The 144,179-nt window shown below is 42.0% G+C and overlaps 1 protein-coding gene across 6 annotated transcripts; it reads right to left on the reverse strand.

Moving 5' to 3' along the window:
* Positions 1-29,946: 29,946 nt before the first annotated feature.
* Positions 29,947-86,081, reverse strand: LOC147460352 (lipase-like). 6 transcript variants are annotated; one of them, XM_086511432.1, is made up of 11 exons: positions 85,948-86,081; positions 85,771-85,855; positions 85,623-85,705; positions 32,088-32,153; positions 31,956-32,003; positions 31,759-31,826; positions 31,596-31,668; positions 31,357-31,518; positions 31,076-31,270; positions 30,905-30,993; positions 29,947-30,429 (listed from the first exon to the last, which is right to left on the reverse strand). In XM_086511432.1, the coding sequence occupies exons 2-11, from the start codon at positions 85,847-85,849 to the stop codon at positions 30,234-30,236; spliced, it is 1,059 nt and encodes a 352-aa protein (XP_086367558.1). In that variant the 5' UTR covers positions 85,850-85,855; positions 85,948-86,081; the 3' UTR covers positions 29,947-30,233. The 6 variants fall into 6 exon arrangements, with proteins under 6 accessions (XP_086367558.1, XP_086367557.1, XP_086367559.1 ...); XM_086511431.1 differs by having other exon boundaries at positions 85,951-86,077; XM_086511433.1 differs by having other exon boundaries at positions 85,942-86,055.
* Between the last annotated feature and the right edge of the window lie 58,098 nt (positions 86,082-144,179).

Raw genomic sequence — 144,179 nt, forward strand, 5'->3', positions numbered from 1 at the left:
GCACTAGCTAGTATTGAAGGAACACAAAGAATTGTATTGTAAAATGTCTCTCTTGATGGGAGAAACCATAATACAAAGCCTTTTGGAGGGGGGACCGGCTCCATGCAAATCCGGTCCTCAACTGTTGTCAATTGCTTAATTTCTCTCTCTTTTGAAGTATTGTTCATGATATCTAACTAGGTGTAATGCTTTTTGTTGCTCTCTCCACCCAAGCACGCTTGTTATTCTCATTAGGAAGCTATTCTAATGAAACGATCACTATGTTCATGCTATTTTCCGCTACACACAAGTTACTAGACCATTTTGTTACATAACATTCATAGACGATGCGACTAGGAAAACATGGGTTTATGTCATGAAGAATAAATCCGATGTGTTTTCCATATTTCAAAGGTGGAAAGCCTTTGTGGAGAACGAAGTAGGTACCAAGGTTAAATGCCTCAGATTCGACAATGGAGGTGAATATTGCAACCAAGATTTTGAAAGCTTTGTGCTAGCAATGGCATTCGGAAGCAAAAGACAACCCCAAGGACACCTCAACAAAATGGGATTTCAGAAAGGATGAATAGGACAATCATGGAGCAAGCACAAAGCATGCCGCTACATGCAGGCCTACCGCTTGAGCTTTGGGCAAAATCTGTAAGTATGTCTATGTACTTAATCAATCGATCACCCTCAATGGCATTGGATGGGGGAGTTCCAAAAGAGGCATGGACAGGTAAACCGTTGAATTATGCATTTCTTAAAGTGTTTGGGTGTGAGGCTTTCATGCACATACATAGAAGCCTAAGATCAAAGCTAGATGCAAAGTCCAAAAAGTTTTTTTTCATTGTCTATGGAGAAGGTGACTTTGGGTATCGCCTATGGAATCCTGAAGATGGTAAAATATTTCGGAGTAGGGATGTAATTTTTAACGAACAAAATATGTATAAAGATTACTTGTAAAGAAAACAAACAAAAGAAACAGGTGATGAGTACATGGAGCTTGAGGACGGTGAAGACTCAAGTACTGCAAACGGTGACAATGTGAAACAACGTCAACCAAATGAGGAGCCTCAACTTATTCCCCAAAGATCTACAAGAGCAACTAGACCTCCAGAAAGGTTTGTTCCTTCCTCCAACCATTTCTTGATCTTAGATTCTAGACAGCCAGAATCATACGAAGAAGCTATGCAGCACGAATCCAAAGAAGAATGGATGAAGAGCATGCAAGTGGATATGGACTCATTACATCGCAACCAAACATGGGAGTTAGTTGAGTTGCCTAAAGGTAAGCGGGCACTTCAGAACAAATGGGTGTATAAGCTGAAGGAAGAAGAAGGTGGGAAGAAAAGGTACAAGTGTTGGCTTGTGGTAAAAGGGTTTCCTCAAAAGAAAGGTATTGACTTCAATGAAATATTTTCTCATGTTGTAAAAATAAACTCAATAGGCTTTTCTTAAGCCTTGTGGCTGCTCATGATCTTAATCTTGAGCAAATGGATGTAAATACGGCATTCCCTCACGGTGACTTAGAGGAGGAAATTTACATACTTCAACCAAAGGGGTATGAAGTAAAAGGTAAGGAGAAAATGGTTTGTAGATTAAAGAAGAGCTTGTATGGATTAAAGCAAGCATCAAGAAAATGGTACTTGAAGTTTGATTGATGGATGTTGGATCATGGATTCACAAGATGCAACTTGTATCACTGTGTCTACACGAAGAATTTGGGAGATGGGAAGTTCATCATCCTAATGTTGTATGTTGATGACATGTTGATTGCAAGTGCTAACATGCAGGACATCAAAGACCTAAATGAGGAGCTATCTAAATCTTTTTCAATGAAAGATTTAGGTGCTGCAAAGAGGATACTTGGTATGAAGATATCAAGGGACAGGACGAAGAAGACAATAAAACTATCTCAAGAGGATTACATCAAGAAGGTACTAGAAAGGTTTGCAATGCAAAATGCAAAAACGGTTTCTACACCTTTGGCTGGTCACTTTAAACTAACCAAGGATATGTGTCTAAAGACACAAGAGGAGATAGTCTATATGTCTAAAGTTCCATATATTGCAACAGTAGGTTCTCTTATGTATGCTATGGTCTGGACAAGGCCAAACATTGCACATGCACTGGGAGTTGTAAGTAGGTTCATGGACAACCCAGGTAAAGAGCGCTGGCAAGCTATAAAGTGGATACTTAGGTATCTAAAAGGGACAACAACAAATGCTTTGTATTTTGGAGGAACTGATATTTTTCTAGAAGGGTGTGCTGATGCAGATATGGTAGGTGACAAAGATACTCGAAGGAGCACTACTGGCTATTTCTTCACGGTTGGAGGCACAATAGTAAGTTGGGCTTTAAAGCTTCAGAAAGTGGTCTCACTTTCTACCACGGAAGGAGAGTATGTAGCAATGACAAAGGCAAGCAAAGAAATTATGTGTCTTCACATATTCTTAGAAGAGATTGGATTCAAACAAGACAATTGTGTCTTGTACAGTGATAGCCATAGTGCTATCCATCTTGTGAAGAACTCAGCCTTTCATTCAAGGATAAAGCACATTGAGGTGAAATATCACTTCATACGCACTCTTTTGGAAGAGGGACAACTAAATCTAGGAAAGGTGCATATAAGTGAAAATCTTGCAGGCATGTTTACAAAGGTGGTCAATAAGGAAAAGTTGAGCTTTTTCTCATCTTCAATTGGCATTCAAGGATAAGAAGCCAGGATGGCAAGCAGTCACACGTTAGGTTTGGAGATCAGTCTCCAAGTGGGAGATTGTTAAGTATGGAGACCGATTTACCCCTTGTAATTTTTTGTATCAAAAACGCACATTTGTAAGGCCCCCATTATGAGGAGAAACCATCGTGTGTGAAGAAAAACCATTCGCAAGAATATTCTTTTCTGCCGGAATATTATGGTCAGACGGTGGTCGGAAAGTGGTCGAAGAACGGCCGGTCGTTTGGCCGGTTGCCGGTAGTCAATGGCAGGTGGCCGGTGGTCAAAAGTCAATGACCGGTGGCCGGTGGCCGATTTCAAATGAGGACTTGTCTTCTCAAGGGCGGACACACATGGGCGGATTGGAGGGTCCGATTTGGACTTATCTACACAAGGGCAGTTACACATGACTGCCCCTCATGAGAGGGCAGCTCTTTTGGCCTATAAAAGGAGGCCATTTCTACACACATTTCACAGTGCGAAGTTGATGCAACAAGGTGGGTGTGAGGTGGTGAGAGTGAAGCAAGGTGGTAACTCTATTAAGGGTATAATCCCTTTGAAACCTACATCTTGTTTGAAGTACTAAAGCCATTAAGTGGCTGCTTTCCCGTGGATGTAGCCCACATTGGGTGAACCGCGTATATCATGTGTACTCTCTCTCTCTCTCTCTCTCTCTCTCTCTCTCTCTCTCTCTCTCTCTCTCTCTCTCTCTAATCTCTTGTGTGTTAAGATTATCTCTCTCCATTAAGTAATCTACTCAATTATCTACTTAGCTACGTCATATTTCCTAACACTAGGATCATATGCACGGTGGTACCCATAGCTTTCCTTCTCATAAAACGATTGTATTGACATTGGGGCATTCTCTTTTGGTTATAGGTCTGGATACATAAATCTCATAGCTGCCTAGTCTTCACTTGGCAGTGGTGGTTGGTGTTCCTAACACTAGTCTTAGCCTTTCAACTCTTGGCTATCGATTTTCTAGTCTTGATATATATATTGGAAGTGGTGGTGCTAGCCTATTCTCTTGATACTAAGGATTCACTGGTGCATTAGTTTGCTATTGAAGGTTGGGCTAATAGGGACACTTTCTGACTTGACCTTTGTTGTAGTAACATTCCTCAGTGACATGCTTTATCCACTTATTCTCAATGGCACACCATTTTTTGTCAAGGATATGATTGTGGCAACAAGGAGCACTGTTGTGTCGGATGATCCCCTCCACATGCCAAGAAACATCTCAAGGGTGGTACTCTTTAATTTTGGATTTGCAACATCTAATTCATACTCCTCATAATCTTATCTGCAAGCTGCTGATTATTCATTGGTTGTTGTTGCAATGATGTTGTCCTTACTGTATTTGCACCCCACTAGTAGTCAAACGTGAATCATTTGAGGTAGTATCAACATCATGTGAAACTTGTTTATAGATCTTGCAATTGTCTACTAAATAGAAAGATTCTCTTGTGACCTCATATGAAGTCACATACTTCTTCAAGTGAAGGTTCTTCTTGAGGTGTTTGTTCTTAATCCCGTCAATGAACAACAAGACTTGGCGGTCCTCTTGAGGTTTCTCTCGTGGTGTACATCTCTCAATATATTGCTTAAATTGCAAGGTGGCCTCTTGTACTCTCTTGTTGTCTTTCTCCTTGAAAGAATGGATTTATGACATTGTATTGTGCTTAATTTCTTGGTTTGTAATAGTGCTTCTATGTTTCCATAGTCTTCCTTTCTCAAAGGCTGGAACCATGTAAGGGAACTACCTTCCAAAGTTAATCTGAAACCTTCAACCCAAATGTAGAAATTCGTGATGTGTTTGGCTCTCAACACCTATTTAAATGGTGCCAAATGTGCATGGGGATCCCCTAATCTATTATACTTAGATGCCATGCATTTTGTGACTTGAGATGGATGCATGGGCCTTGGCTCAATGAAATATCTCATCACTCCCAACGCTCCTAGGAAAATTTCCACATACACTATAGGTGTTGGTGTTCTAGGTATAACTCTCAGTACTTATTTGGTAGTCACACCCATCGCTTGGTAGGGTGTGGCATGGATGACCCATAGTGGACATATAGCCATCTCTCATAGGTTCTGGTTCTAATAAGTAACTCCCTCTCATTCAAGATCTAGAAATCTTGGTGCTCCTGACCCTATCATGTGTGTGTTTTCTATATGTGGTGGAATATTTGTGACAATCCATAAATCTTACCTCTCTATACACCGGCTTTCTACTAGCCACTTGATTTAAGTTAATAATAGAAAATGGTCATCCCCAACACAAAAGCTTTTCAATGTGTACCACATACATGTATCTGTACTCATGCCCATTGTTATCTATCAAAATAGGTCATTTTTTTGTTTCAAACTTTGATAGATGTACAAGTACATCCTCTTAATGTTTGTAAGCTCCACTGGGTTTATGTCCTCCTTGATGTAATAGTTTTCTTCTTCTTTGGTCATCATCTTATATAATCCCGCACTAGGATTATCAATAAGCACTCTCTCAAGCTTTTTCATGGCTATGAATTTGTCTCTTGGGTCATTTTCCAAAGGTGGTCTCTCTATTTCTTTGCCAACTTTATCCTTAGTTTCATTCATATCCAATGCATCTACAAGATCAAGATTATCCTTCTAAAGATAGGAAGCCCCTCTTTCATTGATGTAACAGTCTCCACTATCAATAGCTTCTACTATTTCCCAAAACTCAGGGTTTTCTAAGTCCTCACAAACATAGCATCTGTTATGGATATCCACATAAAGTTTGGCTCCCCTACCATTACTGTAATGGTAGTGCAAAAGCATGGTCGGCTTGACTTTTGGTTTCCTAGAGGTACCACCCACATCTCCTTCACTATGATAACTCATACCTGATTCTCTCTCAATCACAAGGATAGGAAATGCTTGTTCAAATGAAGTATCTGAGACTACCTCTTCTTGAATGGTCAATAAATGCTCTAATTCAATCTGATTGACAATTTCTTTAGTAGACACACAACTCACTTGATATGTTCGTAGTCTCTCATCTGACCTATACATAGTTCCTGACCTCATGAACATGAAAAATATATGAAAGTGAAACCTGACCTGTTACCTGGAACTCTTTAGATTCTTTGGTAATCTCTACCTTGCTTCAACTTCCCTCATGCACTAGACTCCTTATTTTTGCACAAGACTCAACAACACTAAAGTGTTAGTTGAGGTAAGATTGCCTAGCAGTTGAGTTGTACACACTTTTTGCATTTAATAACATCTTATGCACAACTGTTTCTTGATCCAAAGGGCTAGTTATGCTATACAAACCTTGAATCATTGTTTGCAATCAAAATTTGTCAGAAATGTGTACTTCTTACTCTCTAGAGGAAGGAAATGTGTTTTTTTTTTCTATCAATTTCTAACATGATTTTCACTCCAGTTTTTTCACACGCATGAAACACACTTTTATGACTCAATCGTGCACCCACCTCAATTTTTTTGCTTTTTGATGGTCTATGGTAGTCACTCAACCTACTTTTTGTCAACCTTTTTACTAGGATTTGGTCTAGCCTAATGTGCAAATTTCTAAATTCATTTGACTCCTCCACAATGCTCACAAGGGGCTCCTTGCTAGCCGTTTCCTTTGATTTTACCTTCTCCATGCCCTCGAGCACAAGTAAAACCAAAACCATGTCCCAAGAAATGAATTGGGTGCCTATGCACCCCATGCCCAAGTCTATGAGGTCATCCTTATCCTCTCTAGTGTAGTCTCACTCAGTGAGCTCTTTGACAAACCTCAAAAAGTGAAAGCAAAAGTTTTTGTCGGCCGCGTAGAGGTGTTTGAGGAAATCCACTGGCAACCACACCATGCCGGATCTCTCGAACACTATGGCATATTTTTCCATGTGGTGTGCCATGTAATCAAGAAATATTTGAAACACCTCTGTATGTAGGTTGGCAGTGGACTACCCCCATGTCAATAGTCCCTTCGAACACACTGACTAGTTCATGTGCTCAATCTGCAAGAATGACCTTTTCTAGTTGTGCAAGAAATGTGTCACAAGACGTTGCCATGGGCTCGTTCGCAAAGAAGATGAAAAGGGAGCTTAGAGATAGAGTTTTATGAATGTGAGAAATGAAGTTTAAAAACCTAGAAAGTGACTAATATGCCCAAGGTCACTTTTTAAAAAATGCTTAAAATTAATATCAAATCAACTTAAAATTATAGTTTTTAACAAAACCATGTGACAAAGCATCAAAAGACACCAAGGTTGAAGTCACTCACGTTCCAAATCAATGACATTGAATATTTCAATCAAAATCTTGAACAGCTTGAAAATGAACAAATATGCTCAGAGATGAGATTCAAAACACCATATTTATTAAAAGGGAGCAAAATCTGCATCAGCTACAAGCTTTTACATAAATACATCGCAAAAATGCAATGTCCTCACAAAGAAAGCTCCTCTCTTTTCTGGACCGAACAACGTCATTGATTATAAAGAGATATTGCTTGGGTGATGTATATCTGAGATTAAGATACTCGCAAAGATTACTGAGGTGCCAATCGTTATTCACAGAGATGTCATGCACTGCATCATCATGGAGGCATATTTGCAGGTCCACAATTTCTCTAGCAACACCATCAGAATCTAGTGCCTCCCATTCTCACATTGTTAGCTTCCATCTTCTGTAGGGAAAGACCATTGATAGGATTTGATTTGCAATATGGTATCTGAACACCAATTTCTCACCAACTATATAGCACTTAAGTTTATCTCCGTGGTGGTTGACCACCTTGGTCTCCCATCCAACTGCAAGGAAGTCGTTCATTGTACTTTTCCCTTTGCAAATCCACATTGTTGGTGTCTTGTGAACACTCTACAATCAAAAGATATACACAAACACATGAAGAGACATAAACCATGTTATTGTTGTTTTATGGGAACCATAGGTGAACTTCAATGTTGCATGCACGTTCGCCACGATTCTCCTTTTGGTTGTTGCTATCAAGGCACTACCTGGCTTATGCCATTCCAGACTCTACAATGTTGGTGAGTGAATCGGAGAAAGATTACCTACCAAACCCATTTATCCTAGGCGTGACATAAGTATGGTTATTATAAAAAAATCCCATGAGGCAATCTCAAAGGATGGTCAACCAGCAAAGAGTAATTTTCCAAGTTTATTGTGGATGACCTCAAAGGTCCCTGTGAAGGAATTTATTGGCTTTCACTCTACGAGCAATTGGATGGAAACACATCTGCAAGCATGAAGAAGCAATGGAAATCTTACCAAAATATACAAAATATACAATCTAGAAACTTGATAGAAGAATGAAATTATAGTGGGTTTGCTTGAACTCCGTGATTCTTCCCTTCTAGTCGTGTGCATGAGAAGATATGTGTCTCCTTGAGACCTTGTGTGCACCTCTTAAGTTGGGATGCATTGTCACCCACATCAATTGTTTGTAGTCGATCATCACCCAACATCCATTGTTGTCTTGTAAGTTGCTGCAACAAATTGAGTCAACAACACTTCTAGGTCATTGAGTACCTCATGATACCATGGGGAATAGTAGCACAACTTGCACACAGACACTTATGATTAATCTATGTACATCCATGTTCTCAGCTGCATAAAGAGCAAGATTAGAAGGTACACAAAGATGGGCAATGGCACTTACTGCTATGCTCTTCCATGTTCTCATCTGCATAAAGAGAAAGATTAGAATGTACACAAAGACGGGCAATGGCACTTACTACTATGATCTTCCACCTGCAAGTTGACAAAATGGGGAAGTGATGTAAAGAAGCTATAGAGGGAAGTAGATCCACTGTAGAGAGCTTAATGGAGAAGGAGCAAGAAACCTGTTGAGGAAAGAAAAAGGGAAGATCTAGCAGCAGGATATATTGTAGATCTTCAGCTTTAGGTAGAGGTGTGTAGTGAGGTTCATAGAGCAATGGAGAGCTTCAGAAGGAGGTAAGCTTGAGGAGAATGCAGCAAGCTTGAGGAGAGAAAGGAGATTCAAACTTTTGCTACTGCAAATATTTTTGGGAGGGAAAAGTGACATTGAAAAAATAGATGTTAAGTATGGAACCTAATTTATACCTTGTAATTTTTTGTACTAAAACCGCACATTTTTAAGGCCCCCTTTATGAGGAGAAGCCATCATGCGTGAAGAAAAATCACTTGTCGGAAACCAAAATTTTCACGTCCAGTCTTGAGAAAAGCTCGAGACTAGCTTCCTTGGAATATTATCGCCGAACGGCAGCCAAAAAGTAGTCAAAGACTGGCTTCATCAGAATATTATGACCGAACAGCAGCCGAAAAATAGTCGGAAAATGATTGGTCATTTGGCCGGGTGGCCGGTGACCGATAGTCAATGGCCGGTGGGGCCGATGGCCGAATTCAATAGTCAGTGGCCGATTTCAAAGGCGGACTTGTCTTCTCAAGGGTGTCCACACATGGGCGGATTGGAGGGTCCATTTGGATTTGTCTACACAAGGGCGGCTACACACGGCTACCTCTCATGAGAGAGGGTAGCCCTTTTGGCCTATAAAAGCAGGCCTCTTCTACCCACAAAAACAGATTGTGAAGCATTGTGGTGCATTGTGAACTTGATGTGAGGTCGTGAGAGTGAAGCAAGGCGGGAGCTCCAAAAGGGTATAATCCCTTTGTAACTTACTTTTTATTTGAAGTACTAAAGCCATTGAGTGGATGCTTTCCCGTGGACGTAGCCCACATTGGGTGAACCACGTATATCGTGTGATCTCTCTCTCTCTCTCTCTCTCTCTCTCTCTCTCTCTCTCTCTCTCTCTCTCTCTCTCTCTCTCTCTCTCTCTCTCTCCCCCATATAATCTCTCGTGTGTGAAAATTATATCTCTCCATTAAGTAATTTGCTCAATTATCTACTTAGCTACATCATATTTCCTAACAACTGGTATCAGAGCAAGGCTTGCTCGTAGCTAAAGTATCTCAAAGAAATGATTCCTTGAATTGAGTGGGAGTAATGGCGGAGGAAGGGAAGCTCAAGATTGAGAAGTTCAACGGCAAAAACTACCAACATTGAAAGATGCAGATTGAAGACTATCTCTACCAGAAGGACCTCTATTTGCCACTAGGAAGTCTTGCAAAGAAGCCCACAACGATGGCAATGAAGCATGCATTTTCCTTGACCGAAAAGCACTAGGAACAATCCGGTTAAGCTTGACATCAATGGTGGCTTTCAATGTATCGAAGATGGAAACCACGGAGGACTTGATGAAGTCACTTGACGGCCTCTACGAGAAACCATCGGCATCCAATAAGGTATTTCTCATGAAGCGCTTGTTCAATCTAAAGATGGCAGAGAATGGTTTAGTTGCAGAACATCTAAATGACTTTAACACCAACATAAGTCAACTTCGATCGGTGAAAATAAATTTGGATGACAAAGTACGAGCTCTCCTTATACTATCGTCTCTACCGGATAGTTGGGACAGCCTTGTGATGGCTATAAGTAATTCTATCTCTGGTACAAATACTCTTAAGTTTGATGATGTTGTGGGTGTTCTCCTAAGCAAGGAAATGCAAAGGAGAAGCACAGGAGAATGATCAAGTGCTGCACTGTCAATGGAAACAAGAGGAAAACCTAAGGAGAGGTTCAAAAACCAAAAGGGTCGTGATCTCTCAAGGTGGAGCAAGTCACGCACAAATTCAATTCTTGAATGTTGGAACTATGGCAAGAAGGGCCATGTCAAGAAGGATTGCTAGTCCAAGAAGAAGGAGTCAGAGTTTCAAAACAACAAGCCAACATCGGAGGCCAATGTGGCAGGTAAAGTAGAGCAAGATGTTCTAATTCTCTTATTAGACAATGTGTCTAATTCTTGGATAGTAGATTCTGGGGCTTCATTCCATGCGGCACCACACAAACAACATTTCCAAGATTATGTTGGAATTAGGGTTGCAGAGAAATGCACACAACTTGGAGAAGACAAAGGAAGCTCAAGGCACACAACTGAGAGTGTGTTACCCCGGGGCAGTCACTTTTTAGAATGTGTATGATATCACGTGAGTTAACCGGAGAGGATTATTAAAAGACCAAAATGTATAAAAATGTATACATATAGAGGGGGGTGAGGGTTTTTTAAATAGGCTCACAGTGTAAGTACAGTATGTATATTGGGGTATTATTAATTACCTTTTGAACGCATGTGATATAGGGGTCTTTTGATAAGTGACTGCCTCGGGTGTGTTACTTAGTGTGCAATGGAAAGATAGATAGCCCTAGAGTGATGGGCGTATATACAATGCACAGGGGGAAAAAAACTCCTAAAGAGGGAAAAAATGCCCTTGCAGTCCTAGTGTGTTCACACACGTCACTACCACATGTATATGGTAACAAATCCCCCCTAGAGTGATGCGGTGAATGAGAGCTGGCACATGAGTAAAGGGAAGTGCCATGCCCTGAGGACATGATTAGTCCACAAAGGGGAGTAAGCCCAAAGCTTTGCAGAAAGCTTCGAGCTTCTCATGAAACAATGCCTTTGTGAAAAGATCTACAAGGTTGTCATGTGTTGGCACATAAGCCAAGCTGATCTCTCTTGCTGAGAGCCTCTCCCTGACATAGTGGTAATGCACCTCAATGTGCTTTGTGCGAGCATGAAAAACCGGGTTCCTTGCAACTGCCAATGCACTCTAACTGTCAGTGTAGATAGTGTTGGAAGTGTCCTGTCCAACACCCAAATCAACCATAAGTGTCTGAGCAATACACACTCAACCGTAGTTGTGAAGACTGCACTGTACTCAGCCTCACAACTAGAAGTGGCCACAGTAGGTTGCTTCTTGCTCAACCATGATATACATGAATTGCCAAGTATGAAACAAAAACCACTTGTGGACACTCGTGTGTCAAAACAACCAGCCCAACTTGAGTCTGAAAAAGCATGTAGGTCTGGCGGCAATGATCCCCCCTTGGGATAACACAAGCCAAGATGTAAAGTGCCACTAAGGTAGCAAAAAATAATCTTGATAGCCTGCCAATGCTTATACCATGGGCTATGCATAAATCTGTTGACCTGTGAGACTGCAAACTGAATATCCGGCCTCGTGCTGCATACATAAATGAGGCATCCAATAGCAGTTTGGTAAAGAGTGACATCAACAGGATCACCAACGTCATGAAGAGTCAATTTCAAACCTGTTTCCATGGGAGAGGCAATAGGTTTGCAATCCTCAAGTCCAAACTTACATAGCAATGTCTCTATGTAACTTTTCTGACACAAAGAAATACCACCATCACATTGCTTAAACTGTGTACCCAAGTAATTATGCAACAGCCCCAAATATTTCATCTTGAAAGTAGCATTCAAATAAGCCTTAAATTCAGTAATGTGTCTCTCATTTGGTCCATTCATCAGCAAATCATCTACATAAAGAACCACAATGAGAAGTATATCACCGTCACGCTTTACATACAATGTGCTTTTTGTTGGGTTGTTACGAAAGCCTCGTTTGACCAAATGATTGTCATCTTTCTCATACCAAGGACAAGGAGATTTCTTCAACCCATACAAAGCCTTCTTACATTCACACACTTTGTCCTCTTGTCCTTTCTTGACAAAGCCGCGAGGCTGTGTTATATAAACTTTCTCAAATATGTCACCATTCAAGAAAGTAGTAACAATGTCTAATTGATGTACATCTCAACCAAAATGAGCTACCAATGGACATAGAAAATGCACAGTAGTCATATGACAAGTGGGAGCAAAAGTTTCTTCATAATCTATGTCTTTTTGTTGTGCATAGCCTTTTGCAACAAGTCGAGCCTTATGGCGATCAACCTCACTATCCAGCTTGCATTTCAACTTGTAACCCCACTTTGTACCAATGGCCTTTTTGCCAGGAGGCAAATCACATAAATTCCATGTGTCATTTTCTATAAGTGCATCATATTCAGATTGCATGGCATCCATCCATTTTTTAAAATTTTGTGCTTCATCAAAAGAGAGAGGTTCCTCAACATCATGTAAGCTAGACACAGCCAAAGCATAACAATCTGATGCATAAGATGCATGGCAAGAGCCTAAATGAGTACGACTAGACAAAGGTGCATCCAATTTACTCTCACGCAATGTATACACCAGCCATTGGTATACCTCTAGCCTTCTCATTTTCAGTGCTTTCCTGATCAAGTACATCATGTACATTTGCATCAGTAATAGGCTGATCTGTAACATTTTCAAAACCCCCATAGGCTGAACATTTGCCTCATTGGAATTTACATTCGAACTTCCACCATTCAAAAGAGGCAACAAAGTGTTATAAATGTCTTGTGAGCTTACATTACTGTCTCTAGTACATGACAGCAAGGGCTGAACTGAATCTTCCACAAGCACTACATCTTGTGAAACCATAATACACTTTGTTTGCAGATGATGCAACTCGTAACCTTTGCTTTCAGCACGATAACCAACAAAATACATTTGACAGCCTTATTATCATCCAATTTTTTGTGTTGTGTTTGTGGCAGCAAAGCATATGCCAAACAGTCAAAAACACGCATGTGCTCAATAGAAGGCTTTCTATCATGCCATGCTTCATATGGAGTAATAGATTGCAAAGCTTTCGTAGGACACCCGTTAAGTCCATAAGTGGCACACATGATGGCCTCAAGCCAAAAATAATGGGGCAAAGCTTGACTTTTCACCATACATCGTGCCATTTCCGTAAGTGACCTGTTTTTCCTCTCACCTACACCATTTTGTTGAGGCATATAAGGCATTGTACATTGGTATTTTATCCCACGACTAGCCAAAAATGCATTAAATTCATGAGACATATACTCCCCTCCTTGATTGGAACGGAGGGTACCCATAGTACATTTCGATACATTTTCAGCATAGACAAAAATTGTTTGAAGCACATAAAAACTTCAGACTTCTCTTTAAGCGGAAATACCCATGCATGCCTGGAGTAATCATCAATGAAAGTCACGAAGTGAAGGTTATTGCCCAAGGACAAAGTTTGCATGGGCCCACAAACATCACTATGCACAAGCTACAATCTGCATGTGGCCCTAACTAAACCATCCTTTGGAAACTTTGAACGCTGCATCTTACCCAAAATACAGCCTTCACAAACATGTTTGACAGGTGCTTCAAGAGGTGGCAAAGAAGCAACCATATCAGATTTCTGCAAACGCAACAAACTGGCAAAATTCAGATGCCTAAAACATGTATGCCATAGTTTTGCATCTGGTCTAAAAGAGCCCTTGAATCTGCAACTGCATTTGCAAAATTTTTTCCACACTTGTCATACAAAGTGAGCTTATACAGCCCACGGCACAAAAGGCCAGATGCAACAATTTCATCACCAAAACCAAGATCATGAGTTGTACACCTGTCATCCACAAATTTGACTACAAATCCAAGTCTAACAAGTGCGGATACAGACAAAAGATTCTTCTTGATCCCAGGTACATAAAGTGCATCAACAAGTGTGAAGGAACTGCCATTTGCAGCAATAAGCACAATCTTTCAAAGTCCCTGAACAGGATAAGAGGCATTGTTGGCACAAGTGACTGAATTCCCATGAGGGACAGACTCGAGAGAGGTGAACAATTCACCATGTGAGGTAATGTGCTTTGTAGCACCACTATCAAAATACAACACACGTGAATCTACAGCAACTGATATGCATGCATTATGGACAACAGAATTGTAAGTGCACTCTTTACTAAAAGCTCATTCTACATCAACATCAGCATCACAGTCTCCTTTCACAGAAGACTCAACAATGGTTGCATATGTAGTGGAACCAACATTTGCAGTGGAACCACCCTCTTTCTTCTTAGTCTCTTTGGCCTTCAACTTAGGACACTGCTTGATCAAGTGGTCATTAGCTTTATAATAATGGTAACGTATCTTCTTTTTGCCCTTATCACCAGAATTTCTAGACGAATGGCTGCCAGCAAAAGCATTAGGAACAAAAGTTTTGCCACTCGCAGTAGAACCATAAGAAGTGGTTGCATTGTTGTTACCACCCTTTCTTTGAGAATCAATAAAAGCCTGTTCAACTACACGCTGCCTAGTCCTTTTTTTTTTTTGGAAAGTGACTCTCGAAACAGCATAATGCATCAAATTTGACAAATTCAGGATTTTGTTGGTCATAAGTCTCCAAGTACTAGCAAAAGTCTGGTAACAATCTGGTAAGGCATCAAGAGTCTGCACAAGGGAACTGTTTGAAATGACTTCACCTACAAAAATAACTTGCTCATCGATATCCTTGACACCAGCAAGGAAAGTGTCCATATCATCTTCCTCATGAATTATCTTCGATTCGAGCTTTTTACACAACAAAGCAATTTTTGCCTCATTGCGGCTTGCACAAAAACCAGCCAAAACATCCCAAGCCTGTTTTGCAGATTTCGTTGAACGAATGTGAGGAGTAATGGTTCGCTTCACAGACAACACAATCAATACATGAGCATGTGCATCCTTTATATCCCAACTAGCTTGTTCTGTCGTAGGCAAAACAACTCTAATAGCAGCAATCCTTGCAGTAAGACTGCAACATCCTCAACATCGCCTACATCCTCAGAACTAGGACGTACATCAATGCCCTGCACAATATACCAGACTCCCTTTGACACAAGAACATGTTGCATCATGTAAGCCCACATAGGGTAATTGTCCCCATGCAATCTATCCTCAGCAGCAAACATCTTGAACACATCTATGTTGTTGTTACCCATGGAAAATTCATGCACCTGATGTGAAAACTACTCAAAATGAGGAGAAACTGAGTGAGACCACTACATGCTATATAGCACAACCCGCAATAAGTCGACTGTATAGGATCTATTATGCAAAAAACAACACTAATAGAAATTTTGCTCTAAATGATGAAATTGCCTGTGCAGATCTGGCTGTAGTGGAAATGGAGGTCAAAATGAGCCTAAATCAAAAAATTTAGCAGAGTGCGCTCTAAGGTCTCTCAAAATTTTTGTCGACCTATGAACGCTCGCCAAAGCTCACAAAATCGTAGAAAGTGAGCAGGCGTGTGCTGGAGCTACTGGTGACTAAGCCCTGGAGGATGCAACCTGCTCTGATACCACTTGTTGGAATTAGGGTTGCAGAGAAACGCACACAGCTTGGAGAAAACAAAGGAAGATCAAGGCACACAACTGAGAGTGTGTTACTTAGTGTGCAATGAAAAGATAGATAGCCTAGAGTGATGGGCGTATATACAATGCACAGGGGAAAAAACCTCCTAAAGAGGGGAAAAAATGTCCCGACGGTCCTAGTGTTCACACACATCACTACCACATGTATATGGTAACAGATTTCACCAAAGGTTATTTTGGGTATGTATACTTGGGAGATGATGAAGCTTGTGAAATTGTCGGTAAAGGTACAGGTTGTGTCAAACCTGCTAACGAAAATGAATGGAAGCTTAAAGATGTTAGACATGTCCCTTCTCTTCGCAAGAATTTAATCTCTACAGGACAGTTAGACGATGAAGGTCACAACATTGCATTCGGAAACAAATGGTGGAAGATCTCAAAGGGATCTTTGGTGGTTTCCAAAGGAGAAAAGGTTGGTACACTTTACTTGTGTATTGTTAGCTCGCAATCTTCAGCTTGTGCAACAACTACAGAAGTTGACAATGCAGTGTGGTACTACCGGCTCGGACATATGAGTGCCAAAGGAATGCAAATCCTTCAATCAAAGAAGCTTCTACTAGGTTTGAAAGAAGTGGACTTAGAGTTCTCTGAAGATTGTGTTTATGGTAAACAAAAGAGGGTAAAATTTCAAAAATCAAGAAATGAAAGAAAAAATAAAAAACTTGAGTTGGTTCATTCTGATGTTTCGGGTCCTACAAGTACACCATCACTTGGTGGCTCATTGTACTATGTAACATTCATGGACGATGCGACTAGGAAAACATGGGTTTATGTAATGAAGAATAAATCCGATGTGTTTTTCATATTTCAAAGGTGGAAAGTCTTTTGTGGAGAATGAAACAGGTACGAAGGTTAAATGCCTCAGATCCGACAATGGAGGCGAATATTACAGCCAAGCTTTTGAAAGCTTTTGTGCTAGTAATGGCATTCAGAGGCAAAAGACAACCCCAAGGACACCTCAACAAAATGGGATTTCAAAAAGGATGAACAAGACAATCATGGAGCGAGCACGAAGCATGCAGCTACATGTAGGCCTACCGCTTGAGCTTTGGGCGAAAGCAGTAAGTACATCTGTGTACTTAATCAACCGGTCATCCTCAGCAGAACTGGATGGAGGAGTTCCAGGAGGCATGGACAAGTAAACCGGTGAGCTATTCATTTCTCAAAGTGTTTGGGTGTGAGGCTTTCATGCACATAGATAGAAGCCTAAGGTCAAAGCTAGATGCAAAGTTCAAAAAGTGTTTCTTCATTGGTTATGGAGAAGGTGACTTTGGGTATCGCCTATGGAATCCTGAAGATGGTAAAATCTTTAGAAGTAGGGATGTAATTTTCAATGAACAAAATATGTACAAAGATTACTTGCAAAGAAAAAAAACAAAAGAAACAGGTGATGAGTACATGGAGCTTGAGGACGCTGAAGACTCAAGGACTGCAAACGGTGACAATGTACAACAACGTCAACCAAATGAGGAGCCTCAACCTATTCCCCAAAGATCTACAAGAGCAAGTAAACCTCTAGAAAGGTCCGTTCCTTCCTTCAACAATCTCTTGATCTCAGATGCTGGAGAGTCGGAATCATACAAAGAAGCTATCCGTCACAAATCCAAAGAACAATGGATGAAGAGCATGAAAGTGGAGATGGACTCATTACATTGCAACCAAACATTGGATCTGGTTGAGTTGCCTAAAGGTAAGCGGGCAGTATAGAACAAATGGGTGTATAAGCTGAAGGAAGAAGAAGGTGGGAAGAAAAGGTACAAGTCTAGGCTTGTGGTAAAACAATTTTCTCAAAAGAAAGGTATTGACTTCAATGAAATATTTTCTCCTGTTGTAAAAATGAACTCAATTAGGTTTGTCTTAATCCTTGTGGCTTCTCATGATTTAAATCTTGAGCAAATGGATGTTAATACGGCAATCCCTCACAATGACTTAGAGGAGGAAATTTACATGCTTCAACCAAAGGGGTATGAAGTAAAAGGTAAGGAGAAAATGGTTTGTTGATTAAAGAAAAGCTTGTATGGTTTAAAGCAAGCATCAAGATAGTGGTACTTGAAGTTTGATCGATGAATGTTGGATCATGGATTCACAAGATGCAACTCAGATCACTGCGTCTACACAAAAAATTTGGGAGATGGTAAGTTCATCATCCTAATGTTGTATGTTGATGACATGGTGATTGCAAGTGCTAACATGCAGGACATCAAATACCTAAAAGAGGAGTTGTCTAAATATTTTTCAATAAAATATTTAGGTGTTGCAAAGAGGATACTTGGTAGGAAGATATCAAGGGACAGAACGAAGAAGACAATAAAGCTATCTCAAGAGGATTACATCAAGAAAGTACTAGAAACGTTTGCAATGAAAAATGCAAAAACTGTTTCTACACCTTTGGCTAGTCACTTTAAACTAACCAAGGATATGTATCCAAAGACCCAAGAGGAGATAGCCTATATGTCTAAAGTTCCATATGTTACAGCGGTAGGTTCTCTTATATATGTTGTGGTCTGGACAAGGCCAGACATTGCACATGCAGTGGGAGTTGTAAGTAGGTTCATGGACAACCCAGGTATAGAGGAGTGGCAAGCTGTGAAGTGGATACTTAGGTATCTGAAAGCGACAACAACAAATGCTTTGTATTTTGGAGGAGCTGATATTTTTCTTCAAGGGTATGTTAATGCATATATGGCAGGTGACAAAGATACTCAAAGGAGCACTATTGACTATGTCTTCACGGTTGGAGGCACAGCAGTAAGTTGGGATTCAAAGCTGCAGAAAGTGGTCTCACTTTCTACCACAGAAGCAGAGTATGTAGCAATGACAGAGGCAAGCAAAGAAATTATGTGGCTTCACAGATTCTTAGAAGAGCTTGGATTAGAACAAGACAATTGTGCGATAGTCAAAGCGCTATTCATCTTGCAAAGAACTCAGTCTTTCATTCAAGGATAAAGCATGTTGAGGTGAGATATCACTTCATACGCACTCTTTTGGAAGAGGGACAACTAAAGCTAGGAAAGGTGAAAATCTTGTAGACATGTTTACAAAGGTGGCCAACAAGGAAAAGTTGAGCTCTTGCTCATCTTCAGTTGGCATTCAAGGATAAGAAGCCAGGATGGAAAGCAGTCACACGTTAGGTTTAGAGATCAGTTTCCAAGTGGGAGATTGTTAAGTATGGAGCCTGATTTACCCCTTGTAATTTTTTGTATTAAAAACGCACATTTGTAAGGTCCACATTATAATGAGAAGCCATTGTGCGTGAAGAAAAATCACTCATCGAAAACCAAAATTTTCACGGCCAGTCTCAAGCAAAGCTCAAGACTGTCTTTGCCGGAATATAATGGCCCGACGATCGAAAAGTAGTCGGAAAACGGGCCGGTCATTTGGCAGGTTGACTGGTGACCGGTAGTCAATGGCCGGTGGTCGGAAGTCAATGGCCGATGGCCGATGGCCGATTTCAAAGGTGGACTTGTCTTCTCAAGGGCGGCCACACATGGACAGACTAGAGGGTCCATTTGGGCTTGTCTACACAAGGGCGACTACACACAGCTGCCTCTCATGAGAGAGGGCAACCCTTTTGGCCTATAAAAGGAGGCCTCTTCTATACACAAAAACGGATTGTGAAGCAATGTGGTGCATTTTGAAGTTGATGTGAGGTGGTGAGAGTGAAGCAAGGTGGGAGCTCCAAAAGGGTATAATCGTTTTGTAACTTACTTCTTGTTTGAAGTACTAAAGCCATTGAGTGGCTGCTTTCCCGTGGACGTAGCCCACATTGGGTGAACCATGTATACCGTGTGATCTCCCTCTCTCCCTCTCTCTCTCTCTCTCTCTCTCTTTCTCTCTTTCTTCTCTACTCTATAATCTCTCGTGTGTGAAAATTATCTCTCTCCATTAATTAATCTTCTCAATTATCATATTTCCTAACAATAGATGCAATTTGCAACATGGAGTGAAGAGAAGTGAGAGATGATACAGTAGAGAGATAGGAAGAGAATGCTCAACACGTTTTTGGAGCGTCCACCTTTTATGAGAGAGAGGGGGAGAAACTAACAGCCACTAGAGAGAAAGGATTGGTTTTAACCCCAACTTTTTAGACAAAAGTTCAATTTTTTGAATTTACAAGAGATTTTTGTTTTATATTTTAAAAAACAGTACAAGTTAGATCACTCACTTTTAGGCCCTTCCATACCCACCATTTCAATCCACATGGCATCCACCCATTTCTCCATTCCATAATCTCATTTTTTATCCCATAGCAAATAAAGAGGTCCCCTTAGACTCCATTCCCTTCCTAATGACAAGTTTAAAATGCTTCATTAGTGAGATTTATTTAAAGGAGTATATATGTACTAAGAGATAAGAGGACACTCAATGAATGAGCTTATTAAGAGAGTGCTAAATGCAAAATGCAAAATTAAATGCTAACTAGATAGGATTGATTACACTCAAATGCATCATAACATACGCTCTGATACCAATTGTTAGGATCAATCGTGGGTGTAAGAGCTCAAGGGGGCTTGAAGGATAAGGCAACCATGGCTCTACACACACATACACACGCACACACAAGTACACACTTGCAATAAAGTAGTTGGCTCAATATATAAAAGGCACAATAATGCATTAGCATAAGGGTATGTACAACATAGGCTTTATTTAAAAGGCTGCAAAGATATCCAACTGTGATCTTTGACTTACACATAGCCATATAAAGATATAAGCTAATATCTAGGTACTATGCACTTATCTTCCACATAGGCTTTTACGACCAAAAGATGTTGCACACACAACCCAAGGTTACTTATCCTAGGCAAAAAGCTATACATGCTATCACATGAATCTAGACATGGGTTCTGCCACACAAGCACTGGTTGGTCTAGAGGTAGTGCACACCTTACGTTGGTGCATAGGCAAAATGTCATATGCCCAAAAATCCTCCCCTTGGGATTTGGATTACCGGCCAACTCATAAAGATCCACTGCCACACAAGCTAATGAAATTCACACAGACTATTGCCACACAAGGTACATTAAGGGGTCTCATGATATGGTGTCACATAGACTAAAGTGTCCTCCCCTCAAGCAAAAGACCATCCATATCCTTTGTAGATGCCAATGTCTACTGTGGTTACATCTCCCCTGATTCTAGTCTTTTTCTTCATCTACTACGATTTGTTGATGTCCCTGCTGCAGCTTGTCCATGCTTTGTTGATGATAGCTCCACCTTTAAATTTCTTCTTGAAGAAGAAATTTGGCATTCATAAAGACATGTGAGTGATGTTAGAACAAATTTTGCTCGTGATGAAGGTCTTACCGTGAGATATAATTGAGGCAGTGTCTAATCCTCCCACATAGAGCATGCACGAAGTATCAAATCAATATATGATGGATAACACATATATTCATTTTGATTCCCTGCAAGATTATCACCTCTATACAACATTGAGGGCAAATATATGTGTGTGTGTGGAATCCCTAAGGCATATATGACATATATTGCTTTGTGAGGTTCTTTGGACACAAGATCTCAGTCTTAAATTACAATAAAAGAGAGAAATTGTTTGAAGCTTTGCTTATTTTTAAAAAATTCTTCTAGAATTTTCAAGGTTTCCTTTTTAATGCTTTGCTTTTGTGTTGTTGAAGGGGCACAATTAAAGAGAGAGAGATGGTTTTTATTTTTGGAAGGCGATTGGGGGAGGGGGGGCGGCCGGGGGGGGGCTCGACAGAAGCCTTTGAAAAACAAGCCACGAGACTGCTTCCCTACACGTTGTGTCAAACAAAGAGAGGAGGTGAGCATGTGAACTGTTGCACAAGTGTAGAGGCTCTTAATGGGAAAGATTTTAAATTAATATTGAAATGGTGTTACAATTAGTTATTACAAGAGGAAGCAGCTACTGTTGATTATATGCAGATGTTGATTCTCACCTGCTTCGTGAGTTCAGAGTGTGTGTTGGGGTGCCCTCATGCCAATTTAGCAAAGACACATTCCGATCGAGACAACTCAAAGAAGGTTGAAAAGGATGACTAGCGGATTACTCTCCTTTTAATTTACCTTCGGGAAACATGGGAGAATAGCCGCAAATTAGCGTGTTATTTGCAGCGGGTGATTGGGCACGTCAGAGTGTTGGAGCACGCAAAAGCCTGAAGCAAGTCCCTAGACTTGACCACAAGCTGGGTGCTACGAGAGTTTGTGGAGAAGGCTTCATTGAACTGCCCAATGTTGCTAATTTCACTAGAATTAAGTCAATTCTTGGATGACTGTTGCAGCATTTGAATTGAGGCCAAATTTTCTTGCTACTAAATGATGCACAATTAATTCACTCTCTATGAGGGGTGCCAACTATAGGTAGCTTAAAGCTCAATGCCAAAAGCAGTTACATGCTCTTTGGAAAATTGTTGTTGAATGGGTTAATGGCTTTGAAATTACACCATTGGTAATTATATAACCCAAGTTGATGTTGTGGACTTCGTAGATCTTGTAGCGGTAAGCAAATGTTGGTTGAACAGAACAGATTGAGGATGCACTGAGGGCCGGTGCGTTGCCATCAACTAAGTTACTCGAGATTATCCACACCTTTCACAAATAAAGATTTCAAAAAGCACATGCCCTCAAGATTGTTGCAACCTCCATAGAAAGCCAATTTGAAGAACTGATAATTCAAGTAGTGAGGACTCAATGGAGATCTTCACACACAAAATTGATTAGACTTGAGATGCGTGCATGCTCTCTCTCTCTCTCTCTCTCTCTCTCTCTCTCTCTCTCTCTCTCTCTCTCTCTCTCTCTCTCTCTCTCATATGACAAGTTTTAAAAGCCTTATTTGTGAGCTTTATTAAAAGGAGTATATATACACTAAGTAGAGATAAGAGGACGCTCAATGAATGAGCATATTAAGAGAGTACTAAATGCAAAATGCAACTCTAAACTAGAGAGGATTTATTAGATTCAAATGCACTATAAGCTACACTCTGATACAATTTCTAGGACCAATGGTGGGTGCAAGAGCTCAAGGGGGCTTGAAGGAGAAGGCATTCATAGCTACACAGTTAGAGAGAGAGAGAGAGAGAGAGAGAGAGAGAAGTACACACTTGTAATAAAGTAGCTGGCTCAATATATAAAATGCACAATAAACATCCGCATAAGGGTATGTACATCATGGGCCTTATATATAAGGCTGCAAAGATATTCGAGTGTGATCTTTGAATTATTACACATAGCCATATAAAGATATAAGATAATATCTAGGATAGTATGCACTTACCTTCCACATATGTTTTTACGACTAAGAGAAGTTGCACGAACGTTACTTATGCTAGGCAAAATGCTATGCATGCTATCACATGGATCTACACATGGGTTCTGTCACACAAGCATTGACTGGTCTAGGGGTAGTGCACACCTACGTTGGTGCATAGGCAAAATACCATCGGCCCAACACAGACTCCGGAAGGAAAATCCAAATTTTAAATGTTAGTTCCACGTGTCTTTTCTTAATAAAGGACATCCCGTAACAAAGAAATAAGAGGTAAATGAAAAGGTTTTTTTTCTTTTAAAGCAAAGGTCAAAAGGATAGATTCTTGTAAAAATAGCACTTCCATCAGTGGAAAGTGACACTTTTTCGACGATTTTTTCTAGTTTCTAAATCTAAGACTATTTTTTAGATGTAATGATTCCAAGGATTCCTTAACGGAAGCTTTTCTCCCATTCTTGGAGAGCATTATCTCTCTCTAAATGCTAAAAGGCAAAAAACTAACCTCAAACTTCTCCTAATGGATGTCCTTAGGTTTATCCAAGTACTTATAGTACTTTAGAGCATCATCCAAAATGGTGAGTCTTCGTGAACGGAGTGACTTTCGATGTGCAATTGCAACACACATATAATCTACATGGAGCAGTTAGGGCTAGGAGAGCTATGGAATGCCACTACAAGACAATCAATGCGGAAATCCCTTTCCCTCTTTCCAAGAGCCCCTTGTTATCATGCCACCTCCAAGTTTCTCATGCTTGAGAGATCGATATTTATACTAATGGAGTCCATTATACTTCTCTCTACCCTTGGAAGTCCTTAATGCATGCTTGACATCGAGGAAAGTGCCTACAGACTAGGTGTAATGCCAAGGGAAAACCCAGGGGTTCACGGACCTAGGCCAAGGGTCGGCTGTTAAGTGTGGATAGGGGATTCTAAATTTGGATGGCCAAGGGCCTATATAAAGGGTGGTAGCACGAAGAATCCTCAAGGCATCTCCCTGGGTTCTTAGATTGGTATTAGAGCTCAGGGGGAGGGGAGATCCATGGAGGAGGGAAGAGAAGGGTCGTAGTGCTTTTCATGGCTTTGCATGCTCTCTCTCTCTCTCTCTCTCTCTCTCTCTCTCTCTCTCTCTCTCTCTCTCTCTCTCTCTCTCTCTCTCTCCCCGATCACATGTGGCATGAATGTACTATGCGTCGTTTGGAAGCGGGAAAGAGCATCTTATGCATTTGAGAACATGTGTAATGCGGGAAACATCAAGTGTTGGGTTCTCAAGAAGTACCTTTTTGATGCATTGGTGACACCAGTTCTTCTTTATGGAGTTCAAGTGTGGGGTGGGAGCATCTCAAAGTCTACTTGGAAAGAGTTTGAGAATGTCCAAAATCGTATTCTTACAAACTTTCTCACAAACACCATATATGCTCCTACTTCTTGAGTCGGATCTCTTCCAATTGAGGTTATGGGCATGGAAAGAGTTGTGGAGTACTCTCTCTCTCTCTCTCTCTCTCTCTCTCTCTCTATCAATAGCAAGCATGGTGAAGCATGGTGTCTTCTCTCTCTTGATCTCTCTCTCGGGATCTGCAGCTATGGCGCATTTCAACCAATGGGAATCGACCCCATGTTGACCAAGCACTCGAACGTGGGTAAGAGCCCTTGGGGCGAGGGAAGGATGAAGCTCGAGCATAGCAAAACCATGCAAAATTAGGCTCGCAGGGGTCGCACGGACCTGCTGAGCAATTTTCTTCACAGCACCGAAGTTGTATAAGCCACACATCTCTCTCTCTCTCTCTCTCTCTCTCTCTCTCTCTCTCTCTCTCTCTCTCTCTCTCTCTCTCTCTCTCTCTCTCTCTCTCTCTCTCTCTCTCGTTTTGGCATCATGTAGGCAACCATAGCTGCGACAGAGAAAAAATTTGAAGTGTCTTTTTTCTTTAAGGGTTGGTCTTCACATTTGGCCAACCCCTTTGGCCATTACAAGGAGGGGTACAGCCCAATCTATTCGTAGCGAGTTAATGAGGTTGGTTTCGCCGTGGACGTCGGCAATCTCTTCAAACTCATCACCTATGGTGAATTGCAAATTGCAAGTTACGCATCACACAGCATATATCTTAGCTTTCCTTGTTGATCGGTTTGCATGGGAGCTTTCGAATGAAGATTTCGAGTGCAACCAGCTACCAAGATCAACTTGGATGGTCCTTTGAGCAATGCAAGGCTATGAAAAGCTAGCTATGCATGGTCATGCAACATGCAAGAGATCGACAACACGGCAAGTCGAGTTGCACAATTAATGAGGTATGCATAGATTTTCAGTTTGTTTGACAAATTTTTCAAAATATACTGCATAGCTTTATCATGGGTGAGTGCACTTTAAGCACTCCAAGCACAAAGCACGGCTTGTGACAATTATCATAAGCATTACAAATTTGTTGCATACATTGTTGGAAAATAACCAATGATTAGTTTGCAAACTCAAATCAAGCATGGCTTGAGTACAAACCGCCTCGACCCAAAGCATGGCCGACTACTTGTCACCGCTTTTAGAAGCCGACAGAGGATACTTAGCACATGGTACTAGTAGCCAATTTCAACTAAAATTGTTCGACAAGGTCGATTCTCTTTTGCCATGATATATGTATGTCGGCAGCAGCATCCGCTGGCTATAAGCACAAACGTACTTATGTGAAGCAAGGCTTCAATTTAGCCATCTTGAATTGAGATTTCCCATATTTGGAATATGCTATGAGCATACAAACTTGGGGGGACTTGGCAATGTGCCTATAGGTTATTTCATCACGTGCTAAGAGGGCATCTATGGTACATGGAACATATGATAGTTTTTATTCTAGCAGAGGATGTGGCTATGAGCCAAATTCAAGGGAGCCTTTCTTTTTTATTTTCCAGACAACTCCTACAACAGGGCGACCATGTTAGACAATTTCAAGTTTTCTTCTTTTTCTAGGTTTTGACCTTTAAGTTGGCAAGGATTGCGTGTTGTTTAAAGCAAGGTGATTTGAAAGAATTCACGAGAAACCCTAACCCGAGCTAAGGTACTGCCCATTGATTTAGGTGCAAGGGATACAAGCTCATAGTTTACGTATGTCAACAGCGAATTATGATGTATCCATGCCAATGCAGATTGTGTAAGGCACTTCTGGTATCGGCTCAAACTCTTGAGGCCTCCATTGTAGCTAAGGGTTGCTACTTCCTTTCTCTGTGTAGCATGCATGACAAACCAGTCAGGTGGAATTCATTTCCCTCAATCGTTGTTTATGCTTCCGCTACAACACCGGCCCCACGGACAAGGTAAGATTTGATGTCTTGAAATATTTTTTCTTTATGTTTCTCATGTTGATGTCAGCACACAACAACACTAAAAGAAACCTAAATCTAGGACTTAATTCACAAGCAAAGTGCTATAGTTAAGTCACCCTGGTATAATCACGATCACATACAAGGTAGATGGGTCAAGATGTGACTTATGTTTTTGCTACTTCTCTATGAGAGAGCGGCATACAAGTAGAATGTTTCTTGCTTATAGGATAAGCTACACACCAGGCATAAGATGCACAACAACATATGCAAAGGGTACACACTACCATAGCTTAAGTAAATTGCCTCATCCCGGCATGCTCTCTCTCTCTCTCTCTCTCTCTCTCTCTCTCTATATATATATATATATATATATATATATATATATGTATATATATATATATATATATATATATATATATATATATATATATATATATATATTCTCTTTCTTTAAAGGAATAATACAAACCTTCTTAGTAGACATTTGATACAGGTTTTGGTTGTACATAGTCATGAGCCAAGATGCTCTGACTCTTAGCAAGAAATTGGTGGTCACACCACAAAATTTCTTATTCATGGGTCAGTAGACTAAATACTTATTTAAAATTGGAACACATGCTAAGAGCCACACACATCTATTTCAGAATGGCTAAGAGCCAATTGTTTTAAGCCACGGATGATTTTTCTCAAGATCGCACATATCTACTCAGTGGAGTACGCATTGACTTTCATGGTCAAGCAAGAGTACTCAGTGGAGTACACATTGACTTTCATGGTCAAGCAAGAGTCTTCATGGAGTACTCAGTGGAGTACGCATTGACTTTCATGGTCAAGCAAGAGTCTTGCCCTTAATGTTTTTCTGGGTATTACTTTAGCACTACATGTTTCTAGTGTGTCCATCCATTTGAGTTTTTGATGATCCTAAACTTGTCTAGACTTATCTATACCACGATCTATAGATACAGTAAAGCATTTCAGACAGCGTTGTTGACCAGAAGAACTGGAAGTCCCACTTCAACATATCTTTTATTTTCTCTATAGCACTAGGAGTGTCTATAGAAGCACTGTTTTTAGAATAGAACCCAACTTCTGATTACTAAATCACTCAATAAGTGTAGCAAGTAGACATGGCCTCGCTATGTAAATAATTCATTTATTGAATGCACGCACACTAGATGTTATGGGCCCTACTGTTCGACAAATCCTGATTTGGAACGGCATGCACATTCATGACATTTAGAGCTTCTAAAGCATTTTGCACTCTATGTTCACAATCTCCATGAGATTAGTTGAAGATCTATCAATCACAAATAGAGGTCATGGCTCAGTTTGTGTGCTTCTAGGTCAACTCGCTAAAGTTCACTAAGATGGTTCTTCCTAACATTGTTCATTCATTGACATTGTCCATAAACGGTCGGGAAACACACCTCAGTACTGTCAATTATTTAAAGAAGATAAGTGTTAATCTTGTGCTAAAGGATATGCTAAGCGCGTACATTAGCACCCAGCAATCCAATTGGAATGGCTATCTCTCTAGTTGGAGTTTTCTTACCATGAAGCAAAACATGTTGCAAAACTAAGTTTAGTCTCTTCATGTAACCTTAAACACCAGTTATGGTGGGACTGTTTACTGATGAAAATTGATATTAAGTCAAGGACTTATCCTTTGCTGATGAGTTACGACAATCGTTTACTTTCATGGAAAGTGAAAGAAGTACTATATGGGTACATCTTTGTTGTGATAACTTGTTTAGCATGGTCAAGTGAGTTCTAAATGGAATCTACACACTATGTTGGTTATGAGCTGGTTATACAAGACAATGAAAAATGGATAACAATGTGGACAATCACGATGCTCTTCTTGATTTCATTGAACCTCCTACTTAACCGTCCTCCAGTCAAAAGGACAGCTAGATCCTTCAAGGATGCCACAAACGAAAACAGTAGTGTTCTTTATGACGATATCACCACTTTGGTTTTCGAGGACGAAAATGCTTCTCCAAAGGAGGAGTAATGTAATGCCAAGGACAAACGAGGGGGGTCACGGACCCAAACCAAGGGCCGCCTGCTAAGGGTGTGGACAGGGGATTCTAAATCTGGATGACCAAGGATCTATATAAAGAGTGGTAGCACAAAGAATCCTCAAGGCAATTCCTTGGGTTCTTAGACTAGGAGACCAGAGTTAATTGCTACTCACAATGCCTCTTATTTGTAAATAATAATATTATCTTAATCTATGCTTGGTTAATTAGCTTTGAATATGCTAGGAGTCCCCCCCCCCCCCCCCCCCCCACCACCACACACTTTTTTTTTGTAAATCCCACACACGCACAAGCGCACGCACCATGGTAGAAGCACAATCAATGAACCCAAGAGGCCCATGCATTTGCCATTCAAGACAACCATGACAACAAGATCCATAGCTCCCTCTAAAGCGTCAACAAATTCTAGTCATGTGAGCATGACTCCCAATTGAAAGCGATAGCCCATTTTATTAAAAGGTAGTGTACCCCCTTCCCGAAGAGATGTATGTGCAACTGCTTATCTATCATACCATCTACGAAGCACATGATAATGCGCTCCTTTGAGGACATCATCCACGGGGCAGCTACTACTGTACATTCTCATTCAACCTATACACTTCTTCACCATTTCTTTCTCCATTTGCCTAAGCATTAGGATCTTAGCGAGGGTGTTTTGCTTGATACTAGTTTGGGAATGAGCTTCTATAAAAGCTCAAACTAAGATTTCCGATCAAGCAGGATATTTGGCTACAAGGCTTGGAACCATGATAGTGCTATACATTCTAAATTGGGTCCAAGTCCTTGAATGATTATGTGTGGATTTCTTACCCCCTTTACAAATATGCCTTTTCTATATTGGTGGTCATAGGGGTCTTGAATACCATTAAATGGTCTACACAATTTTTGCAAATGGTACAATCATATCTCCCTTTCCTCAGTATGGCTGAATGACATTCTACATACAAGTTAAACGCATCAACACTTCCATGTCTACCTAAAATTTTTGCAAAAGTTTTCTCATGATCTGTTTTAGGTACTACCATTCCCAGCACTGTAGGTACAATAACTTCTAGATCCTCCCGAGGCAAGTCGGGATTCGCCTTCGGACATAGCTAAGATATCCTCTCCTATCCCCAAGATTCATTTGTGCAAGGGGGATGCACATAAGGTGTTTGCCTTGCTAAACAACCAACAAACCAAGAGAGAGGGGGTGTGGCATGTGTGGGGCGAGAGAGAGAGAGAGAGAGAGAGAGAGAGAGGTTTCATCATTGTAGGAAAAATCTCAAGACGTCAAAGATATATCCAATGACACGAGAGAGAGAGAGAGAGAGAGAGAGAGAGAGAGAGAGAGAGAGAGGAAGAAGGGTACTTATAAACGTCTTAGGAACAACCCCAAGAGACATTTGTTGAGATGATCACTAGAGGTGTATCCTTTACCCAGACGAATGGATGGAAGTATGTGGCTTGGAAATTCAGTAGACATCCACAAATTCAGTTAAGAGAGAGGCACCTCCCGAAAGTTCCCACGACATACCTGAATGAGAATTGGGTAGCACCCACGCATGAAACAGAGTCCATTTAAATCAATACAAAAAGTCTGCTTAAATTCAGCAACTTTGTGAAGAGCAATGCAATTTGCAGTTGGCGGATAATTGATAAATTGGAGGCTGCACATTCGGCATCCTAAAGATGGATATTTACATCTTAGTGAAAAATCAGCCAATGGGCGTAATATGTACAAAGACCCTAAACTTCACGCAACGGAGTGGAAGCTGCCCTTTACTGCACAAGTTGACATATACAGTTTGTCTATTATTATTAAGAGAGCTGAACACTGCGCACCTCCACTGGTGTTTTCAAAAGAAGTGGCAGTTTGATTACAAAGCCATCTGCAGTTTTGACTGCCAGATTTTCGCCGCTGCTTAAAATGAAAGAACATGAAGCCCAAGTATCCGCTTGAAGAAAAACCCCCATGTAACAAAGGTGGTCCGAAATGCTATTTCCAGCTACTGACCTGCACAAGGAAAAAGAAAAGCTCTGAAATACTTTTGCCATTAATGCTAATCAAAGTTTCTCCACAATTATTAGTACTCTCTTAAACGAGCTCTTGGGGGATTAGTACTCTCTTAAACGAGCTCTTGGGGGGTCAACTTATAAGAAACCATCTATATCACATGTGTTCAAATGGTATTAAAAGAACTCCTATAGTTACATAGTGTGAGGCAATAAAATGACCCTTTTCCCTGTTAAACTTATGGGTTTTTTCTAGTTTTCAATTTGAAAACCCCTCTTGTAAGTAAAATACCCTTCCTTTTGAAGGCACATTATACACTAAAATTTTTTGAGTGCACGCTACAAAAACCAGCTTCTCACTTAGCTTCATTAAAGTCTTCTGTAGACGCTTGGAAATCAAAGTGTCGGTAAACTTGGCACTCGCTCATTGCATGAAACAAGCCTTCTTCATGTTCAACTAGAAGTTCAGATATTACCTGCTACAAGTGGGATCTTCTCCGGTGTCATCACAGACAGTTTCCACCTCATAATTAAGACTTCCAAGGTCTACTGTATGTATCCAAACCTTCATGCAGACAAAATTCAAGTTTAAAGGAGGTGTGACTCTCTTCCTCAAACTTACTAACCAGCAGATAGCCACAACTTACCTCTCTCCCAAAATGGTGATAACTTCTTTGCGGAAACAAAGAATAATAAGGTGGTAAGTGAGGAACCATATCATGAGCATGCGTCATTCGGTAAGTTTCTGGCACCAGCTTAGTAAAGTACTCAGAAAATATGCTATTGCCTATTCGAGGCTGCCCAAACGTCACAGCTCGCACATCCTTCAAGCCATAATTTGCCTACCACACAACACCGGTATCTCAAGCTGAGGAAAGTACAACCCGTACAAAGAGCTGCAAGTCAATCTACTAGAACTCAAAACTACCACAAGATCAAGCGAACAGAATGCAGCCATGGCACCTCCCATTGAATGCCCAGTAACATAAACATTCAAACCATCAATTTCCTGCAGAACGCCCATAACAGCAGCAATGACACGAGGCCGAAGAGTGGTGTTATGGTAAGCCGTAAAAAATCCTCGGTGTACCTGCAAAATTTTCCACTTATAATAAGAGCCACTCGAAAGACAAAGTTTTAGACACAAATTTGAGAGATGCTTCTTGCCATAGCGCCTGTGCATCCTGGGTAATTCAAATCTAGCTGCCTGAAATACAGGTCCTCCATCCAGTTTTGGATGCTGCAAGAAAAAATCAATAATTACTTAAAGCGAGACGCTTTTCCTTTTAAGCAATTCTAAGAATTACAGCAGTCCCTATAATAACGAAACCTGTTTTCTTGAGTTCCTCGAAAAGCAACTACAACAGCATTCAAATCTTCCGCCACACCAACATACGCCTATATTACCATGGTCGGTAAGCAAACCCTTGATTTCAGAAAAAAAAACCTTCTCTACTTCAATTATCACCATAAAGCGAGTGCATGCACATGCTGATCCTGACACATATGATCAGTTAGGAAACAGACCTGTAAGCAGTGTTGCACATCTACAATGAGTTCCACAAGCTGGAATCCCTGCATAAGAAAAGGCAAAAAGAAGCTTACACAAGCTAGGAGTACACAGAAATTCCTTGACCACAAAAAAGGCACACCATTTACCTTGGTCAAATTATTGCATCTGGTGCAGTTCCATGCAATAAGAGAATCCAAGTCATTTACATACACCTGTAGGCTTAACAAGTTAATATGATAGGAAACATTCTATGGAAGTAGGAAAGCACCACAAAAAACTATCAGACTAAGCATTGAACAAACATATAAACCTAGATGAATCACAAAAAGCGCAACTTCACCTTTGTACAAAACAGCATATCGATACACTCATGGCAGTCATCAAGGGGCGTTCCACACTAGATGCTATAGGCTCATGCATTCAGGAAAGAAAACATTTAATTTTATCCCAGAGGCCGGCCTCCTATTGTAAGTAGAATTGAGAAGTCAAAGCAGTTAATACAAAGAAGAAAAGAATATGTTGACATATAAATAGCACTCATACTGTAAACTCCCCCTTTTGTTGGGCAATAGGCTGCTGAGCATTCCCAAAGGTCTTGAACACAGTATAGAGCTCCCCACCACCGTACTTTTACCTACAATGGTCGCTTAAGGTTTACAGAACCCCTCTCCTCTTCTGTCACATTCCCACTTCTGGAGGTGCCGCCTATCATCCATCAACATGAAGCCCGTCAAGACCACTGTCTCTACCAGGAGAAGGTTGCTTGCACGACCTCGCCTCCCACACCAGCCATCCTGTAACAAACTGCTGATGTGTCGACCTACTGAAGAACGGAGCTACCGGCCGAGGGGCCTAAACCCTAGAAGAAGCAAAAGCAGCAACAGATTTTCAAAAATTACGTAGCTGCTGCTGACGTGGCAGATTTCCGAAAATTGCGATGGCATGATGACGTGGCAGACTGTACAGATTTCCGCGTTTTGCACTGGCTGATGACATGGCAGCTGTACGGATTTCCATAAATTACGCTGGCAGCTTTTTGGCATTGCTTTTGAACCATAAGCTTTTGAGTTTTGAAGGCTTTTCACTGTAACTGCTTTTCATAGGCCAAGGGCCTTTAAATATGAGGTTAGGGCTCATTCTCTGGCATGCTTCCAGGAGAAGGTGCAGAGTCTGGAGTACCGGCTTGTACTGTGTTGATGCAATATAAAGAAACACCGAAAGGGGCGTCAAGGTTTAAGGCCAATACTCTCTAGGGTGGAATTCCGCCACTCCGTGTCGTGTGTCGTCTCTCTCTCTCTCTCTCTCTCTCTCTCTCTCTCTCTCTCTCTCTCTCTCTCTCTCTCTCTCTCTCTCTCAATTCAGTTGTTATTGAAGTGCTAAAAGTCTGTTCTCTTCTATTGAGACGTGGTGCCCGCCTTGTGACACATCCTCCTCTTGGTGCTGCAGACTCCTTGGCAGTTGTTCGGGACTTTCTCCCACTGCCAATCCAATTGCTTCCTCTATGCCCTACTTGTTCCGGGTTTGTTTTCTTTTTGCTCCTTTTTTGTTTCTTTCTTGTCTTCTTTCCTTGTGTGTTTCATTGCCCTCTGAGGACTTTCTTTCCAATGTGTGTGTGCGTGTGTGTGTGTGTGTGTGTGTGTGTGTGTGTGTGTGTGTGTGTTATTGAGTGCATGTGTTGTCACGTGCACATCTAACCCGATGTGCATGTGGACAAGCTGTAACTCCTTTAGGTCAGCCGAGGAAGTGTCCTAGCACCCTTGTGAGCTTGTACGCAAGACATGCATGTCCAGGCACTTGTAGTTGCATACCCTTTGATTGCACAACCCATTAGCACCCAACATAAGCATCTCACCACGTGTGAACCCCAGTTCACTGCATATGAACCACCTTTTAGCCGTGTGGGAACCACCTCTTAAAAGTGCACTTAATAATAAGTGACTTATGGAAAATTAAAGAAATCGTGGGCTGATTTAGGCTGCTCAACCAGCATGGGAATTCCTACTTAAGTAGCCTTTGGGGCACTAGAGAAGAAGAAGAAGAAGCAGCAGCAGCAGCAGCAGGAAGTACCTAGCAGTACCAAGAACCATCAGCATCCAGCGTTTTCAGCATTAAACACCAGCGTTTTTCAGCCCACTTCATCAGCATTTCCAGCCATCAAGATCCAGCGTTTTCAGCCATCAAGTCCCAGCGTTTCCAACATGCAGTTTCCAGCTTGTTCATCGCCGAGCCGGTTGCAGATTCAAGCCCAGCACATCACTGTCCCCGGCGATATCAGATCAGCCAGATTCCAAGCAGCATCCTTAGCGTTTTTGCATTTTCAGCCTTTAGCCTCGCAGTACCAAGCATCTCAACATTAAGTACCATTGAACCAACATTTGTGCAATCTAAAGCAAATACCTCTCTGGCAATAGAGAAGGGGGCCCTTGGAGGGGGGTTTGGGACCCCATTTGGTGTGGTAGATTGTTATGCCATTTCCCTCTTGAATAACAGGTCTTGAGTTCAACTCCTCGTCGGCTAGATATTTAAGGTCTCTTGGGATAGTTTCCTACGACGTTAAAACTCTCTTCTTCTCGGAATCTCGGGTGTGTGTGTGGGTGTGGGTGTGTGTGCTAATAAAAAGAGGAAAATGGTATAACATTTCTATCACCCAAGTGTGATAGATTGGTTATGCCATTTCCCTCTTGAATAATAGGTCTTGAGTTCAACTCCTTGTCGGCTAGATCTTTAAGGTCTCTTGGGATAGTTTCCTACGACGTTAAAACTCTCTTCTTCTCAGGTGTGTGTGTGGGTGCGGATGTGTGTGCTAATAAAAAGTGGAAAATGGTATAACCTTCCTATCACCCAAGTGTGGTAGATTGGTTATGCAATTTCTCTCTTGAATAACAGGTCTTGAGTTCAACTCCTCGTCGGCTAGATCTTTAAGGTCTCTTGGGATAGTTTCCTACGACGTTAAAACTCTCTTCTTCTCGGGTGTGTGTGTGGGTGTGGGTGTGGGTGTGTGTGCTAATAAAAAGAGGAAAATGGTATAACCTTCCTATCACCCAAGTGTGGTAGATTGGTTATGCCATTTCCCTCTTGAATAACACGTCTTGAGTTCAACTCCTCTTCGGCTAGATCTTTAAGGTCTCGTGGGATAATTTCCTACGACGTTAAAACTCTCTTCTTCTTCTTCTTCTTCTTCTTCTTCTTCTTCTTCTTCTTCTCTCTCTCTCTCTCTCTCTCTCTCTCTCTCTCTCTCTCTCTCTCTCTCTCTCTCTCTCTCTCTCTCTCATGATTTGCATGATAAAGATGTGATTATTCACAAGAATGATGATTTGCAGGATCAAGATGTGATTGTTCACAAGATGATGGTTTAGTTGATACTTTTTCTAGTGAAGCTAACCTCATTGTAGATACAATCAATCACAAAGAACCGATCTTGGCTCTCAAGCCGAGGTCCAAGGAAACCACTCAGGAAGTATTATGTGTTCGCATGATTAACCAACACGCATTGTTCGAGTGTTTCATTCGTGACGGTTTCTTGTATTTTTGTCACCGTCTTTACATGTTCCCTGGTTTCTTTCCAAAGATTTTTGTTTGATTTTTGGGACCCTCTTTTTGAAGTTGCAAATGGCCGGACATTGTGTGGCCAACGTGAAACAGCCAACGGCCGAGAGTTTCACCCGCAATCGGGAAGGGCAGGTCGCCCACGAGATAGTCGGGCCTGTTGGCACTGGAATCCGAGCAGTAAAAGGGTGTCTAGGCTCAGTTCAAAGTCATTTAGGCCCCTCTTGCTATTGATGGCACAATCTCTACAATGGCCTAAATGCAATGGTCTTGCCGACGATGAGACGGCGACGAGACGGGCTAAAATTTGAAAACGCTAACGGCTGAAATCTGCAAATCTTGTATCTGCTGAATTCTCACTTTATGTCGGTGACGACAACGATGCGATGACGACGCGCTAAAAACGCAGATGCTGAAATCTACGAATAACAGGCTAAATCTGCAAACGCTGGCTGATCTGACCGTGCGGCGAGGATCTGCTCCAGGAAGGTGAGATCTGCGAGGTTTGGGGGCGGCGGTACGGAATGTAACTGCTGAAAATGCAAAACGCTGATGCAAGTGAAGGTTCTGTCGTCGGGAATCTGCAAAACACTGATGGTAGTCTGCAATTGCAAAAACGCTAGGGTGATCTGCTGTCTGTTGCAAAAACGCTAGGGAATCTGCTGTGAATCTATGAATGCCAGGCTAATCTGCAAGTTGCAAAACGTTGGGGCTGATCTGCAAATGCTGAAAACACTAGGCTGTCTTGATGGCTGAAAAATGCTAGGAGTTCCTACCGGGGGTCTTGCTCAGAAGGTGCACTGCCAGAGACTGGGTCCTTGCTGCCTCTTCTGCCAGAAAGTGCTAGCGCTAGCTTTTCTTATATATCTACTTAGCCAATTTGCTCTACCCAGTTTCCCAACAAAGTCACTTAATAATAATAAGTGAAAAATGGCTAAAATAGGGAAAATGGATTCTATGCACTGTAAAATGCTCCTGATGGGTACTGACTGTAATCTGATGATCATGCTGTGTGCAACCAGAGGAAATGCAACTACTCTAAGTGCTTGGACATGCACGGTTTGCGAACAGACTCACAAAGGTGCCAGAACACTTCCTAAGTTGAACTGAACCCTAGTCATGAAGTAGCTTGTCCACATGCACATAGGGTTAGATGTACACGTGACATCCCCTCCTTTTTAAAGTGAGGTACTGGTACCGAACTGTATGGCGTCGAGGGAGATCGCCAACAGCGTCTGGATGAATCCTGGGAAGGACTCTTCGCCGGCAAACTTTGATGGGTGGGTCGTGCGATACTTGAACTTCAAAAAGGTCTGCAACGCTTGCTTCTTTGGGCCGCGCCGAAAGCGACACAAAGTCATCTGTGGCTACGTCAAAGCTCCAAATTCAGCTATAGTCGTGGATCTACCTTCTTCAAGAATCTCCAAGGAGGAAAATTCCTGAAACCACTTCCAACACAAAAACATGAACATATCCATTCCATGTAAAGTGACTGGAAAAATTCTAGTTTTTCGAAAAAACTGTGTATGTAATACAAATGAACAAAGTGACGGAGTGCCAAACCGTTCATCAAACACATGCAAAAAATGGAATCGAAACTTGTCTTTCTGATCTAAATCTATCAATTGTGGCAAATCACAATGGAAATGCCGATGCTTGATGCTCAATTCTTCTTGTGCTCTTTCGCATACTGTGTCATGCCAAGAAAGAGGAATGGAATATGAATTTCTTGATTGCAAACATTTCATCTTTTCATGAGTAATCCGCATACATCCATGCTCACGATGCTTGATGCTCAATTCTTCTTGTGCTCTTTCGGATACTGTGTCATGCCAAGGAAGAGGAATGGAATATGAATTTCTTGAATGCAAACATTTCATCTTTTCATGAGTAATCCGCATACATCCATGCTCATTCATGAGTGAATCATGTGCAGCGTACAATATGGCATGCCTGTGGAAAGGGAACACGTAAAGACGGTGACGAAAGTACAAGAAACCGTCACGAATGAGACGCTCGAACAATGCGTACTGACTAAACATGCGCAAACACAATACTTCATGTGGCGGTTCCTTAGATCTTAACTCAAGAGCAAAGATCGGTTCTTCGTGATTGATCGAATCTGCAATGAGGTTAGCTTCACTAGAAAAAGCATCAACTAAACCATCATCCTTGTGAACAATCACATCTTTATCCTGCAAATCATCATCCTTGTGAACAATCACATCTTTATCTTGCAAATCATCATCCTTGTGAATAATCACATCTATATCCTGCAAATCATGTGTGTCATGCTTCGGAGAAGACAAGACTAAGAGAGTCTCCTTTTCCTGATTCTTTTCAATCTTCGCCTGTATAGTAGAAATGAGAGATGAAGAATGGACAACTTCCTCCCCATGAATGACAATGGGAGAGTAACTTTTGGCATTGAAAGTGGAAGTATTGGCTGCCCAATCAATGAGAGGGTTATGCTCACGAAACCATCGAATGCCTAAAAGCATATCACATCCGGAAAGAGGAGACACTACAAATTTTAACACATCAAGGCACTCTCGTGTAATGAGAGAGTCCATAATGGGAGCGAAGCCCGACACCTCGAAAGGAGATGTCTTGCTAACCTCCAAGCAAGCTCTTTCAACAAGAGAGTCACTAATCACATCATGCATACTGCCTAGATCAAACAATATAACAAAACGTTGACCCTTCACATGACCATAACACTTAATGAGAGACTCATCAATGGGAGGATCATGAGAAACTTGGGTCACACTCGTGTTCTCATTTATGGCATTAACAGAGGATGTGGGTTCTGTGGGTTCTTTAGATTCGCTAGATTCAATTTTAGGATATGTTTTCTTTGTATCACCCTTGATGTCACAATGATAACATCGACCTTCCTTAGAATAAATGCTTTGTTCTTCTGACCTGATGTATCCTCCTAAAATTCCTTGTGCTGCTTTTTCATCTGGAGTGAGCTTAGGTTCAGCAATTGTGTTAGCTTTACCCTTAGATTTATTTTGTGAGTTCTTTTTTGAGAGATTAGATGAATATGTTTTCTTTGTATCACCCTTGATGTCACAATGATAACATCGACCTTCCTTAGAATAAATGCTTTGTTCTTCTGACCTGATGTATCCTCCTAAAATTCCTTGTGCTGCTTTTTCATCTGGAGTGAGCTTAGGTTCAGCAATTGTGTTAGCTTTACCCTTAGATTTATTTTGTGAGTTCTTTTTTGAGAGATTAGATGAAAATTGGTTGGAAGAGTTACCATTCTTACCGTTCTGAGGGTTCTGAGAAGTCTAAGATGTACTTTGAGACGACTTGTCCTCCTTAGGCTTTCCCTTGTTTTGCTTCGTCTCTTGGGAGAGAGCAATTGCTACCGCCTTGTTGAGATCCACGGGGTCAAAGACTTCTACATCAAACTTGATATATTCGTCCAACCCAAAAAGGAAAGCCTCTTTGTGCTCATCATCCGATTTGCGTAATTGGGTGTAGAGCTGCAAAACACGGTTAGAAAAAGACATGACTGGCATACCATTCTGCTTGAGATTGCGTCAATCTTCTTTCAACCGCGCTAGGTACTGAAGAGGCGTAAACCGCGCCTTGAGCTTGTCTTGGAAGTCGGCCCAATTGAAGGAAAGGGACACATCTTTGTTGGCTTCCTCTAGGTGCGCGGTCAATTGTGCCTTTTGCCATGCGTGATACCAATTAATGGCATCACCGGCAAGGTACATGGCTGCCGTTAAAACCTTGCTATTCCCTGTCTTCTTAGTTGTCGCAAAGTAAGCATTAAATTGATGCAACCAAGAATAAATAACACTTGCATCCATCTTACCGTCATACTTACTGAATGTCAACTTCTCGATGACGGGGTTGTTGGAGTCCGAATCTCAACTTGCGCCACTTGATGAATTACCAACATCTATGGCCGGCTCGGTTTTCGGGTGAGTACTTGTAGGACCAACTCTTGCATGCATTGGGCTCTCTGTGCCTCATGCTCTAACTCCAAGGCCGCTCGTCTGTCTTCAGCCGCTACTCGTTGGGCTTTGCGTGTTTGCTCACACTCAAGCTCAATAGCTGGCCTTTCTTTCTTCGGCCGCCAAGCGCGCTTGCTCGCGCTCATGCTCCAAATCGGCCTTTCTTTCTTTGCGCTCGGGATCCGATTCTGCTTTTCTTTCTTCGCGTTCGCGATCCAAGATTGCCTTTCTTTCCTCGGCCGCCAAGCACGCTTGTTCACGCTCGCGATCCAAGGATGCCTGTCTTTCTTCGTGTTCGCGATCCAAGGATGCCTTTCTTTCTTCGCGCTCGCACTCCAAGGCAACGCGTTGCGCTCCTTGTTGTAACATCATGTCCATCATCGTCTTGACCAAAGCCTCCATAGGATTTGGTACAATCCTTGGCGTAGATAAGGAGGAGGAAGGGTCGGAAAAACCTCCTGGTGGGGAAAATTCTTCTTCTCCACTTCCATGCTCATCACCTCCATGCAAAGTATCCATTCCGCTTCGGGTGATGGCCATACACTCGAGTCTTGGGTTCTTAAGTTGACGAGGAACTTGGGTTCTTGTGGTTCTTAGCTTCTTGGGTTCTTGAGGTTCTTTCTTTAGCTTGCAATCTATGTTTGAGAAGGATATTCTCTTACCCGAGCTCTTCTCTTTCCCGCGGGCGCACCCCTTGGCGGCCCTGCGCTCACACCAAGGTTGCTTTTTCCCACCTCACGTCGATTGGCCGGCCGCTAAGTGCCAGGTCCGCTCTCAATGAGTGAAAAGAGAAACAAGGGGAGGCTGGACAAGCCCTTATTTCTTGGGTTTCTTGTCACTCTTCAAAAACACGATTAGGAATCGACACGCCCAAGTGGACTTGGGTTACGTGCGACCGCAACAAGCAAAAAAAAATTCTTGTGGTTTGTCATGCCAAGAGTAGGACCGGCCAGGGCCAAGGGCCAAGATGGACATGCAGTCAAGGGAGTCTCTATGTTTAGCAGGCCAAGGGCCTATATAGAGCATGGCTGGGTGGAGATTAGCATGTTCCAGTCCCCTCTGCCTTTCACTGGTATCAAAGCGAAACTGGCCCGTACAGCGATGGACGTTAGCTTTCACCCGATCTTTAACACTTTTGACTTTACGACACAAAGCAATGACTTAAAAGAAACCTGTAACTGAGGCTTAAATTACACTTCAAAAAAAAAGCACGGCCAAGAAGCTAGAATGCTCCCAAGCAGGCAGTGACACCTGTAGGCTCCAAAGGTTGGCGCCCCTTTCGGTATTTCTTTTGGGACCATGAAACCGGCCCGTAGGGCAGTGGACGTTAGCTTTCACCCAATCTTTAACACTTGGACTTTACGGCACAAAGCAATGACTTAAAAGGAACCTATAACTAAGTCTGGAATTACACTTCAAAACAAAAGCACCGCCAGGAAGCTAGAATGCTCCCAAGCAGACAATGACACCTGTAGGCCCCAAAGGTTGGCGCCCCTTTCGGTATTTCTTTATTACTCTTCAGGAATGAGGAATAAACTACAAAACCCAAGTCCTTGAGACGTTCATGTGCATCCAGCTAGATGGCACTTGGGCAGGCAAAATTTTGGCAGCATAACAACCCCAAACTTGCCCTGGACAGTTTCCCAAGCTCCGACTTGTTTCCAGTAGCATAAACCCCCTATTTCCTGCGTAAAAACAGTAATTACAGCATGCTGTAATTACTGGTTTTTCCTTTGTTTTCAGCCCTAAACAGCCCCCAAACTGTCGTCTAACAATGGGGCACTGTTGCCAATGCTCTCGGCATCATGATGGCTGCAAAACAGTCCAATTTCAGTGAATACGCAGCACTGAAAATGCACCTGTATGGTGAGGTTATCACCCTCACCGGTGCCTGCTTTGGTGTAGCAATTAGCTACACCCGTTCCTGTTCAGAGAGGCTCTTGCCTCGGCACAGAAGCATAAATCCACACAGCTGTACATTGGTCAAATGAGAAGCCCACTTGAGGGGCATAACATAACTGCTCATAGGGGAGAGAGAGAGCAGTGCGTAGCGTGCAGGGCATCACTCTTGGCACCGCACTGTACATAAGAGGGAAAGAAAGCACCCATAGCTCTTGCACCTGTTGCAATCCACCTGTTGGCTGAAAATGGTGCCCCCTTTCTCTTGTAGGCTCGCCCAAAGTGGCAGAAATGCTCACGGAGTGACCCCTCACCCAGTTTCCGACTTTCGCCAACTTGGCTAATATATATCTCAACTAGTGCGTCAGTTGACTTGGCAGCAGAGCAATAAAATGTTCCCCCTGTCATTCCAGAGCTAATGACGCGAACACATTTTCAGGTCCAAAATAGCAGTTCCCTAAATTTTAGGAGATGCTTCCATGGCACTCACATAGGTCGTCTGACCATCAATCACCACTGGAACCACATCGAAAAATGCAATGTCGGCCAACTATCAGGTGATTTGCACTCGTAGCCCCACCATGGCTAACCTTAGTCCATTTGTCCAACTTTAGTGCTCACTGGCCGTCCAGCTTAGACTCTCACTGTCCGCCTCACACCATGCAACTTGGGCATTGGCATTTCCACAGGGGTGCTTTAAAACAAGTCAAATAAGATTCCCCCGAAAAGAAATCAACAAGTAAAGTTGCCACAGACTCGTGACACAGAGCTCAGGGGAGAGAGAGAGAGACCAAGAGAGACAGAGAGAAGCTTTTGCTAGTCCTTCCCACTCCTCCATAGCAGAGAGGACTGGAAGATGTTAATTAATAATCTCTAGTAATGTCATGCCAAGGGTAGGACCGAGCAGGGCCAAGGCCAAGATGGACATGCAATCAAGGGGGTCTCTATGTTTAGCAGGCAAAGGGCCTATATAAAGCATGGCTGGGTGGAGATTAGCATGTTCCAGTCCCCTCTGCCTTTCACTGGTATCAGAGCTCAGGGGAGAGGAGAGCTATGGAGGAGGGGGAAGGACTAGCAAAAGCTTCTCTCTCTCTCTCTCTCTCTCTCTCTCTCTCTCTCTCTCTCTCTCTCTCTCTCTCTCTCTCTCTCTCTCTCTCTCTCTCTCTCTCCAAAATGGAGGCATGGCCTCCCTATCTCTGTGATTTTATTTATCTTCCTCTCTCGTCGAGGCTCCATGGGAGCGGAGCAAGCCGCATGAAACAACTCTTGCATGGCGAGACTAGCCAGGCCGGGTAAGAGCCGCAGTTGGGAATCACCCCTTGCATGGAGGAAGGAGAAATTCGGGCTCTGCAAAGTCGCATGAGCATACCTCCAATCTGGTTCGCACCACGGAGAGGGACATTTTTCGTTTCTTGACCCTCTGCAAGGGAACACCGCAAGGCGACATGCGAATGCTTTTGTCTCATCCCGGCTCTGCGCAGTCGATTCGCCATGGCTGCAGAAGGATTTTTTTTCACATAATTTTTATGCTTTTCGAGTTGGGCACCCTATTTTGGGCCCCCCTACTCCAATTTAAGGCATTTTTCCCACGGTGGCGGCAGTCGCAACAGTCAGAGCCGCATACAAGGCCTCTGCAAGGCATGCTAGCGACGTTATGATCACGGCCATAATACAGTTTGTAAAGCCTGCAAAAACTACGCCATGATTATTTACGATAGCCATGCATGGCATCGGTTTGTTTGGGAATCTCGGCAAGTACAAGGCCAATATCAACAAAGCAAAGCTAAAGCTCGATCCAAAACCTAGATTTGCCACATTGGGCAATTGTTGTTCGAGTTTGGAATAGCGATCGGCTCGAGGATCAAGGGATATGCATATTGCCATGGATGTTGAAGCCTACGACTAGGGTCAATAAGGAGGTGAAATTCGTCGTCGAAGTCCAGCATGGTTAATGGCAAGGACCATGAGGAGTATCTAAAGCTATGAACGACATGAAAAGCACAGCATGCAAGGCATGTAAGGCTGCCAACAAGCTCAAGGACATCTGAAAACTTGCCGATGCTAAAGCCATATCTTTTGATATGGAGCACTTTCGGTATGAAGGTATTGGCAAGGCAATGATATGATCTTCAGTTTCGAGCAAGGCTTTGACTCAAGATTGGAAATGGTTCGATGTTCAAGGATGCTCAAAAGCGCAGGCAATGTGGCCGACACGACAAGTTGCTCGAGGGCATTTAGGAGGTAAACAATAGATTTCAATACCGCTTTGCACTTTCCTCAAGAACATGTTGCATCAAGGCACGAGAAAGGCTTGTGCTAACCGTGTTGTTATCAAATTTGCTTGCAAGCATGGCTTATCCAAGGCGTAAAAACCCCGCACGGTTGGATCATGCCGAGGTTTGTGTTTAGCAAACTTTGGTTGTCCGAAGACCAATGATTGGTTTGATGACCAAAATCAAGCAAGGCTTGAGTGAGAAATGAACTCGTTTAAAAGCAAGGCTTCTTCCCATGCCTGGCAAAGGTCGGGACATGGTAGTGTTTGAAAATCTCATAGAGATCAACACGGCCTGTTGCTAGCCTTGATGAAGGAGGTGCAAGTACTCGGTACGGCCGACCATTAACTACAACTTCAAGTAGCTGTTCAGCAAGCCAAGATGTGTGCAAGGTTTTACATCCCATGAGGGTGTATATGATACGTACGCTAACTTCACTCGAGCAGTACATATGGCTATGAGCCAGATTCGAGCGCATTACCTCAAACTTGGCCACAAGTGGGCGACAAGGTTAGTAACTGTCCAATTATGTTTGTTTTGTCTATTTTTTTACTTTTCACTTTGCACAAGATCTTTTTGCTCTGCAAAGCAAAGTGCTTGGGCAGACTCCATACGAAGCCGTTGTACAAAGCAAAGTGCTTTGCCAGATTTCATGCGAAGTAAGGCTTCTCTTATGTGCAAAGGTATTATCGATTGACTTTAGATCAATGATAATGGCACACACATCTTTAGCACTACGTGGATATAAGATCACAGTTTCTACAACGTTGCACTCCAATGTATTCATGCCAATATAATCGTGCACGGCAAGTACACCAGGGGCTCACATGGTTGAGACTGTCCTTGAAGCCAAGGGCTTATTATTCTATTTTTGATATGTATGCATGACGTACTAGTACGATGGACACCCCATCATGGCATACGCTTCCGCTATAATACTAGCTACTCTGTCAAGGACGAGGTATGTTATTTTTTATGTTTATTCACAAGCAAAGTGCCGTATTTAAATTACCATGGTACAGTCACGATCACATACAAGGTAGGTGGGATAAGATGTGACTTATGGTACCTCTCTCTACGATAGCGTTGTACAAGCACACTATTGTACGCTACACAACCATTGTTTGCCTAGAGGCATACGCAAAGGGCATTCAATATAGTAGAATACGGAATTTTCCTCAGCCCTGCATTCTTCCTCTCTCCTTCCTAATTCTCTGCGGGAAAGGTGAAATTAGACAAGATTTTACTAAAATCTTTCCATGTTGATATGATAACACGCAGGGCTAAGAGCCACCCATTTTTTAAGGGCTAGGAATCTCCTATTTTGGAATGGCTAAGAGCCATCTGTTTGTAATCCATCAGTGATTGCTTTCAAGATCGAACAATTCGATCCAGTTGACACCCATCGATTTTAATGAACAAGCAAGAGTCTTTGTAACAAACTGCTGACATGTCAGAGCCTAAAGAATGGAGCCAACTTACAGATGTGGTGGAGGGGCCTAAACTGTCACAAAGTGATGATGTGGCTGCCCGAGAGCAGAAACCCTAACCCTAATTTCTGCCAGAAACCGTAACTGCTGAAACCCTAATTCTGGAAACCCTGACCCTAAAACCTACAAACCCTAATTCTAAAAACCCTAACCCTAAAACCTGCAAACCCTAATCTGTTGCCAAAAACCCTAAAACTACAAAAACCCTAACCCTAACCCTAAGGGCAGCAGGGAGATTTCCGTGTTTTGCGCTGGCTGATGACGTAGCAGGCTGTACGGATTTCCGTGATTTACGCTGGCAGCTTTTTGGCTTTGCTTTTGGACCAGAAGCTTTTGAGTTTTAAAGGCTTTTTACTGTAACTGCTTTTCAGGCCAACGGCCTTTAAATATGAGGTTAGGGCTCATTCTCTAGCATGCTTCCTGGAGAAGGTGCAGACTCTCGAGTACCGGCTTGTACTGTGTTGATGCAATATAAAGAAATACCGAAAGGGGCGCCAAGGTTTGGGGCCAATATTCTTCCGCCACTCTGTGTCGCGTGTCGTCTCTCTATCTCAATTCAATTGTTATTCAAGTGCTAAAAGTCTGTTCAGTCTGTTCTTTTCTATTGGCACGTGGTGCCCACCTTGTGACAGTCTTGCCATTACTAATTTTTTGGGTGTTATTTTAGCACTACACACTTTGAGTGTAAAGATCAAGTTGAGTTTTTAAACGTCTTAAACTCGTAAGGGCTTCTCTCTACCAAGGTGTACAGAATCTAGATGACGCCAGCATTTTTTGACAGCACGGCTGTTCACAAAAATCCTAGATTATGGATTTTTGAGTCTCGACAAGATCCCGTTGTGAATACGAACGATTTCAACTTGCATAGATCTTCTATTTTATCTCCAGTGCTAAGAGTGTTTATATGAGTACAGTTTGGGATAAGACCCAACTCGTGATTACTACATCACTTATTAAAGTGTCGATGGTCCATTATTGGAACCTTCCCACATGTACTTTTCATGGAAAGAAGTGCCAAGGGGTAGTGAACAATTTCAACTTCCACAGTCATGAAATGCCAAGGGCAAACCCACAGGGGGTCGTGACCATAGGCCAAAGGGCCGGCTGCTCGTTGAGCAGTTTTCCTGCGACATTTAACCAAGGGGTTAGACAATGTTGATTTTCACCAAGGGGTCTGGATTGCGAAGGCAACACCCAAGGTTACATGTGCAATACTACTTGCATTTCACTAATTTTCAATTAGTGTTCCTAAGCCTTTGCAGGCGGAAAATTTGGACAGGTGCCTTTCACTCCGCCTAAGTGAACACTCTGTTTAACCTACAGGTACGCATCTCATATGGTTTTGTTTCTTTTGATTTGCTTTTCTACGCAGGATGCATAAACTCTGTTGTCATCCATTTTCGCTCTTCAGAGAAATAACAAGGTCATGTAAGAGCCGAGCAATTTGGGCTATGGTGTCCAAAATAATTTTCTGCATTATGCAGTTATAAACCCACTTGTAGGGTTTATTTGGCACATGTTGTCACATGGGATGCTACATGGTCTAGGAACTCTATGGTGAGAGCGGTCTACTTATGATTGCACAAATCTCTACAATGCTTGGACTTGCCGACGATGTCAACGACGATGAGATGGGCTGAAATCTGAAAATGCTAAGGGCTGAAATCTGCAAATCTTTATCTGTTGAATTCTAACTCTATGTCAGTGACGATGTCGATGACAACGATGCGCTAAAAACGCAAATGCTGAAATCTGCGTTTTCAAGACTGAATCTATAAACCTTGCGGAATCTGACCGTGCGGCGAGGATCTACTGCGGGAGGGTGAGATCTGCGAGGTTCGGGACTTCTACTGCGGAGTCCGACTGCAGAAAGCTGAAAACGATGGTGCTTGTGGAGATTCCGTCGCGAAGATTTGCAAAAACACTGAAGGGCCTTGCAGATGCAAAAACGCTAGGGCTGAAAATCCTCCTACTGCCACCGGATGTCTTGCAATTGCAAAACGCTAGGCTTCTTGTTCTGTCTTGCTGCTATCGGGGCTGATCTGCTGTGCACAAAACGCGAGGCTGCCTATGGATGAAAACGCTAGGTCCTTGCAAATGCAAAAACGCTAGCCTTGCTGATGTGGGGGGTCTTCCTGAGAAGGTGCCTGTAGAACACACTGGTTCCTGCTGCCTCTTCTACCAAAAAGTGCTAGCGCTAGGTTTCTACTTATACAAACTTAGCAAAATTGCCCTACCTACTTTCCAACAAAAGTCACTTAATAAATAAGTGAAAAATGCCAAAAATAGGGAAAATAGGTTTAATGCAATGGAAAATTCCCCTGATGGATTCTGATGGATTCTGATGGAAATGCTGATGATCATGCTATGTGCAACCAGAGAATATGCATCTAATCTAAGTGTCTGGACATGCACGGTCAGCGAACAAACTCACAAAAGTGCCAGATCACTTCCTATTCTAGACTGACTTGACTAAATTGAACCTTAGTCATGCTGTAGCTTGTCCACGGACACATAGGGTTGGATGTGTCACGTGACAAGTGATTCATGTTTCACCTTCTATTATGGTTCAAACGTTTCAGCAAGGCTTGCAAATGATTGCAGCAGAAAGTATTTAGTTTCTTTCCGAACTATTTACATTTCTTTTTAATGTGTGCTAGGAGCATCACATTCGCCATAAACGTATTGGGTACGATGATCATGGATATACAGGTTCGGATTTGTTTTTGCTAAATTCATGCACACTAGGTGTTATGGGCCCTAGTGATAAGCAAAGGCTGATTTGGAGCGACATGCATATTCATCACATTCATGCTATGAAGCATTTTGCACTCTACATGCAGTATCTCTCTGAGATTCATTTTGGATCTACCAATCACCAATAGAGGTCATGGCTCGGTTTGGGTGACTGTGGATCTTTCCAGTTAACCAAGATGGTTATGCATGTCATTGTTGATTCCTCAGCAATATTGTACAACATTGTGATCCCCGTTTACCAGTCATTTGGAAAGACTGTCCGTAAACCGTGGGGAAAAAAATCTCAGTATTGTCAGTTATCCAAGGGGATAGGCAACTTACAAAGTGTAATCTTGTGCTACAGGATATGCAAAGTGCGTACGTTAGCACCAAGCAATCCAATTAGTAAGCATTTATTGCTCTAGTTGGAGTTTGCTTACCATAAGTTAAAGCATGTTTGCGACTAGGTTTAGTCTCTTCATATATAATTCATGTTCTTAACCTTGAACACTAGTTATGGGTGGGGTTGTTTACTAAAAATTGAGAACAAGTCAAGGACTTATATTTTGCTGATACGTTACGTCAGCCAATTACTTTCATGGAAAGTGAAAAGAGGTATGCTTTCGAGTACATCTTTGTTGTGATAACTCGTTTCGCATGCTCATGTGCGTTCTAAGTGAAGTTTACACACTATGATTGGATAGGAGCCGGTAACACAAGATGGTTGCAAATGGACAACAATGTGGAAAATCAAGATGTTACTCTTGGTTTCATTGAACCTCCTATTGAGACCGTGTTCCGGTCAAGCACACACTTGGATCCATGAAGGATGCCACTGTGGAAAACATTAGTGTATCACCACTCTTGTTTTCAAGGACGAAAACGCTTCTCCAAGGGGGGAGTAATGTCATGCCAAGGGTAGGACCAGGCAGGGCCAAGGGACAGGATGGACATGTAGTCAAGGGGGTCTCTATGTTTAGCAGGCCAAGGGCTTATATAAAGCATGGTTGGGTGGAGATTAGCATGTTTCAGTCCCCTCTGCCTTTCATGGTTCTTTCCTTGAGTGATACAGAACACTACCAAAGCTTTGATACCAATGTACGGTGGAGCGGAAGTGAATGTTGAACTGTGCTTAAGATGAGTGCTCCGAACTGTGCTCAAGGGTTCCTTTTTCTTACGGAAGGGAGAGCCTTCCGTTCCTTTAGTGAGAGAGTGCAAATGATCACAAACAAAGTGGTAAACACTGTGAATGAAGGTGCTGAGACTGAGAGATAGAGAGAGAAGAATATGACACCAGAAAAGTTGTCAAACCCTCCTCCAAGGGCTCCTCTCTCGATAGCGAGAGAAGTCTTTGCTATTGATTGCACAATCTCTACAATGGCCTAAATGCAATGGTCTTGCCGATGATGTCGACGACGATGAGGACAGCGACGAGATGAGCTAACATCTAAAAACGCTAAGGGCTGAAATCTGCAAATCTTGTATCTGCTGAATTCTGACTTTATGTCGGTGACGACGGCGATGATGACCGTTGCACCTTACAGTAGGGGGGAGAGAGAGCAATGTAGAGTGTGCAGGACATCACTTCTTACACTACATTGCGCAGCGTTCTCTCTCTCTCTCTCTCTCTCTCTCTCTCTCTCTCTCTCTCTCTCTCTCTCTCTCTCTCTCTCTCTCTAAATCTGCCGCAAGCCTCTCTTTCTCCTCCGGCTATTCCCAGGGCGCAATGGCTTCGCTATTCATGTGGTACCAAGGCCGGCTATTCAGGCCATGGCCAAGGAACTATAAAAGCATCACACGTCCCCTCTCTGCAGGAAGATTTTGCCAGCGCTAGCTTGAAGGAGATTCTGTCGGGAAGGAGACGCAAGTGATCGCGAGACTACAAAGCACAGAGGTCGTTTTTCCATGCAAGGAGCAACAAGTATCTATTGTGAATTCGCCGTACGAATTGTTGTCTCGTGTTTGTGCGTTTGCAGGTACTCCATCACGGAGAAGCCTATGCTCGGAGATTCCGGGAACGGAATCGGGAATTGTTTGTAGAGCTTCACGCTTTGGGAATGGACGGAAACAGATTTGAGAGCTCGTCTCTCGGGAAATTCCTGCACGGGAAGGAAATTGACCATCGAGTCGGAAGACCTAGAACAAAGGGGTCACTCCGGTTCTTGTGCTTGTAAAAAAGATTTTCTATTGCTAAATTGGCTTTATGACATAAAAATAATTCTAAATGAATTATTGGATTTATAAGTGAGGGTTTTCTCACTTGGAACACCAGGAAAAATAATTCTAAATGAATTATTGGAATTTTAAGTGAGAGGGTTTTTCTCACTGGAGACATCCGAGTACAAAGTATTCCTAGTGCGTCATTCAAAGTAATGACTAGGTGATGGGTATTCCTGATGCGTCACAAGGTGGGTGACGGGTGCATCGGAAAGGGGATATCCATAGTCAAGAGGAAATTCCGAACTGTGTTGGAATTGTGCACAAGGAAAAGCAAGCACTTGAATGAAGATGGGTTCAGAGGAAACTTTGAGGAAAAACAGATGCTTTCTGAGAAAGCGGGATTGCTTTTTCGGGAAAGCAGATGCTTTCCCGCGAGGAAGTCTATGCTTGCATTGCAACTGTGCGTGTGATTGCATCCAGGGACGCCTGGGAAGTGCTGTGAAAGCATTGTTTTTAACTTATAAGGTTTTATTGAGTTTTTGGGCAGATTCAGACTATTTTTAAAATACGCCGGCCGCCCACTTAATAAGTGGGCCGCCATCTGATAAATAAGGCAAGAGATCAGCCAACGTTTTCCCTCTCTCTTTTTCTGGCAGAACAGCCCAGGGGGGGGGGGGGGGGAGAGGGCCGCGATCTCTACGCGAGCAGCTATTCGTGCCCGTGGCCAGGAGCTATAAAAGCATCACATGCCCTCACTCAGAGGGGAGGATCAGTTTTTGCAAGAAGGAGATGCTGCTGTAGAGTTCACCCGCAAAGAAGACGTTTACCGGTGATGCCCATGATTGTCCGAAGTGTACCCGATGTCGCCTAGACCCAGTGCACGAGTTCCCTCGCAAAAAAGTGCCTACGGAGCGTGTTTCCATCGCGACAAGCTGCTGTTTTTCTCTGTTTTCAGCCCATAAATGTCGTAGACGGGGCTGATTTACGAGTAGAACCCTAGAACACACCTCTTTTGTGTGTAGGATTGGAAGAGAGGATTTTCTATGTAGAGATCTCTTCAGAGGAATTGCTTTTTGAGAACCGAGTTGCGTTTCAAGAATCGAGACTTTGCAGGTAACGATTTTCATGTTATGATCTCTGAGTATTTGATTGCAGGTGTACTTCCTCTTCGTGAGGGAGTAGGAGCAAAGGAAGGCATGAGCCTCTGCAGGAGAAAAGCGCTCTGAGGAACTAGAGCCAGATCAGCCCAAGGGTTTCGTACCAGAGTTTGGGAAGTAGATCCACGGATCGGAGAGAGGTAGTCTCTGAAGTTGTGATCCGGAAGTTGGGATTCCCAAGTAAGGACTTCGTGTCCGGGAAAGCAGAGTTGTTCTGCGGGAAGAGGACTCTGAAAACAGAGTTGGAAAAGAGAGTTGCAGGGATGTCATGCCCCGAGTCTGGAAGGTGAGATCCAGAGGCAAGAACCTTGGTTCTCAAGGATTTGGAATAAGGAACGGAAGTTCCTTGGAATAGGGTTTTGCCCTAGGAATCGGAAGCCGAGGCTTCCGGTAACCATCAAGTCTTATCCTAGAACGAACGTGGTAATACGTTCGGTTCAAGTGCTTGTATAGACTTCTCCTCAGTAATTGTTAACCCTCACGGCTCACGGACACCCTATCACCTACGACGGACGTTGTAACCTACGGCGGACATTGTATTATTTATTTGGTAGAGTCAGGTATCGGGCTTGTCGGTCCAATAGGAAAAGGGTAAGAGTGATCGCCGATGAGAGGCGCACTCTAACTGGAACATTCAAGGGATTAGTTGGCTAAGCATGGGCGCCCAAGTGTGAATAGGGCGAGCTCATATAAAAGCCAACTAAACCTAAAATCCACTGATTCTCTCATTTGTGCAATAGAAGAGTGCTCTTGCTCCATCTCCATCTCCATCTTCTTCTTCTTCACCTCCTTGTGTGTGTGTGTGTGTATGTGAGAGAGAGAGAGAGAGAGTGTGTGCGATCGAGCATTGCGGCGGCACGGCGGCGGTGAGGCGGTTGAGCGCGGCGTAGCGGCGTCTCCTTCTTCTTCGCGACGAGGAATCCTCCACGAAGCAAGCGTAGAGCGGTGAGTGAAACACCATCGCCTTCTTTGAGCTTACTAGTTTAGGCTTGTTGTGTGCTTGGAGCCATTTGTGGCTCGCACACGGTGTATCGGCTAGTTCCTTGCATTGACACGTGCGACATACGCGCACATTTTTGGCGCCGTTGCCGGGGAGTGCCATACATGAAGCTCGAGTAGCACTCTGTGCTTCTCCGTGGTGCAATTTCTATTGTAGGAAAGGTAAGGAAAGAGTGTGTGTGTGTGTGTGTGTGTGTTGAGAAGAGGGATTTGGTGTTATACTGTGTGTTTTTTTTATTAATGGAGTTTTCAAAGGTTCTGTGTTTATTCTCTGTGTATTAAGGTAGTTAGTTTTCTTTGTTAATAGAGATTTCAAAGGTTCTCTGTTTATTCTCTGTGTATTAAGGTAGTTAGTTTTCTGTGAACAGTAAGTAGAAAGTAGATTAGTGAGAGTTAATAGAGTATGTTAGTGTGTAAGAGTAGGTGTATTAGTTAGAAGTAGGTAAAGAGAGTGTGTGTGTGCTCTCGCGCAGGCTGTCGCGGCCTTATCCTTTACAATTTTAAAAAAAAAATTAAAATTTAAAAAAAAAATAAAAAATTTGTAAAGGTAGGACTGAGATCGGGAATATCTCCCAGACCCAAGCTCACGCTCAGGCCTAGGCCTCAGTCGCCTTTTTAAAAAACGAATTTTAGCTTCACACGTAGCTAAAAATCGATTTTTTGAGAACCAACGGAACGTCAGATGCCCGAAAATTGTGCTGTAAAGCACACAGCGACCCTTTAAGTGATACGCTCGTTTCGAGCTATCACACACTTCAATCAAAAAAATCAAACATTAAAAAAACATTCAGAAAACATCAAAAACAAGAAAAAATCAAGTAGAAAACGGGGTGCAAAACACCCACAAAACAAAGCAAGTAACCTTTGAGGGTACTTGCCGACACTTGTAGGGCACCCAAAGCACATGTATCTGTCACCAGCGTGTGACTACTATCTATCCTTTTTGTTGATTTCTTTCTTATTATCTATTTACTTTCACTTTTTGGAAACACCCCTCGGGAAATCTAACTGCCCTGCATTGCATAGCTAGTGTGGAACTGTCCAGAGGGAGTCCAGGCCTGAGGGCAAGAGAGCACTAAGGTTGGACAAGGACTATGGTTAGCCAAGTGGGGTCATCTAGCTTCTACCTTCATGAGATGCTTAAAGATTCTAACCCGGGATTCATCCGTATCTTTGTTGCTCACTACACTAGCCAAAGTGGAATCCTTTGCTACAGAGGCTACATTTCAGTTCTGGATGTGGCCACAGTGTACAAAGAGGGTCGGATGACCTAGAAAGATACAATGGCAGCATCTCCTAAAATTTAGGGAACTGCTATTTTGGGACCTGAAAATGTGTTGGCGTCATTACCTCCGGAATGACAAAGGGAACATTTTCTTACTCTGCCGTGAAGTCAACTGGGCAACCGGTTGGGATATTTTTAGGCGGCAACCCGAAACGGAAAAATGCTTGTAAATGTGCCAAGTGGCACATTCTGGTGCACTTGCCTCATGCAACAAGAAGTGGCGCTGAATTTGAAGAGGGGAGAGCCTCATTTTCAGATTTTGGTCACAGGTTAAGAGCTATGGAGTGCTTGCTTTCCCTCTTATGCACAGTGTGGTGCCAGGAGTGATGCCCTGCACGCTACGCACTGCCCTCTCTCTCCCCTTTGGCAGTATGTTATGCCCCTCTAGTGGGCTCTTCATTTGACCAATGTACAATTGTGTGGGTTCATGCGCGATTGCCGAGGCAAGAGCCTCTTGTACAGGTACTGGATTAGCAAGCGGCTAATCCCCCCGCAGGTACAGGTGAATTCGGAGAGGTTTCACGCCAAAAATCTCGTCTGATTCAAAGGGCAAGTAGCCCTGTAGGTGCGGGAGCTCGAGGACTTGCTACGGATGCGACCGGCACGCGAAACGGAGCCCGAAACAGCAAATTACAGCCTGCTGTGTATTTTTGCAGGTTTAGGGTTTTGGCCCTAAACGGACCCTAATACCCCCAGGAGGTTCGGGGACGCAAGGGGACCGCTGTACAGGTGATCTGGCGCATTTTCAGGGTTGAAAACAGAGAATTCAGTGTGCTGCAGATTCTCGCCAGGTTTTGTAAAGTGCCCGTATGCGTCGGAAAAGTCAGTCAATGCGTGGGAATACTGACTGTGAAGGGTTCTAGTACAGTTATGCTGCCGAAATCGGGCTGGAACAGTGGAAATTCAGCCGAGTTTGTGCGGGGCAGCTTGTAGGGAACCACAGCGTTTATTCCCTCTTTTGAACAATAAAGAAATACCGAAAGGGGCGCCTAAGTTAGGGGCCAATCTAGTGTCCGTCTACTCATACAGGTGCAATCTAGCAGCCTGTATCCCTCTCCCCTTTGTTGTGTCTTGAAAGTACAGGTAAAATAGACGACTAATAATGGGTGAAAGCTGAATCAAGGTTTAAAGTAAAGTCTACCGCCTTTTTTGGATTGAACAGGCCGGTTTCATGGTTCCATCGACGGGATTAAATCACTTTTTCCCATAGAAGTGAGCCTTGGTCAGTTTTGGGCTTGAAGACACAGGGGATCATAGACCAGACACAAGGAATTGCAATTATGGCTGACAGACCAGATGATGTGACTGAAGAGGTCTCCTCTTCACAGGGTCAACAGACACATGAAGTGGGTGAGTCCTCAAGACCACCACAGACAGATGACGATATATTCAGGACCCAGTTGGCTACTGCTGTGGCTATGTTCACATAAGTAATGCAGAATCCGAGGTTTTTAGCCTTTCTGCAACCTCCTGTTCCGTCTCAGCAAGTTGGGTCACTGGATCATATTCAAAAGCCTGTTAAGGCTCGAGCACAGGTGATTCATACCGCACAGTCAATGGAAACACCTGTACACTTGACGAAGAACATGCAGTCTCCACAACCTATGCCTAAGGTGCAAGAACAAGTGGCTGAGATGCCAGTTTTTCAAGCTGTACCAATTCAGCCCGCCACCTTTCAGCAGCCTATAGCTGGTTCTAATGGGCAGGGAAGCAACCTACAGGCTATGCAAAAGGTCTTCCCACCACCTTCAGTACACCCTGGCTATTTTGGAGGTGGATCCGTATTCCAGAGCATGGCTGGTCATGCACCTGGAAATCAGTTTTACACGCCAGGAACAATGTTCGGGGGTGCTCAAACGATGATGCCTAACCCAATGTACAGTGTCATGGGTATGCAACCAGGGTTTCAGAGCACTCAGGGCCAATTTGGGATGCCACAAGCAAATTTTGGTATGGCTGGAATTACAAATCAGCAGCCAAATATGGCATTTCCAGGTCAAGTTAATAGCCGCCAAGGAACACAGATGAACCCTAATAGTGTTCCCATGTTTCAGTCACTTCCATATGACAATTTAACGCCACTGGAGAGGCCAACTCCGTACAAAGAAGGTGGCAAAGGTGTGTCATTCACAACCTTTACAGGGTTTGATGACAGGAAGAAGGCTCTTTCATTCCTCCAGCAGTTTGACAAGGCCTATGCAGGGGGAAACTTTACAGAGGCTTCAAAGGTCCGCAAGGCAGCCACTTTCTTGACAGGGAATGCGGGACAATGGTGGACAACTTTATTGCTTCAAGGGCAAGCTCCGTCCACATGGATTTACTTTAAGCAGATTTTTGCAGCAGCATGGTTATCTGATGATTTCGAAGCAGATGTCATGACAGAATGGCACGAGCTTAATGCTGCCACTTGTAGAAATCTGGATGATTACAATCGAAAGTTTTGGAAAGCTCTACTTCCAGTAACTTCCTATAGGTTTGTGCCATTGACAGAACAGATTGAAAAATATTGTTGTGGCCTACCCAAAGGATTGAGAAAGTACTGCACGAAGACAAAAGTCACTACTTTGACGCAGCTCATCGAGGTAGCAAACACTGGCAATGGTTTGCGCAAGGGAGAAGATTGTGAATTTAACACTGGCGTCAAGGTAGGATCAGACAAGAAAAATTCAGCCAAGAAGCACGTTCCCAATGAGGCTCCTAAAGGGACTCAAGAGTCAGCCAACGCAGGGAAAGACAAAGCTACGGCTGAATCAGAAAAAGGACCAGCAAAGAAATGGAAAAGACGTTTTCCTCGCAAGTCAGAAGAGCAAAAGAAGGTCCTGAGGACAGAGAACAAATGCTTTATATGTGAACAACCTGGCCACATTGCTTACAATTGTCCTACAAAGAAAAGGCCAGTTGATTCTGATGACAAGGAAGACAAGAAAGGAAAGAAGCCCATGGCTGGTCTAGTGCCAGATACGGTGGGCGACAAGCCAAATTCAGATGCAAGTGAGCTTTGCCGAGCATGGGGAAAGGTCAGGGATCAAACAGTACTTATCTTCTTTGATCCAGGTGCCAAAGCCAACTTCATTTCCCCAGAATTGGCTTCAAAGTTGGGAATCAGACCTGAAGAGATGGGGTATACAGCAGAGGCAGGTTTGGCATGTCCTGGCCATACTGAGGCTGTGACACCCATCATTGGAAAGTTGCGTCTACATATCCAGTCCTATGTAGATGCTGAAGAATTTTACATCATGCCACTGGACGGATGTGATGTGTTGTTAGGTATTCCTTGGTTGTTTCGTGTACAAGGAATCATGGATGCCTACAACAAAAAGATCACTGTACAGAGCAGGGGAAAGACTCACATTCTGGATGTAAAGCTTAAAGGGGAGTCTATTCCTACTGTATCAGCTTCTGCTATTACTTCTGTAATGAAAAAGCATCTTTCTGCGTACTTGGTTTTTGCACGTGAAGTGTCAGATTGTGATGAATCAAATTTATCTGTGCTAGATAAAGAAAGGTCAATGTTTTTACAACAGTATAGTGACTGTTTCTCCGATTCATTACCATCTCAATTACCGCCAGAGAGACCCGAGGATCATGCGATAGATTTGGTGCCAGGCAATAGCCCACCAAATAAGCCTCCGTACAGGGTTAGTGCGGCTCAGCAGAAAGAGATAATGGGCCAAGTACATGAGTTGTTAGAAAAGCGGCTGATTCAGCCCAGTTCATCTCCATTCTGTTCTCCACTGTTGTTGGTGCAGAAAAAGGATGGCTCATGGCGTATGTGCATCGACTACCGTGCACTGAACAAGAATACCATCAAGAATAGGTTCCCTATACCTAGAATTGATGATATTATGGACAAATTAGAAGCAACAGCTATGTTTAGCAAGATAGATCTAAAGAGTGGGTACCATCAGATCCGCATTAGATCAGAGGATGTGCACAGACTGCTTTTAGAATGACGTTTGGCCTTTACGAATTTTTAGTGATGCCCTTTGGTCTCACAAATGCTCCTGCTACGTTCAATAGGATGATGGACAGAATTTTCCGTCCACACCAGCAGTTTGTTGGTACATTCTTTGATGACATGATAGTCTACTCAAAGAATGAAGAGGAGCATAGGCATCACTTGGCCATTGTGTTCAAAGAGCTACACAGTCATAGGTTGCTCATCAATGCAAAGAAAAGTGAGTTTTTTCTGGAAGAGATTCACTTTCTGGGACACATTGTCTCAAAGGATGGTGTCAGAATGGATCCTGCAAAAGTTGAAGCGATCAAGTCATGGCCAAATTTGAAGACGGTGCATGATGTCCGAAGCTTTTTGGGACTATGCTCCTATTACAGAAGGTTTATCCGAAATTTCGCTGAGATTGGTTCACCCTTACATGCTCTTCAAAAGAAGGCAGTCACTTTTAGATGGACACAGAAAGAGATTTCAGCTTTTAATCTCGTAAAGGAAAAGATGACTTCAGATCCAGTCATTGTGTTGCCAGATCTTAGGAAGTCATTTGTGGTCCAGTGTGACGCCTGCGGTAGTAGCATTGGTGCAGTGCTAATGCAAGATGGCAGGGTAGTAGCCTATGAGAGCAGAATTTTGCAAGGGCCAGAGATGACCATGCAGGTCTATGAGAAAGAGTTACTGGCTGTGATTCATGCGCTCTTAAGTTGGAAACACTACCTGCTAGGTGCAGATTTCGTTGTCCAAACGGATCATCAGACCTTGCGATACTTCTTGACACAAACAAAGTTATCTGAGAAGCATATGCGATGGGCAAATATCTTGTCCATGTTCCATTTTCAGATTGTGCATGTGGAAGGCAAGAAGAACGTTGTGGCTGATGCCTTGTCAAGGAAGCCACAAATTTCAGCTGTGTCGATTCCTTATCATCATGAACTTGATGATATGAGAGAACAATATGCAAATGATGAAGATTTTGCAAGGGTCTTCGAGCAACTAATGGATGGACAACGTCATGAACACTATCTTCTCAAAGATGGGTTCATGATGATGCATGGCAGATTGTGTGTCACAAAGCCATTGCGACGCAAAGTTATGGAAGAGAGTCATGTCCCACCATATGCAGGGCATCGTGGTATCGATGCTACAGTTAAAGCGGTTGAGACATTCTTCTATTGGCCTACATTGAGAAGGGATGTGGATGCCTTTGTGCGAGAATGCCTAATATGCCAAAAGGTCAAGTTTGACAGGCAAAAGGCACCAGGGTTATTGCAACCACTACCTATTCCAGATAAACCATGGGAAAGTATTGCTATGGATTTTATCTTTGATCTTCCGAGAACGCAGACAGGAAACGATGGTATTTGGACCATTATTTGCAGATTCAGCAAACAGGCTCATTTTATTCCTGTCAGGAAGAAGATAAAGCCAGATCAGATGGCACGCTTGTTTATGAGCAATATTTTCAAGTATCATGGCATGCCACAGTCGATTGTTAGCGACCGTGATCCACGCATGACAAGTTTGTTCTGGAGAGGCTTGTTTGAGAATATGGGCACCACGCTCAAATTCTCTTCGTCATTTCATCCTCAAACAGATGGGTAGTCAGAAGAGGCAAATTCTACTGTCCTAGATCTGCTGAAGTGCTATGTGTCAGAGCATAAAGGAAAGTGGGAGCAGTATTTGCCATTGGTGGAGTATACATACAATAATACAGTGCATTCATCAACTGGCAAGGCACCCTTTGAGATAGTTGAAGGTGGCAAGAAAGTTCCTCCCATATTGCATACAAAGGACAAGATATTTGAAGCAGATAAGTATGTTCAAGACATGGATGAAATGTACAAGAAGGTCAAAGTGGCCTTAGAAAGGACTCAGGCAAAACAAAAGAAAGCAGTTGATCGTCACCGTCGTGAAGTGGTATATTCACTTGGTGATTGGGTGCTTTTACGCTTTGAAAAGGCAAGGTTAAAGAAGATGAAGGGCAAGGAAAGACTGTTTCCAAAGCTCAGCATGCGTTACTATGGGCCTTTTCAAGTATGCGACATAATCAGTGATGTTGCATATGGGCTGAAATTGCCTGACAATTGGAAGATTCACAATGCATTTCATGTGAGTCTTCTCAGACCCTATGTGGGTGATGTGCCAGAAGATATGCCAGCTGAAGATCAGCCGGAAGTCGAGGAACTTGACGAGATCTTGGTCCCTGAACAGATTTTGGCACACAAAGAAAGGAAAGTGAAAGGCAAGGTTGCTAGGCGTTACTTGGTAAAGTTCAGAAACTATCCACCAATGGAGGCTAAGTGGATGGAAGAAGGTGAACTTGCAGAGTCACCAACTGTGTTATCACTTTACCTGGAAGCCTTCGATTTGCAACCTACCTTGACCCCTTGAGTTTCAAAGCTACATGGATTGTCAGTGTGACAATGGCTTCTGAAACAAATGATGAACATGGTATTTAAAGTGAGCTCAAATGAAATACCTGTTACATGAATGTCAGAGTTGTACAGATTGTCAGTTTGGCAATTGCTCTTATGGAATGTCCAAAAGTTTGGTTAGTGCTATAGAAGTGAGTATTTCTTGTCAGTTTGTCAAGGATACAGTGATTGCTTCTATTGAGGAGTACATGTGTAACTGCATTCTTAAACTGTCGGTTTGGGTATGCTCGAAAGTGTTACGGGATCCAACGTGTACTATAAGACAGTGGCAAAATGTGCAGCTACCATTTTGTCATTGGAAAGTTAGTGACTCAAAGCAATGGCACAATGCGAAGCTACCACTATGTCATTGGGACAGGGTTCACACGCAGGCAATACATGAGTCAACAAGGTGTTGAATACACCAGGGTTGACAATGAGCATGTATGTGTCGTACATGTGTCGACAGGTGTTGAATACATCAATGTTGACTAGGAGCTTGTACGACATAGATGCAAACAAGGACGTTTGAGATTTCAAGAGGGGAGTATGTCACCAGCGTGTGACTACTATCTATCCTTTTTGTTGATTTCTTTCTTATTATCTATTTACTTTCACTTTTTGGAAACACCCCTAGGGAAATCTAACTGCCCTGCATTGCATAGCTAGTGTGGAACTGTCCAGAGGGAGTCCAGGCCCGAGGGCAAGAGAGCACTAAGGTTGGACAAGGACTATGGTTAGCCAAGTGGAGTCATTGACTAGCCAAAGTGGAATCCTTTGCTACAGAGGCTACATTTCAGTTCTGGATGTGGCCGCAGTATACAAAGAGGGTCGGATGACCTAGAAAGATACAATGGCAGCATCTCCTAAAATTTAGGGAACTGCTATTTTGGGACCTGAAAATGTGTTGGCGTCATTACCTCCGGAATGACAAAGGGAACATTTTCTTACTCTGCCGTGAAGTCAACTGGGCAACCGGTTGGGATATTTTTAGGCGGCAACCCGAAACGGAAAAATGCTTGTAAATGTGCCAAAGTGGCACATTCTGGTGCACTTGCCTCATGCAACAAGAAGTGGCGCTGAATTTGAAGAGGGGAGAGCCTCATTTTCAGATTTTGGTCACAGGTTAAGAGCTATGGAGTGCTTGCTTTCCCTCTTATGCACAGTGCGGTGCCAGGAGTGATGCCCTGCACGCTACGCACTGCCCTCTCTCTCCCCTTTGGCAGTATGTTATGCCCCTCTAGTGGGCTCTTCATTTGACCAATGTACAGTTGTGTGGGTTCATGCGCGATTGCCGAGGCAAGAGCCTCTTGTACAGGTACTGGATTAGCTAGCGGCTAATCCCCCCGCAGGTACAGGTGAATTCGGAGAGGTTTCACGCCAAAAATCTCGTCCGATTCAAAGGGCAAGTAGCCCTGTAGGTGCGGGAGCTCGAGGACTTGCTACGGATGCGACCGGCACGCGAAACGGAGCCCGAAACAGCAAATTACAGCCTTCTGTGTATTTTTGCAGGTTTAGGGTTTTGGCCCTAAACGGACCCTAATACCCCCAGGAGGTTCGGGGACGCAAGGGGACCGCTGTACAGGTGATCTGGCGCATTTTCAGGGCTGAAAACAGAGAATTCAGCGTGCTGCAGATTCTCGCCAAGTTTTGTAAAGTGCCCGTATGCGTCAGGAAAGTCAGTCAATGCGTGGAAATACTGACTGTGAAGGGTTCTAGTACAGTTATGCTGCCGAAATCGGGCTGGAACAGTGGAAATTCAGCCGAGTTTGTGCGGGGCAGCTTGTAGGGAACCACAGCGTTTATTCCCTCTTTTGAACAATAAAGAAATACCGAAAGGGGCGCCTAAGTTAGGGGCCAATCTGGTGTCCGTCTACTCATACAGGTGCAATCTAGCAGCCTGTATCCCTCTCCCCTTTGTTGTGTCTTGAAAGTACACGTAAAATAGACGACTAATAATGGGTGAAAGCTAAATCAAGGTTTAAAGTAAAGTCTACCGCCCTTTTTGGATTGAACAGGCCGGTTTCAGTATCTACGCTCTGGTTGTGTGCTAGAGTCCGAACAACTAGCTAGTGCTTCGATTTACGAGGGAACTCACTATCCTTCCACGCTAGGGTCTACGCCCTCGACAGGGACCCAAGGTAGTACAACCCAAGACCCAAATATAACGGCTAGCGACTCTTCCTCTGACTACGATATTATGGAAGATCATCTTACACAAAGCCCCGGGGGAACAAATGAAACCGTACCTAGCTAGGCCCAACAAATTGGAACTAGCGTTTTTAGCCATTTGATGGAAACATTTAGTAGAGCTACGCGCTCTGAACCTACGGCTAATGAAGTAAACGAAGGGGGTGGGGAAGTAGAATCACCATTCACATCTCCTGTAGACCCCACACTCCCTCAGAGTGTCCACGTGGACATTCTACCTACCTCATTTAATGAGGGCCCTACCGAGCTACTACCTTCCAAAGTCGCCTCTAAGGTAGCGGTGACTAAAAGTCAAAACACGGGAAGCAACATTGCATCTACCTCACGGCAACCCTCTAGTACACCAAGTTTGGACGGGGTATTTCTCAATGAAAATTGGGAATATGACCTACCAAGGTTGGATCAAAACGTACGTACTGATCCGTTCCGTACCGTACGGACGTTATGTACGGATCAGTACCGTACGGAACGATCCGTACGCCGGTTTTTTTTTTTTTTTTTTGGGGGGGTGGTTTTTTTGGGTGTGGGAAGCCCATACAGTGCTGATTTAAAATAAAAATCCAAATCTCTTGCAATAGTTACACAGTATATGGTTGTCTTGTAAAACGTGTCTTTGAATGTCTCTATAAGTTGTTGGCTTCTCTCTTGTTTTTTATTGGAAATGCCCTAGAAAATTTAGTACTTTGAGGTTTTTTTACAAGAGTACGTATTTTTACGTACGTAAAAATTTTTCCTGTACGGAACAACGTACAGTACGTACATATACGCCACGTACAGTACGTTTGGTACCACCTTGTGACCTACACACGGAGACTTTGACCGACCTATACATGGGGTACACATACCATGAGGGTTGGTTAGAAGTTGTACAATCTACATCTAGTGCCACTAGTCTAGAGGAACAACAACATATGATCTGCAATGTCATCCATAGGATTATCCAGTCCGAGAGGCAAAATCGAGGAATAAACATACCTTCGACGGGTCCTATGCGATTTTTAGACACGGGCAAAGGAAAACAACCCACTCTATCACAAATGGAGACTCCCCCAGTGAGTCCCATCGATCCCCCATATGTTGTTTCGCCAGGGGTCTCAATGCAATCTGAGTCCACAAGTGATAGCTTTACTTTTCCAAGTCTAACTCATCTTTCCCATGATGACACCATGGCTACCTTGCCTACCCCAATGATGGGCATGCCAAGAAGCACACCATGGACCTCGTTTGTTAGTAAAGCACCACTACATGGTAGCTCAATGCCTGCAATAGTACCTACAAGTGCGTACCAATCGTATGCACCTATGGGTTCACGTACTCATGTAGTCCCTACCCCTCCCATTGTTTCAACTACCTATGCTCCACAACCACAACACCCAAGTTCTTATTTCCATGGGACTATACCGGCTAGCATTAGCATGTCACATCCGACGTCTGCTATGCCTAGGGCCACTCATATGAACTATGGACCACCACATGGCACAACATTGTACCCAACGTGGAACCCAAGGGCTTCCTATGCGCCAAGCCCAATGCCAAATTGCCAATACCTACTCCACATGTAGTCTCTGGAGCACCTCCACCCACGGTGCCTGCTCACTTAGGTGACTTGGCAACATTTGCTCAAGTTATTGGTCGATCTATTGCTGAGAATATGCGTAACACGCCTGATAGAGAGCCTAGAAGTAAGGCAGTTCAAATAGCCAAGCTCACACAAAAATTTAGTGGAGACGGGAATGTGAGAAAGCATATCGAAGTGTTTGAACAAATATGCCATTCTCTAGGAGAACACAATGACCTACATAAGAGCAATGCTTTAAGCCTAACCTTAAGTGGAAAGGTTGGGGATTGGTATAGAACCCTAAGGGTGGAAGAAAAAACGATTTACCCTACTCTTAGGAGATTGTTCTTAAAGGAATACATACGAGAGGGAGTGCTTTGGGGTGTAGCCTCTCAGCTCCAGAAAGCCCAACGAGAGGAAGGAGAGTCGGTGAGAGACTTTATAAGTTGTTTGAAGCATTTGAATTCTCGTTGTAATCCAAATGAACGCTTCAACAATAACCAATTGCTCGATAGATTCATTAGGGAATTACGATATGAGGATATCTACAATGGCCTAGTCATTAGAGGCATCACCACTTGGGAAGCAGTCACCACCAATGCGATCCAATTGGAGGATAATTTAATGATTCAAGGAGAAAGAGTGTCTGTTGAGTCTAAATCTATTAGCTCACAAGCATCAGGGCATCAGCCAATGACCCTAAAGCCTATTGCTAAGGAGCCAAAGATATCTGAGATGACTTTAGCAGATCTCACCAAGGCTATTCAAGAGACTCTTAGAGACAATCGTGCTCCGCAGAACAATCATATGTATCCAAGAAGGGAGCAGCAATGGTGCTCAGTATGCTATGGACCGCATAGTACCAGTGAATGCCTACTTTTAGAGTAAAATTCAATGGGAACTGCAATGCATGTGGGAGGTATGGTCATCAAGCTAAGGATTGCATAGTATTTAAGCGCGCGATGGCCAATAGACCAACCTTAGCATGGACAGACGCACCTCGAGTGCCTGCATTGATGCCGGCCCCACCTATTGAACAAACAGCACAACACATGGTCCCTAGGGCCCAAAATGTTGTTCAAACAACACCCTTACCACCTCCAGTGCTAGGACCGCAACCACCACATCCGAGAATCACTTCTGTGAATCAAGTGGGTTGTGAGTCATCTATTTCTTGTTTGGAAGGCTATGAGGAAGATATAGATCCTAATATCGCCTATGGGATGAATGTGCTTGAAGAAAGTCCACAATACTACATGGAGGACTACTGGGGACAAGTCAAACTTGTATATCAAGTAGCTGCTCTTGCGGCAAGAGGCCAAAATATCAATAACACCGCTAAGAGACCACCTCTTCAATGCTATGAGTGTGGAGGTCCACATCGTGTAGCCGAGTGTCCTATTAGGCTACAAAAGAACGCCACACTAATGCAAACCAATCAAGCGAGCACGTCTACAATGCCGATACTCATGTGTAATCGATGTGGCATAGATCATTTGATTGCCCAATGTCCAAATAATCCAAATGCACCGAAGATCACGCCATTAAACTTGATTGAAGTTACCGAGGAGCCATCACCAAGTACACCTGTGGTACCAGTAAACGTACTCACACGATCGATGCTCCAAAAACAAAATTATATTCTTGAGGAAAGAGACACGGCATCAATTGCCCAATCTCAGAAAAAGAAGAAAACTCGAAGAAAGAGATCGCAAAAAGCAGCGAAGCGAGACCCCAGTTCAAAGACCAACATAGGGACTGGTGACGACCCCGTATATATGAACGACGCTAAAGAAGATTCTGATTCGGGTGAAACCATGGAGACCAAAACGACCACTAACATAGAAACCAACAAGGAAGATCTTCATGAGCCACAATGGCCAGGATCCAAAAAGAAGATAGGAACTTACCCAAACCCTACAGAGGAGATTGAGCGAGTCAAGCAATTAAGGAGTTTGCTAGAAGATACCCAAAGGGATCTAGAACCAGCACCTAGAAAGATCCAGATTACAGACACCGTGTTCCCTACGCAACAACAACCTCACCAAATCCATAGACCCTTGGACATACCTAGTGTCATCCAAGAAGAAAGTGACTTAAAGTCATGGGAAAGTGGGCGTACTCACTTCTTGATGGAAAGAATGTTTACAGAGGGACTACCTGATCCTATCGAAGAAATGGAGATCCCATCTTCCCCACGTCAAGGGACTCAAGGCCAAAAGGTGCCGTTAAACATTGCCAAACTGATGGATTTCATGTCTTCAGAAGTTAGAACCACCATCATGTCCAAACTATATAAAGACCCCGAGCTAGTCTCAGCTCTTCGAGCCTTCCTCAATGGAGAACTGAAGTTTGAGCTACCACAATTTGCACAGATGGATGGAGCTGGGGAGATGCCAATAGAGGAGGAACACTTAGATCCACAACCCAACTTAGATGAGAACCTTGTTATAGAAATACCTGTTAACAAGTTGGGACAATACTTTGAGGGTGATGAATCTAATGCGACTATACCAATCACTACTAAGGGATCAACTGTGAAGGGAATCCTTGATGGTGGCGTTGGGGTTAGCATTGTGACTAAAAATTGATGGGAAACTATGGGAAGACCTCACCTTGCGACCACAACCATGGTAGTGAAGATGGTCAATGGGTCTATTGTTAAACCTATTGGGATGCTAGAAGATCTCAAAATCAAGGTCTTTGGACATAAAATACGAGTTACCTTCATTGTTATGGATTTCTCCAAACACACTATGCCATCGGAGATGATCTTAGGACGTCCTTTCATGAGGGAAGCAAAAATGGTGCATGACTGGTCTAAAAACCATGTCTACTTGCAGTTCCAAGATTCTGTCATTCGAGTGGATCTTGTGACGGGTCAAGCACATCCTCTAGGAAACAGGTTTATAATCGATCATAGATCTGACGCCACAGTTCACTCGGCCCCATTGCAGTATTGTTACACGTGTAAAGCGGACACTGATGTTGGGGAAGATTCTCCTTATATGGATGTACTACCTGGGATGACTGAGTCGGACAATGTGGATTGGGTCCACCTAGCAGCAACCATAGACACTTGGGGAAATAGGGGGACGACCTGGGTAGCACCTGAGGGGGATGAAATGCCTGTACCCTTAAATATGCTACAAGCAATGCATATAGCTTCTGACAAGACTCATCCTAATGTAACGAAGAAAACATTCAAGTGGGTCCCTAAAGCCTCTTTAACGACCATAGCTAGTGCTAAAAAACAAAAGCCTAGTAAGAAACGTCTCACTCGCTCCAAGAAAAGTAAGAAAAACTGGCGTTGGATTCCTAAACGACTATTGGAAGCCCAAGGCTACTATCGAGGAAATGATCAAATTTGGGTACCAAAACGTAGATTGAGTTCTTACATGTCACCTGATCCATATGAACCCACTCTTGTAGCTCCAAAACAAATCGACAATCGCGGAAAGAAAAAAATCACAAAATGCTACACACCCGCTCCAGAGCTAGTTTGGGTACCAAAGAAAGAACGATTTGTTCCACCTAGCTCAACAAGGGGGGAGTCCCATGAAGCTTCTAGCTCCTCATGTAATGCATCCATAGAGGTAAAAGCTTCTCCACATCGTCGACCTACAATAGTGGACCTCCATAAAGCTACAAAGAAATCCACACCTCCCAGTGTTCAAGAATCACTTGATGAACCACTTCAAGTTCGATCCTGGGAGAGTACCTTACCACCCTTGCAACTCGATGAGGCACCTAAGGTAATAGAAAACTACTGGCAAAAATCCTCACCTATTATCGACTGGAACAATTGGTTTCAAAGGGTGACGAGCACATTTCAAACGATATGATCTACCCAAGGAAGGGGGGAATGTTTGCTGACAATCATCATTCACTCACTCCCCTCTCAACCTTGTTTCCCTAACCTCTTAATCACCAATCTTAGGGAATGTATATATATAAAGCCTTATACTCACAAAAAAAATAAAAAAATAAAGAGCAAGAGCAATTAGCAAACGAGTATGCACAATAAAAGTCAAAACATTGACTCAGACCTACACATTCACATCCGATACATTGAAACAGAAACCTGTCATAAAATACCTTTGATCCCCATCACTCGAGTAATGAAGGGTAGGTAGGATTAATACAATAGCAGTGTTTCTGTTTTAGAGTTGAGTGATTAGCAAAGTTCTTTTTTCCCACTGATGTGCCTCCTAGAGGTATTCCTTGTGTTTCCTAGTGTGTACAGGAGCGTGTTGCTGTTGTTAGGATTTGGACCTTCATGGAATCTTCATCTCGACTCACTCTTCAAATCAAGCGCGACCATCAACACAAACAGGTGTTTCTTGTCCATTAGCATTGCCCCTTATCTTTTTTACATCTATGATTGTCTGCTTTGATTGTGATTGGTAGCATAATATCCAGCACATTTGCTTAGTAACAAACATTTAATTCAATGTAATTTTTTGTCATAATCACTTGTCTAGGTTTAAAAATCAAGCAGTCCGACTAAGCTAGTTTGACCAAGTTAGGTGTTAGAGATCTTCTCTTAATACCATAGGGAATGCCTTCCTAATAATCAATGGTTATTTAGGTTCTTAATCCGATTTAAGCAGCATTGTGTGAAATGTACGAGGGCTTTCTAGTGGGCTTGACCCTATTGACCTTTAGCTTAAGTATTATAAAGGGAGTTTACTAGTGTGATGATCCTGGGGAGGTGTATCAGTGTTATATGACCCCCCAAAGTTACAAAATTAAAATGTTGAAAACGAACAAACAAAAACAAATCAAAGTGCCACAATGTAAAATCTTAAGCTGGAAGAGAAATCTCAGCTTGATTGGGTACTTCACTCACATGTATCGCCTATGGTACTAAAGCACTAGAGGTTCCCAGTGTGGGCGCTTTTCCTTGAAAAGCAAAAAACCCAAGGCATACAAAATAAGCACACACATCAAAATTGAATCACTGTGAAAAGACTTTGGGGGGTCAAAGAAAAAGTAATCAGTCAGGTGATGATTTCATGAGAAATTCCTTTTATCGTAGCTTAACTACAAGGTCTTCTAGGTATAGCCTCTAGTCAGCCCTCGAACATGAAATACTTCGCTCTCGCGATTAAACAACTTAATTGACCAGAGAAAATTAAGAAGCTTACCCATGGTATTAATAATCGATCCCTAGTGCCTTTCGACCGTTAAATTAGCGATCCCAGACTTGTTTAATTTTTTACCTTTACATCTGTTTATGCATTTGATTACATTGCAATTTAATGTTTATTGCTGACAAATTGTTTAAAATTCTGTTACCAATCAATTTGTCTGCCTAAAACTACATATGCTTTTTAATCGCTTATGAGAATGCAATTATTGTGCCAATGTTGTTTGATTTTGCAGTGACTGAAGAAGGCTAAGGACATTCATCTCAAATGCTCTTCCACCTCGACGAACGAGCTTCAACTCAATAGCTTCCGAGGATGGAATCTACATCAGGAAGGGGGGTATGTTAACCCTCACGGCTCACGGACACCCTATCACCTACGACGGACGTTGTATCCTACGGCCGACATTGTATTATTTATTTGATAGAGTCAGGTATCGGGCTTGTTGGTCCAATAGGAAAAGGGTAAGAGTGATCGCCGATGAGAGGCGCACTCTAACTGGAACATTCAAGGGATTAGTTGGCTAAGCATGGGCGCCCAAGTGTGAATAGGGCGAGCTCATATAAAAGTCAACTAAACCTAAAATCCACTGATTCTCTCATTTGTGCAATAGAAGAGTGCTCTTGCTCCATCTCCATCTCCATCTTCTTCTTCTTCACCTCCTTGTGTGTGTGTGTGTATGTGAGAGAGAGAGAGAGAGAGAGAGAGTGTGTGCGATCGAGCATTGCGGCGGCACGGCGACGGTGAGGCGGTTGAGCGCGGCGTAGCGGCGTCTCTTTCTTCTTCGCGGCGAGGAATCCTCCACGAAGCAAGCGTAGAGCGGTGAGTGACACACCATCGCCTTCTTTGAGCTTACTAGTTTAGGCTTGTTGTGTGCTTGGAGCCATTTGTGGCTCCCACACGGTGTATCGGCAAGTTCCTTGCATTGACACATGCGACATAGGCGCACAGTAATAAAGATACTATTACGGGGGGACCAGCCCATCTTCTGGTCCCCAGTACTGTGTCGATCTTCTCACTCTCTATCTCTCTGTCTATCTATTTCTCTCTATATCCTTTGGCTTCAGTAATAAGTGATAAATTCTATTCATCCGAATGTATTTTATATTGTTATGCGCTCCCGCTTGTGACATTTTCCCTAATAAAGATTCTCTTTAAGGGGGGAGACCAGCCCATCTTTTGGTCCCAAATAGGTCCCAAATACTGTGTTGATCTTCTCCTTCGACTCTTTTAGTTGAAAGATTCTTTATTTTCAGCTTCTTGATTATTCGTGTGCGCTCCCATTTGTGACAAGTACCAAGAACCATCAGCAGCCAATGTTTTCAGCCTTAAAATTCAGCCCACTTCATCAGCATTTCCAGCCATCAAGATCCAACGTTTTCAGCCATCAAGTCCCAGCGTTTCCAAAGCTTGTTCATCGTCGAGCCGGTTGCGGATTCAAGCCCAGTCTATCAGCCTTTTCAGTTTTTCGGCCCATCACCGTCCCCGGCGATAGCGGATCAGCCAGATTCCAAGTAGCATCCTTAGCGTTTTTGCATTTTCAGCCTTTAGCCTCGCAGTACCAAGTATCGTCAAGCATCTCCGCATCTAGCGTTGTGTAACAGACTTGGACACTCCAAGTCAAGAATCAATCGCGACAACACCAAATAACCACTTCAAAACAATTCACAGATCACAATAGATTTGCACTGGCACGGCGGAGTTCTGTGCCTAGAGATATTGGCCCCAAAGACTGGCGTCCCTTTCGGTATTTCTTTTTGTATTAATCAATCATCAAAGTACAAGAGAGCGGTTAGGGTTTCACTCTTAGACTCTGCGTCCAGATGCTCTGAGAAGTGAGGCCCTCACCACTAATTTAAAGGTTACAAGGGATGCCCAAAAGCAGAGCCCCAAAAGCTTCAAATCAAAAGCAACTGCTCTCTCTCTCTCTCACAGAGAGTCAAAACTTGAAAGCAAAAGCATTCTCTCTCTTTCTCATCGCGTAGAGAAAAAGTAAGATTCGCGTCGCTCATCATTAAAATTTATTTATTAAACAAAAAAAAAAGCCTCTGCGATTTCCGGAAATTAGGGTTTTTGGCAGAAATTAGGGTTTGCAGGAATTTTAGGGTTTATGGCAGAAATTAGGGTTTCTGCTATCCGCCACGTCATCACTTTGTGACATACCCCCCTCTTGAAAGCATTGTAATCGACCGCGATTACACCTGCAAAACCGACAAAAGCCATAAACCGTCTTAGCAGACACTGACTGTTAGTACCTACGTACTAGGAGCACACATCTAGCACATGTACAAAACCGACAGTCACATCACACGACATCACAGGACATCACATGACATTCAACATTCATTCAGATCTTAGACCATGATTTATCGGCAATGTAGCTAGCAATCACATCTAGGTCCAATCGGGACCTCATCGATGTCCGATTGACTAACCCCTATTGCAACCATGTCTATTCGAGATCAAGTAGACCAAAATGCTGCAGTCATTTCGTCTATCAATTCCTGCACTCAAAAGAAGTCAAGAACAAATCAGTATCATTATTAGGAATTCCATTTCATAAAGTCATCCAGCAGAATACTGTCAGCTCTCAGTATCCCTGAAGCTCAAAGAGACATCAGTGACTTCAGTATCAAAATCAAGGCATCTGTTGACAAGGGAGCGGAGTGACTCCCCTCTTGTGCATCCCACTGCACCAGATCTCCGGCCAAGCTGAATTCTGGGTTCCGTTTGGAGTAGACTATGCTAAACCAAAACATCAAGGTAAAGTTTCACAATCCGAGGAGTATCTGCTAGGTCCTCCTCCTCCATCCACTTCGCATCAAATGCAAGAAAGTTCTTGAACTTAACCAAGAACCGCCTTCGGACTTTACCTTTCTTCGTATCATTATGTGCGAAAATCTATTCAGGAACAAGGATCTCCTCGTTTTCTTCCACTTCGGGTTGCTCATCAGGCTCCCCATCATCAGGCACATCACCCTTAACAGGTTTCAAGAGACTCACATGCAATGCATTGTGAATCCTCCAAGTATCTGGCAGTTTCAATCAGAAGGAGACATCATTTATCTTGTCAGTGATCTGGAAAGGTCCGTAGTATCGCATCCTAAGCTTTGGAAAAAGCCTCTCCTTTCCCTTTTTCTTTTGTAGGCGTGCCTTCTCAAAACGTAAGAGCACCCAATCATCCTCCTTCAATTTCAAGTCGCGACAATGGCGATCCGCTGCCTTTTTCTGTCGTTCTTGAGACTCCTGCAAAGTCTCGCGAACCTTGGCAAAAGCCGTATCCAAATCTCGCGAATATTCATCCGCTTCAAATATCTAATCTTCCGTGCTCAGGAAGGATGGAACCTTCGCAACACTTTCAACAATCTCACATGGGGTCTTCCCCGTCAAAGTGTTATTGTAGGCAAATTCCACCAAAGGTAAGTTCTTTTCCCATTGAGTATTCTAATCCGAGATACAAGGGTTCAATAAATCTAAAATCACTGAATTGGCAATCTCAAATTGCCCGTCAGTCTGCAAGTGAACGATGACGAGAACTGCAACCGCGTGCCAATGTTCTCCCAAATTGCCTTCCAAAACAAACTCATAAATCTGGGGTCTCTGTTGGAGACAATCGTCTCAGACGTGCCATGTAATCGGAAAATCATCGTGATCATTTTGTGTTCTCGGGAGATCGAAAATGAAATCCATTTCAATATTTTTCCAGGGGCGGGTGGGTATGGGTGGAGGCATTACCAATTCCTGTGCCTTATGCCTGTCAAACTTGACCTTCTGGCATACTACGCACAAACTCTTCCACATCCTTTTTGAGTCTCGGCCAAAAGAAGTATCTCTCTACCCCTTCATGGTGGTAGCAATGCCGCGGTGACCCGTAAGAGGTGGACAATGGCATTCAATCATAACCTTTTATATATACCTTCATAAGTTCAGAATAGTCTGAACTCACGAATTATAAGAGAGAATAAAGCACTCATAAACCTATAAAAGCAAGGAACCAAGAAAGAAAACAAAAACAAAAACAAACAAACAGAACAAACTAAATCACTTTGTTTGCTACGAAACAAAACTAGATAAAACAAAACATTATTAACTTAAAAATGTTTTAAAATCATAACCTTTTCTCTCAACGGCTGTGTAACGCACAACATAGTCTTTCTCATCAAGTAGCCTTCCCGAAGAGAGTATCCAGCTACTCTCCCCATCCCATATCCGTGTGAAAATATCTGCAAAATCTGTATCTGTGGCATACTGATCGACCATATCCTCGAAGCTCCTATGATGTATCACGGAAATAGCAAGAACCAACGGTTTCCGAGACAAAGCATCTGCCACCACATTCTTCTGTCCCTGCACATGGACAATCTGGAAGTGGAACTGTGACAAGATGTTCGCCCACCACATCTGCTTTTCTGAAAGCTGCTTCTGTGACAAGAAGTAGCGCAAACTCTGATGGTCTGTGAAGACAGTAAAATCCGCTCCGAGTAGGTAATGCCGCCACTGAGTAAGAGCATGGATAACCGCCAAAAGCTCTCTCATAAATCTGTGCTGTCATCTCCGGCCTAGAGAACAAACGGCTCTCGTAAGCTATGCATCAAGACCGCATCCAGACTACGACCACAAGCATCACAATATACTTCAAATGACTTCTGCAAGTCCGGCAAAGTCAAAATAGGTCCCGTAGTCAATTTCTCTTTCAATGTCTGAAAGGCAGTCACCTCTGTGGATCCCCACAAGAAAGGGACTCCTTTTTGTGTCAAGATATGCAAAGTGGAAGCAACCTCTGCAAACTTTCGAATGAACCGTCTGTAGTACGAACACAGTCCCAAGAAGCTTTCAACTTCATGGACATTCTTCAAATCGGGCCAATCACAGATAGTGTCTATCTTGGCCGGATCCATTTGCACTCCTGTTGCTGAGACAAAGTGTCCCAAAAAGTGTATCTCTGAAGCAAATGATTTCTGTGTTCTGTCTCATTCTTGGAGAAAACAATGATATCATGAAAGAAAGTGCCAACAAATAGCATGTGCTCTCGAAAAATCCTGTCCATCATCCGGTTAAATGTCACAGGAGCATTGGTTAAGCCAAAAGGCATAACCAAAAACTCAAATAACCCAAAAGTCGTCCGAAAAGCTGTCTTGTAGACGTCTTCCAACGCGATTCGGATCTGATGATATCCACTCTTCAAGTCAATCCTGCTAAGCACGAGGATCCCTGTAACCTATCGAGTATATCATCGATCCTAGGAATCGGAAATCTATTCTTGATGGTGATTTTGTTGAGAGCTCTATAATCAATGCACATTCTCCAAGATCCGTCTTTCTTCAAATCCAACAACAGTGGAGAGCAGTACGGTGAAGTCCAGGCTGGACAAGACTCTTTTCTAAGAGGTCTTTCACTTGGTTCATAATCTTTTCAATCTGTACTCGGCTCACGCGATAAGGTGGCCGGTTCGGTGACATGCTTCCAAGTATCAGGTCAATGGTCTGATCTTCAGGCCCTCTAAAAAGCAATCAGCATGAGTGTGGAGAAAAATCTTGGCGTTCTTTTGTTCAGATCAAAACATATTCAACCTTTATTCATCGTTCAGTTTTCTCCCAAAAGAATGAGTAAAGAAACTGAAGTTCATCAAGTACAATCTCTGAGCCCTTCATTTGTCAAAGTCGCTTTCTCGGCCCGGTAGTCAACCACGCCGTAGTTTTGGTGGTACCAAGGGATTCCGAGTAGAACGTCACTCGCGTGCCCTGAACACCCCTATCATTGGAAACGAAGTTTGCCAATGCTCGATGTAATGGCAACATCCCATCCGGGTGCCAGTCGTACCTTCGCCTGTGGCGTCAGTCTGTCAGGCGTAATTCCAAATCGAGCCGCCAATTCAAGTGAAAAGAAGTTGGCCTTGGCTCCTTCAAAAGAGCTTCCTCATCCTTCACTTTGCCCCAAAAAGCGGCAAAGTTTGTACTTTCATTCATTTGATTCGATGCAAGTCCCACGCCATGTGGTACGAGTTCTGCTTTTCTATCTGCCTTTTCTTCCACGTTCCTCAGCTGCTCTCGAACTCTCAGGCCTGTCGTCATTCTTTATCATTCTGTTCTTTCTGTGTCTTTTTAGGGCACTTCGCGGAGATATGTCCATGTTCCCCGCATCCAAAGCACTTTCCCTCTCTGATGAAGCGAGCTCTCTCCTCAGGAGTAAGCTTGGGTCGTGCATCCTTTTTCTCTGGGTTGTTCTTTTTCTTTCTACTTTCATTCCCAGAAGTCTGTTTGGCTCGTTGTGTCATGGCCTCATTTGTGGGATAGGTCAAACTGCCAGAGTGAATGGCAAAGCCCCGCTTCGCATGACTCATCAACTCCTGAATAGAAGTTGACTTCTGTTCCAAGCAGTGATCTCGGATCTCTGTAGGTAGACCCAAGGTAAACCGCTCAATTTGTTCTATGAATGAGATCTTCTTGAATAAAGAGACGGGTAGAAAAGAGCTCCAGAATCTTTCACAATAAGCATTGATTGTATCTTTCTTGGTCATCCGAAGATGGTTTCAAGCAGCTCGTATATCTCGTTCATATTCTTGCGTCAACCAAGAAGAAAAAAAAAGCTTCTTAAATTTCAGTCATTTAACTGGCGCAGTCTTGTTTAAAAGAAGTGTGGACCACCAAGTACAAGCATTCCGCTTAGAGTAAGAGACAGCTCTCCGAATTTTGGAGTGCTCTGAATAGCGTCCTCCCACGAAAGCGATGTCAAACTGCTGTATAAAAGACAAAGCCTTCGAAGCATCTGAGTATCCTGAAAAAGTATCAAACTTGATCAAGTGGCCACCTTCCTTAAACTCTCGGACTTTCTTGCTTTTATCTTCGAGAAAGTCCTACTGGTTAGCTTTGTATAAAAAATAAAAAATAAATCTTCTTGTTCGCATAAAAGTTTCCGTCATCGGAATCTGAGCTGTCTGTAGACGAGTCCTCAGTAGAACTGTTAGTCTCTAGGCGAGCATTAGACTTCTTTGCCTTTCTCTTGCCCTTTCTGAAACGTTGCTTCTTGCTTTGCTTTTTACCTTTTCTGTCTTCTTCGCTCGAATCCGAGGAGCTAGAAGAACTGTCAAAGGAAGAAGAAGAAGAAGAAATGGGTACTCCTTCAAATCAAACACGCTTCTTCTGTTTCTTTGCCTTGTGAAAAGTCGACTAACGACCCAAATAACTTGGAAAGTCAGTGCTTTTTGTAACTAAGTCAGACTTTGTAAATAATTAATTTATTTACGAGAAAAGAATTATCTAATTAGTTGTGTGCACACCAGAATAGACCTAGCAGTTCTAAGGCCTCAGGTGAGCCTAAATGCGGGCTAGAACACCTCAGAGGGACCTTAGCAGGAATTACCCTGAAGCCCTAGTGATTGGGAAATCGGGTCTTCAGAAAGGGGTAAGCAGTAGCCTCAGATTTTAGGCTCAGGAAAAATACGCGCGTCAGTACAAGCACATGAATGAGATGGGGTCCTTAGAACAGTGACCCTAAGGCTAATAAAGCTAATAAAGCCTTAGGGTAAGTTTCGTTAAATTAAATTTAACGGTCCGTGCCCGGGCGGGCGGCCGGACAAGTGTGAACAGGTAAAGGCGGTGCAGTGCCGGTGCGGCATTGCGCCGACAGACCTTTGGTGTTCTCATAAAAGAATCATTGGTAGCAGTTGTTAGTTAGTTGCACATTTTTAATTAATGAGCTAGAAGTTTTTAAAGTCAAAAGTTGAATGGTTTTTAAGTTTTTAAAGTAAGTGTGCCAAGTGGCACACTTACCAATGCAAACTAACTCTCTCTCACTCTCACTCTCACCCTCTCTCTCTTCCTAGTGCCCCCTCTCCCTGATGGCTATTTAGGAGCCCCCCCTCCCCCATTTTCAGGGTTGGCAGTGCACCTACCCCCCCTAATGTGAGCGTGCTCTACGCGGTGGAGCCCTCCATTGAAGCTTGAGAGCAGCCCCTTGCGACATATGTGGTAGCCTTGTGCTCCCATTGTCAAGAACAAGGGATCTCACAGTCATAGAAACCTTCTGGTGAAGTTTCATCGCAAGAAGCTGCCGTAGACGCTCTCTTAGCAGAGTGCGGCTGCTGTAATTCTCTGTTTTCAGTCCCTAATCACCTCGATTAGGGCTGTTTTCAGCAAATCAGCCATAGAAATTCTCTTCTCTTTCCTTATCCTAAGTCTACACCAAGTTTGGCGCGATTCCATCGCGAAGAAGACCTCTGTTTCAGCGTAGGGGTGTGCACAGGTAAGAATTTCAGGTTATGTACAGAAAATTACAGCTATTTTGCTTGTTTTTCTCTTTTGTGTTCGATGCATGAATGAATGAGCATGAAGGCAATACATAACGAAAGATGGACTTTCCTCTGTGAGAGCTTCCGATGAGCTGTTTTGGAAGATAGACTATCTTTTCGAGAGCTTCCAACCAGTCTCGCAGAAGATGGGAAATCCCCTAAGCAGAAAGAAAGTGGAAACACTTTCTCAGTCAGTAGTCAGAACAAAACAGAAGAAAGAATAGAGGACGGGCGTATGCCCCGTTCCTGTGCTTGTAAAGATTCTCCCTTAGTAATAAAGATATTCTCTTTATGGGGGGGGACCAGCCCATCTTCTGGTCCCCAATGAAGTGTCAAGTTTTCTCGCTCCCTCTAATTCTCTTGAGTATTTGAAGTGCAATTAAACGTCAGTTTACGCTTCCGTATTTTTGTGACAGTGGTATCAGAGCAAGGTCCTCTCTCTCTTCCTGAAGGGATTGACGACTCTTGGCAGACTGCAGAAATGGGAGGACGCGAGATAGAGTTCTCTCTCCTTCAACAGTAGGTGGAAGAGTTGCAGAAAGCTCTCTCCCATCCAGAAGTTCAAAAGATTCTCCATACTCTTGAAAAAGGGAAGGAGAAAATGCCGATGGGGTCGGGAGAAATTCCGCAGAACCCAAAGGCGCCACAACCAAGAAAAGATCCTTTGATTGGAACTTCCCGCATGCGCGAGAGGCAGAAGAAATCTCCAGAACGTCATGTGCGGTTTAATCCAAAAGTTCAAGAGCAGGATCCCCCTGATTCCCCTCAGTTCTCTTTCATGAAGGATCTGGAAGACATAGTTTCTCCGGAAGACATGTTTCTCGACGATCCGTCGCAGCAAGAAGTACATTCAAGGGAAAGGACTCCTATTCCCAAGGAGTCTAAGCATAGAAAGAAGGAGCACCATAAGAAGAAGCACCACAAGCAAAAAACATTCAAGTCGAGAGATAGAGATGTGAAATTCGACACCTACAATGGACGGCGTGATAATGACAAGGCTTTGGCTTTCATCCGCCAATTTGAAGTTGCATTTGCTGAAGGGAATTTTAAAGAAAGATCCAAGCTTCGCCATGTTAGTTTGTACCTGAAAGGCACCGCCAGCAATTGGTGGTTAACCCTTATCCTGGAAGATCGCAAACCCCAAGATTGGACCGCTTTCAAGAAGGAGTTCTACGCACAGTTCCTTCCTCCAGACTATGAGGAAGAGGTAAAGAAAGAATGGGATCGACTTTCACAGTCAGAGAACGAAACTGTTCCACGCTATGTGGATAGGTTTTGGGACGTTCTCTTGAAAGTCACTCCATTCAAGAAGATTGACGATTCGGAGAAGATGCGCAAGTTTGAAGCAGGTTTGCATGAAGCCTTGCAAAAGGCTATGAAGCTTTACCCTCGAGGTAACTTGCAGATACTTATGGAATCAGCCCGCATAGCTGATGGAATACATGACAAGGGTACTCCAAGGAAGATGGAGCAAAGCACTTACCATGCCAAGCAGAAGGCTCTCCATGAGCAACCTACCTCTTCTACTTCTTCTCAAAAGAAGAAAAGAACCGCCTCCGAAGCAGAAGCAAAGCCAAATCAGCCCAAGAAAGGGAGATATCTCTCTCCTGCTGAGTTGCGAACCTACACTAGTGAAGGAAGATGCTTCAAGTGCGGACAAGTTGGTCATATGAAGGGTGACTGTCCAACCAAACCTCCACAACCACCCTCCTCCAATGCAGTCCCAGATGTACAGGGAAATACAACCAAGGATGGAAAAGAAAGAGCTCTTCTCAAAGCATGGGGTAGTATCAACAACCAGCGGGCTCTTATTTTGTTTGACCCTGGTAGTACAGACAACTTCATCTCTACCCAGCTAGCTGACGACCTGAACTTGCAGCCCAATCGTTTTGGAGTCTCTATTCAAGCGCAATCAGCTTTCAAAGGGCAGAACTCAAACTCTACTCCAATCATAGGGAAGTTGAATCTAAAGGTCGACCACTACAAGGATCAAGAGTCTTTCTTACTAGCTTCACTTGAAGGATGCGATGTTATCTTGGAAATGCCTTGGCACTACAAGATGCATCCCATTCCTGACTATGTTCAGAAAACCTTGTCTTTTGCTCATAAAGGAAAGGAGTATCTTGTACTTGCAGATGCAGGTGATTGGCGTATTTCTATCGCCAACCACATTGCCATCAAGAAAGAAATGAAAAAGTGTGTTTCAGCGTACTTGATTTTTGCAAGAGAGAGAGATGTGTCTGTTTCACAACTTTCTTCCTCTTTAGAGCAAAAAAGACTTAAGTTAATAGAAAGATATAAAGATTGTTTTGCAGATGAACTTCCAAATGAACTCCCACCTTCGCGACCTGAGGATCATACCATTGATTTGATCCCAGGAAGTTCTCCTCCAAATCAGCCTCCTTATCGAGTTAGTCTAATGCAGCAAGAGGAAATTCTCAAGCAGGTTAACGAACTTTTGGAGAAGGGCTTAATAAGGCCTAGTACTTCTCCATATTGTTCACCTGTCTTGCTAGTACAGAAAAAGGATGGCACATTCCGCATGTGCATAGACTATAGATCTCTAAACAAGATCACAATCAAGAATCGATTTCCAATCCCTCGGATTGACGACATTCTTGACAAGTTACAAGGAGCAAGTGTCTTTAGTCGTATAGACTTGAAGAGCGGTTATCATCAAATCCACATAGCTCCTCAGGATGTGCATAAGACTTCATTTAGAACAACCTTCGGGTTGTATGAATTCTTAGTGATGCCTTTTGGACTCACTAATGCACCAGCTACATTCAACACAATGATGGATAGAATCTTCCACTCATATAGAAGTTTTACAGGCGTTTTCTTTGATGACGTCTTAATCTTCTCAGAGACGAAAGACGAACACTATATGCATCTCGCCTTAGTGTTTGAAGAATTACGCAAACACAAATTATTTGTGAATGCTAAGAAGAGTGAGTTCTTTTTAAAAGAAATCCACTATTGGGGCCATATAGTATCTCACAACCAGGTGAGAATGGACCCTGAAAAGATTCAAGCAGTTGTAGAATGGCCTACGCCAACTACAGTACATGATGTACGAAGTTTCCTTGGCCTCTGTTCTTATTATCGGCGTTTCATTCGAGCTTTTGCCACGATAGCAGGTCTCCTCCATGACCTGACAAAGAAGCGGATTCCATTCCATTGGGGGTCTGGACAAAAACAAGCTTTCGAAAAGCTTAAGTATCTACTTAGTAACGGACCCGTTCTTACCGTCCCTGATCTTCGCAAACCTTTCGAGGTATACTGCGATGCATCTGGAGATTGTGTAGGAGCAGTTTTGAACCAAGAGGGTCACGCGATAGCCTATGAAAGTCGGCGCCTTAAAGATGCAGAGTTGCATGCCTCCATATACGAAAAAGAGCTAATGGCAGTAATTCATGCTCTTTCCATTTGGAAACACTATCTATTAGGAGCTGATTTTATTATCAAGACAGATCATCAAAGTCTTCGCTACTTTCTCACACAGAGAAAGTTATCAGAAAAGCAGATGAGATGGGCCAACTTTCTTTCAAGAAAGTTTTGAACAGTTTTGAACCAAGAGGGTCACGCGATAGCCTATGAAAGTCGGCGCCTTAAAGATGCAGAGTTGCATGCCTCCATATACGAAAAAGAGCTAATGGCAGTAATTCATGCTCTTTCCATTTGGAAACACTATCTATTAGGAGCTGATTTTATTATCAAGACAGATCATCAAAGTCTTCGCTACTTTCTCACACAGAGAAAGTTATCAGAAAAGCAGATGAGATGGGCCAACTTTCTTTCAATGTTTCATTTTCAGATTTTACACACTTCTGGAACAAAGAATGCAGTTGCAGATGCTCTCTCCAGGCGTCCAAAGATCAATGCACTAACAACAATTTATCATGAGGAACTAGAATCTCTCAGCGAGATGTATCCTCAAGATCCAGACTTCGCCACAATTTGGGCAGATCTTCAACCTGGTCACTCAAAGCCACCTTATTCTATCAGGGATAATACACTCTATCGTCAACAAGCAATATGCATAGCTCAGCCTTTACTACAAAAGGTGATGGATGAAGCACATAATTCTCCTTATGCCGGGCATCGGGGAATTGCTTCCACCACTAGTGCCCTCGAAAGGTATTTCTTTTGGCCAACACTCCGTGCAGACATTGAAAAACATGTACGTGAGTGTTTAGTATGCCAAAAAGTGAAATATGACAGACATAAAGTTTATGGCAAACTTCAGCCGCTCCCTGTGCCTAACACGCCATGGGAAAGTATTGCCATGGATTTTATTACGGATCTTCCTAGATCCAAGAATGGAAATGATGCAATCTGGACTATAGTAGACAGGTTCAATAAGCAAGCACATTTTCTTCCAGTAAAAAAGACGATCAAAGCTGATCACATGGCTAGAATATTTCTAGCTCAGATTTTTAAACTCCATGGATTGCCAAAGACTATTGTCAGCGATAGAGATCCCCGCATGACTAGTCTATTTTGGCAGGCATTGTTTGAAAACTTGGGAACTAAGCTTGATTTTTCATCAGCTTATCATCCTCAAACAGATGGTCAAAGCGAAATCGCTAATGCCACTGTTTTAGATCTCCTCAAGTGCTATGTTTCGGAACGACAATCCGAATGGGAACAGTACTTACCAATAGTTGAGTTTGCGTATAATAATACCATACATTCCTCAATTGGTAAAGCCCCCTTCGAAATTATTTACGGGAAGCCACTCTTACTTCCTATTATGGTGACCAAAGAAAACATCTTCGCCGCAGATGAATTTGTGCGCAATATTGATATCACCCATCAACAAGTAAAGCAAGCAATTCTTCGTACTCAAGAGCAACAGAAGAGAAAAGCAGACAAGCACAGAAGGAATCTCAATCTTGAAAAAGGACAATATGTCCTGCTTCGGTTTGAGAAAGCTAGATTGAAAAAGCGGGTCGGCAAAGGGAAAGTTGTCAAACTTTCCCATAGATTCTACGGCCCTTTCAAAATTACAAATAAAGTCAATGATGTGACTTTCAGATTGGATTTGCCTTCTCACTGGCGCATCCACAATGCTTTTCATGTCAGTCTCCTCTGACCATATGTTGGACCTCCTCCAGTGGCGCCAGTACAAGAAGATCCTCCAAAAGTCGAAGAGACTGAGGAAATCCTTCAACCTGAACAGATAATACACCACTCGGAGAGACAACTCAAGTCGGGGAGTCTACATCGAAAGTATTTAGTCAAGTTCAAGCATTACACTCCTTTAGATGCAAAGTGGATGACTGAGTCCGATCTCAAGGACTACCCTGACATCTTCCACAGTTATGTTGACGCTCTACAGTTGAGGTCAACTGTTTAGAACCAAGAGGGATGTAACTAAGTCAGACTTTGTAAATAATTAATTTATTTACGAGAAAAGAATTATCTAATTAGTTGTGTGCACACCAGAATAGACCTAGCAGTTCTAAGGCCTCAGGTGAGCCTAAATGCGGGCTAGAACACCTCAGAGGGACCTTAGCAGAAATTACCCTGAAGCCCTAGTGATTGGGAAATCGGGTCTTCAGAAAGGGATAAGCAGTAGCCTCAGATTTTAGGCTCAGGAAAAATACGCGCGTCAATACAAGCACATGAATGAGATGGGGTCCTTAGAACAGTGACCCTAAGGCTAATAAAGCTAATAAAGCCTTAGGGTAAGTTTCGTTAAATTAAATTTAACGGTCCGTGCCCGGGCGGGCGGCCGGACAAGTGTGAACAGGTAAAGGCGGTGCAGTGCCGGTGCGGCATTGCGCCGACAGACCTTTGGTGTTCTCATAAAAGAATCATTGGTAGCAGTTGTTAGTTAGTTGCACATTTTTAATTAATGAGCTAGAAGTTTTTAAAGTCAAAAGTTGAATGGTTTTTAAGTTTTTAAAGTAAGTGTGCCAAGTGGCACACTTACCAATGCAAACTAACTCTCTCTCACTCTCACTCTCACCCTCTCTCTCTTCCTAGTGTCCCCTCTCCCTGATGGCTATTTAGGAGCCCCCCCTCCCCCATTTTCAGGGCTGGCAGTGCACCTACCCCCCCTAATGTGAGCGTGCTCTACGCGGTGGAGCCCTCCATTGAAGCTTGAGAGCAGCCCCTTGCGACATATGTGGTAGCCTTGTGCTCCCATTGTCAAGAACAAGGGATCTCACAGTCATAGAAACCTTCTGGTGAAGTTTCATCGCAAGAAGCTGCCGTAGACGCTCTCTTAGCAGAGTGCGGCTGCTGTAATTCTCTGTTTTCAGTCCCTAATCACCTCGATTAGGGCTGTTTTCAGCAAATCAGCCATAGAAATTCTCTTCTCTTTCCTTATCCTAAGTCTACACCAAGTTTGGCGCGATTCCATCGCGAAGAAGACCTCTGTTTCGGCGTAGGGTGTACACAGGTAAGAATTTCAGGTTATGTACAAAAAATTACAGCTATTTTGCTTGTTTTTCTCTTTTGTGTTCGATGCATGAATGAATGAGCATGAAGGCAATACATAACGAAAGATGGACTTTCCTCTGTGAGAGCTTCCGATGAGCTGTTTTGGAAGATAGACTCTCTTTTCGAGAGCTTCCAACCAGTCTCGCAGAAGATGGGAAATCCCCTAAGCAGAAAGAAAGTGGAAACACTTTCTCAGTCAGTAGTCAGAACAGAACAGAAGAAAGAATAGAGGACGGGCGTATGCCCCGTTCCTGTGCTTGTAAAGATTCTCCCTTAGTAATAAAGATATTCTCTTTATGGGGGGGGACCAACCCATCTTCTGGTCCCCAATGAAGTGTCAAGTTTTCTCGCTCCCTCTAATTCTCTTGAGTATTTGAAGTGCAATTAAACGTCAGTTTACGCTTCCGTATTTTTGTGACACTTTTCTTCTGCTTTTTGCCATGTTTTTTGGCTTTCTTCTGTGCGTGAAAAAGCTAAGCAATCCGTGCACCAACCACCTCTTCTAGTTCCTTCTCTGAATATGTTTGGGATCAGAAGGTTTCTTGAAAGCAGATTTCGGGGGTGGTGTAGTGGTTTTCTGCCACTGTGCATGCACTTCCTTAAAAAGAAGTCTTGCTCATATATTTTGCCAATTTCAGATCCTTCGCAAAACTGAGCATCATCTTTGTTGCATCGCCGATCAATTGACGACGCTTCATCTCTCTTTGCTCCGCCTGAGTAGGCCGAGGCGGGCCATACTCTCTATCTGAATCTTCGTTGTGATCCCAACCCGCATCTCCAGATGCAGAGGGAGTCGACTGATCATTGCCTAAAGCCATAGGTGCCACGGAAAAAAAATTGGGGATCGGATTTCCCATAGAAGAGAAATCGGCCGTGCTCTGATACCACTGTAACAGACTTGGACACTCCAAGTCAAGAATCAATCGCAACAGCACCAAATAACCACTTCGAAACAATTCACAGATCACAATAGATTTGCATTGGCCCGACGGAGTTCCGTGCCTAGAGATATTGGCCCCAAAGACTGGCGCCCCTTTCGGTATTTCTTTTTGTATTAATCAATCATCAAAGTACAAGAGAGCGGTTAGGGTTTCACTCTCAGACTCTGCGTCCAAATGCTCTAAGAAGTGAGGCCCTCACCACTAATTTAAAGGTTACAAGGGATACCCAAAAGCAAAGCCCCAAAAGCTTCAAATCAAAAGCAACTGCTCTCTCTCTCTCTCTCTCTCTCTCTCTCTCTCTCTCTCTCTCTCTCTCTCTCTCTCTCTCTCTCAAAGAGTCAAAACTTGAAAGCAAAAGCATTCTCTCTCTCTTTCTCATTGCGTAAAGAAAAAGCAAGATTCGCGTCGCTTATCATTAAAAAAAATATTTAAAAAAAAAAATTAGCCTCCGCGATTTCCAAAAATTAGGGCTTTTGGAAGAAATTAGGGTTTCTGTTGTCCGTCACGTCATCACTTTGTGACATGTTGTACCAGCATTAGTGCAAATCTAAAGCAAATACCTCTCTAGCAATAGAGAGGGGGACCCTTGAAGGGGGATTCAGGACCTCATCTCTCTCTCTCTCTCTCTCTCTCTCTCTCTCTCTCTCTCTCTCTCTCTCACACACACACACACACACAGCACTTTCACTAAGTTTGCATTCTCTCTTATTTTGGTCTATTGCACAATCTCTTATGACGTAAAGGGGAGCTCTCTCTCCCCTTCAGTAACAAGGAATCCTGAGTACACACTGAGCACTCATCCTAAGCATTCAACATCATTTACTTCCGCTGCACATTACATGTGTGTTTGCGTGGATGCATGTCCTTCGAGTTATTGTTCTTGCTTTTTCTTTCTGTTGCTTTTGTTTTTTGTTTTTGTTTGTATAATTTTTTTCATCCTCTTTTGGTTTAGGTGAGGTTTTGTTGTTTTGGCTTCGCTTGCTAGTTGTGGCTTGTTTGGTGGTCGGTACTCTTCTCTCTCCTTGCTCTCACACGGCTCTTCAGAGGTTTTCACTTGAGCGCAGTTTTCAGAGCCGCCTCCTGCACACTCTCCCTGGAGTCCCCACTTCTCAAGGACTCCAGTGACAGATTCAAGAAGATACCCTACTGAATGCAAAAAGTTTGCATCTCAACAACAGAAAAATACTTACTACAGAAGCGTATTCAACCATGATTTGAGCAAAAGTGCGGTTATAATTAAAGCCATCGCTAGGGTCTTCCAGCACTGGCATAACTGTCAAAGAAACGTACAAGTCAACAGCGACACCTGTGAGCTAAAATGCTAAATTTTATGAGTACCTCTTCCTGCCGTGACACATTGCAACGAGCAGAAGGACAGGAGTACGCCTATCAGAAGACCCACGAATGTTTTGCCCATTCAGACCTGCAAAAAGAGACAGAGAGAAAGTGAGAAGGGCTCTGCAGAGACTTGTCGTGGTGATCGAACGAACGAACGAACAACGGATAAACCAGAACCACCGCAAAGAAGCGTGAGACACGAGCGATCCGCCTGTAGAAAGCTGGTACATGAGAAGATGAGAAGAACCTTCAAAAGCCCGACTCTTGCAGACAAAATCAAAACTATGATTGGCGCTGATAACGGGGGAATTAGAAAATCACCAAAATTTGTGAAAAGGTCAAAATGAAAAACCACTAATAATAGGACTTGAATCAAAATTGGAGAAAAATCTAATGGTGTAGCCGTTTCCAAATTGTAACCATCTTTGAGGACTAATCAGTCTAAACAATCAGTCTAATCTGTTACATATTAGCTTGGATGAAAATAAATCCAAATCAATAACGAGATTCGGAATGACAAGAGCCACACACACACACACACTCGGCCAACTGGCCAGCCCGCAAAAGAAAGAGAAAGAGAAAATCGGCTCCCCCTGTGGCCTACCTCCCCATGTCCAATTCACACACACACACACACACACACACACACACACACACACAGAGTATCTCTATACAAAATCTCAGACATACTCAGTCCAAACACACAAAATTTTATATTCCCTCCAAAAAATAGGTCAAAGGATTTTAAGCAGGCTCAAACTTCTCTCAAAAATACATAATCATGTATGTGATAGGACTACGAACCTTCTATATTTTTGGGAAAAACTAGCGACATTTGACAACTATCCAAAGTAGGTGGAGAAATGTCGTTTTATGTTTTTTTTAAATGTCATTTTGAAAATTTTGAATTTTTATTTTTAGACTTTTGATTGAATTTTGTACTATAAAGTTGTATATGCATCTAAATTGCATGCTCAAGACGTTCTGTGAAGTTTTGTGGTCATGTGAAAAATTATCCTCAAATTACTAAAAACTGGCATGAGCCATTTGTAGTGGCCCAAGTCACTTTTACGGATCATTGATAAGACTATTGTTAGGCCTGGCTATAAAAATTTGTTGATAATGTTGTTGTGAGTCGCAAACAATATAGAAGGAGCAGGGGAAAAGAAAGAAGAATCTGAAACAAAATGGAAAAGGTTGCATGCAGCCACCAGTGGAAGGTTGTGACTGTAGAAGCATGTGCGACAATTGGTCCACTGGGTGGAGTCTTCCACCACCAGCACGACAGAGGGTGCAACAGCCGGGAGCGTAGAGAGCCTGCCAAAAAATACAAAAAACTATATACTACGACAAAATAATCAGCAAATCTATATACCTGGCAAGCCGCACATACACACAATCAAGAATCGTACACTAACTGAGGGAGAAAGAGAGCAGGACAAAGCATGAAAGAGCGTGCAGGTGCACCTCCTAGAGCGAAGTGCTACACCAGCATGGTGAGAGAGAAGAGACGAGAGGAGAGAAGAATAACATATACATTGGGTGCAATCTCCCCCTGTGCAAGAGGGCATTTTTCTCTTGCACGTATTTATTTATAGATTTCTTTAATGCTCAAAATGGATACAAAGTGTCTGGTCGGACATAATAACGACCATAGCCCATAAAGAGCACTTAAAATAATGAAGTGTCCATAAATATGATATCCTTTTGCATAGCCCATAGCTCACTCATGCTTTTTCCACATGTGAGCTGCAATAGATAACTATACATCAATTTCCATTACATACCTCTCCGTTAGAAAGCAATTGTCCTCAGTTGCGAAGATAATAATCTGCATACTTGTCAAAAACAATGGTTAAAAGTATGTGTGATAAACATATATATCAAAATGAAAATTCATAAACTTAAAGAAACACATTTGTTTATTCATGTCGTCATCCACATACTTCATATTCTAGTGTCCCATACCGTGAGAAGAAGCAGTATATGTCATATCCTGATATATCAGGATATTATTGGTTACACTCATCGTTCAGTAAATGAATTCTCATAAATCTCAAGTCCAATTTCATATACAGTGTCGACAACCAATCATGATAAACCAAATTCCAAATTTAAGTCCAATTAAAAATCCAAAATCACTTTCATTATATACCCAGGTAACAAAATCATATCAAGAACAATGGTGGCCAGTCATTGCAGCACGATTTTGTGATCGGTGTTACCCAAATCAGCAAATCGACACCAATGAGATGCGTTGCCTAAATTGGTGAATCTATACTAGTGTTGCCTAAACTGTATTGATATTGTTTAAAGTAGTGAATCTGTTGTTTGTTGGTGTGCTACCTAAATTGGTGAATCTGCATTAGTGCTGCTTAAATCGATAGATCTGCATAGATAACTCGTGTTGCCAAAATCGGTGAATCTACGTCAAGGTGAACATTTATACACTGTGTAAATTGATGAATTTGTGTGCATGTAACCAATGGACTAGACAAGGCATAAAAGATAAAACATTTACTACTTGTTTGATACCGAATTGGAGTAGGTTGGAGTACTAAAGTATGTAAAAATATTCGCGATCATCCCAAATCATCTGAGCTCATTGGGAATGGTTGTATAGTTTCTTGACAAATCATCTCAGTAGAAGCTCCAATTAATGTAAGCACAAGCCATGACGTTGGAGATAATTGATTTTACAACTTATAACACAATGTAAACAAGTAAAAGAGGTATGTCTTCTAAAAGAGTTTGGCAATATTCTTGCTTGTTGCAAAATTGATTGAGTGCTATGGCTCTTGGAAATATCTATAAAGAGAGTCACTCAAGAGAATAAAAAAAATGAGTATTAATTTATCGAACCGACTATATCAAACTGGGGGATTTTCATATAAGAAAGTGTTGTAAAAGGTGGTGCAAAATTTGGTGATCTTAAGATAAGGAAAGAAGTAGAATAAGCACTAGGGTGGTCTATTAGCTGTTGGGAGTAGAGGGGAAGAATGGTTGCTTCCACAATTCCAATTTGCTCACACACTTACATGTCAACCTCTCACCATCTCTCCCAAATCCCAAGTACACACACCTAGACTATGACACTACACACACTTGATAGTGAAATATTGCAAGGGGAAGATGATGTAGACAAGATTAGAGAGCACACATCATAGCATAACATAGAATAGGGGAGAGAGATAGAGGAATCTTGCAAATTAATGGCCTAAAGGTATTTAATATTTGATATTGCTTATTGGTGTCAAAATTTGGAGGCTCCTCTTTTACACTTAGTTCCACTTTAGTTTATGAGTGGAGCATATCACTTATTGCATGACCCCTATAGGGTGAGTTCTCACTGTACTATTTACAAAGTAGTCATAGTAGTTTATTGATAAAAAATCTAAAACATTGTGCAAATGTAAAATGGCCGAGAATAATTTATTGCCAACGCCTTCTCCTCAACTCTCAAAGTTCCAATCTACACATCATCAACTCACCATTAAATATGGAAAGACAGCACCACATACAACAGGATCGAGGAGCAAGCTTAACAAAAACATTTGTATCAACACTTTAATTCTTCTCTTTTCAATTCGAAGCATAACATAACAGCCTTCCGTAAATTCATGTGCTTTACGGTGCTTATTAGCGTGCTTAGTATACAATTCTTGTGAATGCTTAATAGTAGAGTATATAATTATATAAATATCATGAAAATTAGTAGTGAAAGTATCAGCAATAGGCACAATGTTAAAAACTCTTGAAGCATGAGTAGGAAGAGAATGACCGTACACGATCTCAAATAGAGACTTACTTGTAGCAGAGTGAGTGGTGTTGTTATAAGCAAACTATAAAATATGAAAGTAATCATCCCACTTCTTGGGTTGAGAAGACACATAAACTTTCAATATATCACTAATATTGCAATTAATAACTTTTGTTTGATCATTAGACTTATGTGAGACAAGGGGAACTAGTGCCTTGGAGTCCACCTCCCAACCTCCCACCATATAGCATGGCTTCTAGACCTTTGCCCTAGTTGGGCTCCCTTTCCACACTACCTAGCTCTGCCTTGCCCTTGTCTAGTTTGGCCTTGCCCTTGTCTTGACATTACTCCTCCTTTAAAGAAGAGTTTTCGTCCTCGAAAACAAAAGTGGGAAACTTTTTCTTAAGAACACTAATGTTTTCCCAAGTGGCGCCTTCCTCAGGTCGATCTTTCCACTTGATTAAGTCTTGTTGACGTACATGATGACGCGTACGTAAATCATGATAGTCGAGAATGCATTCAGGTTCATGCGGTAAGGTAGGAGGTTCAACAAAATCAACCAGAATATGTTGGTCAATGACATTGTCGTCCCCATGTAACCGCTTACGTAAACGGCTTACATGAAACATCGGATGAATACGAAAATGTGTAGGTAGCAATAATTTGTAGGCACGATCACCTACTCGCTTGAGTATTTTGAAAGGCCCACAATATCGTGGAGATAATTTAGGTGTTGGCCTGTTTTTCAGACTTTCCGAATGTTCTGGCACACATAAAAATACTTCCTCCCCTTCCTCAAATGTAACTTGCCGATGTTTCTCATCAGCGTACTTCTTATACCGATCCTACGCTTGTCGGACATTCAGACCAACGAGTTTCAGCATATCCATGTGGTCTTGGAGAAAATCCTTAACCTGTTGGAGTTTTTCGGTTGCCAACCCCACCATAACAGGTGACCTAGGTTGAAACCCATACATGAGCATGAAAGGACTAAATCCAGTTGTGACATGCTTAGCACTATAGTAGGCAAACTCGAGAATAGGTAAATATTCTTCCCAGTCTGACTGATTCTTGCTCACGTATGCTCTTAGCATATCCTCTAGCACTTGGTTAACTCGTTCAGTCTGACCATCTGTTTCTGGATGATCGGTTGTACTGAGGTTTAGTTATGTACCCAATCGTTTGAACACAGCCCTCCAAAAATGACTGTTAAACTTGGGATTACGATCATTGACAATGTTACTTGTCAAACCATACAACTTGTATAGGTTGTCCACAAATAACTTGGCTAGTTCTAGAGTCTTAATCGTTGATTTGGTTGGAATAAACTTACATAGTTTAGTCAACCGGTCTACGACCACCCATACCGAGTCATGACCTCGTACAGTGGTTGGTAAACCCACAATAAAATCCATAGAGATACTTTCCCATTTACCATTGGGAATATTCAAAGGATGTAAGAGTCCTCCTGCTTTCAGGCTCTCTGCATTGTTAACTTGACATTTTTGGCAATGCAAGACATAAGCTTGAACAAAGCCATGTAAACCTGGCCAGTAAGCATAAGTCTTTCTAATACCCAGGTGCCCTACACCTGGACTATCATGACATTCATAAAGAATTTGGCGTCGAATGTCTGTGTCCGTCGGTACACAAACTCTCCCCTTATGGAGTAGGTACCCATTGTCGATGGTGAAATGCTTCCATCGCTGTAGTTAATCACTCAATAGAGGAGAACTATGTGTGGAGGTTAACGCTACACTACCATCATTGGAGTGAGAAGGATCCCTCATTTTACATGGCTCCACACTTTGGAATATGCGTCATCATGCTCATATTTGTCTTTTAGAGAATTTAAAAATTCACTACGAAGTTTCGTGAACAAGAGAGAATTGATCTCCGGCATCCGACTTAGAGCGTCAGCCACCACATTGTATCGTCCTTTACGATATCGGATCTTGGCGTCCTATTACTAAAGAATCTCAGCCCACCTGGCTTCCCCACCCTTCAAATCAGTTTGTTGTGTAAATCATTTGATGCTTTCATGGTCAAACACAATCTCAAACTGAGCACCGTACAAATAATGCCACCATGTTTTTAAGGCAGACACTATTGCACAGAGTTCGCGTTCATAAGTAGAGTAGTTATGCTATGCTGCATCAAGCTTCTTGCTTTCAAATGCATCCGTCTTGTAACAGGACTGCTCCAATAGCACGGTCACTGGCATCCGTTTCCAAAATGAATTTCAAAGGGTCTACAATAGCTAGTATGGAAGTTGTAGCTAATGCATCCTTGAGCGTATCGAAACTATGCTATTGAGCGGGTCCCCACTGAAAAGCTTTGCCTTTTCCTTTCAGTTGGTCCGTCATGGGAACAACAATATTAGCATAGTTTTTAACAAACCTTCGATAAAAACCAGCAAATCCTAAAAAAATATGTAACTCCTCCAGATTTTTAGGAGAAGGCCACTGATAGATTGTATCCACTTTGGATTGATCCATATGTAGCCCATTAGCTGAAATAACATGCCCAAGATAGTGAATCTCTATCAGATATGATTACTTTTGGCAAACCATGATGAGAAAAAACAGCTTTTAAAAAGAGAAGTGCAACTTGATGTGCAGTGAGAGTTTTCTTACATGGAATGAAATATGATTTCTTAGAGAAACAATTAATAACATTCCAAATCATAACATGTTTGTGAACAGTGAGTGGGAAACCAATAACAAAGTCCATAGAAATGTGTTTTCAAGGTCTTTCAGGAATAGAGAGAGGGTGTAACAAAACTAGTTTCTTACATGTTGCTGCTTATCTTTTGACAAATTAAACAAAATGAAACGTACTGTTTAACATCACTTTTTGTAGCAAGCCAATAAAAATTACAACATAAATTCTAAAAAGTAGCAGCAAAACTTCTATTTCTAACATAATGTGGTTTATGTAATTCTTCAATGAGTAAGATACGAAATGATTTTGTGACACATAGTTATGTTTGAAGTAAAGGAAACCATTTAAAATCATCATCTTGTGCATAAGTATTAGGGATAAAATCAAAAGAAGTACCTGTAATAACACATAGATTATTAAGAGCTTCAACTCAAAGCATCAGCCACAACGTTTTCTTTACCACGTTGGTACTGAATGTTGGACTAAAAACTTTGAATAAAAGCAGTCCACGTAATATGCTTATTGTCTATTAGGGGTTGATATAATAAGTAATTGATACTTTGCTAACCGGTTTTAATTACCAAGTCAGCACCCATTAGATAGTGTTTCCAAATTTTTAGAGCATGCACTACAACAATCAACTCTTTGTCGTATGTACTAAATTTAGATTCAGATGGTTTAAATTTACAACTTTCAAACGTAAGTGGATGGTTATCTTGCATCATAAGAACTACACCAATATCTTTTTCACTAGCATCAGTGACTACCACAAATAATGGTTGGTCAAAATTAGGCAATTGTAACACAGGTGCACGAGTCAAAGCATTCTTAACTGCATAGAATGAGCTTTCTTGTAAGTGTGTACAAACATATGGGGTATTTTTCTTTAATAGGAGAGTCAAATAATTAGATTTGTAAGCAAAATTAAGAAAAAACTTCCTGTAATAATTGCATAGACCAATGAAAGAATGTAGCTCATGCAAGTTTTGCTACAAACAAGAGCATGGAGAGCCCTGCAAAATATCAAAGACAACATACTGCAATCCATGAAACACACAAATCTACATAGCTAGCAACCATCCTTGTACATACTCCAAGTTGTACGCGAATATAGAGAGACAAAGAGAGAGAGAGAGAGAGAGAGAGAGAGAGAGAGAGAGAAGAAAAATACAAGCATTGGGTGGAATCTCCCCCCGTGCAAGAGTGATCATTTCCCTCTTGCATGTATCTAATTTATAGAAGAGTTCATGCTCAAAAATGAGTTACATCAGTTTGCACTTGGACATAAAATAGTCATAGCTCGTAAAGAGTTCAATATAACAATAAGTAGATGACTACATATCAACTTATAAATGAACCATAAAATACTAAGGATTGCCACGAAATCCAATGGTGGCAGTTTTACTCCAAATAACTGTTGTCGCCGTATTGTCCAACACGTGCCAGCACTGATCTGCTCACACAACACCCGACAAGTGATCATATTCCACAATTCAAATCAACATTGCAATGCTTCATATCAAATATTTCACAAGTAAATCATCAAAATATCAATTTCATTACATACCTCGGGTTGAAAGACAATTGTCCTCAATTGTTACCAAAACCAAACTAGCGATAGTGGTGGCCAGCCACCACTGGTAAAGTGGTCTATTAATTGGTGTTGCCTAAACCAATAGATCTACACCAATGGGCGTGTTGCCTAAATTGGTGGATCTACACTAATGCTGCCTAAACCGACGAATCTGCATTTTGAATTCATGTTGCCTAAATCGGTGATCTACACTAGTGTTGTCTAAACCGACGGATTTGCACTTTAAAGTTCATGTTGCCTAAATCGGTGAATCTACAGGAGAAGAGAGGCACTACCTAAATTGGTGAATTTGTGTCTCTAGGTGTGTGGTATGCAAGTATCAAGTGACGGTAGTGCGGACGTAGCGATTGTTCAGAAATCCATTGACACTCTTCCAAAGAATGATATTTGTATTTTACCAAATATCTCATGTATTGGTTTCCTGTGCGAGTAGTGGTCATGCATGGTCTAACATTATTTTCGGGAGTCAGAATTTCTTCATTGCCCTCAATTAAGGGGGGGTCAGTTGTGGAAGGAGTACCGGGAATAGGTCCCTTATGTGGTCTCAACAAACTAACATGGAAGGAGTTGTGTATTTTCCAATGTGAGGGAATGATCAAACGGAACACATTGTCATTTATCTTTTGAAGGATTTTGAATGGGCCATAAAATCTAGGGGCCAATTTTACTTTGGAATGTTTTTCTATGCTTTTTAAGCATCGTTTTTCTATTCTAAGCCAAACAAGGTCATTTTTTGTAAAAGGTGCAGGTCTTTGTTTCTTGTTGGCTTGTGCAGTGTATCTTTGTTGTGCTCGTTTTATGCAAGTTGTGGCTTCTTGTAAAATGTGTGTGTGGTCATTGCTAAAGTGTCAGTCGCAGGGACATCAGTGCACATGGACAAGGAGTTTCTTCCATAGACAATTTCAAAGGGTGCACGGTTTGTGGAGGAGTGAGGGGTATTATTGTAAGCAAATTGAAGCATAGGGAGGTGTTGGTCCCAGTTTGCAGTATGTTCAGTGGTATAAGATCTAAGGAGGTCCAAAATGGTGATATTCGTGGCTTCTATTTGACCATTACTTTCAGGGTGAAATGCAAATGTGAAATCCATTGTAGAGCCTAAGTTTTTAGGGCGACCCAAAAGTGATTGCAAAAGTGGCCATCTCGGTCAGAGAGGATGACCTTGGGAAATCCATGATGTGGGAAGATGGTTTTGAGGAAAAGGTTTGCAGCTTGTGGTGCAGACATTGTCTTTTTGCAAGGTACAAAGTACGCTTGTTTGCTAAAATGTCAACTATGGTCCATATCATATCATTGTGTGAGGATATGGTGGGAAGTCCTATGATAAAATCCATGGAGATTGGTTCCCAAGGGCCAGCAGGGATAGGGAGAGGCATTAAAAGACCATAAGACTTACCATAATGATGTTTAACTCTTTGACATATCAAGCATTCGGAAACAAAATTTGTGATATTGTGCTTCATTTCAGGCCAGAAAAAATGATCTTCACATGCAGTGAGTGGATTGAATTCCTCGGTGACCCATATATGGTGGTGCATGCATTTCAGTCATTGCTAATTCCTTAAAGGGTGTTGTGATGCATAGCTTTTGCTAAAAATAAAGATAACCATTTGCCAAGGTATAACTTGCTCATAGGGAAAACCATTATTGTGATGTATTTCAAACCAAGCACGTGAGGAATGTGGATCTTGAGCATATGTGTTTGGCATAGAATAAAATGATTGCACATCACTCATAGAAATGTGATTCAAATAAATATGCTTGATTTTATCGAAGACACATGAACGAGTAACAGAAAGAGCATTTACATTAGGTTTTCTACTTAATGCGTCTACTCCTACATTTGCTTTTCCTGGTTGGTATTGTATCATGGGATCAAAATTTTGAAGAAAACCGGCCCATTTGATATGACGGTCAGAAATGGTGGATTGAGTAAGAATATGTCTAATGGCCTGTTGGTTGGTCTTGATTAGAACTTCAGAGCCCATAAGATACTGTTTCCAAATGTCTAGATCATGGACTATTGCTAGCAGTTGTTTATCATATGTGTTGTATTTGGTTTCATATGGTTTGAGTTTTCAACTTTCGAAGGCAAGTGGGTGATCATTTTGCATTAAGACTGCACCTATGCATGCGCCACTAACGTCTATAACAACTACAAATAAGGGTTGTGTTAAGTCAGGCAATTGTAGGATGGGGGTATGTGTGAGGAGATATTTGAGAGTGTCAAATGGCTTTTGTTGTGTGGGGCCGCAATTGAATGGTACTTTTTGACGAAGTAAAGTGGTCATTGGTGATGCAATGTGTGAGAAGTTTTTGACAAAAATTTTATAAAAGCCTCCTAAGCCTAGAAATGATTTGATGTCATGCACAAATTTGGGGATAGTCCATGTTTTAATAGTGTCAATCTTTTGAGGGTCAACGGACATGCCTGTTGTAGATATGATGTGGCCTAAATAATCAATGTGAGTTTGGAAAAATGTACTTTTGTCAAGATTTTCAAACAATTGGTGCTCACATAATAGCTCAAAGACAATATGCAGGTGATTTTTGTGCTCGTGCTCATCACAATTGAAAATCAAAATGTCATCAAAGAACACAATAACAAAGTCTTGATAATCAAGAAAGATTTTGTTCATCATCCTAGCGAATGTGGTAGGTGTGTTTGTGAGACCAAACCGTAAAACAATAAACTCATAAACCAGACTGGGTACAAAATGCAGTTTTAAAATTGTCGTTGGGGTGCATACGAATCTGATGGTATCCTGATTTCAAGTCAATTTTGCTAAACCGTTTTTCTCCTTGTAAGCGATCTAGGAGGTCGTCTATACATGGGATGGGATAGCAATTTTTGACAGTGACCTTGTTTAATGCTTGATAGTCAATGCACATGCAAAAAGTGTTGTTTTTCTTTTGGATAGAACATCCTTGCACAACAGGTCATCCATTATGGAATGATGCCACAAGGTGAAAAGTGATTCTCTACTCGCTAAGAAACGTAGACTAATGACTAAGACTTTATCTCTTCTGCCTCATAGTTGAGGATGACTATGATTTCAAGAGAGAGGTAATGTCATAAAATCTAATATCTAACCAACCCAAATGATTTTATCATAATAAACTGATCATTTAATGTGGGAGAATAAACGAGAACAAGGGTTATAATATAGACATGTGCTTATGGATCTGTCTCAACATGTGGCCAAGATTAAAGGGGTCCAAATGAGAGATGGTCTGTTAAAGAGAAATGCTACCTAATGGAGCTTAAAGACCTTAGGGTTATCTTCATTAAAGACGTCCAAAAGTTAGTGGTAAAAAGTCCTTTGACCTTAGGCAAGCTAGGGCTGACTTTGAGGTGGGAATCCTACCCCCCAAACATGAGGTGCTTGTCGGTTGCTAAGTGTTTGTGGGAACCTTGCCCAAGCTTGAGGTTCTTCTCACATGCTTAAATGACTAAGGTTCTTGAAGTGTTCAATTCAAACAAATGACTTAAGAAGCATAAAAGACACATGTCAAAATCCTCCACATGTGGCCCTCATGATGTGCTTGAATCCTATTGGATAGGCTTTAAAAGGGGTCCAATGAGAATTTAGATGCATAAAAATAAATAATTAATTTCTTTCTCTCAAAGAGGAAAAAGAGGACACATGTCCAAATGATATAATTTAATAATATGAGAGAGAGAGAGAGAGAGAGAGAGAGAGAGAGAGAGAGAGAGAGAGAGAGAGAGCATGAGAGGGGGGCTATACTCTCCCACACACACACACACACACACACACACACACACATTTTCTCATTGTGTGGAGTGCAAAGTGCAAGAGCTCCATCTCCTTCTCCAAGCTTGTTGAGAAGTGGAGAGCACTCTTGGCTATGGAATGCAAATCCAACCAGGAGCCATGCTTCAATGCTTAAGCTTTCCATCTTCTTCATCTTCATTACTATGCTATTATGTTATGCTAAGCAAGAAGAGTGATGATAAGTGAGGAACTCTTTCTTTCCCCTATGGATGATTCTTCTTCCTCTTCCCTACCCTCATTCCCTGCTAGCTCTCTCCACCTTCGAAGGTGTTTGAGGCCTTGGGACTGAGGCTTGGGATAATCAATGCTTTTTGCAAAGTTTATGTTATGTTCGTGATGCATGAAGCTTTCCATCTTCATGCATCACCTAGTTCACAAGGAACACACAGATTGTGTTGTACCAAGTCTCTCTTGATGGGAGAATCTATAATACAAACGCCTTTTGGAGGGGGGACTAGCTCCAAGTAAATCCGGTCCTCAACTATTGTCATGTTCTCTAATACTCTCTCTCTTGCACAAGTATTGTTCATGCCAAGTTAATTAAGTACTATGTTTATGTTGCTACAATCAATTAAGTTCACCCTCTATGTTCTCAAAGTAATCTCACAAAAATGCTCACTCTAATTTTCTTAATTCCGCTATTCTCAAAGTTCATAGGCCATTTCCATTGCAATTGTTATTGAATGGTCTCTGATTGTGGTTATGTGCAACTCCATTAGATTTTCCATTGGAATGACCGTTGCTCTTAGTAGGATTGTTTGGACACTTATTTTCATAATGACCAAACAAAAAGCATTTGTAACATTTCACCTTTTTATTATTGTTGGAAGATTGATTAGGGTGTTGATTGTTGGAATAATTGTGGTTGGCCCTCTACTGCATGTGGTTGTTGTTGTTGTTTCCATGAGGTTGAGAGGACGTAGCAGAGTTGTTAAATCTGTGTCTCTTAAAGAAAACACGATTCTGGTTTTTGTTCATGTCAAAGTTAGGAGAGGAAGGAATTTTCTTGTCACGGTCAGTGTTAGTAGTAGATTGATCAACGTGAAGTTGATGTCCGCCTTTGTTCTTCTCCGCATTGAGTGCCAAATTGATGGCCTTTGACAATGAATCTGACTCAAACATGTCTACTTCAGCACCAATTTGCAGTGCTAACCCGGATGTATACTTACGCTTTAGTTTCCTGTGGGGCTGACATGTTTGATAGCTTGAAGTTGAATGAGACAATTCCAAAAACAATCAGTGTAAGCCTGTACATCTTCATTTCTACCTTGGCAAATTAAGTCCCATGGGAGACATGCTTTAGCTTTGTACTGTGTGGGTAGAAAATGGGATAAGGACAACTTCTTGAATGCATGCCAGGTGCGAGGTCTTCTACCGTGCTGTTTGGTGGCGTTCCACCATAGTGCAACGCCACTTAAAGGGTGATTTGATCCACATTTAACCATGTCATGCCTTGGGAAGTCTTCATCATGAAAATAGTCGTCTAGTTGACTAACCCATGCCAATACCATGTTGGCATCTTTAGTGCCATCAAAATCTTTAAATGTGAAATATTTTTTGCTATTTTAATTTTCTTTGAAGTAGGTGCAAATTCGGTGTGGAAAACGTGCAATAGCTTATCTTCTAATTACTGCCTTCTCATGCGTTCATATGCAAGTGATTGATGCAAGTTTGCAAGTTGTTCAACAATACTGAGTGGTTGTGGAATATGGGCCATGATGGCGTGCTTTCCTCTCTTTTTCTTTTTTTTTAAAAAATAATTCTTTTAAAAACTTTTCTCTCTCTCTTGTGTGTGTGTGTCTACATATATATATATACACATACATACATACATATATATACACACACACACACACACACACACACACACACATATATATATATACATCTTTTTTTTAGAATTAATTTTTTTATATGTATATATTTATAAATAGATGTATATATAGATGTACACGATTAATATGCAAAACAATGAGAAGATAAGGAAATAAGAAGATAGTTTGTACTTAGCTCGATGGTCAACGATGTTGTCCAGTCCAAATGTGGAGCACCAGGGCAAGGCCAAAATCGGTGATCCGTTGAACAAGTTGGATGCAGGTAAATTGAATTTTTTGGCGTATGAACTCTCGTGTCCCAGTGATAGACGTAAATTGGCAAAGAATTCAAACATCTCGATGTATTTTGGGTAGTAGAGTCGGCTTTCGTTTACTTGGCTGGTTTGCAACCGGCCTTGTGAAGGTTGAGTTGGAAGAGCTTTCGAGATGTTATTACAAGCTAGTTGTTGGTTACGAGGTGTGCATGAACTTTTAAATATCAAATGAACTTGGTTTAGAAAGCAAATGAACTTGGTGGGCGATCGAAAAAAGGGTTTAAGATGGGGCGAGCAAAGCTTCCGAAATTGGGCGGCCAAATCAGTGGAAATTTGGTCACCGAGAGCTTGAAAGAGGATAGACGACTAAGGAACTAAAGCAATGGGGAGAATTGCCACTTAAATTAATTGGCCTTTGTGGGGCTTGGAAATTCAATGAGCGGCCAAAATTTGCAAGGACTTGTGGTCAATTGAGGGTGGCCACACCTTTTAAAGTCAAAAGGCCTGGATGCATGAATGCACGAGGTTTTAAAAAAAATTTGAGGTAGCGAGCAGAGCTCAAACAATAGAGCGCAGAGTGGGAGGTTGAAGGTAGCCATTGTAGATATTTTTGGGCGTGCAAGCCTGTGGTACCAATTGATGACAATCTTGGGGTGCCTCTTTTGACACCACTTACACACGGTTTCTCTGAAGTTGACTATAGGGGAGGCTTATCAACAAGCACCTTTTCCCACGGTTAAACATTGTTGCCCATCAAGATGGTTTAAGCACCTTTTCCTCTAGCTTCAAGGCGTGATTGTTCTATTAAACCTTCAATTTCTTTGAGATTGAACTTAAAAGCGGTTATTTCTTTGGGGCCAATAGCTCCAAGGCGATTCTTGCTTGAAGTCTTTTTCGTAATCTTTTGATAGTTGCCAAACAAGAGATGTGTCACCTTGCCGATGAAAAATCTTGTCGCTTCTGATGAAATTCCTTCTTTTCTCTACCCCATCCTTTCTTTCAAGGCATTCTAATGTCGACCCATATCTCCCCTTGGCAAATTCTTTTCAAAACTTCTTCACCGCGTGTCTTTGTCCGTATCTCTTCAAAAATACATAAAATTTAGCTGTGGATTCAAAGTAAGTATTGCACATACCCGTTTTTTATTGTCGATAAGTGAAAGTTGATGATCGATTCACTAGTTGGTTTTCGTTTAGCCTTGATTTGCAAACTTGATGCTGCAGATTTGCAAATTGCTCCTTAAAATTTGAAATCAATTGCCGATTTCCCTCGAACCAAATGCTTTGATGCCATTGTTGGGAGTAGAGAGGAACGATTGCTTCCACAATTCCAATTTGCTCACACACTTGTCAATCTCTCACCATCTCTCCCAAATCCCAAGTACACACACCTAGACTATGACACCACACGCGCACGCACACACACACACACACACACACACCTCTGATTGGTTAAAACATGGGCTTTTTCCTTAATGAACCCACCCTGGTCACCTTATGGTTTTCCAGCACAAATAACACGCTGGCACTCACTCAACCTCTTTACGGCTATAATCAGTCTGGAACTAATCTCCTTTCTTCCATTTTCCTTGACCCATCGAGGGTTTGTGTGGACACATACCCACTCAAGATGGCTAGTTTTCTTTCTTTTTGCACTTGGCTACCCCTTAGATATTTCCCTCGTGGAAAGTTTAACCTCGTGATGGTAAGGTTAAACGTGGAGGTTTAATCCCTCCCCTTCTACCGATGTCTACTTCACGCCCCTAATGTTGTCTTCCCCCTCTCTCCCTCTCCCCTTCTGTCACATATCCTGCTCTTTGGTTGCTCTGTGTGCCTTAACCTAAAGATACATACTCCTAGTCCTCACTAAGGTAGCCACATTTGTGCCCTATTGGATCATGCTTCTTATGATGGGAGATATTGCTCGTTGCTCATCATAACGGTTCAACCTTGACCTGCTTCTATTTAAAGAGGTGAGGGTGCTTTTTGCCCCTCACTTAGCCTTGATTGTGTTCTATTGTGTGTACTTGAAAGAGAGGAGTGTGCTCATTGCCGCTTACTGTATGGATATGGAGCTCACGAAGCAACCTTCATAGGTTTGTGGAACTACCTAGCTTAGTTCATTATGCACTGTAGCACGTTAATCACATTACTGTTTGCGTTTTTTTTAATGATTTTTTGAGGTACTGGCTGTAGGAGTAATGGTATTAGGTGGGTTGCAACACCACATGATTTGGTTCCTTGCCTGAGGGGCTCTAATTACAATGGCGTATTGGTGGCATTACAGTATTTTTCTACCCTGCTGCACGCTATACAACGTACTAATGTTTTTACTACACACTATGGCTTTGGATTTTGTAAATAAGGGATTGATCTTGTAGGCACTTAGTGATGGTTCTCATACCTACATGGGGGTTTTTTGGTTGAATGAGCCATAAATAGAGGACTTACGTCTTACATGCAACTCATGGCATTGACTAATGATTTTTTTGCATACTATGGTTTTTGTAAATAAGGGGTTTTTTTATGGCTGAATGAGCCATAAATAGAGGACTTACGTCTTACATGCAACTCATGGCATTGACTAATGATTTTTTTGCATACTATGGTTTTTGTAAATAAGGGGTTGATCTTGTAAGCACTTTGTGATGGTTCTAACAACACTTGCATGGGGTTTTTGGCTAAACGAGTTGTAAATAGAGGATTTATGTCTTACTGGTAGCGCATGGCATTGCTACAGTAGTTGGTTTTTGGATGGGGGTACAACATTTTTTTCAATTTTTCTGAAAAAAAGGGGGACTTCGGTTCTCTGATTGGCCATAATGATTTTTTGGTTTGATATTCATATTTGTGGTTGAAGCCTAAGCCAATCTCAAGCTAAATTTTTATAAGATAACACCGTATTTTTAAGTCTTGGATTTTACAAATGATATTGCTTCTTTGAAGAAAAAAGGAGGGGGGGGTGAGAGTTTGAGACGGTATGAATTAGACTATGAGCACTTGGTCTTAATGTGTTCTTGGAGTAATTTTGGCGACTTCATGAAAAATTATTCCGTTTTGTAGGACTGTTGAAAAGGTACAAATTTTGGGTTGTTATTGAGAAATAACACACTTGGATTAGAAGGGGTGGTGGCCTTTCGATTTTAATGATACACACACACACACACACACACACACACACACACACATATATATATAATTAAAAAAGTGGGGATATATAACCTTATCTATAACAACTACAAAAATCAGCTTGGGTCTTAAAGGAGTGATGACCTTTTTGACTACAAGCTCTTAAAATGAACGTTAAGAACAAATACACAATTTTTTATGTGGAATTATTGATTACTTTGGACAACGGTTTTAAGTTAAAAAGGTTGTAAGTTGGACATGGATAACAATTGATATAGTCCATAGACACCTATAGAACGCATTCAAGGCTAACATATTTGTTGTCTAGAACTCTATTCTTTCTTGAAATTTTTTTGGCTTAGCTGTTGTCCATCCTTCATGCACCATACGCTTTCCACTTTACGGAGCAAACAACACAAATCATCCTTTATACTTATACACTGGAATGAGACCTCATTCTTATAGCAATGTACAAAAATAATTCTAAGACTGAGTTGTTTTTGTGCTACCCCTGGTCACTTGTTTAAAGCCAGTTGTCTTTTGAGTTGTTATGTTCATTTTGTTTATTTATTTAAGTAAAACAACTACACACACAAGCATAGACTTGATAGTGAAAGATTGTAATGAGAAGATGATGTAGACAAGATTAAAGAGTACACATCATAGCATAACATAGAATAGTAGAGAGAGATAGAGGAATCTTGCAAATCAATGGCTTAAAGATTGTAGTCCCAAACTCCACGACACCTCTTGTGAAGTTTGGTATTCAATATTTGATATTGCTTATTGATGCCAAAAAATGGAGGACCCTCTTTTACACTTAGCTCCACTTCAGTTTATGAGTGGAGCATATCACTTATTGCATGACCCCTATAGGGTGAGTTCTCACTATACTATTTACAAAGTAGCCATAGTAGCTTATTGATAAAAAATCTAAAGCAATGTGCAAATGTTAAATGGTCGAGAATAATTTATTGCCGACACCTTCTCCTCAACTCCTAGAACTCCACTCTACACATCATCAACTCACCATTAGTAAAAATAGAAAGACAACACAATAATTAATCATTACATGCCAACTATCCCAATTGTACTTAACCACTATACAACAGGATGGTGCCTAGTCTCGTAACAAATGCATTGAGAATTTTCGTACCTGGAGGTCCTCTGATATAATATCATTGTAGTTAGCTTTATCTACAAAGGTGTTTCTCAAAGACAAAGCATTAGAGGTGATTTTTTTTAAATTCAACAATAATTTAACCGCACACTAAATATAAAAGCCTTTGATGATAAAATCGATACACCAAAATTAGAAAGTTAAAGAGTTACAGACACTTGCAAACATACCCTTTGACTGGTAAATCACTAGAATGAAAATAATACAAATCTTGTTTAATACAAGTGAAGATGATAATGAGAGGTATTAAGGTTACATAAATGTTTATTAGCCATCCAATATTTAGATTTTGTATTTTTTTTTACTTTTATTATTTTCAATAAATCGAACAACCTGAAATATGCCTCATAGCCTTCATAAGGCAATTCATTTACAAGCAATGGCATGGTTGCCTTTACATGGCAACAATTTGCAAGCAAGGACAAATCTTTGGCTTGAAAAGGTTAAACTGGACCTTATTTGAGCCTCACCAACCATTTGGACCAATTAGGTGCTTTCACCCATCCATTCTACTTAGTTCTAAAACCATCTTTCTCAAATCGTAGTACTGAGAATCAAAATCTTTAATGCGTTTGATGGGTCATGCACCATTACCCGCCGCCCGCAGTATGTAGTTTTATAACCCTTACAAGGCACTAGGTTTTGATCCTCTTTGGAGGCTGTCCTCTGGAAAGATCTAGTAACATATGATATGAAAGAAATTCTTGAGCTATGAAAATTTCCATTGATATAAGTACCTACTACAATCTTTGATCAATACTAACACTTCACCTGACCTAATAAAGTGGGCATCATAAAATGCTAGTGTTTTTGTTAGGAAATAGGACGTAGCTAAGTAGATGATAGAGTAGCTTACTTAATGGAGAGAGACAAATTTTCACACGAGAGAGAGAGAGAGAGAGAGAGAGAGAGAGAGAGAGAGAGAGAGAGAGAGAGAGAGAGAGAGAGAGAGCACACGATATATGCGGTTCACCCAATGTGGGATACATCCACGAGAAAGCAGCCACTCAATGGCTTTAGTACTTCAAACAAAAAGTAGGTTACAAAGGGAGTATACCCTTAATAGAGCTCCCGCCTTGCTTCACTCTCACCACCTCACACCCACCTTGTTGCATCAACTTCACAATGCATTTTGTATGTAGAAGTGGCCTGCTTTTATAAGCCAAAAGTGATGCCCTCTCTGATGAGAGGCAGCCGTGTGTAGCTGCCCTTGTGTAGACAAGTCCAAGTTGACTCTCCAATCCGCCCATGTGTGGCCGCCCTTGAGAAGACAAGTCCGTCTTGAATTTGTCGACCACTGGCCATCGGCAATCGACTTCCGTCCATTGGCCATTGACTACCAGCCACCGGCCAATTGCTCAGTCATTTCCGATCACTTTCTGGCCATAATATTTGGGTGAAAAGAAATATTCTAAAAACAATCAGGCTCCATACTTAACAATCTCCCACTTTGGATACTGATCTCCACACCAAACCTGTGACTGCTTTCCATCCTAGCTTCTTATCCTTGAATGCCGATTGAAGATGAGCAAAAGCTCAACTTCTCCTTCTTGACTACTTTTGTAAACATGTCTGCATGATTTTTACTTGTGTGCACCTATCCTAGCTTTCGATGTCTCTCTTCCAAAAGAGTACGTATGAAGTGATATCTCACCTCAATGTGCTTTGTCCTTGAGTGAAAGGCTGAATTCTTTACAAGATAAATGGCGCTTTGACTATTACTATAAAATACACAATTGTCTTGCTTGTATCCAAGCTCCTCCAAGAATCTGTAAAGCCACAAAATCTCTTTGCTTGCTTCCGTCATTACTACATATTCTGCATTCGTGATAGAAAGTGAGACCACTTTCTACGGCTTTAAAGCCCAACTTACTACTGTGCCTCCAATTGTGAAGATGTAGCCAGTAGTGCTCCTTCGAGTGTCTTTGTCACCTGCCGTATCTGCATTAGCACACCCTTGCAAGAAAATGTCAGTGCCTCCAAAATACAAAGCATTCGTGGTTGTCCCCTTTAGATACCTAAGTATCCACTTCACAGCTTGCCAATGCTCTTTACCTGGATTATCCATGAACCTATTCACAACTCCCACTGCATGTGCAATATTTGGCCTTGTCCAGACCATAGCATAGAGAACCTACAGCTGCAACATATGGAACTTTAGACATATAGGCTATCTCCTCTTCTGTCTTTGGACACATATCCTTGGCTAGTTTAAAGTGACTAGCCAAAGGTGTAGAAATAGATTTTGCATCTTGCATTGCAAACCTTTCTAGTACCTTCTTGATGTAATCCTCTTGAGATAGCTTTAGTGTCTTCATTGTTATGTCCCTTGATATATTCATACAAAGTATCCTCTTTGCAGCCCCTAAATCTTTCATTGAAAAAGATTTAGATAGCTCCTCTTTTAGGTCTTTGATGTCCTGCATGTTAGCACTTGCAATCAACATGTCATCAACATACAACATTAGGATTGTGAAATTCCCATCTCCCAAATTCTTTGTGTAAATGCAGTGATCTGAGTTGCATCTTTTGAATCCGTGATCCAACATCCAACAATTGAACTTCAAGTACCACTGTATTGATGCTTGCTTTAAACCATACAAGCTCTTCTTTAATCTGCACAACATTTTCTCCTTACCTTTTACTTGATATCCCTTTGGTTGAAGCATGTAAATTTCCTCCTCTAAGTCACCGTGAGAGAATGCCGTATTTACATTCATTTGCTCAAGATTTAACTCATGAGTAGCCACAAGGCTTAAGACAAGCCCAATTCAACTCATTTTTATAACATGAGAAAATATTTCATTGAAGTCAATACCTTTATTTTGAGAAAACCCTTTTGCCACAAGCTTGGACTTGTACCTTTTCTTCCCACCTTCTTCTTCCTTCAGCTTATACACCCTTTTGTTATGTAGTGCCCGCTTACCTTTAGGCAACTCAACCAATTTCCATGTTTGATTGTGATGTAATGAGTCTGTCTCCACTTGCATGCTCTTCATCCATTCTTCTTTGGATTCATGTTGCATAACATCTTTGTATGATTCTGGCTCTCCAGAATCTGAGACCAAGAGATGGCTGAAGGAAGGAACAAACCTTTCTGGAGGTCTACTTGCTCTTGTGCATCTTTGAGGAATAGGTTGAGGCTCCTCATTTGCTTGACGTTGTTGCACGTTGTCACTGTTTGCAATCCTTGAGTCTTCACCATCCTCAAGCGCCATGTACTCATTACTTGTTTCTTTTGTTTGTTTTCTTTCCAAGTAATCTTTGTACATATTTTGTTCATTGAAAATTACATCCCTACTTCTAAAGATTTTATCATCTTCAGGATTTCATAGGTGATACCTAAAGTCAGCTTCTTCATAGCCAGTGAAGAAACACTTTTTGTACTTTGAATCTAGCTTTGACCTTAGTCTTCTATCTATGTGCATGAAAGCCTCGCACCCAAACACTTTGAGAAATACATAATTCACCGGTTTACCTATCCATGCCTCTAAATGCCATTGCTAGCACAAAAGATTTCAAAAGCTTGGCTACAATATTTGCTTTCATTGTTGGATCTGAAGCACTTAACCTTGGTACCTGCTTCATTCTCCACAAAGACTTTCCACTTTTGAAATATGAAAAACACATCGGATTTATTCTTCATTACATAAACCCATGTTTTCCTAAGTTGCATCGTCTATGAATTTTACATAGTACAACAAGCCACCAAGGGATGCTGTACTTCTAGGACCCCAAACAATAGGATGAACCAATTCAAGTTTTTTATTTTTTCTTTCATTTTTTGCTTTTTTGAAATTTTACTTTATTTTGTTTTCCATTAACACAATCTTCACAGAAGTCTAAGTCTACTTTTTTCAGACCTGGTTGAAGCTTCGTCGATTGAAGGATTTGCATTCCTTTGGCACTCATATGCCCAAGCCGGTAGTGCGCACCGCACTGTCGACTTCTTAACTATCACACAAGTTGAAGATTGCGTGCTGACGTTACACAAGTAAAGTGTACCAACCTTTTCTCCTTTGGCAACCACCAAAGATCCCTTTGAGATCTTCCATCGTTTGTTTCTGAATGTAATGTTGTGATCTTCATCGTCTATTGTCTTGTAGGCTGTAGAGATCAAATTTTTGTGAAGAGAAGGAACATGCCTATGTCTTTAAGCTTCCATTCATTTTCATTAGCAGTTTTGACACAAACTGTACCTTTGCCGACAATTTCACAACCTTCATCATCTCCCAAGTATATATACCCAAAATTACCTTTGGTGTAATCTTGGAAATGCTGCTTGTGTGGTATCGCATGGAATGAAGCCCCAGAATCTACTATCTAGGAATTAGACACATTGTCCAATGAGATAATTAGAGCAGCTTGCTCTACTTTAGCTACCACATTGGCCTTCGATGTTGGTTTGTTTTCTTGAGACTCCGACTGCTTCTTCTTCTTAGACCAACAATCCTTCTTGACGTAACCTTCTTGCCGTAGTTCCAACATTCAAGAACTCACTTTGTTCGTGATTTGCTCCACCTTGAGCGATCACGATCCTTTTGATTTTTGAACCTCTCCTTAGATCTTCCTCTTGTTTCCACTGATAGTGCATCACTTGATGATTCACTTGTGCTTCTCCTTTGCATTTCCTCGCTTAGGAGAACACCCACACATCATCAAACTTAAGAGTATTTGTGCCAGATATAGAGTTACTTACAGTCATCACAAGGCTATCCCAACTATCCGGTAGAGATGTTAGTATAAGGAGGGCTCGCACTTCATCATCAAAATTGATTTTCATCAATTGAAGTTGACTTATGTTGGTGCTAAAGTCATTTAGGTGTTTTGCAACTGAACCATTCTTTGCCATCTTTAGATTGAACAAGCGCTTCATGAGAAATACCTTATTGGAAGCCGATGGTTTCTCGTAGAGGCCGTCAAGTGACTTTATCAAGTCCTCTGTGGTCTTCATCTCTGAAACGTTGAAGGCCACCATTGACGCAAAGCTTAGCCAGATTGTTCCTGATGCCTTTCGGTCAAGGAAAATCCATGTTGCATTTGTCATTGTTGCGGGCTTCTTTGCAAGGTCGCCTAGTGACAAATGAAGGTCCTTCTGGTAGAGATAGTCTTCAATGTGCATCTTCCAATGTTGGTAGTTTTTGTCATTGAGCTTCTTGATCTTGAGCTTCCCTTCCTCCGCCATTACTCCCACTCAATTCAAGGAATCCTTTCCTTGAGATACTTTAGCTACCAGCAAACCTTGCTCTGATACTAGTTGTTAGGAAATAGGACGTAGTTAAGTAGATAATAGAGTAGTTTACTTAATGGAGAGAGACAATTTTTCACACACAAGAGATTAGAGAGAGAGAGAGAGAGAGAGAGAGAGAGAGAGAGAGAGAGAGAGAGAGAGAGAGAGAGAGAGAGAGAGAGAGCACAACATGCATGGTTCACCCAATGTGGGCTACATCCACGGGAAAGCAGCCACTCAATGATTTTAGTACTTCCAACAAGAAGTAGGTTACAAAGGGATATACCCTTAATAGAGCTCTTGCCTTGCTTCACTCTCACCACCTCACACCCACCTTGTTGCATCAATTTCACAATGTACCACAATGCATTTTGTGTAGAAGAGGCCTCCTTTTATAGGCTAAATGGGCTACCCCCTCTCATGAGAGGCAGCCATGTGTAACTGCCCTTGTGTAGACAAGTCCAAGTTGGACTCTCCAATTCACCCATATGTGGCCGCCCGTGAGAAGACAAGTCCATCTTGAATTCGGCCACCGGCTATTGGCCATTGACTTCCGACCAACCGGCCAACCAACCGACCATTTTTCGATCACTTTCTGACCACCATCCGGCCATAATATTTTGGTGAAAATGAATATCCGATGAGACAAACCAGTACTCAGCTGTGCAAACCACTGAAAAATGGTATACATGAAATACATAACCATTGAGGGCCCTACCCGAGAGTAATCTTTTCAGTTGCAATATATGTAATTGAAAGAAATGATCCACCATCATTCATTGGTGCAAAGTGTTTCAATATGGACACATTTGAGTAGTTTGATGCTGAAATGGCAGCAAGGTAGCCACATCTCGAAGTTTCTAGTAGAAGTTTGGCCACCACAAGCCTGTTAGTTAAAGAGTGCACCATAATATCTATGCTATCCTAGTTTTTCTTTCCACTCTCAGCTATGTCCTGCACAATCCACTTAGAGAGCCCTACATATCTATTGTTACTTCATCAGAAACATCATCTAAATTTTCAAATACATCATCAAGTGGGTAAACCTTAGCAATCTCCAGGAGGGAACCATTTGGAAGCATGCAGGGATGCATCAAATTTTTCGCTCCTGGGGCTTGTTTCAATAATATTGAGAGCAACAACCCAAGTTCCCAAAAGAATCTCTACTCTAGCTACATCTAATACCTTAGCTATTGCCCAACCATAACCTTAATCATATGCCCAATCATTATAGTCCGGTAGTTGCTTACATTCTTTACATCCCCTCCTTTATGCAAAGGCTTAACCCAATTAGTACTCCAATTATAAGGCATACCATGTTGAAGTGCAAGGTTGAACATATCACACATCCACTCATGGGTAAAATCTCCCGTCCATTTGATCATCTCCAGCTTGATACCTTGAAGATCTCCCGCTTTGCGAGTGGCCAAATTTTCAAGCCCACCGCATACATCCTCAATAGTAAAAAAAGACGGCATGCATGGGAGTGAACCATAAAATGGCATTTTTTCAGTATTTGCTTGCTCATATAATTGCCTACAATGTGTGTACATATCCACTAGACTCAAGTTACCAAAATTCTCAACCCGCTTGCCTCTCAAGTTTCTCCAAAATCTTCCACATGCATGTGCCTTTTCTTGGACTTGAAATTCTTGTTGCTTTACTTCCCATCTTCTTCTCTTCTTTTGAATCAATGCCTTGTGTGTATGCAAATGACTTTGATAGTTGTCTTTGTCCATAGTTGCATCAAGCTTTATCAAGGACTTTCGAGCATCTTGACATTCTTTATCAAACCACCTTTTGCGTGATCTATCTTTGTTGATACCATGGAGATGCTTTATGGCAAAGCATTCTTCCGCACAAGAACAAATAGCTTTCTTGAAAGCTTCCCATTTAGTTTCCAATGGTGCATCACATTGAAGCTTTGTCATCCATAATTTTTGCTCAACCATTTCAATGTACATTGGTGCCCGTTTGAAATCCATACATAGTGATAACTTCTCTTTCCTTTGGCTGAGATTATCATGCTTAGTTGCTTCTCCACATGAAAGGTCAATACATAAGGTGCGATGGTCGGATTCCGGGGTCCATTGACCAAACATAAAACTCTTTATGCGATACATGATGGCTTCAGAGAGTAGCATATAGTCAATCACACTATCCCCATTATGTCTCCTACATGTAAATCCATTGGTTCCACTCCACAAAGATACACCATTGGCAATGAGCATACCCGTGCTATTACACATGTGTAAAAGTGATTTGGCTCTTTCTCATCCATTGAAGTACGATCATACAAGTGAACTTTCTCCAACTCCCTTGAAATGTATGGCATATCAAATTGTTGAGTATCATGTTGCAATGTTTTTGTGCGAGCATTCATATCCCCAAATACAATAACATCACCTTCACCTTTGAAATAAGCAATGTCCTCTTCCAAATTAGAAAATGGTTGATCTCTATCCATGCAAGCATAAAAGGGAGAATCATGATGAGGAATGTAGCAACCGGCTACAAAAATGGGTGCTCTTTTTGGTGTCATAATTTTCAGCCATACATAACGTTTGTACTTGTCATCTTTCACAATTGATACAAAATCTTCCAATCCTTTCTTAACCATACATACTAACCCTCCTTGTCCTCTTCGTTGCTTGAGATTCTTTGACCACATCAATGAATGTACATTGTAATCCTCCAAGCCGTTAATCCTTTGTGTATCATGCTCCCAAGTTTCAACAAGAAGTACAACATCGGCTTTGCTTGTTAGTTCATCAATGCCAACCCCCGCATTCCATAGGTATCCATTACCATTCCAAAAGCATATTTTCAATTGTAACTCGGTCTCATAGGTCACGCATCCCTATTTGCTTAAGAGACTTGCCTCCTCCTTGGGCACATTTTCTTCATGAGAGATCTCCTTGTTTTTATTATTCTTTTCCTCATATGCCTTGCGACGCATATTTTGTTGCTTAATAGTGCGATCTTCACATACAAAACATTTTGTATCCCTCAAATAGATCCAACTATTATCAAGGATAATCTTTCGCTTGGTCTCATCCGGCATGGTGCATACAATTGGCCGTTCTCCCGAGCGAGGAGCTCCTTGCTTCCCCACTCTATGTGCTCCATAGACCATAACTCCGGACATGCCAAAGTGGGTTTTGAAAAAATATTCAATAACAATGGCAAGAGAAGGAGGTGTCTCTAACTTTTCTTCGAGAATTCCACGAATAACAATGTTCTTCGAACGTCGCTCCCGTTCCTTCAACTCCTCCACATCTACATTCTCAACATTCTTTGTTTGAACCATAGCTTGCATGAGTGAGGAATTAGAAACCACATTGCTACCACATACATCAGCCCAAGACTTGTTTGTGCATACATTTTTCATGTCGCATACATCCCGGCTCATAGTGTCAAATTTCTCCTCGTTCAATACATGGTCATGCTCTACTTTGCTCATCCGCTCCTTCAAAGCATTCAAGTCCACAAGAGAGCGTTTACATTCCTTGACTTCCTCTTCAAGTTGCATCAAACGTGTTGTTTGCATCTCAAGTGTCCTCTTGAGATTCTCATTCTCAACCACAAGTACCCTTAGTGTGCCATTCTCCATTGCAAGTGCTCGTAAGTCTTCGCCTTGTTTGTTTACCATCTCTTGCAATGATACCAAGTACGCCATGATCATGGTTTCCGATGTCGTTGGTTGGGTGGTTGTGTTGCTATCTCCACACTTAGGAGATTTTGGATCATTTTCCACAATGGTTGTGGACCTTGTTGAAGAAGAAGAACCCTTGCGAGTGCCGGAAGACATTGTATGTAAAATAGGAGATGAGAATCAATTTTGTTGAACCTGTTCACTTCGAAAATGCTGCTACAGAAACGCCTTCCATAACTCTGAAAATTTTTGTCTTTACATGAATGCGTAGAGGACTTCGTGCTCTTCGATTGAAGCTATAGATCACCCAAATTCGGATGAAGAAGTTATGATAAAAAGAGTGGACTGCTGTCTACTAGGTCAAAAAACGGCTGCGTTTTTTGAGAGAGAGAGAGAGAGAGAGAGAGAGAGAGAGAGAGAGAGAGAGAGAGAGAGAGAGAGAATGGCTGCATGGTGATGATAGGGGGGTTGGATGCATACAATGTACAAAAAAGAAAGTGCGGGCATCACGAGTCACAGACCGGGGGGGGGGGGAGAGTTGGTGGATTGTTGCTGGCGGGCGAGAGCAGAGAGAGAGACAGGGGTTGCATTTTTTTTTGTGGTGAGAGAGAGAGAGAGAGAAATGAAATGAAATGTTATATTAACGTCTTCAAAAAGGCCAAAGTGACCTATGAGACCAGAAAGTTACAATGTGGTGGATCTGATACAAAGTCAGAGTAACAAGATGACAAAATGACAAAATAAAATACTATACTATGGAATCCTAAACTGCTAGGTGTGAACTAAGCAGCTAGCTGGGATAGCTGAATCACAGGAGATCTAGCATCGGTCGTTGGTGGATCTCATCAATCTCCTCCATGGTTAGTAGTCTGACCGGGCGTCGTGCATGCCTGGCCAGAGTGCTCCGAATCTTCTGACGTAGCCTCCATCGATGCTGTGTATTCCTCCGTAGTCGTGGGCGCCTGGATTTCCCCAGTTCAGTCGCTCGATCGATCAGTGTGCCTCTGGTGTGAGACGAGGGGGAGCTCTGCTGTGGGGGTGGCTCTTGCGGCTGTCCCGTGTCTGTTCTGAAGAAGTCTATGATCCGTCTTTGAGACTGATAGCCTTGCCACTCATCAGGCTATCTCTGTGTCTGTGCAGTTCGAGCTAGAACAAACCCAGGCATCTCAGAGAGAGAGAGAGAGAGAGAGAGAGAGAGAGAGAGAGAGAGAAGAAGAAGAAGAAGAAGAAGAAGAAGAAGAGAGTTTTAACATCGTAGGAAACTATCCCAAGAGACCTTAAAGATGTGGCCGACGAGGAGAGTTGAAGTCAAGACCGATTATTTAAGAGGGAAATAGCATAACCAATCTACCACACTTGGGTGATAGAAAGGTTATACCATTTTCCTCTTTTTATTAGCACACACACTCACACCCACACACACACCCGAGAAGAAGAGAGTTTTAACGTCGTAGGAAACTATCCCAAGAGACCTTAAAGATCTAGCCTACGAGAGAGAGAGAGAGAGAGAGAGAGAGAGAGAGAGAGAGAGAGAGAGAGAGAGAGAGAGAGAGAGAGAGATGTAACGTGCACATGAAACGTTCATGCACCGATCGTTGGCACCACGAACGGGCTCAGACCGATTGTTGCTTTGCGCACATGACAACGGCCGTTCGTGCAAGCGGTTGAGGTGACATATTTTTGACCTGCGATGCTCAGAGCAAACACAAACTAGTGAGCTCCACATCAGCCATGGCCCAGTCTTTGCAGACCTGCAGGCAGTTCAAAATTCATCCCGCCATGCGAACTGCGTGATCGCTGAACGTGATGAATGGGGGGGCTTCATTGCGGTAGCGACATTCGCTTTGGGTTTCTCTGAGTGCAGGGGCTTGGTGGGTCTTGCTGGCGTCGAGGGCCCTTTTTCACCGAATGGGCAAGGTGAACACAGCATGTGTGCACCATGAGAGATAGAGAGAGAGAGAGAGAGAGAGAGAGAGAGAGAGAGAGAGAGAGAGAGAGAGAGAGAGAGAGAGAGAGAGAGAGAGAGAGAGAGAGAGAGAGAGAGAGAGAGAGAGAGAGAGAGAGAAAATGAGGTTGTTGGCGCTTGCTCCGGGCCTACCCATGGTGAGATTCAAGGTTGAAAATTCTCCGCTATCATTTTCGGCTCTTCCTCCTCCCTAGACTCGTTTCACACGGTCTCCTTCCCTACTTCATCTCTGCCCTACTACTTCCCGCAGCCATCTCCTCCACTCCCCCTCATTGCATACACGTCTTATCTACTCAGTAATTTCACACTCTTCAGTGATTGGTTAGAGGTTATTTCCTCACGAGAAGCTAATTTGTATGTACAGTGAAGATCCCTTGGGCTTGATTTTGAGGATGTCAAAATTTCTCTTTGTTTGTCAATCAGGGGTTTCATTTCCTCTCAAGAACAAACTCTGTATTTCTAGGCTCATCGAATAGGTTTTTGAAACCTCTTGGAATGGTAATTTCTACAATGTTTAAAAAAATTCTTGCTCATTCTTCTTCATCTCTTCTACTTTCTTCATGAACGTTTACAATTTATTATCTACTACGACTTGATCATCCTGAACCTATATGCACTTCTCTTCTCACTAAAAAGAGATTACCCTAGTTATGGTAAACTAAAGTCCCAAATCACTCACCACAACATGCATCTTCCTACTGTTGGTATTGCACAAAATATCATGACTCTACTATCTTATTCGTATTTCTTATGCTTATCGCCATTTAATGAGGAATTATTATCGATTATCCAAATATATTGAAGGATTATAAAAAATATGCTCACGAAGAGGGACATAAATATTAAAATTAAATGAACCGAAATAGAATCGTATATTTGCACTTCTTTTCTCATTATCAAGAACTTCAATCTTTAGAGCTTAGCCTATTGCTTTGATACCACTTGCTACAGACAAAAGCGTAGTGGTTCCTGCAAAAGATTCAAACTACATAATACAACAAATAAAATAAGAGATTTGCATATCTAGCAAGTCGCACATACACACAATCAAAAATTGTATACTAACTCAGAGAGGAAGAGAGGGAGATAGAGCATGAGAGCGCGTGTAGGTGAACCTCCTTGAGCGGAGTGCTACACTGGCACAACAAGAGAGAAGAGTGGAGAGGAGAGAAGAATAACACATACACTAAGTGCAATCTCCCCCCATGCAAGATTGAGCATTTTCCTCTTGCACGTATTTATTTATAGATTTCTTGAATGTTGAAAATGGATACAAACTGTCTAGTCGGACATAATAATGACCATAACTCATAAAGAGAACTTTAAATAATGAATTTTTTATAAATGTGATATCCATTTGCATATCCCATAGCTCACTCATGCTTTGTCCACCTGTCATCCACAATAAATAACTATGTATCAATTTCCATTACAGAGGGAGCAGGAGCAGAGTCCGCCGGTCGAGGGGGAGGGGGGTATGTTTTTTTTAAAACATGATGGGGGGTCCCTAGTCTTGCAACGTGGGCATCCACTTGGATGGCTTAGCCCCTCACACGTACAATAAGTGTAGTATGGTGAGGGTTCAAATCCTAGTTCCCCCTTTTGTAAGGGTAAGAGAGAAATTCCTGGGAGGTAAGCTTGAGATCAAGAGGAATCTCGATAATAATTGAATAAAATAAAGTCAGAGCCAATATTTGAAAGATTAAAAAATTTATTGGAGTACTGACTTGGTAATTGAGTAGGCGTTTCATCCAAGTGTGCAAGGTAGAGAATGTTGTTTTGTCAAGACCGTGTGACTAGTTAAACTTATTGTCATGCAATGAGAAAATGACACAAACTACATACCATATAGTGCACATCAAAGTGCCATAGAGAAGTATGGTGGAGAGTCCACACTATGTCTCATCAGAAATTAGAAGGAACAAATGACAAGCCATGTCCTGTAGTTTAGTTGTGTTGTTCAAGCAAATGCATACATATGGAGACTTGGATATAGATAATGAACCTTTAAGAATTGTTGATGCAAAGTTTTGTTTGTTGGATTGTAAATGCTCTTGTGGTCGATTTGCAAAGCTTGTCCAAAATGTAGCTCATCAACCACTCAAAAACAACCTAATCTATGTCTAAAAGGTCCTCAACAAGTACGACTACTCCCAAGACACCTCTACACAGTTGAAGATGACACTCAACTATGCGGTGTCTAAAAGATGATGTTTTGTTGCAGGTAAGCCTAGAGGAAGTGATAGAGGATGATAACCAAACACTAAGGGTTTCTCTAGTTCAGGCCACTTCATCTCCAAAACTAGTTTCAAATGTTCGATGAGCTGCCAAGCCTTACTCTCTCTAATTGCAGACATAGCGAGAGCCACATACATAATTGTCAATCCGTGGGATGTAGTTAGCACAACTAGTACATGAAGGCTACAAGATGTTGTCAATCTCTTGGAAAACACTCAATCCCTATCTACTCAAATGCAACACACAGTTGTATGTCAAACAACAAAAGCTAGACATCATATTGGTAAGAAAGCATGAAAATTCACTAAGTAGACAGACTCTAAACGCATATGCGTAGGGTATCAAATTCACTTTTTGATCATGTGCCAAAAAAATGATTATTATTAGTAAGGCAGATTTGACCTAGTCGGTTTCGGTCCAAAATGTACCTAGAAGCTTAGCCTTGATTCACCAATTCCCCTTCTATAGCTAAAATGTAAGTTTTATGCTTAAATTTTGAATTATGAGCTGATTAGCAAGAGGATTAGTGATAATGAATTCACAAAATCATCGCAAGAGATTTATGTTGTTGTGTAGGGCTTTTACATGTGGACGTGTCACAAAGCAAACGGCACTCCAAATAGACAATTGTTGAGCAAGCAGAGGATCACACCCGCATTTTTGCTCACACCCATCATTTTGTAACCATTGATTGTAATAAATGTCTTTCCGACATTAATTTTGATTTGAGCCATTCATTAAGTAACGGGACTCAATTGAGTTTCCAGCCTGTAATCCCGACTTAATTTCACCTGCTGATGTAAATAATTAGAGATGTTCTCACCTCCAAGGCTGAGGTATATAAGCCAAAGTTTTGTAACCTAAAGAGGATTCAAATTAATAAAAGGGAGTTTTTGAGCGCCGTGACTGTGTCTGAGAGAGAGAGAGTCTTATCTTCTTGCTACGCGAGCTACGGGGCCGCCATTGGAGAAGCGACACCACCATTGTGTTAGCAACGGTGAGAGCTACGCACAGATACCAAGAGTGCACGCTATCGGCTTCTACGTGTGGTAAGTTCCTACGAGCTTCGGTGTGAGTTTTCTTCCAACTCGTGTGTCGGAATAGAGTGTGCAGCATATCTATAGAACCACAACGAGTAGAGCTACACATTCGTACCATCGGGGTCAAGTTTCGGTCACCTGTAATTTTCGGCCTGTCTTCATACGCGTTTACCGCATGGAGTGGTTATAGGTTGATTTTGCAGTTCAAGTCTTTAGGGTGTTGTTCTTACCTAGTGTATAGACTTCCCCTTGAGTTTGAGATCGATTCGATGATTCTAGATCCTGTTTCGTATAGCATTCGTTCGTAGTACGGATTTCAGTCACTTGCGTGTTTTAGAACTTAGATTTGATTTCCTTAGTAGTGATTGTCATTAGAAGGTCGAGTAGGTGATTTGACACCCACCTAGTTGTTTCCATGCGCCTGCGGGTCAAGCTCCGTCCTCGTCTGACAAATTCTGTTGTTGGTTGAGTTCTCGCTATTTAGCTTCTGCTAGTGGCGTAACCGCCTTAACATTTGGCGCCGCTGCCGGGGACGAGAGCCCTAAGTAGGTGACCTTAGACTAATCCTACGAGGTGAGTCGTATAAACTACTTTGTATACTTTAGTTAGAAAAGATCTAGGAGTGGTGGACTCCGAAGGTCTCGAGAGATACTAGGAAGTGGGGTATTCCTGGGTCTTCCGTGTTGACAGTATTTTTAGTTTAGCTTAGATTAGATTGTTTTGATGGTGTTTAAGTGGTTGTTGACATAAAAAGCATTTGCTACTCCTTGTGTGGTAGTAAATCTCTTTATATTTTCAATTGCAAAAAATCCATTTTATGATTAGAAGTAGCTTAGGTAGGGCCTGATTTGATCCTGATCTAGAGCTATCAATTGGTGTTCTATTTGCTTGATGTGTTTGATTGCATGTTAGATCACTGAAAAAGTCTCTTTGGTAGTGAAATATGCAATAAGCAAAGTTCAGAAAAATTTTCTGTGTAACTGATTGTGGCTGAGCACTTAAAAGAGCTATTGGAAGAGTTCTGTGCTGAAAAACTGGAAATCTGCAACTTTAGACATCATACGCGTATGATGTCTTAGGACCTAAACAGAGACTAAAATTGAAAATTTGACATTGCCAGAGTGTTTAGAAGGGGGGTTTTACCCTAAGATCAACTTAAAACAAGAGCATTAACACTCAAAGGAACCCAAAAAGACAAGTCGGAGTCCAAGAAACGCAAAGAATAGGAAATTTTGGATTCAAATCTTGTTTTTACATTCAGACCTGACAAAAACACTTGAAACTCAATTATAAACATTGGAGAAGGCTTAAAACCAAAAATAGTCAAAATCTGGGACAAAAGACATCATACGCGTATAATGTCTTTTGGCACATCCACTGCTTATTTTTGAAATCTGACCTGACAAGATTGTTACAAACACTGTTGGAAGCATAAATATCAAGTTTGGACCCAAATTGATGAAAAAGACATCATACGCGTATGATGTCTTTTACCTAATTTTGGACATATTTTGATACTTTGCCAACACAGATCCATTGTAATAGCTATCTAGAGGCTATATTTCAAGTTTCATCCCATTTGGATCACAATTGACCCAAAAAACAAGTCAAAAGCGGAAAATTGCCAAGAAAAGCCTAAATTAGCCATAACTTGCTCAAACAGAGTTCAAACTGAATTTTGTGAGTGAACAGAGCATAAAGGGGCCACTGAGAGTGAGCATAACCAAAATAGTCAAAATCTGTGAAAAAAGACATCATACGCGTATAATGTCTTTTTCAGCATAACAGTAACAAAATTCTCACTTGATGAAACAGAAGTTATCCAACTGACAAGATTAAACAGTTGACCAAGTATCAGTCAGCTTGGATCAATTCTGACCACAAAAACCTGGGAAAACAAATTGCCGAGACGGAAAAGTTACAGTCCTTTAGGGGAATTGATGAATTTGAGATCGGGCAGGAATCTCCGGAATAATCAACCAAAACAAGGGGAACCAGCAAGTGTCATATCAACCGAGGGAAGTGTAAACCAAAGTTGGGTGCAACCATTAGAGCCGATCTTTGAAGGAAGTGTTTCTGATACTTCTTCGGAGAGGTCTTACGAGATTTTCACCGAAAACTTGGAACACTTGAACCTGAACAACAGAGAAAATATGGCAGCAGGATCATCAAACCCTTCCGCCACCATGAAGCTATTGTTCATAAAATACCAGTACGACAATGAGCAAGGTGCCAAGATCTACAAAGATGGAATGGACCGCTATTGTGTAAAGATAGAAGATAGACCTAGTGAGTTCAAGGACTTAGTGCCTGTGAGCTATAGCGGAGATAGATATCTAGATGACGAGGGTACCATGTACTTGGTAGTCCTAAACCCTAACATTATGGACAAGTGGGGATTGATGGGCACCAAAGCCAAAATAGATGAAGAACTCGAGGAGAAAGCACCAATAATGAACTTCCCTAATGCGAGGTTAAGAAGAGAGAATGAAACTACAAGGATCAACACTGATAACATCTATGTGGGGCTATACAAATATAATAATGGGGAGCAAGATCTCTATTATAGATGTGAAGAACCCTACACCGGAGAGTTGACAGACCAAAAAAGACTTCATGTCTTTACCTACACAGAGGGATCGGAAGTGAAAATTGCCGCTTACGATAAGTATGGCAGGCAATACTCAACAATGGGCAAGAAAGAATTAGAAGGATACACATACTTTGGGGGACCACTACATCAGTATTATGTTACTTCTAGCTCACATAGACCAGCACCAACAAATGGAGTGCAAAACTCAATGACAACAGGAGGACAAAGAACTCAGGTTGCTGACTCTTTCAGTCAACCTTGGGACTCGAAGCTCGGACCAATGGGATCATTACATTCCAGAGAGTCAATGGAGACGAATCGAGGTAGTGCAGTTCCAATCCCCACCTATACCACTCCAGGTCCAAGGTTTGAGGCGGAACCATCACATTTACCTCCCAGTAGTAGATTCAGGGCAGAGGAACCGACAAGGGTAACCCATGAAGTCCATGATGCTAGAGAAAGCTTTAGCCGAGACACAGGAGCAATGAGATTGGTAGCAGATCATAGACGTATGAGACCATCTCAAGTAGCCAAGTGTATGCCAAAGAAGTATGGTGGTTCAGGAGATCCGTATGCACATGTGTCACTCTTTAAGCAAGTCTTAAGAGCTGAGCAGATAACAGATTTCCATACACAATACGAGGGATTTGGTCTTACTCTAGAAGGTACCGCATTGACATGGTTTCAACCAATGAACATTGGGGGATTCCATGACATTGACCATTTGCTAAGAGAGTTTGCTGAGGAATTCTCAAAACGAGGGATTAAGCACAATACGGTCTCACAAATATATGCTTTTAAACAGAGAGAACACGAAAAAGTGAAGGAAGCTTCACTTCGCTTCAAACAATACATTGAGAGATGTCCAGTACGTGAACGACCACAAGATGACAGACTATCTGTTCTCTTTATTGAGGGACTGAGGAACGACACTCTCAAGAAGGACTTGCACTTGAAAGCTTGTACAAGTTTCGAGCAAGTAACGAGAGAGGCATTGTACTTAGTGGATAACTGTACGGTTTATGGAGAGGTGTCAGCGGATACAGATTTTGCATCCAGTAGCTCCTCCTCCGTAGCGAGCGAGACTACCACTAAAAAGAATGTTCAAACAACAACCATGCCAAATGTAGAGCAAATGATAGAAGATGCTCTAAAAAGGATGGCACCATACCAAAAACCATTGCCAAAAACACTGAAATGGTGTGCTATTGAACAAAAATGGACAAATCATCCAACAGAGGAGTGCTATTACAACAAAGGGTATGTAAGGGAGCGCCAGTATGCACCTCCTGCTCAATTAGCACCACCTCAAATACATCCAGTACCTCGATACCCAACGGGAAATGTACCAGGACCTATGGGGATAGAAAGACCGCAACCGGTATTGGGACAACAACCACCTTTACCAGGAGCAAGACCAGTGGGCATTAGATATGCACCAACCTTAGAGAATCAAGAAGAACAAGCCTTAGTGCCTGTTCAAGCCTATTACGAAGAATCGGGTGCACACATGTCTCCGACAGTGTATTACCCACCAGAAGAACCAAAACAACCAGAACCATGGGGCATGATGGGGAATGTTGGAATACCAACAATTACAAGTGCTTCTGATGAAGAGAGATACAATTTGGACGCAAGAACCTTGATGTTCATAGCTCATGGAGGGTTAACAGGACAAAGACCATCCTATCCACAAAGGACGAATCAAGCGGGACCAAGACCAGCACTAGGACCCTGTTACAAGTGTGGAGGTGACCATCTGATGAATGTTTGCCCACATACGGAAATCATTAGAATTAACGCTTATTGCACTGAGTGTGGGGTTACTCACTTCATTGAGGATTGTTCAAAGAATCCAAACAAAGTGCAAAAGACGACATTGAATATGCTAGAAACTATTCCTACCAGCAGTGGGTCTGAAAATGAAACTCTGATACCAACGCAAGTTGTTACTAGAGCTCAAGCTAAGAAAACCACTAGAGAACCTGAGAATGGAAAGTTAGCGACTGAAGTGGTTAGTCAAGGACCGCGGAGTCAGAAAAACACATGGAAAGCTAGAAAAGCACGCATGAAGTTGAGAAAAGAACGTGAAGACGCTATTCTAGCTGAGGAACTAAAGCAAACTAAAGCTAGATTAGAAAAACTTGAGAGTCAAAACGGGAAACGAGAGATGAGCCCGGAAAGAACGAAACAAAAGAGTATCAAAGAAACAACGAGCTTAAGCTCAGGGGGATCAGTGCTAGTCGACAAGGTACACGAACCATTGGACGCACTGATGAGAGCTTACGAAGCTAGGTTAAAGAACAACCAAACACAAGAACAGAGGTGGATGACATACCCAAACGCGGAATTGGAAAAGCAGAGACTTGAAATGTGCCAGAGAATGATCGAGACTGCACAAGCCTTATTAGAACCACCAAAAGAAACAATGAATTGTGGAAAGGAAAACCCAATTCAGCAAGAGACTATCGTTTCACGGGTAGCTGAAAAGACTCCAGTGCACAAAAGCCTGAAAATACACAAAAGGATGACCGCATAGTATTGAACACAACCGATCAGGAGGTCGAGAGTTTTCATCCAGTCATACAGAGGTCTTACGGAAGAGATGAGGATTACAATGAATTTTGGAAACAAGTGAGAGAGGCAAACTTTGCAAACGAGCTAAGTTGCCAAGCTAATCAGACAAATTGGGAAAAGGACATCAGAAATCCTCCCATAGTGGAATTTGAGGCAGGATCTCAAGTGGACTTGGATCTGCAATCTTACTGGGGAGATGGGGGCTCTGTTAGAACAATGGAGAGCAAACCTCATTCACTGAAAACCTTACCTTCATACTTAGGAGAGTATGAAGCAAAATCCGAGATTAGAGCACTTCCCTCACGAAAAATCTCATCAGAAAAAGTCATGGACTCGCAAGGATTGATAGAGATTTTGTCAACACCAGTGACATGCACTATCACTCTAGCTGAGCTTTTGAGGCTAAGACCACATATGTGGACCACTGTAGGAAAATGCTTGGAGAAATTCGGGATAAAAGATCCAACATCGAGATTGCAAGAGAGCATTGAGGAGCTGAGCAAGCCACAAAAGAACGCTAAGCCTGTACCCTTAAACAAGGTTGGAGAGTATTGCGAAGGTGAAGAGGGGAATACAACCTTACCAGTTGAATTCCAAGGAGTGAACACAATGGCAATACTAGATAGCGGAGCTGGGGTAGCCATAGCTACAAAAGAAATCTGGAAAAAATGGGGGAAACCAGCAATAAGGAAGACTAGGTTGAAACTCCAATTAGCAGATGGACACATGGAGAAACCTATGGGGTTATTAGAGAAAGTTGTAGTGACTTCTTGCGGCATTGAATACGAACATACTTTTGCTATTGTCGATTTTGGCAAGGAGAATAACTATGATATCATACTGGGAAGACCATTCATGAGACAATTGAAAATGGTCCAAGATTGGGGCTACGATCACATATACTTGAGAAATATGGAAACCACTACACGTGTGAACCTGAAAGACCATGGCTACAAAGATGTGAACCGAACACCGGTAGAGGAGTTTGTTTCAGCTACTTTGGCGGGATCCGAATTTCCAGCTTGGTTAGGTAAACCCAAGGAGTTATGGATGTGTGGAGCTTCGAAATGTGGAAGTCTGAAACGAGAAGAATGTGTTTTAGAAAGGGCTATCGAAGACGAAACTTATGTAGGAGAACCCTTTCCAGAGGACATGTTTGAACCATTAGAATGGACACACATTCTAGCAACCCTAGATGTTTGCGCAATTCCGGATGGTCCCACAACGAAATTTTGCGACAAGGACGGGTACGACGTGGTTCCGTACTTCATGTTGAGAACTGTGCTCGAAAAAGAAACTGAAAAGAACGATACACTGGAAAAGGAAGATGAAGAAGAGGTGTTTCACGACATTCCCAATCATCCAGAGTGGGGAAATGAAGCAGACAACGAGTCAACGGACAATTCAAGCGGAAACGAAGAAACTATAACGGATGTCCGATTTTATGATTTTCCGAACCAAACAAAACAACGCCAGAAACACTATAGAGCAAAGAAAAAAACAAATGGGGTTAGAACCAATCCGGTGCCTAGAATAAGAGGAAAAAATCAATTCCTAATGCTAGTAAAGGCTGAAGATTGTGTTAAGGATAAGATTTCTGGAAGAATGAGAGGCAGTGATCAAAAGAGCTTACGAAAAGACAAAAGAGGCTCAAGAAATCAAGTTCAAAATAATGGAACAAAAACTGAAACAGAAAAATCAGAAAAGAACAAGCGCAACAGAGAATACACGGAGTCCAAGTTAGAACGTAGAAACAAGTACAGAGAGCTCAAGAAAACTCTGAAAGAAGTTTGGACTACAGAAATTGAGAGTGGAGAGGACGGAAATGTCAAAATCAAGGAAAACATGGATGTTCCCTCTCACTATAGGAAATTCACAATAGAGGATAGGAAGGTGATATTAACCCCACCTATTCGAGAGAGGAAGGAGAACGAATCTTATGACGGACCGGAGGATGCAAAAAAAGTTGATTTAGCAGCTCCAGGTGAGACGCCTAGACCGGTGTACATAGCCACAGATTTGTCTCCAAGCGAGGAAGAGAGACTTTTGAGTCTTCTCAGAGAGTACAGGGATGTGTTTGCATGGTCTTATAAGGACTTAAAGGGAGTTGACCCATCGATATGCCAACACTCAATCCCACTGAAACAAGACGCAAAGCCTAGCAGACAGAGACCATACACATATAATGATACTTTTGCTAAGCGAATCAAGGAAGAGATAGATAAGCTAATGGAAGCTGAATTCATATACGAGATTGAACACACTGATTGGGTATCTCCGATTGTGGTAGTACCTAAGAAGAACGGAAAACTCCGAGTGTGTGTCAACTAAAGAAAGTGAATGCTGCAACAATCAGGGACAATTATCCCCTGCCGATAACTGATCATGTTCTAGAGCGTGTATCAGGGAAAACAGCATACTCCTTTCTTGATGGTTTTTCAGGATATAACCAGCTAGCCATAGCACTGGAAGATCAACATAAAACAGCTTTTGCAACGGAGTGGGGAATTTATGCTTATCGGGTTATGCCTTTTGGTCTAACCAATGCTCCCGCAACCTTCCAGAGGCTGATGACGCATGCTTTCAAAGAATACTTAAGGCTGTTTCTCGAAATATACATGGATGACTTATGTGTACATTCTCTACTGAGAGATGAACATCTAGAACACCTAAGAAAAGTATTTGAGAAATGTAGGACATATCGCATTTGTCTCAATCCTGAGAAATGTGTGTTTATGGTCCGACAGGACAGAATTCTGGGACATATTGTCTCACAAAACGGAATATCCACGGATTTAGAGAAGATAAAAGTTATAGTGGATATGCCTAAACCAACCAATGCGAAACAAGTACAGAGCTTTATGGGACATTGTGGATATTATAGACGATTCATTTACATGTACGCTATAATAGGCCAACCACTTTACAGGCTAATAGTGAACTTTGAATGGACAGAGGAATGTGAGGAATCATTCAAGAAATTGAAAGAGGCACTCATTACCGCTCCAGTCTTGAAATCACCAGATTGGGAGAAGATATTCCATGTGCACATAGATGCTTCTGCATATGCAATAGGATGCATTCTGGCTCAGCCAGAAGAAGGAAACATGGATTTTCCTATCTGTTACGCCAGTCGACAGCTCAACCATGCAGAGAAGAATTACACCACAACAGAGCGAGAAGGATTAGGAATGATCTATGCTGTGAAGAAATTTCGGCATTATCTTCTAGCCAACAAGTTTGTGTTTTTTACGGATCACCAAGCCTTGCTCTACCTAGTGAATAAACCATGCAATACCGGGAGAATAGTGAGATGGTTCATTATCTTACTGGAATTCGACTTCACGGTAGTAGTAAAGAAAGGAAAAACACATCTTAGAGCTGACCATCTTTCGCGATTGACGAATGGAGAAGACCCTATAGGAGTAGATGACGACATGCCAGACGCGTACCTGTTCAACATAGAAATGATACCTAAGTGGTCTCAAAATGTCGTTGACCTATTAACCTATGGAGGAGAGTTCGATAGAAGAAATTACAACCTGAAACATATTGCTATTCAGCAATCCAAGAGTCTTCAATTGATTGCAGGAAGGTTGTATCAATTGGGAAATGATCATGTTTTACGACTATGCATCAATCGTGAGGAATATAGTATATATCTGTGCGAAGCACATGTTCAGGAATGTGCATTTCATTGTTCAAGAAGGAACACATATAGGAATTTGTTACAATTGGGAGTCTATTGGCCAGGAATGAAAGAAAGCGTACATGAATATGTCACTGTATGTATTGTATGTTCCTCAAAAACGCCAACCGAGTATTCAACATTATATCAGATGATGATCGCTCCAGAATGGAGTCAGTATATTGTTGAATATCTCACAAATAGAACTTTCCCAGAAGGAACGTCAAAAGCTCGTCAGAAATCTGTAGAGACAGAAGCTAGAGATTACGCTTTAATAGGAGATCAACTCTATAAGAGAGGTAAAGACAACCAGCTTAGGATTTGCGCATCAGAGTCTGAGTATGTGATAATCCTGGAGCAAGCTCATGGAGGAGTAAGTGGAGGCCATTTCTCAGGTGATAAGACAGCAAAACTTGTCTTAGCCGCAGGAATATGGTGGCCAACATTACATATGGACGCTGAGGAATACGTTAAACGGTGTGATGACTGTCAGCGGACCAAAGTACCACTTAAAAGAGATGATATGCCGCTTAGACCAATGATGGGGGCAAGAGCTTTTGCAAAATGGGGGATTGATTATGTCGGACCCATTTCACCTCCTGCATATAAGACTCATACACAATACATCATTGTGGCTACAGACTATCTAACAAAGTGGGTCGAAGCAAAGGCAACTCAAAAAGCAGATGCCAGGACCACGGCACAATTTCTGTATGAATACGTCTTTGTACGATATGGATTGCCAATAGAAATTGTGAGTGATCGAGGCACACATTTCATAAATGAAGTGATAGAGATCCTTCTAGATGAATTCATGGTAATCCATAGGAAATTAGCCCCGTATCATCCACAAGCAAACGGACAAGCTGAAGCAACAAACAAAACCATATGCACGGTCCTCACGAAGATTGTATCTAAGTCGAGAACTGACTGGGACCAAAAGTTGCATTCAACATTATGGGCATATAGGGTGGCGTATAAAACATCCATAGGAACGACCCCATATAACATGGTTTTTGGGCTAAATGCTATCTTGCCAATAGAATTCTTGATTTCAACATTAAGGGTGGCTAAGGATCTAGAGTGGACAGGGCACGAGCTCTCTGATAGAATAGATGACCTAGAAAAGCTAGATGAGCTTCGCCTAAAAGCAGTAGCTTCTATCTACGCTCAAAAAAGGCGACAAAAGGAATTTTTTGATAAGCATGTGCGGACTAAAGAGTTTAAAGTTGGGGACTATGTCCTAGTTTACACTCTGAAACAGCATGCTAAGAAGCTTAAAAAGCGAGGGATGGGTCCTCTGGTGATTAAAGATCTATCACCAAGTGGAGCCGTCAAGCTTGCTACATTAGACGGAGAAGAAATGCCCAATTGGATTAGTGGATGCAGAGTGAAAAAGTATCTGTTGCCGCTAACACAAGACATGCTTCTCAAAATACATCAAGAAAAGCTGCGTGTCCAGAAAAAGAAAAAGATTGAGGAGGAAGCGCAAGCCGAGGCGAAGGAAAGAATGGAGAAAAGAAGACTACTGCGTCAGAAACAGCGCAATGAAGAAGCAATACGAATAAACGCAGTTAGTATAACAGAAATGGGGAATGACAAAGAAGAACCCATCATTGAATGCAAAGTAGGAACCAACCAAATCAAAGCCAGAGCACTATTGGATTCAGGAGCTCAAGCTAACCTACTTCACTCAGTTTGTATAGACAATTGACAAATGACACTAAACTACAAACTGCCAAGCAAGAGTTAAAGAGTTACTCTGAGAATGCAATCAAAACTGTCGGGTGCACAGTTTTACATATACAGATTAACCAATATGTGTATCCTCATATGTTTTACGTGGTTGAAGACCAAGCTACACAACATCCATTATTGCTAGGACAACCATGGCAGAAGCAATACAATGCAATGATTGACTGGAGTTCTAATTCAGTGCTTATCAAATACGAAGGTGAAAGTCAATCAGTTAAGTTCACCAAAGGAGAAGAGCCAACTCCAAAGGAAGAATCCACGGACAAGGGCAAACAACAAACAGAGAAAATGAAGAAGCAATGGCAACCAAAAGTTTCTATACAACCGGATTACTCTTCGACGAGGAATTCTCAACAGTGGATAAGGAAGACAAGCAATAATATAACAGCTCAAACTTGGGATAAAACGGAGTCAACATTGGTATGGAGACCAAAAAAGGTGGTGCCAGAAAAAACGAACAGAGTCTTCAATACCAGACAACAGAGTGATCCCCGACAATCAAGGAAAGTGAAACAGATCTGGATTCCAAAGAAGTTCATGACAGCACAAAGCTACAGCCAGCAAATTTGGATACCAAAGATTTATAAACAGGAACTCCCTTCAAGACAATCAACGGAAACTCCTAGGTATTTCAAGGCGAGGAAATCAACACACAGAACAAAGCAGGTTTGGGTCGCAAAGAGTTTGTGGCAAGCACAAGCAAAGCGGAAGCAGATTTGGATTGTGAAAAAAGACAACAAGGTAACGAAGAATCCATCTACTGATTCTACTACCGAAGTGCCAAGACCAACCCAAAACCCGACCACCAATCCTTCAATCAAACAAAGAGCAGCTTTATTGGAAAGAATGTTGTATCGTCGCTCTACAATTGCATTGGGAACTTATGACCAAAACAACTACAATGCTTCACCCACAGACACTTCATAGTCGTCCGGGAGGACTCAGACTAGGAGGGGGGGAGGTATACAGGAGCTACAAAGCAGCTACAAGCGGGAAAAACAAAGAAAAACAAAAATTATATTACAAGGGCAGTGTCTTACATGATTTTGCAATTTTTTATGTTTGATTGCGGATATTGATAATATTTATGCCCTTATATACCTTGTTTTGCAACAAGAAGAGATCAAATGATGAATTTGGATCTCTAGATGTGTAAATATCACTAAATAAGAGTGTTTTTGGAACTAAAAAGTGGAAAAAAGTGGTAATCCAAGTCCAGAAACCACAAAGAAGTGTATATTCATATACACAGGGTTACCAGCTATTTATCATGTATGTTTGGAATTTTTTGGCTTCAATTTGCTATTTTCCTTTATTTTTTATGATTTTCTTAATAAAAATAAAAGAAAAATAAAAAAGCAGGTGAAATGAGATCGGAAAAAAGAAAAGAATAGACGGTGATGATCCTCATGACAAGGGAAACCCAGGATAAAAATTGGGTACAATTCTGAAAAAGTTGCGGAAAGCCCGAAATGACATAATTTTGGCAAAGTGGACAGATTTCTCAGAAACAGGTCAAATGGAGTCCAAATTGAGGAATTTCAAATCCTAAGGTGCATTTCACGACGAGATAGGAGCACATGTCAAATTTGGTAACAAGTGATCCAGGAAGCCCGAAGTTAAGTATTTTTCACTTCACTATCAAGCTCATTTCCACTATTACCTTCTTGGAGAGAGCAAAGAGCACCAAGGAGCATCCGACCTTCTACCGCCTTCTACGACTGCTACGAGAGCTCAGAGGACACCAGACATGAGAGGTAGACTCGCTGCCATAAGCTTTTGATGCTTATCGTTAACTTTTGTCGCGAAAACTCACCAAAACCAAGAAACAAGAGCAGACAGGGAATGGGGAAGAACGCTAGGTAGGGGCACAACCGCCTAACCAAACTTTGCAAGAACTTAGAGGTGGGTTACCCTAACATAGAGGATGAGTTTCTAGCACTCAAAGCTCGAGAAAGAACGACTGGAAAAACCCTAGGTCAACAGAGCCTGCAAGAGGCAAACAAAAAAAAAAAGTTGTCGGAACGACACAAAACTTCTCAGGAAGCTTAACAACATCGAGGGCAATGCAACCATGGAGTATCTCCAGGATTGGATCACCAAAAGTAGGTCGGAACAACCGATTCGACTGCGGACACACAAAGCGTCATTTTGGCATAACGGCTAAAATTGACGACCAAATGACATGAAACTTCACGAGCAGTTTCAACTATACATGGATGACTTATGTTTGCAAGCAAAACCCAAAAGAAAGCTGATTCACTTACCGATGGTGAAAAAGACGCTTTCGAGCAACCAAATGGATAAAGATGGAGAACGGGGAGCCAAAGTCAAGTTCAACCGAATAGGTGGCTTCACAACATATCCAATGAGCTGGAAATGCAACTCTCAAGAAGAAAAGTTGAAGAAATTCAACTCCAAGGCAAAAAGACGACTTCGGAGACTGAAATGCCTATAAAGGGGCTTTTTAGCTAAACTGATGACTTTTTAAGTTGAAAACTAGTTAGCAGGGCTTAGGGCACTAGCACAAAGCATTCTTTGCACAAAAAGACCAACATTTCAAGAAAAGACATCATACGCGTATGATGTCTCACAGCATGATTTTCACATCCATTTCAACATTTGAGTGCATAGCCTCATTCCACATATTAATCACATCCTATGAACCAAGTATCATGAGAATTGGAGTTAGAAAACCCAAGGAAAACCAAAAAGACGCAAAGTAGGCCATAAAATTGATTTTTGGTCCTAATTTTGTCAAAATAACTCCAAACTCATTGAAACTTTGTAGGATTGTTGGTTAACACATCTACAAGCTATCTGGAATCAAAAAGCACCATTTTGACACAAAAGACATCATACGCGTATGATGTCTATTTGCACTTACAGAGCCAAAAATGCTCATTTGTCATCATACATCCATTATATATATCTAATACATGCTACATATGAAGTTTGGAACCATTTGGTCAAGTGGATCACCCCATTGGCCCAATTAAGAGAAAATCCTTCATACAAAGCCTATTTTGTCCCAAATCCAACATATTCAAGTCCAAACCAAGATTTGAGTATAAACAGTCCTTCACTAGCACATGGAGAGTCCACAGAACCAATCCCATGAAAAATTGATGAAAAAGACATCATACGCGTATGATGTCTCCAGAGCCATTTTTAGCCCAAAATCTATCCAAACTTCATAAATCCACTGAATAAGCCTATCTAAAGCCAAATCCAAGCTTATAGAGAAAATTGGTCCAAAAATGCACCAAAAGACATCATACGCGTATGATGTCTCACTATGTGATTTTGGCACCTCAAGGCTTCAACCACCAAACAGAAGTGTTCTACATGCCATTTGAAAGTAATCCACCAAGTTTTATCCAAATTGGATCATAAGATCCATTTTCCTTTCAAAATTTTGCCAAGAGCCTGAACTGGAGTAAACTGGCCAAAACTTGACCAAATGGGATCCAAACTCAAATCCAAGCATATGACACTCATGTATACACTATCACCTACAAGCACAACCAATATGAAGTCATTCTGACACAAAAGACATCATACGCGTATGATGTCTCAAGCATGTTTTTGAGCCCAGTTTGCATATTTTTTCACCTACATTGCATCCTTAGGCCCTGAATAGCTCATGTTTCAATTTTCAAGTCATTTGAATAGTTAAAAGCTTCATTTCGGCTTTCAGTACTAAAAAGACGCTAACTTCTGAAATTGGAGTTACAGGATCCATGGATTCCGCTAAGTCATCGGCAACTAAGAGAAAAAGACCAACCATCAAGGATGCTCTTGCAGAAGCAGAACCTTTTGATATTCCAACAGAAACCCTCAAGACAACCAAGACTTGGGTGGAGGAAGCAGTACTAGAAAAAGAGGGAATAAAGATCTACCAGGGGACTTTCAGAGATCCTCAAGGGCAATCGGTCGATGTACCTATGATCCCACGAGAATTAGTGGACTATAGCAGATCAGAGAACATAAGCAGATACCTGGAAAAGGCTGACTTACACAGGTTCTTCACCTCGAGACCATCAGGTGTAGACACAAGAAGAGTGTATGAGTTGGCAACATCCATTCAGAAGGATGGGAAAGCCACGTTGACAGCCATGGATGGAGAAACAGTTGAAGTACAGATCACTCCACAGCTCATTGCAGATGCATTGAAGCTGCACAACAAAGGGAGTTCTGTCAGAGAAAGAAGGGAGGCCATAGAGGTCTATGGATCAAAGAAACAAAATACAACCTACGGAGATATGGCAGATCAACGAGCGGCAACCCTTTGCCGGTTATACAACCAGTTTTTCCATGTGTGCAGTAAAAGACCGCAGAAGTATACTACACCACCCCATGCCATTGCAACAACCATCACATGGGCACTGAAGAGCAACGTGCCAAAAGAGGTGAATTATGCTCAATACATCCACGAGCAAGTAATCGCCATGCACAACCAGAAGCCAAAGTACATAGGAGGAGGAGAAATCCTAACAAGAATAGCTTATGAAGCTATTGGAGCTAGGGATCAAGGGCCACAGGTTCCCTCCCAGAATGAGTGGCTTAGAGAAGCCGATGAGGAGGAAGAACAACAAGAAGTATCCAAGAGGGCGTCCACAAGAGCACGCCGAAAACTAGAAATAGTTTCAGAACCTGAAGAGGCTGTGGACGAGCCGCTCAAGAAGAAAGCGAAGAAGAAGGCCGATCCCAAACAAACCAAAAGTCAAAAAGCCGCAAGAATGGAAAGGCTGGTAGAGCAGTTTAGAGCGGAAAGAGCTCTAAAGGGGGACTTCGAAGAAATGTGGGTGCCAGACCCCAGTAAAGTCGGAACCAGCTCAGCCAGGCCACATGTTGATCAATATGATCAATATATTAGAGCTTATGAGGAGTCGGAGGCCATACTGGAACAACAACCTGTCGAGCCTTATACTGAAGAGGAAGTACAGCTTTTAAAAGCTGAGCTGCAAAAGGACGACAAGGGGAAGAAAAAAATAGATGAGTCTACTGAACCTAAAGAGACAGTAAGGCAAGCAAACCAAAGGGAAAGCCAAGGTGACTGAAGACAATCAGCCCTTTTTTACTGTTGTACCAAGCCCGAAGAAGATGGAAATTATTGTGGAGGAAACCACAATAGAAATGGAAACAGAAATTATGGAAAAACCGGAGGCCGGGACCAAGGAAACGGAGATAGATCCAGTTCAGCAAAAGAAAGATGATTATGAGGATCTGGTAGCGATCGGATACAGTGAAGAAGAGGCCCTGGAGGCAGTTTATGGGATATCCCTACGGAAACAAGATGATTGGAAAGGGACGAAAGAAAAGAAAAAGGGTACAATGGAGAGTGAAGAAAAAATGGTCGAGCCGAAGCCATTGGAGGTGGTGGCAGAAAGAGCTGTCAAGTTGACAGATGAAGATGAAAAAGACATGCACATGGTGCATGACCTGCTCAGCAAGATTAAAGAAAGATCCAGAGCAAAGGAAGTAGCACTTGAGACAGCAAAACAAAAGGAAGCAGAGTTGCAGAAGAAGTTAGAGAATGCTATGACTGAATCTGAAAGTCATAAAGCATCACTCTACGACGCAGAAAACGAGAGGGACGGCTTGATACTCCAACTAGCCGAAGCTTCAAGAGAGGTAACAAGCTCACAAGAAGCAAAGGAGCGAATAGAAGATGAGCTGGAGGCAGCCAAGGATGAGCTCATTGAGCTAAGGGAAAGAGTCGAACTTCAAGAAAGGACAATCATGAGACTCAGGACCACCCCTAGAGCTAGCAGAGCAGGAACAGAACAAGAGGGAGCCCTCGTACCAGTTCTGGAAGAGCAGGTCAGAAGTTTGCAAAGAGAGCTGAGGTTAGAGCAAGTACAAAGATTGCACATGGCAGAGGGATCACTGGCTGCAGAGGAGAGGCTCACATCAGAAAACCAAACACTAAGGACAGAAAATGAGGCCCTCCGCAAACAGCTCCAAGACCTCCAAGAGCAACAAAGAAGAGAAACAGAGACACCACAAGAAGAAGCAGGGGGAGCAGCCATAGAGCTACCAGAAACTGGAGAGGCAACCACAATTGAAGATCCAGCCCCAGTTCAAGAAGTGGCCTCGACTTCAGGAATCTCTGAAGAAGAAGAACAAAGGCTCCAGGACCAAATAGAAAAGTCAACAGAGGAAAGTGCCAAGGCGGAAATGGAATGGGAAAGGAGACTCCTCATCTCCATTAGACTTCAAGGTTTAGACACAAAAGTGCTCCACGAAGAGTGGATGCAACCCAGCCTGCCTTTCCCTCTGATGAAATTTGAAGTGATAAAGACGAAAAAGAGAATAGAGGAGGAGCAGTATGTCGCTCTTTACGAAGGCGACATCACAAAGGATGAACAATCAAGGAAGATTGTAGATTCTCAACCTAGATGGAGGAAAGGTTGGCTGAACAAATACCCAGCCTACCTCATCTACTTGGTAGAGGCTCCAAAGGAGATTCGGGAGGATGCAACCTTCTGCCCGGTGCCAAGAGTCAGAAGCTGGAAAGAGCATGGCAGGATTGCAGAAAAGAAGCCAAATTGGCTTAATTACCCAAGGATGCCAGACCAAAGGAAGGAGAGAGAATAGGTAAAGCCTACATGGTGAAAACCCTAACGGGCACCATCAAACTCTTTACTGGCTCTCCTGACCTTTCGTGTCAGATGCTAAAGAAAATCTGCAGGACTCTCTTAGCATGCATCGAAGTGTTCGCGCCAGATAAAGCCACGACCTCGAGTCTACTATCGACGGCCGACACAGTGACGGATATGATGTATGATCTTTCATTGCAATCATCACCAAAGGTGTTACATCTCTTGTACCAAAGAATTATGTTTTTGCCTAGCTTCCACATGCAAACATTCGAAGAAGCTTTCTACACTGGCTTTTTCACTCACGAAAGCCAAATATTCGGCCCAACCTTGACCATCGGCAACCTACGCTACGAATCACATTTGCAGATGCTCAAGACGACAGGACTCTATTGACCAAGCCTAAAAGTCATGTCAGGGACGACATGAACGCGGAGGGGGGGAGTGTTGAGCAAGCAGAGGATCACACCCGCATTTTTGCTCACACCCATCATTTTGTAACCATTGATTGTAATAAATGTCTTTCCGACATTAATTTTGATTTGAGCCATTCATTAAGTAACGGGACTCAATTGAGTTTCCAGCCTGTAATCCCGACTTAATTTCACCTGCTGATGTAAATAATTAGAGATGTTCTCACCTCCAAGGCTGAGGTATATAAGCCAAAGTTTTGTAACCTAAAGAGGATTCAAATTAATAAAAGGGAGTTTTTGAGCGCCGTGACTGTGTCTGAGAGAGAGAGAGTCTTATCTTCTTGCTACGCGAGCTATGGGGCCGCCATTGGAGAAGCGACACCACCATTGTGTTAGCAACGGTGAGAGCTACGCACAGATACCAAGAGTGCACGCTATCGGCTTCTACGTGTGGTAAGTTCCTACGAGCTTCGGTGTGAGTTTTCTTCCAACTCGTGTGTCGGAATAGAGTGTGCAGCATATCTATAGAACCACAACGAGTAGAGCTACACATTCGTACCATCGGGGTCAAGTTTCGGTCACCTGTAATTTTCGGCCTGTCTTCATACGCGTTTACCGCACGGAGTGGTTATAGGTTGATTTTGCAGTTCAAGTCTTTAGGGTGTTGTTCTTACCTAGTGTATAGACTTCCCCTTGAGTTTGAGATCGATTCGATGATTCTAGATTCTGTTTCGTATAGCATTCGTTCGTAGTACGGATTTCAGTCACTTGCGTGTTTTAGAACTTAGATTTGATTTCCTTAGTAGTGATTGTCATTAGAAGGTCGAGTAGGTGATTTGACACCCACCTAGTTGTTTCCATGCGCCTGCGGGTCAAGCTCCGTCCTCGTCTGACAAATTCTGTTGTTGGTTGAGTTCTCGCTATTTAGCTTCCGCTAGCGGCGTAACCGCCTTAACAACAATCCACGAGGTAGATACGAGTATAAAAAAGTAGAGGGAGAGTACACTGTGCTGAAAGATAGCAGCGTAAAATTCATTATCCAAAAACTTAAATTTGCTTTACAAAGATTGACTTTAATTCTTTAGCCAAGGTTTAGAAATGATGGTTTGGCTCAGAATGGGTGTAAAATGGGGTTGGAGATCACATTTGGGTGATAGATACTTACAATCAAGAAGCTCATGTTCCCAATTACCAGCTATACATTTTTGTATGAATGAAAGAAAGTACAAGGTTTGGACCTAACGAAATTTTCATTCATCAATAAAATTGAAATTGCAACTTTTGAGCTCAAAATGACAGGAAGTAGTTGCTCTGTTAGCTTGGCTGCAAATAGAAACACAAGAATAACTTTTTGTGTTCCATCCAAATCTCGAGTGACGGATCGAGTTGATTTGGTCCCACCATGATTATTATTGTAAAAAAGAGATAATCTAAGGCCACGATCTTCCAAATTGTGATGATCAATGCCTAGAAATAGCCTCAATGAGTTCTCAAGCCTAGGTAGATCCTACTCACATGGTCATATAGTCAAGTTCCCAATACTTAGGTGATTTGAGTTTTAAGTCAAGTTAAAAGAGAAGAGGTTGCCCTCTTCTAGCACGATTTTTTTTAATGCCTCCTACACAAAATATTTGTAATCGTTTTCCATTCCATTTGAATAAGGTTGGTCTCCTTGCTTCCCCTTTTGCATTGATTAGGAATTTGTAAACTCTATGGTAAATAATTATGTGTGATTAAAGAGTGTCTTGTTCCACTTTTAGTAGTTCCAACATGATAGGAATGTCTGTTTTGCACCACAGTTTGTGGCAATGACCTAGAGGTGTAGACGCATGAGTAGATCCCATAGTTTGTAGCAATGACCTAGAGACATAGATACATTAGTAGATCCCATAGTATTTTGATTCCATGTATATGCACAATAAGGTTTTTCAAACCTATATTTTTGGATTTTGGATCATTCTGATTGTGAGATTAGTTAGATTTTGGGCGACCCCTTTAGGCTTATATTTAGAATTATTGGTGTGAGATTACATTTTTTGTTGTGTATACATCTTAGGATCAAGACGTGTGCACAAGAGCATTAGTGATTTGCCTCAGTTTAGCTGCATAGTTAGTGTGTATTTCCTTGTGTGACCTCTAATAGTCCTTTGGCACAATCAATACAAGTTCCATACACTAGTTGGGTCAATTACATCCTCTATATGATATTATGCGATCGGAGTTCTCGCTAGATTACAGATTTGGAGTTGCAAAAAATCATAAAATATTGGCACGATTGCGATGGATGTGCAAGTACCTAGGCTAGCAAGAGAAATTCAAGGAGTACACACTTATCTTGAAACTAAGCAAAATCTAGAGTAGCCACATAGCCTTTCCATTCTTTCCAGGTACCGAAGGGGTTGTCAGACCTATCGGGGTCCTGCTGGGCTTAGAGTACGTGTGCCACTTGCATGTTTGTGTGGAGTGATTTGTGTGGTGTTTCATCCAATACTCTTTTTTTTAAAATTAAGATTTTGGTTTTTTCTCCCATTTCTTTTGATTAGCTTAGCGAGAAGTAGGTTATGTAGGTGTGAATCCTATTGTGCATATCATAGAGCTATGGTATAGATTTTAGAGTCTATGTCAAGAATTAGATGTAGGATTTAGGATCTAGGTGTTACCATATTATGTATAGAGTTTAGAGTCTAGGGTCTAGGATTAGGATTTAGGATTGAGGATTTAGGATTTAGGATCTAGGTGTTACCATATTATGGTAGTGATATCTATGAACACACTTAGGACAATTGGGGTAGTTTTATGCCTCTTAAGAAGCTCCCCCCCCCCCCCCCCCCCCCCCCCCCCCCCCCAGCTTATATATACTCAGTCTAGAGCTACTATCTTGTACTTTGCACATTTAGTAACATCATATTCTTTATTGTGTACTTCTAAGCTTCTACTTTCCTTTTGTCATGCATTCCCTCTTGCAACCCTACTCCAACAATTTCTATAATAGTAGACTTGAGCATCACGAGTAGCGGCACCTTTTCCTTGGTAGCAGGCTTCATCTTCATCATTTGAAAGTAGCCTTGAAAGTTGTCGTAGTTGATCCAAGTGTTGTTGATTTGGCATTATTTGCTTGAAAATATGTATATTTTGCAAGTTTTTCCTCAAGATCGTACAAATCATATCCAAGCTATTATACCCCTTTGCAATGTTTATTTGTGGGTTATTATATGTTTGCAATTGCTTATAAAAAGTGACATATTCTGCTTGTTGCTAAGGATAACTTAGATGGGACCATATACTCATTTTGGGCATGTATAAGGAAGTGAGGCTATACCAGGCTCATGTGATGACCCTCATGCTACCACAGAAATTGGTGAGGATGTTGCTAGTCTCATTAATGATGGTCATGTTCTCACACCTACACGAGATATTCCCACTTGTGATGAGGATGTTTCATATACTCTTGAGAAATCTAAGTGGGATGGACATGGCGTATAGGCACATGCCTTAATAGCACTATTTGTGAGATATTCAATTATTCCACACATTTGTTCATGCAAGACTGCAAAAGATGCATTGACAAATCTATATCATGTGAGAAATGAGGCTCGTGTCGCTTATCTGTATGAGTAGTTGGAAAGCAAACACATGCTTGAGGGTGACTTGATGGGTGCATTTCTTAATAAGATCAAGGATCTCAAGGAGTAGTTTTTTATTGTGTTGATGAGATTTTTCCTGGCGATTCACTTGTGCAAACTGTTCTAAATAGTCTTCCAGATTCTTATCAAAGTTTTGCATCTACTCTCAGAGTTAGGTAAACCTATCTCTTCACATGGGAAGTTGAAACCTATGCAACCTTCACATGCAAAGAAATCTAAAAAGAATGAAAAGAAGACATATCAAAAAGTGCTCTACAAGTATTTTAGGAAACATGGTCATGATGTTAAGGACTATCCAAGATGCTTCTTCCTCTAATGTTAAGTTCAAATTATGCACAGGGTGCACAAATGGGCAGTTACTACATAATTCTATTATAAACCATTGTTGCATGACACTTGTTTTAGCAGATTCACATGTCTGGTACTTTGACATTGACATTGGTGCTACCAAGAATATCACTTTGTAATATATTCATTGACCTTGAGTCTATCCCTATGGGTGATATAGTTACATGTGCAAATAGCTCCTTGTATCATGTTAAAAGAGTTGGTACAATTATGCTAGCTCATGCTAATGGTAGTACTTTCACACTTTTGGATGCATTGTATGCACTAAGAATCAAAAAGATTTGGTTCATTATCTCATTGGGTATATAAGCTTGATAACCATGTCCATAGTGTGGAAGATGTAGCATGTGCATCCATGGATGAGTAGGCTATTTGGAATGCAAAACTTTGGCATGCACGTTTTGGGCATTTGAATTTTGCTAGTTTGCTACATCTGCAAAAATAAAAAATGGTTCTTCATTTCTACTTCTTCAAAGCCCTATCAAACATGTATGTGAAGGGTGTGTTTTGGGCAAAATGCAGCATACATCATTTCCCAAGGATGGTATTTAGAGTTGAATGCAAGTTGTAGCTTATTCATAATGAGATCTGTCCTATGTGCACTCCTTCATTTAAAAATTATGTATACTTTGTTACCTTCATCAAGTATTACTATAGGCATGCATGAATGTATCCGTTGAAGGCTAAGTCTAAAGTGTCTTTGTGAATTTAATGCATTTCTAGATGAATATGGGATAAAACACCTATGTATGGTGGCGTATACCCCTCAGCAAAATGGTGCTACTGAAGGAGTACGAGCAGAAGTGCGACGTGAGAGAGAGTGCGAGAAGAAGAGCACTACGATATGGTGAACTCGCTCTACTGTAATGTGTAGAGCATAGTGAGTTCTTATTAGGTTTTAACAAAAGAATATGTGTACATACCTGGCGGCCCGCCCACTTACCTGGGCGATCACATTGGGCTTTATACCCTACACCTAACTGCTTGTATAGTAGCTTCTCTCACACTTAAAGTACCACATTGGACTTTAAGTGGGAGGTTGCCCTACACCTAACTGCTTGTATAGTAGCTTCTCTCACACTTAAAGTACCACATTGGACTTTAAGTGGGAGGTTGTTGGGGTATAAAGCCCAATGTGGTCGCCCAGGTAAGTGGGCGGGCCGCCAGGTATGTACACATATTCTTTTGTTAAAACCTAATAAGAACTCACTATGCTCTACACATTACAGTAGAGCGAGTTCACCATATCGTCGTGCTCTTCTTCTCGCACTCTCTCTCGCGTCGCACTTCTGCTCGTACTCCTTCAACTAGTATCAGAGCTCAGATCGAGGCTTGGGGCAGCACTGCGAGAGGCTAGAGTCACCAGCTCAGATTGGAGTGAAATTCGACAGGCGAAGACACGGCCCCAAATCCTGTGGGGGAGCCCGAAGGCCTTGGTGTTCTCAGAATTTCATTCTGAGGTCATCTCGGCCACCGTTCGGCTTCGACAAAGGTCTGCGCAGGCCATTTTCGACTACGTGGTCTCGGCGGGTGCAGATCCGACTCTGCAAATTTGGGGTTTTCGGCCTACGACTGCAAGTGCTGAGGATATCGACACTCCCAGAGTGTTGATTTGTGGCTGTCTACACATCGAAGGACGGCTCACAGTTCTTGGAGGCGTGTCACATACGACACGGGCGCATCTACACACAGACTGTAGGCGACATCCACTAGTTCATCAGGTAGCTTGTGTTTGCTGCTTGATATTCCAGATTTCATCCTGACATTGCAGGTACTTCCACATGGGATGTATTGTCAGAGATGATGTATGTTTGTTGAGGGTTTGCTGGCTGTGAGTCACGCAGCAAACAACCGCCGCAGCGGTTACAGCATATAGTGGGAAATTTGTGGATGTATGACTTTGTGGGAAGTCTATGTACTGTCAGATTTACTGCAGCCTTTGTTGAGGGTCGAGTGAGGTTTTATTGAGCTGGGGGATTCTTGAATGTTGAGATCCTTTCGGTGATATAGGTCTTGGAGCGATCCCTCGAGCACCCTTAGATAGGCAGCTAGGATGTATTGACTGTGAGTTAGACAGTTGGGATTGCATCTTTGCTTTACTGCCGTTGAGGCATTGTCACAGTCTATGCTTACAGGACAGTGACAAGACAGTGAGAGACAGTACAGGTGCAGGACAGGTTTACCCGCAGCTTATAGTGTTAGAGAGACAGTGTTTTTTGAGCTATTTTTGGTCTGTTTTTTGAGTACACCAGAGCCATTTTACAAAGGAGACTCTGCCGAAATTTATGCAGAATCTGAACCTTTCTTGGTTCATTTGACAGGTTGATATTAGTTCAGAGGTCAGTTTACAGGGGAAACTCTACCGAATTTTTCCCAGGAAAGTAAACCACTGTGAAGCGTAGCTATGGCTGGATCACAGGACACTGCTCTTTACAATATCAAGAATCTGGATGGAACCAATTTCCCATTGTGGAAGAAGAAGATTTGGCACGTGTTGGTACAAAAGAAGCAGATAAAACCTATAAAGCTCAAGGGGATAAAACCAGAAGATATGGACGAAGATGAATGGAGCGAAATGGATGAATTGGCACTTTCTACCATTATGCTGACTTTGGGAGAAAGCATTTACTTCAATGTAGCAGACGAGATGTCGGCTTATCAAGCATGGTTAAAGCTGAGTGATCTTTATGAGAAGCAGAGTGCAGCTTCACAGGTATACTGGCTTAAGAAGCTTGTTGACTTGAAGATGAAAGAAGGGACACCTATGTCCAATCATCTGAATGAATTCAACACAATCTACAGTCAGTTGTCAGCTCAAGGTGTCAAGTTTGATGAACCTGTTAGAGCTATGTTCCTGTTGATCACATTGCCAGAAAGTTGGGACACTTTTTGCACAGCTTTGAGTAATTCTGCACCTCCAGATGGTTTGAACATAGCAGGTGTAGAAGGAAGTCTGCTTACTGAAGAAACCAATAGAAAGACAATGGAAAAAGGCAAAGGAACAGCCTTAGTTGTCAGGGGAAGGACCAAAGAAAAGTACAAAGGTGCAAAGAGGAATCAGTCTCGTAGCAAGTCCCGCAGTGCTAAAGGCAAGAGTGACATAGAATGCTACTATTGTGGCAAGAAGGGTCACAGGAAAAGAGACTCCAGAGAATGGAAAGCAGAAAAAGGCAAAGAGAAAGCTGAAGACCATGGTGAGAAGAACAAGTCCTCAGTGAAGATTCAAGAAATAAATGTGACAAACACTGTTGCAGAGGATGACAGTCTAGTGTTAGGAGACATCTACTTCTTGAAGAATACAATGGACTCAGCTCTTCTTACAGCATCTGATGGAAATGCACTTAGTGACTGGATTATAGACTCGGGGGCATCACTTCATGTGTCTCCAAACAAGGAGTGGTTTACCTCTTATGTGACCACTAAAGATCATGTTCGGCTAGGCAATGGGCAGACATGTGAGATCTTAGGTGTTGGAGATGTTCAATTGAAGTTTCAGAATGGCTCTTCTTTCACGCTGAAGAATGTGAGACATGTTCCCGCAATTACAAAGAGCTTGATCAACACAGGTTTACTTGATGATGCTGGCTACGTCACCACTTTTGGACAGAACATGTGGAAGATATCCAAGGGTTCTATGACAGTAGCACATGGAGTACAGTCTGGAGGACTTTACATGATTTATGTATCAAATGTCTCTAAAAATGTAATCAATGTAACCGAGCAGCCGAACGTTTCTTTGTGGCATAGCCGGTTAGGACATATGTCCAAGAAGGGAATGGAAATCTTGTCTCGTTCTGGTTATTTGCCTGGCTTTTCATTTAATGATTTTGAATTCTGTGAACATTGTCTGTATGGTAAGCAAACACAGCAGCCACATAATCATAGAAGTAGTAGAAGAGATACACAGTTGGCACTTGTTCATAGTGATTTGTGTGGACCTATGCCTAACCTATCTCTAGGGGGAGCTTCTTACTTTATGACATTTATAGATGATTACTCGAGGAAAGTATGGGTTTACTTTCTTAAGCACAAGGATGAAGCGTTTAGTGTTTTCAAAACGTTTGTGACACTTGTGGAGAATCAGAGTGGCAAGAAGCTTAAATGCTTACGCACTGACAATGGTGGAGAGTATGTTTCAAAGGCCTTTCAGGACTTTTGTGAGTCAAAAGGTATAAAACGTGAACTTACTGCTCCTTACAATCCTCCTCAAAATGGTGTTGCTGAGAGGATGAATAGGACCATACAAGAGAAGGTCAGAAGTATGTTTTCTAATGCACAACTGCCAAATGGGTTTTGGGCTGAAGCTGTATCAACAGCTGTTCATCTTGTAAATAGATCTCCTAGCAAGGTTTTGCAGAAGGATTCAGTGCCAGAGATGGTATGGTCGGGCAAGGTGCCCTCATACAAGCATCTCAGAGTCTTTGGCTGTGAGGCATATACTCACGTTG

Source organism: Adiantum capillus-veneris, chromosome 4 (assembly GCF_014529385.1).
Source record: "Adiantum capillus-veneris isolate H3 chromosome 4, ASM1452938v2, whole genome shotgun sequence".
NCBI lineage: Eukaryota > Viridiplantae > Streptophyta > Polypodiopsida > Polypodiales > Pteridaceae > Adiantum > Adiantum capillus-veneris.

Excerpts from the sequence above, each read along its gene's own strand:
- LOC147460352 (XM_086511432.1), bottom strand. The coding sequence starts at position 85,849 with ATGGGCAAAACATTCGTGGGTCTTCTGATAGGCGTACTCCTGTCCTTC. Across the intron at positions 31,827-31,955 it reads ATGTGCAACACTGCTTACAG|GCGTATGTTGGTGTGGCGGA; the intron begins GTCTGTTTCCTA and ends ATGGTAATATAG. Across the intron at positions 31,519-31,595 it reads CAGGATGCACAGGCGCTATG|GTACACCGAGGATTTTTTAC; the intron begins GCAAGAAGCATC and ends AAAATTTTGCAG.